The 144,179-nt window shown below is 32.9% G+C and overlaps 10 protein-coding genes and 3 non-coding genes across 25 annotated transcripts; 7 read left to right on the top strand and 6 right to left on the bottom strand.

The window, feature by feature from the left end:
* Positions 1–5,903: 5,903 nt before the first annotated feature.
* On the bottom strand, positions 5,904–7,844 carry LOC18102923 (WRKY transcription factor 28). The gene is made up of 3 exons (XM_024581109.2): positions 7,230–7,844; positions 6,986–7,126; positions 5,904–6,588 (listed from the first exon to the last, which is right to left on the bottom strand). Exons 1-3 carry the CDS (start codon positions 7,652–7,654, stop codon positions 6,234–6,236), a joined length of 921 nt encoding a protein of 306 aa, XP_024436877.2. The 5' UTR covers positions 7,655–7,844; the 3' UTR covers positions 5,904–6,233.
* Positions 7,845–41,699: 33,855 nt separating this feature from the next.
* On the bottom strand, positions 41,700–46,915 carry LOC7483588 (two-pore potassium channel 3). The gene is made up of 2 exons (XM_002317265.4): positions 45,253–46,915; positions 41,700–42,437 (listed from the first exon to the last, which is right to left on the bottom strand). The coding sequence occupies exons 1-2, from the start codon at positions 46,389–46,391 to the stop codon at positions 42,290–42,292; spliced, it is 1,287 nt and encodes a 428-aa protein (XP_002317301.1). The 5' UTR covers positions 46,392–46,915; the 3' UTR covers positions 41,700–42,289.
* Positions 46,916–53,543: 6,628 nt separating this feature from the next.
* Positions 53,544–57,068, top strand: LOC7483590 (probable methyltransferase At1g29790). 3 transcript variants are annotated; one of them, XM_024611569.2, is made up of 2 exons: positions 53,544–55,092; positions 56,735–57,068. In XM_024611569.2, exon 1 carries the CDS (start codon positions 53,938–53,940, stop codon positions 55,063–55,065), a length of 1,128 nt encoding a protein of 375 aa, XP_024467337.1. In that variant the 5' UTR covers positions 53,544–53,937; the 3' UTR covers positions 55,066–55,092; positions 56,735–57,068. The 3 variants fall into 3 exon arrangements, with proteins under 3 accessions (XP_024467337.1, XP_024467335.1, XP_024467336.1); XM_024611567.2 differs by having other exon boundaries at positions 56,722–57,068; XM_024611568.2 differs by lacking the exon at positions 56,735–57,068 and adding an exon at positions 56,261–56,720.
* An 8,422-nt stretch (positions 57,069–65,490) lies between these two features.
* LOC7471834 (pterin-4-alpha-carbinolamine dehydratase 2, mitochondrial) lies at positions 65,491–69,495 on the bottom strand. Of its 4 annotated transcripts, XR_008056755.1 has the most exons (7): positions 69,295–69,495; positions 67,638–67,723; positions 67,444–67,567; positions 67,252–67,320; positions 66,373–66,511; positions 66,046–66,155; positions 65,491–65,830 (listed from the first exon to the last, which is right to left on the bottom strand). XR_008056755.1 is itself a non-coding variant. In XM_024580885.2 (5 exons), the coding sequence occupies exons 1-5, from the start codon at positions 69,299–69,301 to the stop codon at positions 66,423–66,425; spliced, it is 375 nt and encodes a 124-aa protein (XP_024436653.1). In that variant the 5' UTR covers positions 69,302–69,495; the 3' UTR covers positions 65,491–66,422. The 4 variants fall into 4 exon arrangements, 1 of the variants encoding a protein (XP_024436653.1); XR_008056754.1 differs by having other exon boundaries at positions 66,046–66,511; XR_002976722.2 differs by lacking the exon at positions 66,046–66,155 and having other exon boundaries at positions 69,295–69,493.
* Positions 69,496–72,078: 2,583 nt separating this feature from the next.
* On the bottom strand, positions 72,079–80,136 carry LOC7483591 (uncharacterized). 2 transcript variants are annotated; one of them, XM_024581144.2, is made up of 10 exons: positions 79,677–80,136; positions 78,572–78,615; positions 78,185–78,308; positions 77,969–78,095; positions 76,660–77,306; positions 75,763–76,039; positions 75,399–75,678; positions 74,703–74,867; positions 73,069–73,530; positions 72,079–72,670 (listed from the first exon to the last, which is right to left on the bottom strand). In XM_024581144.2, the coding sequence occupies exons 1-10, from the start codon at positions 79,885–79,887 to the stop codon at positions 72,380–72,382; spliced, it is 2,628 nt and encodes an 875-aa protein (XP_024436912.2). In that variant the 5' UTR covers positions 79,888–80,136; the 3' UTR covers positions 72,079–72,379. The 2 variants fall into 2 exon arrangements, with proteins under 2 accessions (XP_024436912.2, XP_024436913.2); XM_024581145.2 differs by having other exon boundaries at positions 74,703–74,864.
* A 5,842-nt stretch (positions 80,137–85,978) lies between these two features.
* On the top strand, positions 85,979–93,223 carry LOC7483592 (carboxyl-terminal-processing peptidase 1, chloroplastic). 2 transcript variants are annotated; one of them, XM_002316703.4, is made up of 12 exons: positions 85,979–86,418; positions 86,495–86,614; positions 86,726–86,863; positions 87,690–87,794; positions 87,892–88,060; positions 88,491–88,567; positions 90,194–90,238; positions 91,557–91,640; positions 92,005–92,043; positions 92,121–92,183; positions 92,508–92,637; positions 92,710–93,223. In XM_002316703.4, exons 1-12 carry the CDS (start codon positions 86,038–86,040, stop codon positions 92,763–92,765), a joined length of 1,407 nt encoding a protein of 468 aa, XP_002316739.1. In that variant the 5' UTR covers positions 85,979–86,037; the 3' UTR covers positions 92,766–93,223. The 2 variants fall into 2 exon arrangements, with proteins under 2 accessions (XP_002316739.1, XP_024467316.1); XM_024611548.2 differs by having other exon boundaries at positions 92,508–93,223.
* A 639-nt stretch (positions 93,224–93,862) lies between these two features.
* On the top strand, positions 93,863–96,948 carry LOC7471835 (PLASMODESMATA CALLOSE-BINDING PROTEIN 2). The gene is made up of 4 exons (XM_002316704.4): positions 93,863–94,627; positions 95,253–95,858; positions 96,250–96,295; positions 96,378–96,948. The coding sequence occupies exons 1-4, from the start codon at positions 94,564–94,566 to the stop codon at positions 96,574–96,576; spliced, it is 915 nt and encodes a 304-aa protein (XP_002316740.2). The 5' UTR covers positions 93,863–94,563; the 3' UTR covers positions 96,577–96,948.
* A 9,681-nt stretch (positions 96,949–106,629) lies between these two features.
* On the bottom strand, positions 106,630–115,682 carry LOC7471836 (phosphatase PSR1). 5 transcript variants are annotated; one of them, XM_024581191.2, is made up of 8 exons: positions 115,599–115,682; positions 114,302–114,569; positions 113,817–113,962; positions 111,967–112,066; positions 110,900–111,433; positions 110,079–110,416; positions 109,344–109,488; positions 106,630–107,746 (listed from the first exon to the last, which is right to left on the bottom strand). In XM_024581191.2, exons 2-8 carry the CDS (start codon positions 114,474–114,476, stop codon positions 107,706–107,708), a joined length of 1,479 nt encoding a protein of 492 aa, XP_024436959.1. In that variant the 5' UTR covers positions 114,477–114,569; positions 115,599–115,682; the 3' UTR covers positions 106,630–107,705. The 5 variants fall into 5 exon arrangements, 3 of the variants coding, with proteins under 3 accessions (XP_024436959.1, XP_024436958.1, XP_024436960.1); XM_024581190.2 differs by having other exon boundaries at positions 106,630–106,995; XR_002976784.2 differs by lacking the exon at positions 106,630–107,746 and adding an exon at positions 109,650–109,759 and having other exon boundaries at positions 109,311–109,488.
* A 3,904-nt stretch (positions 115,683–119,586) lies between these two features.
* LOC7483593 (60S ribosomal protein L32-1) lies at positions 119,587–121,782 on the top strand. The gene is made up of 4 exons (XM_002316705.3): positions 119,587–119,809; positions 119,930–120,033; positions 121,057–121,238; positions 121,332–121,782. Exons 2-4 carry the CDS (start codon positions 119,944–119,946, stop codon positions 121,459–121,461), a joined length of 402 nt encoding a protein of 133 aa, XP_002316741.1. The 5' UTR covers positions 119,587–119,809; positions 119,930–119,943; the 3' UTR covers positions 121,462–121,782.
* On the top strand, positions 120,087–120,168 carry LOC112323443 (small nucleolar RNA U31b). The gene has a single exon (XR_002976889.1). It is a non-coding gene; the product is annotated as a small nucleolar RNA U31b (small nucleolar RNA).
* Positions 120,447–120,529, top strand: LOC112323435 (small nucleolar RNA Z195/SNORD33/SNORD32 family). Its single transcript, XR_002976881.1, has one exon. It is a non-coding gene; the product is annotated as a small nucleolar RNA Z195/SNORD33/SNORD32 family (small nucleolar RNA).
* On the top strand, positions 120,584–120,667 carry LOC112323437 (small nucleolar RNA Z196/R39/R59 family). Its single transcript, XR_002976883.1, has one exon. It is a non-coding gene; the product is annotated as a small nucleolar RNA Z196/R39/R59 family (small nucleolar RNA).
* Positions 121,783–129,006: 7,224 nt separating the features above from the next.
* LOC7483594 (zinc finger CCCH domain-containing protein 19) lies at positions 129,007–140,653 on the bottom strand. 2 transcript variants are annotated; one of them, XM_024580970.2, is made up of 11 exons: positions 140,019–140,653; positions 138,324–138,403; positions 137,644–137,825; positions 136,331–137,216; positions 135,246–135,358; positions 134,762–134,821; positions 133,940–133,990; positions 133,385–133,455; positions 132,839–133,089; positions 129,895–130,302; positions 129,007–129,775 (listed from the first exon to the last, which is right to left on the bottom strand). In XM_024580970.2, exons 1-11 carry the CDS (start codon positions 140,114–140,116, stop codon positions 129,201–129,203), a joined length of 2,775 nt encoding a protein of 924 aa, XP_024436738.1. In that variant the 5' UTR covers positions 140,117–140,653; the 3' UTR covers positions 129,007–129,200. The 2 variants fall into 2 exon arrangements, with proteins under 2 accessions (XP_024436738.1, XP_024436739.1); XM_024580971.2 differs by lacking the exon at positions 136,331–137,216 and having other exon boundaries at positions 135,246–135,371; positions 140,019–140,652.
* Positions 140,654–144,179: the final 3,526 nt, after the last annotated feature.

The following is a 144,179-nucleotide window of genomic DNA, read 5'->3' as shown; positions in this document are numbered from 1 at the left end:
GACTTTATCTCCTAACAATTTTGGAAGACCAACTAAATTTTTTTCTTTCTAAAAGGGTTGAAACCATGCTCTCTTTAGCAAATCAAAGTCATAAAGGTATCTTTATACCGCCTAAAATCATTCATCTTAATTTATACATTCAAGGTTTGATAAAAGTTTTAGATTTTTATCTTTGAGCCGTGAAGGATCACCTATAACGGCTTTAGATATACCAAAAATTAAAGATGCAACAACATCTTGAATGAGTTTATCCTTGTAGTTTGAGATTCGATTTCCTTCAAAGTCTATCCTTACAAATTTAAAATTAGTACTGTCATAACCTATTTTGGGTTATTCCTCAAAATTTTACCTTTTTTCTTCCCCATAAAAAAATAAAAAATAAAAAATAATAGAAAGAATACTGACTTTTGGCAAAAGCAAGCCGAGGAGGATTTTAAATATACAAAAAAATCAAGCTGAAATTTTGGATAAATTAAGAGCCTAATCATACCCTTTTGTACCAAAACTGGAGAGATAATGCGGATTTAAGGTGAAATTAAATGATTTTAGACGAATCTGCATAAAAATTAAGCTTAGTGACATAATTAAATTTTTAATAGGCCAATTTGATTTAATCATGAGCTAAATTAAGAATTTAATTATATTTAAGAATTAATTTGGGTCCAATTAAAGAATTTAATTAGATGTAAGGACTTAATTATACTTTAAATGAGTCAAATTAATTTTATTAAAGACTTAATTGGTGAAAACGTAAGTTTGGGAGCCCAATTTGGGCTTAATTAAGAAGATTGTAATCTTAGAAGACCAATTAATTTTGTATCAAGTCAATTGATTCAAATCAAGGGTAAAATTACAAGAAAATTAGAAGTTTAGGGTCAATTAAAGGTTAAATTGAAAAAATTCATTGTCAATGACCATTTTGAAAAAAACACCGGACTCTTGAGACTTAATTGATTGAAATCAGGGCTGAAATTGAAGAGATTAGAAAGTTTAATGGTAAATTGAGGGTCAATTTACATAAATTCAAGACTAAAGACCAAAATGAAAAAAACGTTGAAATTCAAGGCTAACATTGAAGTTTGAAAGGGGCAAAATTATATAAAATTAAAAGTTTAGGGTCAATTAGGGGTGCAATTGAAAGAAATTAAAAGCCAAAAGACTAAATTGAACTTTGACCAAACCCCTAAATTAAAACCCTAAAAAGTCCAAAACAACGCCATTTTGAACAGTAAAAAAATGAGACATACCAGACGACCCGTCGTGTGATACTGTTCATCTTTTTCCACTTTTGGCCCGAAAAAGTTGCCCGGGTAGCTACTTTTTCAGAGCTTTTAATGCTTTGTATCTTCACAAATTCGACAAAACATACACCACCATGATGACCTGATATTTGACCATACCCTAGTATGGTTCTTTCTAACTGATTGATACCACATCGGTCATGGTGTTGACCTAAAGAAGACAACTCAGGCAGCTTTAACTGTCAATATCTGATAGTTCATAATGGTCACTTTAAACTAACGGTTGTGATCCTTCTGGTTCGAATCAAGGGTCAAGATTTGACATCAGTGAAGACAAATTATCCCTCTTCCACCCCCTATAAATAGAGGTAGATTCCATGCATGGAGAGGGAAGAAATCAATGATCAAAGTTGGCAAAAATTTAGCCTTTTCTCCATTCTTTTTTCTGCCATTAACATTTTCCTCTTTCTTCGCCGCTTCCTTAGCCACCACAATTTCTTCTATGCTGTGACTAACGACGACCTAATAACCTTGCAAACCCATTTCTCGTTGGCGATAGAGATAACCACTGCAAGCTTCTCCCTCTCCGTCGCAAGCTTTTTCTAGCCTTCCTCTTCCTTCCCTCAATTCCCCCCTACGACATGCAATATCTCTAGTTGCATACAGAACGTGAACATTGATTCATGTTCTGCAAAATAATTAACTTGTAAGTTGGGTTAGACCTATTTCAGCCCAGCCTAGATGGTTGGGCAGGGTCCAATCTAGCCTAAAAAAAAGATGTTGGGCTGACAATTAGCCCAACCCGACTGAGTCGGGTTTGACCCATTTCAGCCCAACCCAATATATTTAATAATAATATTTAAATATTAAAAAAATTAAAAAACAAAAAAAAATTCAAATTTTCCAAAGGGCATTTTAAAAATATTTATGGGTCCTCACATGTTTTTCCAACTATTTTGCATAATATCATATTATAGACTTACACTATAAGATACATATTCGATATTAAAAATATTCAGTTTTCTCCGAAACTTTTTAAAAAATCAAAACAAATCAAAATTTAAAAATTTTCATTTAAAAAATATTTTATTTTTTGTGCATACGGCCAAATCCTAAAAGTTTTTCATATATATTTTCAAAAATGATAAAATCGCATTTTTATCATGTTTTAAAAATGCAAAAATAAATATCGTAACCAATTTATGATTATCCATTAGGGTTTGAACAAAATATAAAACTACCATAACAATTATTCTGTTAGAAACGTTAGGGATAAGTTATATTTAGAAAATAAATGCGATGCTAAAATTTGAGCCTTAGAATAGTTAGGCTTTAACCGAATAAGGTAGAAACTTCCTCACAAATAGAGATCTGCCTTGAACTTTATAAAATATCAATGGATATTTAGAATAACAATCAAACAATTATACAGATTATCTTAAGTAGAGTGCACTAGGGGTGAAACGTCTTCCCCTTACACAACCAGTCCCTTACCTGGACTCTTGCAGACCAAAGATTTTCTAGTAACTATAATACTAGGTGGTAACTCTTAAACCTTATAATCATAACTTTGTAATTATACTTAAACCCCCTTTTCAACACACACACTATCAGGAGGCAGATCCGCTATTCTCGACTCCACGCGTCACGCTGCGACAAGACTCATGGTCAAATTAGACGAGCAGATTGTCCCACCATCCTTTTAACTAATTTGTAAAGCTAATTACAAGTAATTGAACTATATTTCTATCATAAATACTTGTCTTGGTTTTGTAGGCATTAGATACCATAATAATTTTCTAGAGCAAACCAATGACTTGATACTCAACTAATCCATCTATGTTTCATTCATAGATATAGTTGGAGTTGTATTTGTTTTGGATAATGATGAGTTTTTCTTCGAAAAAAATGTTTAGGGTTATAGGCCTTGGTTAATGCATTTTAGAAAAAAATAACTACTCCTGTTTGATTTTGTTTATTTCAATCTCATCTTCATCAGAAGATAAACATGGAATATCTATTTTTACTAGAATGAGTAGAGAATTAGAAGCAACCTAAGATCTCAATTAAAAAGATGGATCTCAATTTTTTTTTGAAGAGTTCTAATGAAATGTTATAAGATTTGAAAATAAATCTTTAAACAACTGGAGTTTCATAAATGATAGTCTCTGAACGATTCAAAATTTTTTCTATATTGGTTAATTGGTCCGCTAAAGTAATTTATTAGTATAATTATTTTGCTCAAAGATCTTTTTAAGATCACTAGACATGACATCCTTATGTTCTCTTTTTATTTGAAAAGTATTTTTAATTAAAGAAGTTCATTTAGAAGGAATCTTAATTTCAATAGAAGGAGGATGTATATCTTCTATCTTAGAACTTGTACTAGTTTTCTATTTTCAGGTTTAGTCTATATTATTTTCTAAAGCACAAAACTCAAACCATTCAAAAACAACATTATATGAAATATATGACTTTTCATATCAAAAGGTTAAGGTATAAGGGTTGAATTATTTATTCTTTGGAGATTAATATTTTGGGTTAAAGAAAAAGTATGTTCTATTCTATAAGATAGATTTCTAGAAAAGACACTAAAGACTCTCTCTAGACTTATTATCTTCATCAAAATCATGACTTGATTAATTTAGTCTTGGAGCTACTTGAATGTCTAGCAAAAATTATATTAACATGACCATCATTGTGTCGAGTAATACTAGTCAATTCCTGATATTCAATGGTTTTGGCCATGATAACATTTGCTAGCTCCCTGTTTGGTGTTTTCTGGAAGAGAAACCTTATTCTACTTTATGCAACTATTAGTGACAATATTTGACCTAAAGATATCATTATGATCGATGCTAGTTTCTCCTTTTAAACCATATTTCCAATTCCAAGAATAAAAGTAAAATTAATTATGTAATTAATCATAATTTCAAAAAAATAAAATCCCCTTCACCTAAGAGTGGATCTATGCCGACATTATTGATACATAGGGAAGCATTCTAAATGGTCAGCAACCTCCTTATGACTAAAATCTTGGAAATGGACCAAGAATAACCCTAGTTTTTGGTCCGTACCAATTTCTTCATCTGATTTTATGGCAATTGTTTCTGGTCAAGATATGTAGCCCATGTTAGGCAGTGACCTGTCCTCGTGAACCTATTGGGAGAAGCTTTTGCCCTAGATTCTTATTCCAACTTCAAATTTCAACGGTCGCTGCAGTCAACTTTTCTCGCTTTTCTTCGCCCCACATGGAGTGTCCATTCAACCACAAATTCCAAGCTGACCACTGACAGTCATACTGATGCTTCTTTTCTCTATACGTTTTCAGACATTATTTAGGCCACCGAGCAGAAATTGTTTGGCATTCAAAACACATGGTTAATCCATCAGGTGCCCACCCACAATGGCGTCGCCCCTTAGTCAAAACTAAAAGCATTGCCATTGAATCCAAAAATAATTGCGATAAATATTGGAAAAACATTGAAAGCGAAGGAGTTTCGAGTCTTAATGATTCCGATTTATTTTAAATATTATTATATAATAAAAGATCCGGGAACCCCACATAGATTTGCTCTTTTTTCTTGTTTTTCCGGGAACCCCACATGGACTTACTCACCTGGCATCGATCCCATGCCTACAGGCTACCAAAGACGTTCTAGGAAACAGTTCATTCATAATTATAACATAGTTTGTATAGCTTACAAAACTGATTGATCAATCCTCTAGTTTGAAAACTCATAATTCAATTCCAATAATTTAGTCCCTCCATCAATTACATGTTGTTTTGTCAATTTGTTTTTAAAAAAGTCTTGAGAAGAGAATGAAGAAAGAGAAGTAGGGATGACAAATGGGGAATTTTGACTAGAAAAGAAGTATTTTGTGAACAGTAGATCACATGTTGATTCATTGTTCCTTTGCTGGTGTTTATGGTGCAAAATTCTGTCCTAGTGGGGCTTTACTTGGTGTGTTCCGGACACACTAGACAACTTCTTGTTCCATTCACCAATGTAAGGAAATTTTCAACGTAGACATGAGAAATTCTCTCTTTTAGTGCTGCCTGGGTGTCTGTGGTTGGCCAGAAATAATAAAGTTTTCAACTATACATCACCAGATTTGAAGCCATGCTTCGTTCTTACTCTGATGCGTTTATCAGCCTGAATTAAGAGTAATGACAGATTATTTACATATACAGGTTGATTTCGTTGCTGTACAAACAAGTAGAGGAGACATCCCGTCCAATTATGAATATATAGACTTGGTGCATGGCTTTTATATCTTCAAGTGTATTTGTGTAGTCTTCTCTTCTGCTTTTTTCATGTTCATTTTGCCTTTCCCTCTTTGTAATTTTCTTTCATTCCTGAACTTGTAATTTTTCTTAATGGCCATCTTAATTCTAAATGGCAAGTACTGTAATAAAATTCCTTCGATTATTATTAAAAATAAAGGAAGTAGTTTGTGTAGGAAAAAAAATTAAATCAAGGAATATATTTAATATTGGTCAAGAAGCATTATTTTTACACTGCAATAACGTATTAATCAGGTTTAATAAACTATAGAGACTGCGTTATAATTTATTCCCTAGACAAAGATACCCATCAATAGATTAACAGGATTTTATGCATTAAATTATTCAATTTATATGTAATATAAGAATAAGACTAGGAAATTGTTTCATTCTCAAAAGATCAATTACACCTCCATTTATAATACAAAAAAGAAGAAGAAAAAAGTAATGGAATGGAATGCATTTGGAGTATAATAAGCGTGCAATCCTCCTAACGGCGCTAGGTTCTTGAAAAACATACATGAAAGCATTTCCCAATGTTGTATCTTCTCAATCAAATCAATCTCTGATCTAAAGAAAGCACATATATTCACTTCAAATCAGTACTATTTGAAGTAGGTATATAAGGAAGAAAAGAAGTATTAATCACCTAAAAAGTCAGGAAGGTAAGATTATTAAAGCACACGTACAGTGAGACAGACTTCTCAAGGCTCTTGTCTGAAGAACTTGGAAGGGACAATGTCTTGCAAAAGTCCATAGTCGGGAACTTGATTAACGTTTTGTGGATATTCCCCCAAATTTTTGTTGCTTGTGGCAGCAGGCATTTGAACAAGATTATATCCTTGAAGATGAGCTGGGAAGCGCCTAGGCCCAGTTGCCAGGGGTGCAGGTGTTAGCATAGAGTGTGAAAACATGGCCGAAGCACTTCCTCTAATTGTTGTTGGAATTGGATGATTATGTTGGCCCTCGTACGTTGTAATCACAATTGATGGATCCTGGAATGACCTTTCTACACGTTTCTTCACAGTGCATTTCTGAGTAGTGCACCGGTAATAGCTCCTGATACAATTATAATAAAACGGAAACAATTAATATTTGTTGAATTTGATCTGGAACTCGCTTAAATTTGTGACGATGCAGTGTTCTTAGAGATTCAGGCAATCATGTATAGCTAGCTAGCTGTGATGCTCTTGGAATTCAGTTAACACATGAACACAGCAGAATCAAACATATACACATATGTAAACTTGTTGTCTATTACCAATCCTTTTTCATCTTATGAAATTGAAGATATAAAAGAAAATATGAAGGGACGAAACAAGCAGTGTCATCTTTGTTCGTCTTTGACCTTAATTTTGGCAATCATCAATAAGAGCAAAAGCATTTTGTCAGTGCCAAATATTTAGTATGTTTCGGTTAACTTGCTGTGCTTTGGGTGTTAGAATTAGAGGCATACCTTGGATATGGACTGTTCCTGACAGCCTTCTGTCCATATTTTCTCCATCTATATCCATCTTCGAGATGGTCAACCTCGCTCTTGGTCATGAAGGCAAATCGTGGCTCTTTTTTCCTTTGCTCAGCTTTCTTCTTTGCCTTGCTGATGACATATATAGTTTTCACAATAAGAGTTACACCATCTCTATTTAAAGAATATTGTCAAGATTAATTAAGAAAGAATAATTACATGACGAAAAACCTACTCTTTCTTATCAGAGCATTCTCCACCATCCTCTGGCCTTGAAGGTTGCGTCTCTTTCTTGGTCTTTCCTGAGTCTTCATCACCACCAACCTCACTTGAAGAAAAAGAGAGTGAAGAATTAGGGGTGGCTGGAATATGATCGGTGCTATTACCGCAACCTAAAACTCCAGCTTCCATTGGCTTCGAATTGCCTTCTATGGAAGAAAATACTTCAGATGAAGAAGGCGACAAGCCAAAGGCTTTTGCAAGTGAATTAAAGTCCAGGGATCCATGCAAGTACTCACTAAAGCTCATGTATGGAGAAGGATCAAACCCTTGTCCGGGACTGTTATAAGTTGATGAATCAAGAATGGAAAGAGGCTTGACACCAAGGTGATCCTCTTGGAAAGGAGTGTGGCAGTAGAGGTCTCTATGTTCATTAGACATGAAGAAGATGAAGTGATCAAGAAGAAGGGGTTTGGTGCTTAGGTTTTTGCTGTGCGTTGAGACTTTTGGCTTGTCTCCTTTATATGTTCATTTACTTATTCGAGTTCCTACTATATAAAAGAGTGTGAGTTTGAATGATTCCTTGCCGATACCTCTCTACAAAGAATAGTTGACAAGCAACCAGCTCCAATGAGAAAGGCAAGAGGTGCCTTCTCATATGGAAACATTTTCCATCCTGCATATCCGTAGAGTCCCTATTCCTAGTCTACCTTCACGGCTCCTTAAATACGTATTATACTCTAATCGTTTTCAGGGAAAAAAAAACAAAATAAAATGACCGATCGAGGTCTTCAAAGGTTTTTCAACAATAATATTAAATTTCTAATCATTTAAATTGGATGCCATTGGTGCATTATGACCAAGCTATGTATTTAGTAATTAATGTTCATCTGATTTATTAAGAAAGTACTAATCAAAAAATGAATAAGGTTAATTATTTATCATGCATGGTGTAATCTTCTTAATTAAAACCGCTTCCTGATGGGGACCCTTTGTCATCATCTTCTCCGAGGGACAATCTTTTTACATGTATGTATATTTATACAAGGAGGAACTCAAGCTTTTATTCTTTATTCTTTATTAGTTATTGCTTGATATTAAGGTTTTCAATTCCATTTCGATAGATGTTTTGTTTTTTCAATTGGAATGAAATATTTCAGTTTCGGAGTGTTTCGGCGTGCCGTTTCGGGGTTGTACTGTTTATATATATATATATATATATATATATATATATATTCAACAAACATAATTTAAATTTAAGATAAATTAATTATAAATTATACAATACAAACACAATGTCAAACAAATATAATTTCAAAATTTAAAATATTTCTAAATAGTCAAGATTAAATAGATATTTAATTTAAAGTAATTCAACTTTTCAAGACCGGAACGGAACATATGGAATGAAACCGAAACATTCCAGCCGGAATTTAGCCGAAAAATCCGGAACAGACCGAGATTTGAAATGATATGAAAATTGTTTCGTTTTGTTTCATTTTTTAAATTGATATGAAATGTTTCGGCCATTCTGGACGAAATGGATTGGAATTGACAACCTTGCTTGATATATAAAACTCCAATTATTTTAACTTGGCTGGTGGTTTGATTAAAAAAAATGGAAATTGGAGTTTTAATCTTTCTTCTTCTTCTTCTTTTACAAAGTTTGTAATAATCCATTTTGACTCTACATTTTCAAACATATTTTAAAGAAAATTAAAGAATTGAGAAAGTAAAAAAAAAAAAAAAAAAGGAAAGGGCGGAATTCCGACAAATAAAGAAATAGAGAGCAAAATAAATAATAAGAGTTTAAACCTCTTTAAAAAACAACTATGAGATAAAGAGATATAGAGATATAAAGATAAAAAAAAAATATATAAGAAGAAGATAAGGGGATAAGTGATAAGAATAAGCAAAAAAAAAAAATAAGTAGAGAAGAGCCTATAAATAAGGGACTGAAGTGAAACCAAGTTGCATAGGGACCAAGCAATTGAAAGGAAGAGAAAAAAAAAAATACTTGGCCTATAAATAGTAAAAAATCTTGGCCAAAGGGGAGGAATAAAAATTAATTTAGGAGAGCCACTAGAAAAAAAATAGACTAGAAATACAAAAAGAAAAAGGGCCCATTTTCTCCACACACAAAAGGAAACCTAGCCCAAAAATCTCTACTTTACCATCCCTCTCACAAAAAGATTCCACAACTCTATTTCTCTACATACCAAACTGCCACCTACCTTAAGAAAAGCTAAGACAACAACTGCTTCTCTTCCCACCAACCTTTTTCCTCTCTTTCAAAAACTAAAAAAACCATTGCATCATCTCTTCCCTTCTTGCTGTCAAGAAATAACTCACATCAACAATCAATGACACCAAGCACCTGTCATCACAACACCAGGCAACATCGTGCCATCACCCACCATCGATCATAGAAATGATAGAGCCAACAACCTCCTATGAAGAAAACGACCCAAACCACTGTAATAAAGCCTCTAATGTCTTCAAATGATTATATTGGTTATTCATTAAAGGAAAAGTTAAAGTTGTTTTATGGCCTCTATTAAGAGAATATTAATCTTTAAGATGAAAATATGATTTGTGGCAATATTATATGTCATTCTTTTACCAAGATGGTGAAACAAAAATGAGAAAATAATGAGGCTAATGACTGGCAGTGAACCTTGACCCTTTCTACAAATTGAAACGTGAGATAGCAAAAAGATGAAGGAGTATCATGAGATTGACAATGAAAGGAATGTCATGATTATATGCCAATGATTGATAAGAATGGAACTTCTTGAACCATTGATTGAATCATGTGAAAATTCCTATTGAAAAGAGTGGCATGATTATATGCCAATGTTTGACCTTGAATGAAAACATTGAAAGTTTTTTTATTGATGAAAAGTCCTATAAAGAGGTGAGGGATGGTTATATGCCACTACTTGATTTTGATTAATGGAAATGATAACATTGAAAGTTTTTGATTGATGAAAAGTCCTATAAAGAGGTGAGGCATGGTTATATACCACTATTTGATTTTGATTAATGGAAATTTCTTAGAAAAGGTGAAGCATGGTTATATGCCATTGTTTGATTATGATTAATGGAAATGAAATTTCATGTCCAATTTTAGGAAACATGACTTTTTAATGAAATGTATGGCATGGTTATATGTCATTACAAATATAACAAATGAAAGAGAGAAGTGAATAATTGATGGTGATCATAGGTCTTTGAAACTTCCAAACACCTTTTAAGCCTATAAATTTCCCTTTCTTTCATAGTCATGAATCATAGCTTGCATTACGTGCTTTTAAAAGCTCTTTTTAATCAAGTACGCGATTTCAACCAATAAATGACACTCTTAAAACATGAAGAGCTTTTCCATAAGGGTCATGGCTTCATGAACTAAGCTACTATTTATTATATATGCTAGTACAATGGATGCTCAAAAGAGACAATCTTTCTTGATAAAGTCTCGAGTCTTAACTTGAGCCTCTTGCTATTAAAATCAATATAAGGTCGCCTCCTCATGTATCATCAAATGACATGCCCAAAATGAGAGATTAAAATTGACACAAAGAACCATATAAGAGCTAAACAAATTATTTTAATCTTACAACAAGTCAATTTTTATTTTTAAAATACAAGATAATCAAAGAACTGCATGTATTGAATGACGTGTGTTGGATCTTTGACCAAAGAAGCTTAATTTTCAAAATACTTTCAAAACTAATATCTCTATAATTTCATTGCAATAATTAGACTTGAATGGACATGATCCTTGAAATTTGCGAGTTGATTCCAGAATAAGAAAGATTTTTTTAAAAAAAGAACATCAACCAAGTTTGCAAAGTCCTTGGCATAAATGACATTAACACTTCTTATAAGTCGTCCTTTTAAAGTTGAGCATCTGAGGGGCAATGTAGTGGACCCTAAAAAGGAAAACAAACAATATTCAAATTAGCTAAGGGCAAAGAAACATATAATCAAATGATGATTCATTGAAACCCATCAAAGCTATGATTAGCATTTATCAATGACAAATGCCTGTGATGATAGGAAGAAGAATAGACACAATTATTTCAACTGAGGGGAATGTTGCCTAAAAAGTCTATGGATTACTCGATGAACTCCAACAATAGTTAAGAGTAACATTGCACTTGAGGGGTATCTTCATATCTGAAAGCTTGGTTTATCCTTTGAAATATGGTTATGGATCTTGAAAGATGTTATCATGTAGGTGCATTTAGATAAGTATTGAAAGGATACACGCTACCTAGACTGACCAAGGACAATATGCTTTGAAGCCCATTGATTCAAGGTGCATTTCATCACATGCATGTGGGTGATAAAAGCAAAATCATTTATGATAATAATGCATTTCTTTCCATGATTGAGTCTAGATGATTACAAAGCTTTGAAATGAGGGAGGATCTCTAAAGATAGATTTGGTCTAAATGGATGAACCTAGTTGTACCAGTTAAAGAGATGTTAAAGATCACTAACAAAGGATGATTGTAATGATTTTCTTCAAGAATATAGGAAATGTTGTCATATTAGGGAAATATGGCCTAATTGAAGGACAACTCCATGGCTATATAAGTACATGTAATGGTTGCTAGAAATGTGTAAAAGTTTTTTGATAAGATTAGACGGGCTGAAAGCTATTTATTGTGAAGAACATTAGGCATACAATGATGAGCATTTACTTCAAGCAATGGGATACATGGCTAGATGACTTGACAATTCCAAGAAGGTTGAGGATAACATATGCTTGAAGAATATGGTTCAACTAGGGGCAACATCATGACTGATTTGCAATCTAAAATGAGGTCGGCATTAGAAAACCTTTTAATAATTATTGGTAGAATGCACACAACTAATTAGGGGGCAGTTTTTAAAATAATCCAATAAGTTGAATGATATGTTAAACTCTTCATGATGAAGGAAGCAACATCATATTTGGGGGGTTTGGTCAGGTTTGATAAACAATAGGAGCAGTAATCACGGTGGATAGTCCAGAAAAAGCACTTACATTCGAGCAGAGGATTGACATATTATAAACTTGAATGAGCTAGTGAATTAGAGGATTAATAAGGCTTTAAATAGCAAGCCAACTCACCTTATGACTATGGAGCATCAAAGAGGAGGGGCCTATATTTCAAACCAGGTAAGGATACATGCATGTCATCTAACTCTTAAGCATTGCATAAATGTTTTTTGAAATTTTTACAGGAAAATCCACAATGAAATTAATTGAAAAATAATCAATGATAGCAAGGGGTCTCAGTTTTAACCCTGCAATCAAGAAGAGGATGAGAGAAATCTTGCCATCAGGAACTTCTCAGTTCTTTGGCATCGAAGAATGTAAAAATGCTTAAACCACGTGATTAAAAGTATCAGATGTCAACCTTATAATCAAAGCTTTTTAGATTTAATCAAGACGCCTTTGGACAGTTCTAGGGAATCACCAAATTGAGATTTCAAGTTAACTAAGCTAAAAACATAAGTCACTGAGATAACAAAACTCTGCCAAAAAAGAGTTGTACATGAGAATAGTTTGAGAATACGGTTCTCCTAGAAGACAAAGATTTTGGTTCTAGTTAAAGGGATCGCCAAATTAGGATCTCAGGTTAGCCGAGTTAAGTATGAAGATTTTGGTTCTAGTTAAAGAGGATCGTCAGATTGAGATCTCAGGTTAACCAGGTTGAAGACAAAGAGTTTGGGTTCTAATTAAAAGGAATCACCAGATTGAGATTTCAAGTTAACCGAGTTGTGAAACCAAAGTTCTAGTTGAAGGGAATTGTTAAGATGCATGAGTTCAGGTCAACTGAATTGAAAAAAAAAAAAGAACCCAAGATGATAGAATTCATTCCTGATTAGGATAACATTCTCCATAACTTAAATACTCACAAAAGGAGAATGCTACAAAGGCAGCTTGACACTTAAGATTTGAAAATAACTTGCACGAACTTGCTTGAGTAAACTTGGAGTATGAGTCAACAAGAGAGACCACCTTATAAATTACAACCCTTAGCAATAAAAAAAAAGAGATTGTGAAGAAAGAGGGATGCATATGGTTTAACCTCAACTTTGAAATAATGTTGTTGCAGGATTCATTGATCAAGAGGAAAGGTAGTGAGATCTTGATGGGTGAACGAAAGCTGAGAAATGACAAAAACATCACACTCATAAGGTATGGATAACTAAGACCATAATACAACGCATTTGTTTTAAGAGTTTACCCTTGAAGGATATTTTTATTTTGAAAATATGTTTTAGAAAAGTTTTGGAAGGATCCAATGTAAATCCTAGTATTTGGAATTTGAAAAAGGTAGGTCGCTTGTGAAAGTATGCCAACTTTTAAATTTCAAAATGATCAGGTCACCCGTGAAAATAGACCAATTTTAGGGAAGCATGGACGCTTGCTAAAGTTCTTTTTGGAATTTAAAAAAGGTAGGTTGCCTGTGAAAATAGACCACCTTTTGAATTTCAAAATGGGCAAGTCGCCTGTGAAAATTGACTAATTTCAGGGAAGCATGGACACTAGTTAAAGTTCTTTTTGGAATTTGAAAAAGGCAGATCGTCCATGAAAATAAACCAATTTCAGGGAAGCAAGGACACCTGCTGGAGTTCTTTTTTTTTTAATTTGAAAAGGACATGTCGCTCGTGAAAATAGGCAAACTTTTGAATTTCAAAAGGGACAGATTGCCTATGAAAACAGACCAATTTCAGGGAAGCATGAACGCTTGTTGGAGTTCTGTTTTGAATTTGAAAAGGATAGGTCTCCCATGAAAATAGGCCAATTTTTGAATTTCAAAATGGGCAGGTCCTCCTGTGAAAATAGACTAATTTCAGGGAAGCATGGATGTTTGCTAAAGTTCTTTTTGGAATTTGAAAAGGACAGGTCGCCCATGAAAATTGGCAAACTTTTGAATTTCAAAATGGGCAGGTTGCCTATGAAAATAGACCAATTTCAGGGAAGCAAGGACACTTGCTAGAGTTCTTTTTTGAATTTGAAAAGAACATATCGCCCGTGAAAATAGATCATTTTTTGAATTTCAAAATGGATAGGTCACCCGTGAAAATAGATCAATTTCAGGGAAGTATGAACGCTTGCTGACGTTCTTTTTGAAATTTGAAAAGGGTAGGTCTCCCATGAAAATAGGTCAACTTTTGAATTTCAAAATGGGCAGGTTTTCCTGTGAAGATAGACCAATTTCAGGGAAGCATGGATGTTTGCCGAAGTTCTTTTTGGAATTTGAAAAGGGGCAGGTCACCCATAAAAATAGGTCAATCTTTAAATGTCAAAACGGGTGGTAGGTCGCCTATGAAAACAAACTAATTTTTTATAAAAAATGGTAGTTCACTCGTGAAATTAGAACAATATTTTTAAAAGGGACAGGTCACCCATGATAATGAGACCATTTTCTTAAAAAAAAATTGTCCTTGGAATTCTAAGATGGGTGGGACACCTAGCAAGACAACTAGATTGGGATCTCAAGTTGACTAAGGTGAATGCAAGATTTTGGTTCTAGTTATAGGGGATTGTCATATTGGAATCTCAGGTTGATCGAGCTGAAGGCAAGATTTTGGTTCTAGTTAAAGGGAATCGCTAGATTGAGGTCTCAGGTTGACCTTGCTGAAGACAAAGATTTTGGTTTTGATTTAAGGGGATCGCCAGATAGGGGTCTTAGGTTGACTGAGCTAAAGACAAATATTTTGGTTCTAGTTAAAGGGGGTCGCTAGATTGGGGTCTCAGGTTGACCGAACTGAAGATAAAGATTTTGGTTCTAGTTAAAGAGGATCGTCAGATTGGGATATCAGCTTGGCCGAGTTGAAGGTATAGAGATTGGGTTCTACTTAAACGGAATCGTCATATTGGGATTTTAGGTTAACCGAGTTGTGAAACAAAAATTCTAGTTGAAGGGAATCATTGAGATGTATGATTTTATGTCAACTGAACTAAAAACAAAAGTCATCAAAATGAGAGGATTTATTTCCCAATAGAAACATTTGAATCATCATTGTGAAGACAGAGTCTCAGGCCAATTGAGATAAAGTTTTAAGAAGATTATGTTTGAAGAACAGCCTGTTTGTCTTTACAAATTTACTACCCAAAGCCCTTGATAAGTCTTTACTCTGTAAGTATTGTAAAGAAAAGGCATCTGTAGCAAACCAATTTTTGACCTTTTTTTTTTTGAAAAAAACCAACAAATTAAAAAAAAAAACAACAAAAACCCAAAATAATATATTCTTGAAATATTTGCATTATTTTCAGTGTCTTTTCCAAAGAATTTAATTTTTTAAAAAAATCTACTTTCAACGCATTTAGTTGTTAACATGCTTTTTGAGTCAATATTGATATTGCTTCTTTTTAAAAAAAATCAAAATATATATATAAAAAAGAGAAAAATTAAAATATAATAAATGAGAAAGGGGACCAAAAGTGAAAATAAAGAAAATAAAGGACTAAAGAAATTTTAGATTGCTTGGGGACCAAGCAATTGAGGGGAAGAAAACAAAATTTTTTACCTATAAATAGATGGTTATACATACACAAACAAAAAAGGAAGGAATTTTAAGGGAGACCATTACAAAAGAAAAACTACTAGAAATAATAAAAAGGACAAGGAAAAAACCCCACATATTCTTTCATCCTCTTCCACACACACCAACACCTCTCAAACAAAAAAAAAAACCCTAATAGCACTATCACTTTTTTTTTTCTTGAGAGATCAGCTGCCGCCCACAGGCTAAAAAAGAACAACCCAGACCAGCAACCCTCTCCATCATTTCCCAAACACTTGGTGAAAAAAAAACCAAAAATAAAAGACATGTCATGCCCACCTTAGCCTTCATTCTTCCACAAGTCATGACTAACACACACAACAGCTTCATTCTATGACCCTCTTTTTTTTCTCTCCCCGCGTCGCTAGTAGAGGAGCAGTAGAAGAACAAAAGCTCAAAAACACTAGCCACACAAAATTGGTGTCCTCTCTACCATCTCCTTCAATAACCCACGGCTGCCAACCTCTATTGTCAGCTACTAACAACCCTAAAATCCTTTAAAATATCATTCCCATCAAAACTTGTATAACAGAAACCCAAGCTCCATCATGACCAACTTCTCTCCTATAAAGCACCCACCTCATTCTCTTATTCCCACAAGTTGTGGCCAACATTTACCATTTCCCTCTCACTATCAAGGCTTGTTGTCCATAACCATTGTGACCCTCAACTGTCCTCCACAAATGACAACACCTTCCTCACAAGCACCACCATCACAAGTGCCCAACCATGACAACAATTAATTACCCCACAACACCGTCAACCACCAGGACAACGACAACAACTCAAGAACCAAAACCCTATACTAGCCCCTTCTATCTCTTCATCCAACCCTAGCAACCGACAACTGTTGTGATGTCATGGTCACACAAATTAATTACCACGAGGAAGCAAGGGATCGATCCCACGAGGAAGATCTAGTTCAAGTCTTTATGCTTGATGATTCAAAGTTGGGTAGGTTTTAAGGTTATCTAGGTTATGATATGGTAAACATAATAAAATAATCAAGCTAAATTAAATAAATCCAAAACATCCACCTATATAAATCAAAACTAATCATTGAAATGATATATCAATTTATATTCTGAATATCTATCTTTCCTTAACTATAGTCAGTTAACCGATCCGCAGTGTAGCTAACCTTAACCATTAAACAACCATAGTATCCACATTAGTAATTTAATTCAATTGCAGCCTTTAGAACTATATAGGTTGATAAATCTAGACAACATAACTGTCTGAAGTCTATGTTCTATTTAATTAAATGTTTTCTCTAAGATTAACAACATAGATCTGCCATAATTATTAAACTTAGTTGTTTTGTAAGTTTAAATATCACAACTCTGATTTTGATAGCAAACTTAGCAATAGATAGGTTTAGAATAATAACTTAGAGTCCGCTCTAACAATCAAACTAAACAATGATAGGAAATAAGCATCAGAAAACATTTATATTCACCATATAAACTTAAAAGAAAAGATAGAATAGATCTCACAGTTTTTGAAATCCGAAGGTTTCTGTATCCTTTCAATCAAGAAAAATAACTTAGCTTTGCATGTCTACCGAAAAACTAATAAAGAGAAAAGATGAAAATATAATTTCGGGTATAGGAGAAAAGGGTGAAAGTTTTCTTCTTCTTTCTGGCCGCCCCCTTCTCTTTCTTTTTCTCATTATTTTTATTTCATAGGAAACCCTAATCCCTCCAATCCATTTGTATCCTCTAAAAAATAAAAATAGTCCTTTCCATAGTAGACAATCTACATTTAAGTAGTACAATAATTATTTTCCTAAAAAGAAGAAAAAATAGTCTTGGATAAAATCTTCAAGCTTTGACTTTGAACTTAGATAAGTTAACTCACTACTAGAAAATTGATAAATACAAACGGAAATACTGAGGGAATATTTTTCTTGGTAAATTTCCGACGGATTTTACCAACGAAAATATACCCTCAGTATATACCGAGGGAATTACAGCGAGAAAAAAATTTAAACAAAGCAAAAAAAAAACGATGACGTGTTATTTTTTGCTAATGAAATTACCAACGGAATAAATTCCATCGGTAAAATTCGTTGATAATTCCGTTGATAAAATGTTAACATTGTTCATCATGTCAATTACAGACGAAATCACCAACGAAAAATTCCGTCGGTATTTTCCAGAGAGCTCTGGAAATGTTCACTCCCTAATTGCACTGTTAATTACTGTTTTTTAAAGACAAAATCACCGATGGATTAAAAAGTCGTCAGTGTTATTTGGCGGGTTTCTAAAAATTTCGATTAAATTGAAAATTTAAATTAAATATTACAAACGAAATCACCGATGGATTGAAAAGTTGTTGGTGATATTTGGCGGTTTCTGAAAAAAATTTATTAAATTGAAAATTTAAATTAAATATTACCAACGGAATCACCAACAGAACATTTAAAAATATTAATATTTAATTATCCACCGGTAAAACCATCAGCAAAACACCCCAATAAAAAGTCTGGAATACCCAATTTCACAACAAACAAGGCTCCTTTCTTCTTCTTCTTCTTCTTCTTTCCCATATGTAAAAAACATCAATATCCATTTCTTTCTCTTCTCTCCTCAACTCCTTCTCTTCTCCTCCATGCTCAAGTATGTATTTTTCTCCTTCTTTTTTCTTCTTAGTTTTTTTTAATTAATATATTTTATGATTTTTTTTCTCTTATTAGCTTCACTTGCAACTACATTAAGGTAAAAAAAAAAATTCTTCTTTTTTCATGTTTTTGTTTTCACTATATTTGTTTTTTGTTTTTAATTCTTTTTGTTCTTAATAAGTGTATGAATGTTGTTGTAGGATTTGTTTTTTTCCATATGAGATCAATTTTTAGTTGATTTATTTATAGTATTTTTAAATTTTTAGCAATTGCAACTTTATTTTTTTCATATGAATTTTTTTAGTTGAATTTTTTTTCTTGTTATTTATTTGTTGCAAATTTGTTTGAGTTTTTTTCTTTTTCTTTTTTTTTTCAAGTGTTTTGAGTATTATAGAGTGTTGATTTATATTAATTTAATTATTTTATAGTTTTGTAAAATAGATTTTTTTTTAATATTTTTAAATAATTACCGACGGAAGTACATACGGACCTTCCGAGAGAAATACCGACGGAATGAAGCGGATAATTTTTTTTTTGCATGCCTTTTCCATCGGTAAAATAATTTTTTTATTACCAAAGGACTTACCGACGGACAAAAAATTACTGACGAAGGATTCATCGACGGAGTAATTTCATCGGTAATTTTGTTGGTAAATGAATTACCAACGGAATGATAGTGCAAATACCGACAGAAAATTCCGTCGGTAAATATAAAGATTGTGGTAGTGACTTGCCCAAATAAAGACCTTTTTCCATACGAAGAAACAATTTCCATGTTGGTTTGAATGTTTTGGAAGTAAGTTGGACTTGTTTATTCACAAAACCTGTCTGCTAGTGGAATTTATAAGTTGTTTTAGAAAACTCATATCTCTCTCATATGAGCTCCTTTTCTGCTGAAATTATGTAGGTTGATAAGTCATTGAGTCAGGAATCCAAACAAAATGAGTTTGCATCAAATGGACTTCTTTAACTCAAGATATTCAAGTCGGAATTATCAAAGGTCAAAACTGGCAGAATGCGAGACCTGTCTTTGAAGGCTGCAATTTCCATCCCTTTTCTTTTATGTTTTTCTTGACATATATATATATATATATATATATATATATATATATAAAGGTATGGTTGTTAGCTTTCTAATGCCACTGGAATAACTTCATTTTGACCTCTACAACCCAAGTTTTACATAAAACATCGATTAGAGGTCAAATCTGCTAATATTTGACACGGGTTGGAACTGATCTGAATTTTATCTCCAATTTACTCCTTTTTGAATCTTACATCAAAAAGTACCTTCAAAACATAAAACAAAGATTATCAAGAAATTTTATATAAAAACATGGATAAAATACTAGGTAAATATGGGTAAAACTATCGAATAATATGATTGCATCAACAACCCCACACACAACACCAAAAAAACCCGTCATAGCCACTAAGAACAACCACCACGCCCAACCTCTTTTTTGTTGTCTGCCACAATGCCAAAAAAAAAAGAGTATCAAACAAAACAACAATTACTCCTCAATGTAACCCACAACTGCCTAACCATGCATCAACAATCAACTCCACTCCCACCAAACCACCCCTGCAACCACCCTTCTTCTCTGAAAACCAACAGCTTACAACAACTAGTGGGTATACAAGCACTTGGTAAAAAAAGAACAAACCAAGATAGAAGAGGATTTAAACACCAAGGAGGACCAAACCTTTTAATCAAGCAAATCTCCTTCATCAAACGTTTGTTTGCCTCAACGCTAGTATAGGAGCAAAGAGGAGACCAGGATGCTTCAAATCCAACAACTCAACCTCATTTAGTAGCGGCGTCGCATGGATCCATGTGTTGGCAATGGTGGTGGCACGTGGGACTCACGTGTAGTCACTGTTCCTATGCTTCTAGTGTTGATTACAGTATACCCTGATATTTCAAATGATTTGGAAGGTCGATCTATAAATTTAAATCATTTTTAGACAAATTTCTATAACATTGTGAAATTTGGGACAAATTGTTTATTATTGTGTATATTTTTGGATTGTTTGGACATTTTTTAATTGGAATTCATGTGTGTTTTTTGTTCAATAATTTGCATTGAATTAAGAGTTTATTTTTTGGGTTGTGATTGCTTTTTAGACATTAAATGTTGGTTCATGATTTATGTTTAGGTATGTGTTGATTTATTTGAATTAGCATGAAGTTTGAATGAAATTCGTGAAATTAATAAAATTTGTGTGGATATTTAGTGTTTTTTGGTTTTGATTTAATGAACGATAATTTATTTTGAATTGATATCATGGTTAAAATAGTCTTGATAAAATATTTTATTTGCGTCTTACCAAACATAGTCTTCATACAATTTTTAAATAAATTTTTAATTTTTGGAAGATTATTTTGCAATTATTTTTTAATTCCCCACTTTTTTCTACCCTCACATGCTTAATATTTGGAGTTGTGAGCTATACGTGAGGCACTTTTTCGGTATTAAGTGAATCGGTTCCCTTCCACAAAACAACAACAAAAAAATCTTTCTTTTAAAAATATGGTTTTTATTTTAAATAGCGTATGGCCAAAAATCCTAAAAGTCATTTGAGCATTATATCAAAATCTAAAATATTCTGGCATTTTAAAAAAAATATTGCATGGATTTTACAATAAATTTGTAAAATTTCAAAGGATTTTAACCAATATATCAATAACCCTAAAAAAATTAATTACTAAAAATTAATGGTCAATATTCTGGTATAAATATTGGACCTACAAGTAGGCTGATATTTAAATATCAAGAGTTGACTAGAAAATTCTCAGAATTATTTTAAATATTTCCTAATTTTAATTGAGAATACTTTTCATCACGATATACAAGTTTTGGAAAACATTTTCTCCTTCCAAGATGGGTGAACCCTATCATGACACCTACATGGATTCTTCCTATAAAAATTTATCTTGGCATACGAACCCATAATAATTCAAAATGTCAGATTTATTCATGAGAGTAAATATTTATTCTAGGCCATAGATAGACCATCAGTTAGGAAAACATTAAAACCTTTAAACCATATATTTATACCACACAATGCAGTTTACCTCAGGGAAGGTGCGTTAAGGGTGTCAATACCTTTTCTGAACACAATTAGTCGCTTACCATTTGAAATTTATGATAAGACCAGTACACCCGGATCTTCTAGTGACCTTGAACCAAACAATAAGGTGGCGACTCCTCGATCCTGATGTCTCATTACGTCGCGCGCCCACGTGCAACACAATAAATCATTATTCTACCAATAAAGTCACATTCAATGCGACAACATTTTATTTTATAAAAGATATATATATATATATATATATATATATATATATATATTATTTGATCTTTATTTGTAAATATGTATTATATCAATGTATATAAATGTTTTTTTAGATTTTTTTTATGTGTGCTAGGATATATTAAGCCATCATTGCGTGTGAATATAGGCTCGATCAATGTGATATTGCAAAGGCCCAATGTGAGTGGTGGCCTCCAAGCCTATTTTAGGTATAATTAAATAAATAGTCCAAAGCTAAATTTATATTTGCCATACCCTTGGGTCCAATGCCTATATTTTAAAAGTAAAGATGAGGCATCATTGTTAGGCTTAGTTCCCAAATCATTATCTTAGGTTTTAGTGGTCTTTTGCCTTTCATAAAAATTCATATATTACTTTAGGAAAACTTTAGCAATGGCATAATAGGTAAATTTTTCATCAAACACAAGTAACAATACAACTTACCTTAGATAGGATACATGCGGTGATAGTTATATTTTTTATTACATAATCAACCTCTTACCCAAAACTCTAAAGACCATTTATGGTTTCTAGTTATTATAAAACTAGGTGGCAACTCTTATTTTCAATTTTATCTTAAATCAAGCTCATTGAGATGCCTTTTGTGATGGAATGACAACTTTGTTGGGGATCCATAGTACCGTCTAGGATTTATTTACTTGTTTGGAAAATGATGTGTTTGTTGTGCCTTATAGGATTGATTATATTGTGTGATTTGTTATATTTGATGGTTTTTGAGCTCTTTGTTAGTTTTTATTTTTATTTTTATATATTTTGTTATTATGCATATGTGGATTGGATATGGACTTACGCCCCTACACAAACTATACAACACCGTTGTTTACACACACATTGTCTTAGGTTAGCATGAAGAATTAATGGTGTTTTAATATGGCTTTGCCTTGGACTTAGACTTATAAAACCTTGGATTCTTGTCAAAAGATTACTAGGTTATGACTAGTTACTGATGTGGATTTTCCTAGTCTATATACTCTTTGCGCCTTGTAGGCCTCTAAATGGACTTTTAAGGTTTGTTTACCAACTTTCCTACACGTAATGGATAAAACCTTTGAGACCATAGGGTAGTCAACCTACCTACATGTAATGACTATAACCTTCTCCTAGGATGTACATAAACCCCTAGAAATTTAAAATTTCATGAAAGTTTATAACAAAAGAAAATACATAAAATAAATAATATGAATTTGGAAATAAAGTGTTCTAAAGGATATTGAAAGAATATAGATAATTTTGGATTAAATTCAATATGAAGTTACATCAGGAGCCAAGAGATTTACTTAAGAAACATAACTAGTGACAGAACCATAAATAAAGAAAAAGCATTAGCTCTCTTTTATTAGGGAGGACATCAACCAAGAAAAAAGAAAAAAAGATTCTTTTCTTCTTGTTTTGTTCTTCCACCTAAAATTGCTTAAGAAAAATAGTTTTTCGGATAACATAATTGGGTGATTGGGTTTTAAACACTTAAATATTATATTCGGGGTGAGAATTAAGTGGGAGAAAAGTGAACTTCGTGTAAGAAAGAAGGATTTTAAGGGGAAAAAGGATAAGGGTTGGGTGGAATTTAACCAGGGAAGTATTCAAAGTTTAAATAAGCAACAAGTAAAGAGTTTTAAACCCATGTATCTAAGTTGGAGTGAAGTTTAAATGATTTTGATCAAAATCCCAAATCTTTAAGCTAGGGTTCATTGTTGAAATTTAGGGAACTACAAAATTGATTGGAATTGAATTAAAGAAGGAATCATGGTGGCAAGGGGTTTCTATGGCCGACCAAATGGTGTAGTATTAGGGAATTTGTGTAATTGGCCAAAACTCTTATTAATTAAATGTAATTAATGTGTATTATTATAGTGATGATGGGTAATTTATGTGGTTAAGGTGTTAGTAAGTTGTGATGATGCTTAGGGTTTGAAAGAAGATTCTTGAGTAAATTATTGTTTAAAACCATGGAAATAACTATGATTGATGATGAATGTGCATGAAAACATATATTAAAAATAAAGAAAATGCTTAGGGGTGAGAGATCCCATTAGGCCGAAATATTTATTTAGAAAAAAGATGGAAGTTGTTATTATTAGATTAAATTATTGAAAGACATGAATAGATGAGTATTGGTTAGAAATTGAAAAGGGGAAAATGTTTCCTTTATGACTAAAACCCCCATTTGAAGGAAGAAATGGGTCGACTTGAAATGTATTAATTAGAAAGAAAAAAGGGAAAATATGTGTATTTACCCTAAGGATGTGTTTTGGGCTAAATGTGATTGAAATAAATTTCAAATAACATAAAAGGGACCAATATATGCTAATTTCTAATCTAGATTTGAAATGTTAAATTTAATAGGTTTAGGTAAATGTTGGAGGAGTCAAGAAATGTGTAAGAATGTAAAAAGGAATTAAAAACGTAGTTATAATGGGATTGATTGTGGCTTGATATGTGTAGATGGATGAAGTACACTATGATTTTAATGTGTCCTGTCTTGGTAAGGATGAATGCATGATAATCCATGGTTTCTAGACTTGAATGTGTTTTATGCATGGTAAACTAATGCAAAGTCATGTTTAATGGTTTATGAAAAATGGTTTGAATATGGAACTAGGAAGTAGGTTCCTAAATTAAATGAATGGATTAGTAATTGATTTGTAATCCTGTTGTTACAAGATAAGCTTTTGGAATGAGACCTCGGGCATGAGGAACATGACCTTCACGAGCAGTAGGTAGGTACTCATTGTTAAATAATATTTATGTAGTCTTATTTATTAAGGGTAGAATAGTACTTTCAGTTTGACCTATATATACTTTATTTGTATTTAGGTTAAGACTATGCATTCATAATAAACAGATTATTCAGAATTGTGGCCTCCTTTTTGTATTTGATCTCAATTATTTTAACATGGTATCAGAGCTGGTTTTATGGAACGAGGCTTAATCCCGAACACAAATTTTTTGGAGTGAGATTTTGTCTTCCGCTTCTGCAAAATTTGGTATTTCGTCAGTTTCTGCAATTATTTTGGTATTTTGTCTTCCCTTCAGCTTTTGCAATTTGGTATTTCCGTTCAGTTTCTGCAAATTTGTTTTGTGTTTTGGAGTAATCGTATAAGTTTGAGAAGATATTTATTTAGTTTCTGCAATCTCTGTTCAGTTTCTGCAATTTGGTATTTTGTTTTCCGCTGCTTTTGCATTCTGGTTCTCTGTGATTGTTGATTATGGCTACTGAAAGAGATGATTCGCTTCAGTCTGTGAGTGTGAGGTTGGATGGGAAGAACTATTCGTATTGGAGCTATGTAATGAGAAATTTTCTTAAGGGTAAGAAGATGTGGGGATATGTTAGTGGAACTTATGTGGTACCTAAGAATACTGAAGAAGGAGATACTGATTCGATAGATGCATGGGAAGCAAACAATGCAAAGATCATTACTTGGATCAACAATTCTGTTGAGCATTCTATAGGTACACAGTTGGCAAAGTATGAGACAGCAAAGGAGGTTTGGGATCATCTGCAACGGTTATTCACGCAATCAAATTTTGCAAAACAGTATCAGTTAGAGAATGACATACGAGCTCTTCACCAGAAGAATATGAGTATTCAGGAGTTCTATTCTGTCATGACAGATCTTTGGGATCAATTGGCTCTTACAGAATCGGCAGAATTAAAAGCATGTGGTGCTTATATTGAACGTAGAGAGCAGCAACGATTGGTACAATTTTTAACAGCACTTCGCAGTGATTTCGAAGGACTTAGAGGTTCAATTTTGCATCGTTCTCCACTGCCTTCTGTTGACTCTGTTGTCAGTGAGTTATTGGCTGAAGAAATACGTCTTCAGTCTTATTCTGAAAAGGGAATTCTTTCTGCTTCGAATCCTTCTGTACTAGCAGTACCTTCTAAGCCATTCTCTAATCATCAGAACAAGCCTTACACAAGGGTTGGCTTCGATGAGTGCAGTTTCTGTAAGCAGAAAGGTCATTGGAAGGCTCAGTGTCCTAAGTTAAGACAGCAGAATCAAGCTTAGAAGTCTGGCAGTCAGTCATAATCTAATGCTCATCGATCACCTTAGGGTTATAAACCACCACACCACAATATTGCAGCAGTAGCTTCCCCAAGCTCTATTACCGATCCTAATACTTTAGCTGAGCAATTTCAGAAGTTTCTCTCCTTGCAGCCACAAGCAATGTTCGCTTCTTCCATAGGTCAGTTGCCTCATAGTTCCTCAGGTATGTCACACTCTGAATGGGTCTTGGATTCTGGTGCTTCCCATCATATGTCTCCAGATTCCTCATATTTTACCTCAGTGTCCCCTTTGTCCTCCATTCCTGTTATGACTGCTGATGGCACTCTTATGCCCTTAGCAGGTGTTGGTTCTGTTGTCACACCTCACTTGTCTCTCCCTAATGTTTATCTTATTCCAAAACTCAAATTGAATCTTGCGTCTGTTGGTCAAATATGTGATTCTGGTGATTATTTAGTCATGTTTTCTGGTTCTTTTTGTTGTGTACAGGATCTGCAGTCTCAAAAGCTGATTGGGACAGGTCGTAGGGAGAATGGGCTATATATTTTGGATGAGTTAAAAGTGCCAGTTGCCGCCGCTGCTACTACTGCTGATTTGTCTTCCTTTCGTTTGAGTCTTTCATCTTCTAGTTTTTATTTATGGCATTCCCGTCTAGGTCATGTTTCGTCTTCTCGTTTGAGATTTTTGGCATCCACAGGAGCTTTAGGAAATTTGAAAACTTGTGACATTTCTGATTGTAGTGGATGTAAACTGGCAAAATTTTCTGCTTTACCTTTTAATCGAAGTATTTCTGTTTCATCTTCACCATTTGATTTGATTCATTCTGATGTATGGGGACCTTCTCCTGTTTCCACAAAAGGAGGGTCTCGATATTATGTCTCTTTTATTGATGATCATACTCGTTATTGTTGGGTTTATTTAATGAAACATCTTTCTGAATTCTTTGAGATATATACAGCTTTTCGAGCTCTTATCAAAACTCAACATTCTGCTGTGATTAAATGTTTTAGGTGTGATTTGGCTGGGGAATACACCTCTAATAAATTTTGTCAAATGCTTGCCTTAGATGGAACCATCCACCAAACTTCATGTATAGATACTCCTGAACAAAATGATGTAGCTGAAAGAAAACATAGGCACATTGTCGAAACTGCTCGTTCTCTCTTGTTATCTGCTTTTGTTCCTAGTGAATTTTGGGGAGAAGCTGTTCTTACTGCTGTAAGTTTGATTAATACAATTCCATCTTCTCATAGTTCGGGTTTATCTCCTTTTGAAAAGTTATATGGGTATGTCCCTGATTATTCCTCATTTAGAGTCTTTGGTTGTACTTGTTTCGTTCTTCGTCCTCATGTAGAACGCAATAAGCTATCCTCTCGATCCGCTATTTGTGTCTTTCTGGGTTATGGTGAAGGTAAAAAGGGGTATCGTTGTTTTGATCCAATAACTCAGAAACTTTATGTGTCTCGTCATGTTGTCTTCCTTGAGCATATACCTTTCTTTTCTATTCCATCCACTACTCATAGCCTGACAAAATCTGATCTTATTCATATAGATCCTTTTTCTGATGATTCTGGTAATGATACCTCTCTCTATGTTCGATCAATTTGTACTCATAACTCTGCAGGTACTGGTACTTTACTCTCTGGCACACCTGAAGCTCCATTCTCATCTACAGCCCCTCAAGCTTCATCTGAGATTGTGGATCCACCTCCACGTCAGTCCATCCGCATTCGTAAGTCCACAAAACTACCAGATTTTGCTTATTCTTGTTATTCTTCATCATTTACTTCCTTTTTAGCTTCTATTCATTGTCTCTTTGAGCCCTCTTCCTATAAAGAGGCAATTCTTGATCCGCTTTGGCAGCAAGCTATGGATGAGGAACTTTCTGCTTTGCATAAGACAAATACTTGGGATATGGTTCCTCTATCTCCTGGTAAGAGTGTTGTTGGTTGTCATTGGGTATATAAGATCAAGACTAATTCTGATGGGTCTATTGAGCGATACAAAGCTAGGCTGTTTGCAAAAGGATACTCTCAACAGTATGGTATAGACTATGAGGAGACATTTGCCCCGGTTGCAAAAATGACTACTATTCGTACTCTTATTGTCGTAGCTTCGATTCGTCAGTGGCATATTTCTCAGCTTGATGTTAAAAATGCATTCTTGAATGGAGATCTTCAAGAAGAAGTTTATATGGCACCCCCTCCTAGTATTTCACATGACTCTGGATATGTTTGTAAGCTTAAGAAAGCATTATATGGTCTCAAACAAGCACCTCGTGCTTGGTTTGAGAAATTCTCTATTGTGATCTCGTCTCTTGGCTTTGTTTCTAGCAGTCATGATTCTGCTCTTTTTATTAAGTGCACTGATGCAGGTCGTATCATTCTGTCTTTATATGTTGATGACATGATTATTACTGGTGATGATATTGATGGTATTTCAGTTTTGAAGACAGAGTTGGCTAGACGATTTGAAATGAAGGATTTGGGTTATCTTCGATATTTTCTGGGTATTGAGGTAGCATACTCACCTAGAGGTTACCTTCTTTCTCAGTCGAAATATGTTGCAGATATTCTTGAGCGGGCTAGACTTACTGATAACAAGACTGTAGATACTCCTATTGAGGTCAACGCGAGGTACTCTTCTTCTGATGGTTTACCTTTGATAGATCCTACTTTATACCGCACTATTGTTGGGAGTTTGGTATATCTCACCATTACTCATCCAGATATTGCATATGTTGTTCATGTTGTTAGTCAGTTTGTTGCTTCTCCTACTACTGTTCACTGGGCAGCTGTTCTTCGTATTTTGCGATATCTTCGGGGTACAGTTTTTCAGAGTCTGTTACTTTCATCCACCTCTTCCTTGGAGTTGCGTGGATACTCTGATGCTGATCATGGTAGTGATCCCACAGATCGTAAGTCTGTTACCGGGTTCTGTATCTTTTTAGGTGATTCTCTTATTTCTTGGAAGAGCAAGAAACAATCTATTGTTTCTCAATCATCCACCGAAGCAGAATATCGTGCCATGGCATCTACTACCAAAGAGATTGTTTGGTTACGTTGGTTACTTGCTGATATGGGAATTTCCTTTTCTCATCCTACTCCTATGTATTGTGACAACCAGAGTTCTATTCAGATTGCTCATAACTCGGTTTTTCATGAGCGCACTAAGCACATTGAGATCGATTGTCATCTTACTCGTCATCATCTCAAACATGGCACCATTGCTTTGCCTTTTGTTCCTTCTTCCTTGCAGATTGCAGATTTCTTTACCAAAGCGCATTTCATCTCTCGTTTTTGTTTTCTGGTTGGCAAACTCTCGATGCTTGTAGCTGCCGCATCGTGAGTTTGAGGGGAGATGTTAAATAATATTTATGTAGTCTTATTTATTAAGGGTAAAATAGTACTTTCAGTTTTACCTATATATACTTTATTTGTATTTAGGTTAAGACTATGCATTCATAATAAACAGATTATTCAGAATTGTGGCCTCTTTTTTGTATTTGATCTCAATTATTTTAACACTCATCACCTCATTAATTACTGTTAATTCAAGTACTCCAATGTAACTTTTATTAGTTTAAATTTTTTATGGCTTTACAATGAGATAAAGTAGGTAAAGAAAAGAAAGGAAAGGAAAGGATCAGATTGAAAAGCTTATTAATTGACTAGATATCCAAGTAAGTGGAGGCTAATGGTGTCAGTTTTATTGATATCGACATTGATTAATAGTCAATATGATTGGAGACTAATGATATTGGTTCCACCAATATTGATATTGATTAGTCATCCACGTGAGTGGAGACTAATGATATTAGTTGATGCTATGAGAGCGGTGATTGATTATATCAGGTCTACTGATATCGGGATTGTTTGATTGGTCGGCTATGAGAGTGGTGACTGATGATATCAGGTCTATTGATATCAGGATTGTATCGTTAACCGCAAGATCAGAGGAGGGCTATTAATGATGAAAGCTTGTAATAGTTTGTAAAGACGGCAGATCAAGGGTTGATGACAAGGAAATAATTGCAAATCGATATTTTATATTCAATGGAGAAAACAGGTTTTCGGTGGAAAATGATTGAATGAGATTAAAATAAGGTGCCAGGTTGGAATTTGGATGTTCAAGGATAAATGATGTGATTCAATTCTTGCAATAGTGAAGAAAGAAAATGAGATTGGATTAAGTTGATAGGCTTTATGATTGCAGTAACAAAAAATGGTTGATTTAATAGTCTATTTGTGATGGGAGAAATGGTTATTTATTGGCCATATATAGAGGGAATGGTGGTTAGTTTGATATTCCATTGATAATGGCAATGGTGACTATATGATAACAAATTGTTCAATAACCAAAGTAGGAGAATACTCTCAAACACACATATATTTCATTCGTCAAAGTTTAAAACACTTACACTCTTTTTCAAAAAGGTATTTATAATACCAAAAACCTAAAACTTAATGGTCTGAACATTAGACCACAAACACAATAAATTAAGTTTTGTAATAATTAAAATAATAAAGCTCAAAACTCAATGCAAGCATGTAGCCAAAAGTGTCCTTGAAAAAAGAGGCTATCAGCATTGTGTTTGGCTCTATAAATACTTCATAGCTCAACAAAATTTAGTGTTTGTTGCCTCCCCTTTTTTATGTCAAATTTTATTTAAGTCCCATTACCATCGATTTCCTTGATTATATTAATTAAAGTATGTTAATCCTTTGTTAAAGTATGAACACTTGTCTTGGCCCAAATATCTTAATCAATCAATGCCTATTTTATCTTTTTAACCATTGACCATGTATTTGGCCATATTAATGACTCTAGAGGATCATGTGGTAATGCTTTTTATTCTCACCATCCTTCGTGTTAGCGAGTTGGTCTGTATCATGTATAATACTCGATGTTGTTATTCCTGAAGGCTTTAAGGTACAATAATTCAACAATTTTACTAGATCTCAATGTCCTACAACCCATCCAAGGCTTTATTATACTAAAATGGTGAAGGCAATTCACGATGAAAATTATTGATGCATTATTTCCATAAGAGATTGGATGGACCTATTTTTACTAGAACCAAAATCAAGAAGTAGAGTAATCTGGCCAAAGCTTTTGTGAAATAGTACTAATTAAATCTAGAATTAGTCCTTAATGAAATAACTTTGTAAAGTATGGAGTAAAGAGACAATGAAATTGTCAAATAATATGCTCAAGCATGGTAAGAAATCATCACTCAAGTCAATACTCTTTTATCTAAAAAGGAAATGACCTTCTTCTTTATGAATATTTTTATGGTTCTTTATTTCAAATATATGATTTGCAATACTTCAAAGCAATTATTAGATATGATGGTGGTAGTTGAAAGAGTCAAACAAGTTCTATGAGAAGGAAAGATCAAATATGTGAGAGCACCACCTATAATTGTTGAAGATAATACATTTGGATAAAATCTACAAGTAAATAGCATTCAAGAAAATCACCCAAAAACTCTCACATCATTCAAATTTCTCTTATCATCAAACACATCAAATTTCTACCATTAATACACCTCTTTCAACAACGCAAAATGTTATATTCTTCCATAAAAACTAAATATTTGAAACACCTTCACCATCTTTATTTAAGTTAGAATATCATGATTTTTGAAACACACAAGGTCCAATCCGTAAAACAAAAGTGCCATGAACAATTGCATTCCTTTTCATTTTTTTCTTATTGATATTTATCAACACTTTGTGTATGTTAGTCAAATAGTACCTCTACCACTTTAGCCTATCCAACACCTTTTTCTAAATGGTAAACAAAAATTCTAAGTGTGAGTATCATATAGGAGTCATAGGTGATTTCATTAATCATTGTCAATGGTTCAAGAAATAGGTTAACAAGTTGATTCAACATGGATGATCATCATTTGAAGCAAAAAAAAAGGTGAATATAACATAATTACAAGAGGTTTCAGGCTAGTTAAAAAATACAACCAGGGTATAATGTTATCTTGATGATGAGTGGATTAGAAAATTGATTTCACAAAAAAAAAATGGGTGAAATGAAGAAGTTCAAGTTGGCTTTTGATGAAATAAATCAAAATATCATGTTTATTAGGGAATATATACTCATACTTCACAAGTGAAGTCATATTGATCTTTGTACTTTTTTTTGTTTTTTATAGCTTTATTTCATCTTTTAAGTTGTGTTATTTTTTATATCCAATTGTTATTTTGAAATCAAGGGATGTTTTCATAAAAGTAATATTTAGCATTTTATAATGGAAAATTCATTCAAATTGGTTAAATTTTCAAACACCATGTAGATGCTAGGGGGCAATCCCTCTTTGTGAATTCTAAAATCTCCTTTTTCTAATCTGGATAAATCTAAATAGAGTCTTGTTCATCTATCCTTTTTGAAATTTTAAAATTTATTGTCCTCTCAATGAGTCTTAAAAAAAGGAAGTCTTGCTTCAAAATCTCATTTTAAACCCCATAATACCCTTTTCACTCTCAACAAACCTTAAGAGGGAAATATTGCTTGAAATAACTTAGTAGAAATCAAATGATTTGATAAATTAAATAGTGATAAATAGTATGCATTCGGGTTATGATCCTACTGTTTCTTTTCTAAGTTTAACTTTTTAGTTTCATGATTAATAATGATTTTGAATATGCTAAGATTTATCAATTTGAACATATTTTGATTTGAAATGTAGAAAGGCCATTTTGATATACTATTCTTTTGTTGTCTCATTTGACGTTAAATATCTTTCTTGGATAATAACTCGGACTAGAATCACCCCTCACACTATAGACATATTTTTAAAATTATTAGTCAAATAATGTAATTCTCTAAAGAGAGAGATGAAAAATATGAAAGGGACAAAAGGTGTTAGAAAAGAGAGAGAGAAAATAAATAAATAAATAGACAACTAAAGCACCCTAATGATGGTGCACAATCCAAGATTGGAAGATGAAATGTAAATGATAAAGTATAAGATAAAACTTGGACAATTGAAATTGTAGTGAGAGTAAGCAAGGTTTAGGCGATAAGCATAAATGATGTGAATCTGAAGGATAAAGACCTTTAAAACCACACGCAAGAAAGAATAAACCTAAGAAAACTAAAATCAGATTTGGTTGATAAAAGCTTGACACAACAATTACCTAAACTGGGGCACCAAAACTATTAAGATGAAACCCCTACCCAACGATTATAAAGAATCGCGAATGAGAAGTATAAAGAAGACATCATAAAAATAATTATTCTTCGATAAGTCAAGATAGTTCAATAAAGAACCAAAAACATGAGAATCTTCTCACACACAACACAGAATATGCAACGATAATAATGAATACCAATCTCTATAATATAAATTGTAAAACTTATAAAAAAGGTATTTATAGTGTCAAAAATAAACTAAACCCTATTGGGCTAATGGACTGATATTAAGCTTAATTTAAATAAAGCCTAAAGTACTTACCAAAACATAAAAAGTAATGAGAAACCCAAGTCTGAAATATATAACTATAAAACTGCATATAATAGTCTAGAGGAACACAAAACTGAATGTTTTCCTTGCTTTAAAGGCATTTTAGCTGACCTAGTATCCTAGAAAAACAAGGATAGTTGCTACCGACTTTAACTCAAATAAGCAAGGAGTCTTTATATAAAAACATTTGTCTTTAGGTTTCTTTAAAAGACATAGGAACCTTCCATGTAAGTTGACAAATCATCCTTGTAGTACTAAGGAAAGTTGTCGCCTCTTAGTTTCCTTATATATTAGGATTTTCTTACTAACTTTATTATATCCTTGCCAAAATAATTCCAATTGCTACCACATATATTGTCCTTGTAGAAAAGAAATCCTTGTTAAATAATAAATCCACAAATCATAAAGAAATGGAAGCCTCTTAACACTTGAATAACATGTTTTTGATTTTTAACCAATGAAATCTAAATCTTCATTTGATAAAAATTCTTTTAAATTTACATCTTAATAATTTCATTTTAATAATCAGACTCATATAAACACAATCATTAAAATTTGCAGCTTAGTCTGAAAAAAAATCACAACAAATTCTCATTGATGAAATTTGCAAAGTTCTTAATAAAAATGGTGATGATACATATGTACCTCATGACGACTACCAGGAAATATGAATGCAGCTAGATCAGCTAGGGGTAATTTTTTTAAAAAAATACAAATCATGATAATTATAATAGTCAGATGATGATTTGAAGAACTCCATCACAATCGATGAGTAGTAGAGCATAATTTATTCATGATGATGAAAAATAAGCAATGATGGAATACATTTAGACTGCATAAGCAGAACTAATTTAGGTTAAGTTAAGATGGAGGCATTGAAACAATTCAAGTAAACCAATGATCAATTATTGATGCTTTCAAAACCAAAAGACCTTTAAAATACATATGATGTCTAAAAAACAATTGAGCTTTTAAAATATGCAATTTAAGCTCCCTCTTGGCTTTAAGAAATATTATTCAAGAGTAAATTCAAAATCATTTGTTGTTATACAATGGATTCCCCCATGTTTTTTAAAATACTTTGACTTCATCACTCTTTGAAAATTACTTCGAATTCATCACTCTGTAAAATTAATATTTTTTTTAAATAACTTCAAGCTAGTCACTCTTTAAAATAACTATGTTTCTTAAAATTACTTGAAGTTCATCACTCTATAAAATTACTATATTTAAAAATCACTTCAAGTTTGTCACCTTGTAAAATAACTATATTTTTTAAAATCACTTTGAGCTAGTCACTCTTTAGAACGACTATATTTTTAAAACTACCTCAAGTTCATCACTCTATAAAATTACTATGTTTTTTAAAAATTATTTTGAGCTTGTCACTTTATAAAATAACTAGATTAAAAAAAAAAACCTTATAGTGATTAACATTTTTAGAAAAAAAAAAACCTTTAAGCTTAACACTCTTTAAAATGATTGTGTTTTCTAAAATCTTCGAGTTAATCACTCTACAAAACAACTATATTTTCAAGAAAGAAAAGCCTTCAAGCTTGTCGCTCGTTAAGGAAAAGCATCTGGATCCCTTTTGTATTGATCCTTTAGTTTACATTAGATGGATCCCAAGATAATCGGTTCATTATTATTTAGATAAATCCCAAGATGATCCTTTCATATATATTAGTGTTGATCCCAAGATAATCCCTTTTATTTTTATCGAAATGTAAGACTATATTAAAGATAAAAAATATACAAGGCTGGAAAAAATGGATAGTTGTAATAACCCATTTTGACCCATTCATTTTTTAAAAAACAATTTCGATGTTATTTTTTTATACAAAGTTAAAGGAAATTGAATTTTCCAATAATTTTATACCCTAAATATTGTAAGAAAATGGATAGTTGTAATAACTTATTTTGACCCCCCTGTTTTTCAAACATATTTTCAAAAAAACAATTTTTTAAGAAAAATAAAAAGTAATAATAGAAGAGATTGTGGAGCGGGAAATAAAGAAATAGGGACTAAAATAAATATAAGAGTTTAAACTCATTTCCAAAACAACTATAAGATTAAAGATAAGGAGATAGGGATAAAAAAAGATATGAAGAAATGAAAAGATAAGTAGAAAGTGGACTGTATATATACTAGAAAACAGAAGAAAAAGAAGAGAAAAAAATTGGAGAGGAGAGCCTAAATGAAAGACAAACACAAAAAAAATCACTAGAAAAATAAACATATAGAGACAGAAAAAAAAAATCGAAAAAGAAGAGAAACCTAGGAAAAGGGAAACCAAAGGAAAGAAAAACAGAAAAAAAAATTCATGAAAAACAATATACACATAAAAAATAATAATGAGAGAAAACATAGAGAAATAGAAAGGAGAAAAGAAAAGGGAAAAAACTAAAGGAAAATTTAAAAAAAATACTAGGAAAGAAAAGATCGAAAAAAAAGAAGAAGAAGAGCAAACAAGAAAAAAGTTATTCATCTTTCTCCCACCTTACTGGATTTTGATCACTTCCACTCCACTCCAATAACAACAACTCTAACCCTGTTATTTTCACCGATCATAGCCTAGATCTCCCTTTCCAGTTGAGAACCCACCTGAAATTGCCACACACAACCACCTCTACTCAACTTACAACAACTGCCTTTTGACAACTACAGTACACACCATCCCTAGCTCCTCCTCTCTCTCACAAGAAAAATAGCCTAACAAACCTGCCATGATCCATCACAGTAATAGACCAAAACTAGCACCCTAATTTGCCCTTAATCAACTTGAAATCCACCCAAATATTAGCCCAAAGTCAAAGATCTTTTTCTCACCAAAAAATAAAAGAAATCGCACTTAAAGATCCAATAAAAATCACAATCTTTGTTATCCCAAAAATTTGATCATCTATGTTTTCTTTTTCGCAGATTAGTGGTAGCACATGAAGCACACACACCACCATTCTCTCGTAGCATCCATGTGTCAATGCTATCAAAATCTTTTCCAATAGATCCCACCGTACTTCATAGCTCTCAAAGGTAATTTTTGGATCTCGAATCAATTATTTTTACATATGATGTGTTTTGTTTTGTTTTGTTTTGTGTATATATGGATTTATTTGGAATGCAATTGTTTTGATTTTATTGTGAACATGTTTAATTTTTTTTATTTGTGGTCGTGATTATTTTTTGCTTAGGTACAGGTTTATTTTTATATATATATTGTTAATGGTTGTGTTTGATTTTGCGTTTGATTGTCATGTGTAGATGATTTTTGTGTGGTTGTTTGATTTTCTTATATAGATGAGTTTTAAGTATGGATGTTTTTATCCTTTGTTGGTTAATGAATTTTTTCTAAAAAAATAGCAAGAGTATTTTCATATATATATATATAGGTTTGTGTTGTTGGATTTTATCAAAAGATCAATCTATTGGCATTGTAATATTTAAATGGGTCATGTCATTAAGATATTGAAACTTTGTTATTTTCATATAATAAAAATTTAAAAAAATTAAGTTGTTGGATTTTATCAAAAGATCAATCCATTGGCATTGTAATCTTTAAATGGGTCATAACATTAAGATATTGAAACTTTGTTATTTTCATATAATAAAAATTAAAAAAAAAATTATTTTTTTAATTTGTTTTGTGTGATTTATGATCAACCTCGAAGTAGTATGATCCTTAAATGAGTCTTATTCTTTAGAGGTCGGAGAATTTGATCATTTTTCAAAAGCACACACCAAATCTAGTTAGTTAATTAAAATACAAGGGTAATCACATGTCCAACATAAAAGACTTGTTTCTTGATTAGAATAACACAAATGATTGATTTATTGTATATGTATGCACCAGGATCAGGATTAGTTTTGTTTAGATTCACTATGGAGTGGTAAGGAATTCACCATGGAGCTAGAATAACTTTAGTATGGACTCGAATAGTGTTTCTCGTCAAATATTTTGTTCCACATCATAAGAGATTCTTCATTCCACAATTTCCTTCCCTCTTTTCTCCACAAATCACACCAACCAACCTCAAACCATCTCTCATCGCTAGGGATGTATACTTTGTTTTTGCTCTCTTAGATTTTTGTTTTGATTCTATCAATAATTCTTTTCACCTTGGAAAACATATTTGCTTTGTTGATTTGTTACGTAGCCTAGCGATTACCAAGTAATTAACAACGTTCGAGAATGATGCTTTGTCGATTACAACATACGATGCCTTTTTTTTAATTAATGTGGGTGTCCGGGCCTTGCGCGTACCTCGACTAATCCCACGGGTCCTGAAGTTAACGACCATGTAAGCTTCCAGTTGCCATCATATTAGCAACCACATGGCACGAACTTGAGACCATAGGGGGAGCAAACCCCTTGATTCCAAGCTCTTACCACTGGGCCACCTACTATATGGTTTTCTTTTACTTGGTTTAGAGTTTACGTAATGAACATCCACCTACTGGATGCTTGTTGTTGTGGTTCCCTTTCTTCTCTTTCAGATTCATTTAATTTATTTTTTTTCTTGATTCCATTAGATAATTAATGCTATATATAAATTATAGTAAATATATTTTTTATAATTTAATGTAGTATGTAGATTTATGTTTTTTTCCCTCTTAAATTAAAGTAATTGATGTTTTATTCATGCTTCAAGTCCAACCAAAATTCTCATTAGAGAGCATACTTCAAGACATTTTAGTACTTAATTATATAAATTTTTGCTTACAAAGTAACTTGAATGGGTGGTTATGAGAATCAACAAATATCATTAAATGGTCCATTAAAGTTGTGAATTCAGCAAATTGCATGGTCAATATTTTCTTAGTTGATTTCATATATTTTTTTCTATTTTATTTAGAGATCTTTTGTTATTTTTCTAGCCTTGTTTAGGATGTTTTACCTCGTATAAATAGGGTTATTTAGCTAGTATTTAGGGTTTTTTCTTGGTATTTTAATTTCAAAAATAATATTGTGCGTGCAAGGTTGCTCAGACTCTTGATTCTTTATTGAACTCCTTGGAACTTATCAAAGATTACTTCTTTACGATGTTCATCCTTATACTTCCAATTCTTGATTCTTTATATCAACAAGTTGTGGTTTGTATCCAATAACTATGGTTATTTGATTCAAGTAACCACTGGGTCGGGTTCTTTTCAACTTGAATTTAGCTTTCTGGGGTTATGTTCAATCTTTATTATAGGTTTTATAATTCTTATCTTTTAGGTTCATATCAGTTGATATCAAAGCTTAGTTCTAAAATCAGGTTTTATCTATCTATCTTTAAATTTTCGATGTCTTTGTTTTTGATTAATTTCAAGAATCTATTTTTTTGTTCTTGTTTATCAATTCTTGAATTCTGGTAATTATTAAAAAAAAAAGGTAAAGTTTCTTTTAAATTATAGCTGCTACTAAAATAGATAAAAAAAAAAAATTGCGAATTTGGTTTCTATTGTAAGTTGAGATTATAAAAAGGTTGATTTTGGTTCCTAAAAAAATTGTAAATCATATCAGTTTTGTTTCATCAGTGGGTATTCCTTTGTTTGATATTGATTTTGGGTTTATTTTATTTGAGTTTACATTGGTTTTGGGTTTATTTGAGTCATTCTTAAACTTTATTTTTGTTTTTGTTTTTTAATTGTCTTATTTGTTGAAATATATTGGTTGGACATTACAAATTATTTTTTTATTGTTGTTGTTTAATTCCTTAAACAATTAAAAAGATGAGCAAGAGAGGTAAAAGGTAAAAACATTAGACTAATATCATGAAAAATCAAATTTTGAGTGAAACACTAGTGGAGTGATATATTTTTTAGGTAAATACATAAGGAAGTGTGTGAGGAGTTTTTATTTACTAACAAAATTTTCAGATTTGACCATCTTTTTTTATATAATAAAATGGGTAGACGATGTGTTTTCTGTCTAGTTTTTCTTACAAAAAATAAAGTAAATTATATGTCGTCAACAAGTTTTATTTCAGCCATCTCAGGTGGCTAAAAAATTGTGACCCTCCTTTTTGGACTCAAAAAACTTACTTTAAACTATTTTTTTCACTTGAAAACACTTAAGAAAATTCGTTTACCTACCCAACAAACCTCAATAAACTCATATCTAACCTCAAAATAATTTTTAATCAGTCCAAAAACTAAAAATCATCAAGAAAAAAAGGGACTCATGAGTCTCGATCGACTTTTTCCAGCAAGAAAAGAAAAAATATCTATATAAAACTTTTCTTTTCAAATAAAAATATCTGTGCCTTTTAACACAAAGATCGGTTCGCTAAAATATCCACAAATAATAACTTTATTTTTTTTTCTTGCTTTTTAACGACTCTTTTTTTTAAAATATGTGAATAAAATAAAGTTTTAGATCAAAATACAATATTTTTGTTATTGATCTACAGGAATTCCTGTGCAGAATTAGTTTTTTTTTCCTTTAAAGTGTATTTTCTTTCTTATACGGACTTGAATCAAAAGTTAATATTACCAATCAATACTATCACTCCACTTGAGATTTCCCAGATGGTTGAATAATACCAATTGTTTCGTAGTTCTTGAAACCGCAATTATTGTCTCAAATTTCAATATATATAATCAATACTATTACTCTTTAAGTTTCTCAAGCTGTCTTGAAGATCAAATGTGAAAGGTTTTCAAATGATTAGATTCTTTCCTTTGTCAAAACTACTTTTGACTCATTCTAACTCGTTAATTAAGGTGAGATTAACAAATATTTTATTTAAATCAATGACCATATGTCACCGTTTGCAATAGGACAAGGCGACCTGACCATGCCCTAACATATCATTTTTCCCCTTCTTTTTTTAGTTAGTTTTTTTTATTATTATTGGGGTTGTCCGGGCTAGCTTGCACGTAACTCGACTAAGTTTACGGACCCTGAAGTTAACGATCATGTAAGCTTCCAATGGCCCTGAGATTTGTGGGACTCGAACTGGCAATCTCTAGAAAACAAACTTAGAACCTAACTAGTAGTTGAGCTCCACCCTTTTAAATTACTTTCTTTTGTTTTCTCCTTTTGAGTGAACTCCATGTTGCAGGAAAAGAAATTAAAAAATTATCTTAATTAGTCTAAATCAGCTCAATCCCAGTCAAGCTCAACACTTGAATTGAAAAGGTCGTCTTGTGATTCTTAAAAAAGTAATCAAGGGCGCGCGACCTGGTGTGCTCTCGAGGCTGTCACTCACCCCCCAGTGGGCTCATTGCTGATTCATGATTCTAGTTTTTTTCCTCTCGGAAAGGGACTTGAAAGAGATTTCAGGAGTGGAGTTTTGACACTCAAGAAATATGTATGATGTAAAGCATTTACAGACTGTACATTCCGAAATCAAAGCTGGGTATATATTACTTACCCTTTAAAAAATATTTTATATTTCAATTTTGTTTTTCTATTGAATCTTTTTTTTCTCTCCCGATTCTATCTTTTAATTTTACGTTGATTTTGAATTGATCTTTATAATTTGTTTTGATTTACTGCTTTCTATAAAGTTATCATAGTCCCAAACAAGCATCCCGATATTTGATTAATGATTAATTTTGTAAGCGTTTATTTTTGTTATTATATTATTATATAAGAAATAGTTTAAAAAAATAAATAAATAAAGTTGTTAAACGTCGTAAAGTTCATAATTCAGGTTGTGGGTTTAGAGGATTAAGTCATGAATCAATCAAATATATTTTTGTCTTAGTATTAAAATAAAAAAGATATCATCTTGAATTTTCTTCAAATCCAAACCATGATTTTTACTAACCATTGGGTTGTTTTTTAACTTACTAAACCAACTAGATCATATCAAGACAATTTTTACATGGATTAATTTTAAATTTAGATTAAATAAGAAGTTAAGTTAATAAATTTAAGGATAATATGTTGAATTAAATTTAATAATAATATTAAACAGTTTTGGCATGAATATTTTTTTTCATGAACATAGCACGAGATAGTGATCAATTGAGCTTTTTTAATGTATACTTTCTAACAAGTTATGAACACAAACACACCTCGCCTTCGCTCACTTTTTTCATTGGAATTCGAATTGCTATTCTATGGTACTTTTTGGTCTTGGTAGAATTTCCTGCCTCTGCATTCTGAGTTCAAGTTTTAATATACATGTCTGTCATCCTCATGGTGTTTTACCTATCTACTGGGCTTGCAGGGTGTTCAATGAATCCGGGGATTAATCATAGTGCGCGTAAACTGACCCGGATACCCCGGATTATTAAAAAAAAAAATCTAAAAGGTGTAGCCAATTTCACGTAGCGATTTCATAGCAGTTGCAGTGTGCAGCCTCTTATATTTTACTACGGTTTTAAACAGTAAAATATTTTTTACATCAATTTTTTTTTATTTTCAATTTCAGGATGGCTTGATATCCACGTTGACAAATGAATATAGGGAGCTTGCCACTGCCCCCTTAACACATAAGAAAGCACACAAACACACGGGCAGATACTTGCTGCAGAATGCAGATTCAATCAGGATAAAAGTCCTGCTACTGTAATTGTTATTGAGACAACACCAGAGAGACTAATCCCAGATGATGGGAGAGAGGAGGAGCCCCACCTTTTCTTATTCAACAACAAATATTCACATTTGATGAAGACCCCAAATCATTACTGAGCCTCTTCGTCTCTTGGCATCTCAAAAAGAATTAATCCAACAGGTCTACACTAGAAAAAATACCTTATAATCCAATCAGCACAGTTGTCCACCCCCCCTGTCACTCAATAAACAACCAGCATTGTGGCTGCTAGGAGCTAAGCTGTTGAAACATCCAACCACCTTGGAAATCAAACTGGTTTCTAGACTTGGTTGAAAGAGGGCGGAAATTTGTCCATTGAAGCCCATGTGAACTCCAGAGATGGCAAGCTGATTGAGTAGCCATGATGAATAGTAGGGGACCAGCTGATCAGGCACTATAACTCATTGAGTTATATTTCTGTATGCAGCTTGAACACAATTAACCCTTCAAGGGCTTCAATAGTTTAATCTACAATCCACTGAGATTTCTTGCGTTCGGTAGCCCATGAGAAGACTTGATCAAGGGTGGCTTTCCATGAGATCAGCAAGTGTAATCTTCCCACAGTTGCCAGTGTCTAGCCTCTCAAACTGCTGACATATCTGCAGAATATCTTTCTCTGATATCTTTCCCATCTCCTTGAGCTTGTATATTACGTACTCTGACTTGCTGCAAATTTAAATCCAATGCAAGTAGTCAATAAAGACAGAATATCCGGTCTTGGTCAACCAGAGTTTGGTATAAACACCAGACCAGATTGCGAAGAAGATAAAAACAAATTTCTAACAGTAAACAACACCAGATTGCGAGGAAGACGATCCAAATTTCTAATAGCAAGGAAAAGGAAATCTGATTAAGTCACAGAGCAAGCTGAAAACAGGAATGACACGTAGAAGAGAGCAGGATCAACACAACAAGAATAATTATGAGCCACCAAAAAAAAAAAACATAGCAAAGAATAGTAGGTTTAGAATGGAAGTATAGTATAAAATAAACAAAGGTCTCTACACTGCAATAACAAAGGCATGGGCATTTAACCCCAAATAAAAGTCCATATATGTGATCTACAATGAATTAGATTTAAGATTTTCTATTTCCCATATATGGGCATTTTACCATCCACTTTCTGTTATTAGAGAGAACTACAGAGGAGCTACAATTCAGGCTACCTTAGGGAGAAACCCTATGATAAGAAACAATAGAGAGCCTAGAAATTCACTCAGCTTAATCCTTGAAATTCATAATGGATGCTTCTTGAATTAGCATGAAATTAAGCCTCCAAAAAATCCACAAGAACAAGGAAAATTCCATAGCCATATTTGAAAAAGAAAAATTCACTAGCGCAAACTTATTCACCATGTTATCAATTATTGAGGGTGGCTACATAGAATATGGTATTTATATGCTGTTCTCCAAAATTCACTGAACCTTGAGCCAAGTACATCAACCAGTGCAAAAATATTCACCATGTTATCAATTATTGAGGGTAGCTACTTAAGACATTCTGGGTGGTACAACATTTCTGGCGTCTCCATTAATCAACTATTTCCATCGAAAATCCTTTTAATCAGGCAAAGAATATTGAGGACTGTTATAGAGCAAGTAAGCATGAAAAAAGTGAAGCCTATGTATAGGAGGAAGGTAACTTGTCCATTCAACCAATGTCTATTCATAATTCCAATATGTATAGATCAAAGAAAAGAACATTTATACTTGACAGGCAGAACCTTCTGCAAAACCAAATTTACCTGTGCCTCCACTTCTAAGAGAAAAGGTATACTTGCTTGGATGTTGACCCTAAGAACATGTATTTACATTAACAAACTGTGGATTTTAGAGACATAACTTTTCAAACAAATTGTACTGCAATGCACGAATCTGGTATTAACACCAAGATTTCATTTCCCATGAGACGGAATGGGGGAAATTCACTATAAAAATAAAATAAGCAGGGTAGGAGGAAGACATCGGAGCAATAATGCATGTCGAGAATCCGTGGATGATTCAAAGTTCAAGGCATTCCAACTAAAACATGAGAAAGAGACAGCAGAGAATCACTAACACCCCCTATAAGTTTATTCCTGGGGGGGGGGGGGGGGATTTTGGTGCTCTATAGTTTAACACTAAAAGGAGGTTTCTTAATTCCTTGGTCAAAGATGGAGACAGCAGCGTAGAATACAAACTACACTGCACAAACAGCAGAACAAAGCAATTCCGAGAACATCAATTGACAAGATTTGATGCAGGAGATTCTGGAGGAGCTGAGTTGTCAGATACAAAGTTGATGGCATAGGACTACGTGGACATTTATTTATGGACCAAATGGACAAGACCAAGCCCAAGAAGAAGTCTTGACTAGTCAAACGAGCTTTATGATGAAAATGAGCATAACTTTTGATTTGACAGTTGGATCGGGCTAAAATTTTACTATAGCGTTCTATAGGCTTTATTCCTAATGGGAGTCAACTTGTTGTAACCAGTTGAAATTGTTTTCATGCCCAAATTAAACCCAGAAGATGCTGTTTCAGAATTTTCTTTACTTTCCTAGATATTTTCAGATTTCTTTCCTTTCCAACTTATGCCGGTTTAGTACCTATTTAAACAGTTGTAAGTTATTTTCAAATGAGTTTTTTTATCAGATTATTATTCGGACTTTTATCTCCTTGTGTGAGAATATCAGCAGTGTTTAGGATTCTCTCAAGCCCTTCTTGTTTTTCTGTTTTCCTTATTTTCCTTTCAATCCCAATTGCAGAGTCCAGGGTACATTAAGATTGGACATGAATAAATTAACCACTGAGAGTTAAGCTTTCTTTTAATTCACCAATAACCTGTTGAGCTTTTAGGATACCTGAAGGCTGCATGCACTTTTCAATTAAAGGAGCTTTATTAAAACAAACCAAGGAGCGGGTTAGCTAGTAGCCTAAAATGAATAATGCCATACAAAAAGTACAGCATGTAACTAAGTTAAGTTGTAAGCCGTTTACCATAAGAAGTGGCTCTCCATGCAGAAAGTGTGAAAAAGTTACCAACTCTACAATAATATCCATATAATTCATCAAGAAGTTAATGCATAAACAGAGTGTTTTGATAACATGCTGCAAACTACATCTCATTCTATACCACATTGTTCTTAAATGTGAACACAAATCTCAGACGTTTAACTTTTCACAGCTAACATCGCAATTTTAAGCTTCCAGGTGCTAATTGCAGTTTACATGATTTTCTGGTTCTTTCTGCAAATTAATGTTCAATTGTATGCCACAAATTCACAATTCGATGTAATTCAAGGTTGATACATACTATCCAAACATAGTAGAAAGGAATGCACGACACAAATAGGGAAAGAGAGTGAATATGATAGCCCAGATCATTATAAAACTTTGAAGAGAACTATTTTCTTAACCCATGACCTTCAAAGCAGACAAATCGAAACATACTGGTGTGACACTAGTGTGGAAATAGTCAACAAGTAACAAAGCATTACCTCACAAACCCATTGTTGTCAATGTCTGCAGCAAGGAACTCCGAGACAGTCATGTGTTGACCAAGCACCCACTTTGCCATCCTCCTATGCCGCTTATCAACTCTTGCCTCGGCCAAATACAAAAATGCTCGAGCAACAGCAAGTGTCGACACAAGCAACCAAATGGAAGCGAAAATACGACCAGCCAATGAGGTGAATGCCCTATCACCATATCCAACTGTTGTAACAGACATAACGGATAGATAAAGTGAATCCAACCATCCTAGCCTCTCGACAAAGTGCATGAAACCAACACCAACTCCGATACAAAGAACCACAACACCTAATGCCAATCCTACCTTCATTCTTATCCTCATCCTCCCTTTCTTCACATCGATTATATATGATCCAGCAGACTCCTTTTCAACCCCTCTCTTAACATTCCTCAACAAATGACTCTCTTGCAGATCAAGCACATAACTAACCATCCCAGAAAGAAAAATATCGATAAAACCAAAACCAACCAACACAAATAAAATGGAAAACAACTTGGTAGCAGTGCTATTAGGAGTAATGTCCCCGTAGCCAATAGTACACATAGTCACAATACAAAAATACAAAGCATCCGCAACTGGGTGCGTTTCAATTCCTTCAAACTTGTCACGATTAAGAGAATATATAAGCACACCGAGAGACAGATACAATACCAAGAGCAAAAAAGCTTGACCTATAATTGATTGGGAACCAAATCTTGGCTTGGCAATCACAGGTTGGTTAAAATCATTGATGACAGCCATAGCAGGTGCAGTTTTTGACCTGTGAAGATTGGTTTTCGTCCATGGGTAATTAGGATCAACTAAATAAGATTGATGATGATGATGTTGCTGTAACTCAGGAGAATCAAGGAATGAGTTGAAATCTTGATTAGAAGAGGAGGGTCTTGGTGAATTGAGAGAAAACGTTAAGGCTTCAACAAGAGGAGACCGGTCTCCTGGAGAAGAAGAAGATGGGCCAAAAATAAGGCGGTCTTTGAGTTCAGAAGGAGTTAGAGGGAGAGGTAAAGAGATTTCATCGTCTTCAGGGAGAGGGCAAAGTAGCGGGGGTGGTTGTGGTGTTCTCTTTCTTGGGCTTACATATGGAAGTAAAGGCTCTTTCTCCATACCGCCAATTCTGTCCGCCGGAAAGCAGTTACCGGAACCAGCGAAGATTTGGAGAGGGAGAGATACATGTACATGTAGACATTGAAACTTGAAAGAGAGTATTTTGATGGTGTTATACTGAACTTGATCTCATTCAATTCAGTCCTTTTATTTGTCCTAAATTGTATTTTACTACCTGGATTTGCGAGCTTCACTTGTGAATCCTTCCATGCAACATGATGATGCCGCATTTCCGCCGAAGAACATGGCTCCTCTACGATAACACAGCTGAACTGGCCCTGCCATTGCCAAACCATGCATTGAGCTTCGGATTTTCTTTTTTCTTTTTTCCGTGTTTGACTATTAAAGATTTAAAATATTAGTAATCCGCATTTTAACGTATACATTACGAAAACTTAGATTCGAATCTAGATAATGACAAGAACAATAACAAAAGCAAACTTCCTTCCTCCCTTGAAAAAAGAATTCTTGAGTTATTCCCCTGGTATGAAACTACTCCATGTCGACCTTAAGGATTGATCTAAGACTTTTTGATGAATAACTTAGTCTCCCATAAACAACGATATAGATAGGAGGCAACAGGTGTAGTATCAATTATTAAACTTAGTCCCATTTCTTTGGATTATTAGTTTTGGTTCAGAGCTATGCTAGAAAGTAGAATCCAACCATTTTATTACCTAGACGACATGTCATCCGCCTTTAATAGTTAAAAAATAGGGGGTGGACGACGTGTTTTTTATGCCCTACTATTAACAGAACAAATCATCTGGCTTGCTGGCCATGCCTATTGTATAAGCCAGACATTTTATAATGGGTCAAGCGGTGAGTAGACCTACAAATTTAAGTTAAAAATCACACACACACACACACACACACACACACACACACCCCATTTCATCTCTTGCTTGTTTTTTAAAGGTTTTTTTTTATTTGACTTGAAAAAAAAACTCTTTTTGTTATCAAACTTTTAAAAAAATAGGGTTATTTTTAATTCAGTCTCACACGCAATTCTAATTTAAAAAAAAAAGAATTGTTTGATGTAAAAAAAAGTTGCATGCACTTGATTTGCGTATAATTAAATTAAAAAAAATTTTGAAAAAAAAAACATTGTTAAATCCAATAGTGTGCATGACTTGAATCGTGGGTTTAGTAGGTTAACTCCGATTAGCTCTTGTCTTTTTTGTCATTTTTTTAATAGAATATTTTTATTTTTAATTTCATCCTTCAATATTTTTTTTCATTTACTATAAAAAAAACACATTGAAGGAGCGTGCATATTCTTTTTATTTATGAAAAAAAAATATTTGATTTATGGTAAAGCATGGGTCAAATGATTAGTATAAAACACTAAATGGCATGTGCAAATCATTGTAACCTACGCCATTACAGACCCAGACTCATTGCATTGTAGACTTCCACACCTTAGAAGTTGATGAGTTCCTCATGTATAAGTTTTCTCCATCTACTTCTTTGTAAGTGTAAAACATCATATTCTTACATCATACATATCTTGTAGCATTAGTGTCAACCCATCACTACTTAGGATTGTTGATAAGATTGACTTCAGTAATAACACAAGAAAAGTTCATTTATGAAACTTCACTAGTGAGGTGATCAACCTCAGTAATATCAGCTTGATCAATCCTTTTCGTAAGGTTTCCTTACTTACCCTTATTTCTGCAATCTTTGGCCAAATACTTAGTCTTATTGCAGATAGAGTACTTGTCATTTACCTTTCACAACAAGCTTCTTTTGATTTTTGTTGTGGATCTTTACCACTTGTTTCACAACATTTGCTTTTAGAGCACCAAAAAAGTTAGTTCTCTTTTTAGATAACTTATTATCCTGTTTTATCCTCAACCTCAAAATGAGATCTTTAATTTCCATCTTCTTGTGTTTTTATGCTTAAGATAGTTCTTTAAGTTTTTCCAATATAATAATAATTTTTTAATTATTGCAGCCACTTAAAAGGACTCACTAAGAGACATACTTTTAGCATGTATATCCTGCAAGATAAGTTAAAAATCTTGAACTTGGCTCGTTACAATCATTGAATCAACCATTTTGAAATCTATAAATTTACTAACAATGAAATTCTTCATATCAACATCTTCAACTTTGTACTTTTTTATTTAAAGCTTCTCATAATGCTTTTATACTCTTAATTGAACTATACAGATAATATAGTATATTGTCCAACACATTCAAGGTGTGGTTCTTACACACGAAATCAATATAATTTCATGCATCAACAGTCAACACAATAGTAGGGTCAGATTTATTTTCTGATGATTTTGGCACTTTCTCGGTCAAGAAGTTTACCAAGTTCAAGGTGGTTAGATAGAATTACATCTTTTGTTGTCAACTTTTAAAGTTCAATCTATTAAAATTTTCAAGTTTCTCATCATGCACCACAGAACGTGATGGTGGGAATTCACACTACCGAATTAGTACTTACTGAAGCAATATTGGTTGGCTTAACCAAATTTTGAGTAGGAGTAGAAGACATGTTATAATCTATAAAAAATAGTAGCCAATAAGATTTATAAATAAATATTTAGGCTCTAAAATACGCAAGTAATAAAATAAAAACTTGTAATAAAGCAACTTTTTAAATAAAAATATTTAAACTATGCAAAATTAAATAAACAGTCATTCCATTTGTAAATTGTACTGTATACAAAACTAGTATCGTGAAATAATATTTTCACTTAGTAAGTTCTCAAAAAAGATTGGAGGGGTCACAAATGATCCCGTTTAAAACCCAATCTCTTTAGACATAACTTCCTAAACCGTATCCATTCACCGCATTAAATTTTTGTATATGTGAACAAAACCGACCAAATAAATTTGGTATCAATCTTAGAGAGTATAAGCAAGATAGTATAGACTATCATAAAAAAAAAAATCAATGATTCACTTATTGGAAAATATAAATAAAAAAAGATATATGACATGGATCAAACCATCAAAATTGCATGAAAAACAATTTTACGAAGATAAATTATAACTTCAAAAAAAAAAGATATATAGAAACCTTCTAAAATTAAATAAAAAGAAAAACTCATAACAAACCAAAAGATTATAGATTAAATCGTATAGAATTAAGATTAAATCTATATGTGAGATATAACAACTAAAAATAAAGTTAAATAATAACTTAGATTTTAAAAATGCTAAAAACCTCTTTCACAATTAATTTATACTATTATTCTCATTATTAATTTTTTTCTCACAAGATAAACTAAACAAAATCTTAAAAAAATCAAACTAAAGCTTTAAGATTGCAAATCAAAGTTTGTAAATATATATTAGACTAATGAGTAAAGATATTTAATTTATCATCATAAAGGCATTCCAAACAAAAGATGTCCAACAAAAGCCTTGAGTTTATACATATTTAAAACTATAAGAATGTAAAAGCATAACTAAGGCAAACATGCTTTCAACAAAAAAAAAAAATAAGATTCTACCTTACATATTAAGTATATAATTAAACTTGCAATTAATATTAATTCAAAGTTTTAGTATGCATATTAGTAAAAAAAAATATCTATGTTTAAATAAAAATAAAAAAAGGTATTTACTCGTTGAAGCACTTTAAAATAACAAAACTTTTGTTATTGTGAAGGATTAGTGCTTTGTTCTTAAGGTTTTATTACTCCTCACTTGTGCAACTAGAATGTTTACAATATATCTCTCAAGATTCTAACACCACTACTTTGATTTAAATGCACTTCTAAATAAAAATTTTAAATCAACGATTATGAAACTCAAATATTTCTCAATAAAATGAACTTCAACTCTAGATTTGAGAGGAAAACCAAAGCATGAAAAGAAAAGAAAAGGCACTAAAAATGAAGTGAGAAATAATGTCTAAAAATAAAAATAAAAATCAAGTTGAAAACTCTTCCTTCGCCTCCTTTCTTTCTAGTGAATTTTGAAAGTTAAAAGGTTAAAGAATTGATTCTCATCATTATCGACTTTTGATTAACCACTGTATATCAAGAATTAAATCTAGAAAAGCCAAGATTCTTTGAGTAGAAAAATCAATTATTCTTTGAGATTAATTTCTTATTCACCCATAATTTATTCAAATTATGTTAACTATAACAAATTTTCAACATTTATCAATTCATATATTTAGTAATTTATTATATAAAGCATAAATACCATTTTTCTGTTGCTCAATTAAAAACAAATTATGATACATCAGACCATGTTCATAATATAATTACTTTGTTATTTTCACGTTAAAAATTAACTTAAAAGTCTTACATGTAGTGTTGCACAAGCATATCACTCCTAGTTAATTAACATTAACAACTTTTTCACACTTAATCCATTCATGTATTTTTTTAATTTATTTTATTTAGTGAAAATATAATCTGTGTTTTTCATTTGAAACGCTGATTTTAAAGCTTATGTTGTAGGAAACAGGTCGTCTGAAGCCAATTTTACCTAAAATTATAGCTGTAAAGGAGCGTTGATTGTAAAGCTAGTCTTCTTTATTTTACAATAAGCTCTCGATTTTTGCCTCCAACAACCTACTTTGAAGGATACAGGTCGTCTGCAGCCTTCCATGTTTCTGGCGATCTAAATACACAACATGCCAGGGGCCTAGCCGTTGTCTCTTTAGTATAATTTCACTTCATGACATTTTTTCAGCCATTTAATGCAGAAAATAGGCTCTACTCAAAAGTGACCACACAGTAATTGATTTGGAAATGGTTAAATATTTTTTTATTTAAAAATATATCAAAATAATATTTTTTTATTTTAAAAAAATTATTTTTAATTTTAAAACATCAAAATAATTTAAATTCGATGACCGACAAGAAACCAAAGTGAACACTACTATGTACAAACCTCAAGGCAACTCAGCAAATTCACCAAAAAGAACCTACTACTATGCAGTAGCCCATATAGTTTTGAAAATGCCAGTTTCATATCCAGCTTCACACTGCTGGCTGCGACCATGGCAGTCCTACTTCCATTCCCATTGCTCAGACTCAGAAGGAGTCTTTGATATAAGATTGATAAGGATGAGAGGATTATGACAATACCCTTCAAAAGTTTTGCGATTCCTTTACTCAGAAACTACAAAACAGGCCCTTAAAAAGTATCGAGTACTAATGCTGAAGTAGAATTTCAGAAACCAACCTCTATGCGTCTTCCTGGGCCTTCTGCTGTTCAGAATTTTACTGAATTCCATGTTTAATTAGCCATGAGCTCTTGCATTCTTCTTTGTCTAATTGCTTCTAACTCAGGATCAGCCTATACTTAACAACAACAACAAGAAGAAGACTTGAGCAGGAAAAAAAAAGGTCCTCTGATTTCTGGCAACGAAAAAAGACTCCAACTTTGAAGTGTATTTGGCCTAGATAATGGAAACCCACATGAGATCAGTTCATATATTACCTACTTGTATGAAAATTAAGCGTTCATAATCTAAATTGAGTATCTAAGAATTAAGCTAACAGAAAAATAAAACCGAAAAAATTAGAGGGAAATTAAAGGAGACAGAGAAATAGAAAAACAAAAGCATTTGGAGCATACCATTGATTGATTGGAGTGATGCAGAAAGTTGGGTTATTGCTGAAGATTGTAAATCTGCCTGCCTCGGCTTGTAATGCTTTTCTTTGCTCCTCCTGCAAAGAGAATTTGTATAATTATGGGTGAGTGCTTTCACCAAGGCCTTGTTAGTGAATATGCTCAGCTGGTTACATTAATTTTATTGGTATAAAAAATATTTATTATTAATAAAAAAAATATTTTAAAAAATATTTATAATTTATTAATAAATCTAATATTTAAGAAATGAATATAAAATGAAGATAAAGTTCATGAAAAAATTTTATATAAAAAATTATAAAGTTGTTATAATTATAAGATTTTTATTGCATCAAAACGTTGTTCTTAAATGTTTTTTGTTAACGTTCTATTAAGACTGAATATTACTTAGAGTTGTTAAGATCGGTGTATATTATGTTTTTTTTTTATGAAATGAAGTAGTCGTTTTTATAAACTGAGGTATGAGGGATATCTGTAATTAATATGCAGGTGTTTGTCAGAAGATATGTACACTGAACCGATCTGCAAAAAAAATTTATATGAAGATATCACTTATGTCTAAGGAAAAACTTACGTGATAGTCATGCAAGTGATCTTTAGACTTGAGAACATTATATTATCTTATATAATGAGAGTTATGCTTTGATCCTGACAACACGTTATCCTAATCAAGAGTAACAAACAGACAGATATTGAGTATAATATAAACTATATGAAGGTATTTGAGTAATTAAAAGAGAATTCATTACCCTATGTGAATTATAAAAAAAAATATTTAATTTATTCCCAAATAGTATTGATTGTGAAACTCTTGACCAAAATTGAAAGAAAATTGAAAAGAGTTTCAAATTTTATTCAGATAATCAATGATTATAGTGTTGAGAATAAAAAAAAATTAACAAAACAAACATACTTCATACTATAATGTCTAAATCAGAACATTCTTGATAAAGAGATACTAATTATACTAAGAAACTAATCATTGAAAAGTTAAGTCAAGCAACTTATAATTTTTTTAATATTTGACTTATCATGATAAATTATTAAACACTGTACTTGATTTTCAAATATAAATTAATCAATTGTTTAATTAATATTAAATTTAATTTTTTAATTTATTTTATTTTATTTTATTTTTTAATTATGATTTATGTTTGCGTTAACCTATTAAAAAACTTATCAAGTCACACGTATAAGAATTATTGATTAAAAATCAAAATAAAATAATTATTTAAATATAACTTGGTTATAAATAAATTTTAAAAATTAATTAACTTCTTACAATTTCACCTTTAGTAAACCAAGAAAGAAAGGTTAGTTCTTGAATTCCACGGTGATTTAGGTTCAAATTTTGTAGCAAAAATGTTTAAAGCTGTGTTCTTTAAATTTCATGTTAAGTTGGATTTTGAATAAAATCATCCTGAGTGTTTAGAAACACGGTATAAATTATATTTTTAAAAATTTTGAAATATTTTTTTTAAAATTTAAAAAAATTATTTTAATATATTTTTAAATAAAAAATACTTTAAACCACGCTACCACAATGTAAAACTTCCCTTCAAAAATAGCTTAAACAAACGGAGTGTTCATCGTCATCTTCAAAATTTAGCAAAATCCATCCCAAAACAAACAAAAGAAGAATCAAAACATATTTGACTCTCAAAACCCACTTCAAGAAGACCATCCCTCTTGAAGACTATCTCACTAATCGTTAGTTGCTCCAAACTTCCCAACAATTTTCAGGACACAAGAATATGCAGATTCTCATGAGGGCCCACAAATTGGATCATCACAAGCCAAACACATCCTTGCTTATTTCCCACCCATCACAGGCAAGCAATAGATCATCTCTACTTGTTGCCACTTGGCTTGCTGGTCAGTCGCTCAGTCAACCACCTTAACTTCAGCAGCAAAGTGCTTCCAAGAACACACCAAGGCATAGGAGCAGCTAGCAGGAGCACTAGGCAAGATCATGGGTTTCACCATGGGCTTGAACCTAGTACTTGTCCTAGCCATGGTGGCCACCAACATCCTTTCCCTCTACCATCTTTCCTCCCGCGTTCAATCTCCCAAGCCCCCATCTGATCAACAACCAGTACCTGACCACCTTCTCCACCAACTCAACACCATACGCGCCACCATCAGCCACCTCACGCGCCACCAGCCACCTTCCACTACCCCATCTCCCACCACTACCAAACCCTCCGTCCCTCAAGATCTCCTCCTTTATTCACACCTCTCACCTATAGCTTCTTCTTGCCATAATCACCCTGATCTTCTACACAAGTACATGAGCTACTCTCCTTATTCTCTTTGCCCTCTTGACTCTGATCTTCTTGCTGAGTCCTTAATCCTCCATGGCTGCCACCCTCTCCCTCGCCGTCGGTGCTTCTCCAAAACCCCACCAAAACCACCCTCTTCTCTACCTCGTAACCCGTTCCCTTCTTCTTTCCTCGACTCCAATGTAATATGGAACAAGTATCCTACTTGCAGGTCATTTTCTTGCCTAGCTAAGCAAAACCCAAGTCTTGGTTTTGATCTAAATAATGAGATCTCCAAGTTCATGACCTATAAGACTGAGTTGGATCTCCCAATCCCGCAGTTGCTACAAGTAGCAAAATCAGCCGATTCTGTTATTAGACTCGGCATTGATATCGGTGGTGCTACTGGTACTTTTGCAGCTAGAATGAAGCAGTACAATGTGACTGTTGTCACTACAACAATGAATTTCAATGTGCCTAATAATGAAGTGGTGGCAATGAGGGGCTTAGTGCCACTTCATGTGCCATTGCAGCACAGGTTGCCAGTTTTTGATGGAGTGGTGGATCTGGTCAGATGTGGACACGCAGTGAATAGGTGGATGCCTTTGACAATGATGGAGTTTTTGTTCTATGATGTTGATAGAGTGTTGAGGGGTGGTGGCTACTTGTGGTTTGATCACTTCTTTAGTAAACGAGTAGATCTTGATAAGGTTTTTGGACCTTTGATTGGGAAATTGGGTTACAAGAAAGTAAAGTGGGCAGTTGGGAATAAAACTGATTCTGGTGGCTTGAAGAATGGGGAGGTTTACTTGACTGCACTCTTGCAAAAGCCTGTGTAAAAATGTGGAGCAGATAGATCACTTGAGGTAACTTGCTTATTGGTAGCTTTACTCTAGCTCATGTGTGAAAATCTAGATAGTTAGGAATATCTAAATTAGGATGCAGCCTGATTGCATTGTACTTGAATAATGTAGCTATGGTTTGAACCGAAAATTGGAAGCTAATATGACTATCATTTTTGTAATATTTGTTTGAAATGAACTGGCCCATGGTGGAAGAATTGTTTTTGGATCTAATATCCAAAACTGATTTGATCAATGTAGCCCTCAAATTCTTTCCTTCATCTGTAGGATGTATCTTGCTCTTGACATTATCCCAGGGAAGAATAAAGCTTTTGCCTCTTCCAATTTTGTCTCCAATTTATTAAGATTGGTCCAGAGCTTTACATCTTTCAAAAATTGCTTCGTGACTTGGTAAAACATTCATGGAAAAAGCTCGTATTTAGGTGTTGATGAAGATCCTTTACTCATTAGTCATGACAACCTACTAACTGCCAAGTGTTTCATATAAAAACAATTTCTATATACCCAATGTATTGCTCCCTTCTCATGCATCCTGTGGATCTCTCATACAAATGTGTGGAGTAGATAGTAGTGCACTGGGTATGCTCAATGATTTCCCTGTTGCATGTATCTAAAATTTTACTGTAAAATTATCCTGTCTTCTCTTAGCCTACTGTGACAAATCAAAATCTGAACTTCTGCAGACAATTGCTCTTTAGATTTTTATTTGCCATCTGCTATGTCTCTAGGAACTCTCTTTAATGCCTTGAGTTCTTTGTGAATGTAGCTGCATATCCATCATATCGAATCAAAGGCATGGTCTGTATTCTAATGTGTTAACGCAGTAACACTAAGCCTCTGTTCAATCCCTTTTATTGATATCAGTACTGCATTCAAATGTGAGAGATTACAAATACTAATTTTCTTCATTATTTCTGCTCAAATCATGTTGCTCTATGTGAAACATCCTTGATTTCGTTTTAAAAATGAGATGATATGATCAACTCTTAACTCTCAGGAATGATAGTCATAATAGCCGAGTTTGCTGTAACTACTTTTCTCTGGTTCTTACCATGCAATACCTTTTTCAGAATAAAGTAATTCGCTCTCCCAAAAACGCCTTGCTTGTGTGATCAAAGATCATATCATTGTTTCCACAACCATAATTGATTTGGTTTCTCTGGTCTTGAAGGGGCTTGCACTTGAGAATGAATTCATTAGAGCTATTTTGCATGGCAAATGTACAACCAGGAACAAAAAGCATATCATGAGAGTGTGCCTAAATAAAGGAAGTAATCCACTGTGCACTTCTGCTAATTCTGGTGCCATGTTTCACATTCTTCAAGAGTGGCGTAAATGCTGATCCAGATATTGAATCTAGTTTAAAGGCTACATGCAGAGCATAAATTGCTCCATTCAATCATTTCTTAACTAACACATCACCACTAGTTTGCCTAATCGATTTGCCATTCATACTTTGTTCGTCAACGTTCTTGGCGACATATTACTGTTTCATTAACCATTTACTGATTCAAATGGATTGGGAGTTATTTACTGTGTAGTGGTTGGAACTGTTGACCGTACTGTCGAGAAAATGGTTTGCCTGTTCAGACTTCAGACAGTAAGTCGGGTCTTTCTCTGTTATTTATTCAGGTATCATTGTCAGATCTTGTCAGCTGATTGATCAGGGGACACAACAGACAACCCTTTTCAAGATTAGATCTCCTTACTTCACATGGAAGATGGGAGCCCTTTGCCTTAGCAATGAAGCAAGCATGGTCATTGGCACTAACGTGGATAAAGAGCAAAAGGTACCTAAGTGCTATAGAAATAATAGAATGGAAAATGGGCTGGCGGTACAGATTCTGTAGGAATATGAGCGGGTGAAGGTGGTGGCGTTTTGTTTGTCTTTGGATTCGTTGAATGTCATCCAGTTGAAATGTTCAGTAAATCAACAAATCAAACAAATGTTTGATGCTGGCCATTGACGCCGTTTAGCATGGGTACAAGTATGGCTGTTCATGGTTCGGTTCGGTTTGAACCATAAAAACCAACTGAATTAACTCATATTTTTAAAAATTCAAACCGAACCGAACTGAATTCTGGTTCAAACTGAACCGAATCTGGTTTTGTAGCTAAAAAACCAGGAAACCTAATCATTAAATTAACGGGCTTTTTTTACTTTTTTTTAATGAGCTTAGATTAAATTGGACTGTTAAATTTTCTTGTTGGGCTAAGTTTATAGGTTTTTTAATCAAAACTCTTTAAAATGTTCAAATTTGATTAATTTTGTTATAAGCTTTTTAATGAAATTAAAATATTAAAAAAAATTTGAAATGCTTATAGTAAAAATAAATTTGAAATGTTCTATCTTACTATCTTTAATATGCAAAGAAATAAGCTATGAAAATTCAAATCAATACAATATGTAAGATGCATAATCAAATTTGGGCACCTCAAATTAAAAGAGGTGTTCACACTTAAAAAGTTTACATTAGCAAATAGCAATTAGTAATAAATTATCATAAAAATCCGGTATAATTTGAAGAAAAAAATCCGACACCAGCACTATAATAGCATCTAAAACTTCCAGTAACAGCAAAAGCTAAAAGATCCAGCAAGGATAATGCTATAAAAAAAACACTAGCAAATTAGCAACATATCATATTACAGTTTGACTATTAAAAAAATTAGCAATGCAAAATTTTAAAAGGAATTAATAAGGTAAAGTAAATTAATTACCCAAAACAATTATATTCCAGGATTGCACCAACATCATCAATACAACTTATAAACAATCAGTTGAGATTTTTAAACTTTCATTAAATTCTACAAAAACATAAATTAAAATGTTAGATTAAACATATGTAAATAAATGATATTATAAAATAACTGCATTTAAATTTGTAAAAGAAATTACATAACTCAATCATCTCAGAATTTTCAATATAATCCATGAAGTTTATGATGTTGATTGGAATTGATGCTAAACTCAACCAATTCTGACAACAAACCAGTGCTTGCACTGTCGATGGAGATAAAGAGCTTCGAAATAGATCTAAAATACGATCACTAGTACTGAAAGCTACTTCAGAAACAACTGTAGATACCGGAATAACTAACACGTGTTGTGCCACCTTAGAAAGAATCTTGTATTTTGTAGCATTACACCTCCACCAACCCAAAATGTCTAATTTAAAATCATTAGGATCCTCGCAATCATCACCCAAATACCTCTCAACCTCAATTTTTTTTTTTTGACACCGTCTTCTTCCTCTAAATTTTTTTTGAATTGAGAAGCTAAGTCATCCAACATATCATCATTTACCACCATTAAATCAACATTAACATTTTCATTTATACTAGTTCCAACACTATGAACAACCTTAACATTCTCATCAACATTCATATAATGCTCAAACAACCTTAGCAAAGTATCTTTAACTTTAATTGTAAAATTTTCAGCCTCTTCAACATCATACAATCTTCCAAAACAAAATCTCACATACTTCAATTTGAAACGTGGATCTAACACAACAGCCACATACAACAAAAAGTTTTGTGTATCTTGATCTCCCCAATATTTTTTATACTTTGTCATCATATTCTTGGTCATTTTACTTACATAAACATCTTCACTTCTACAAAGTTGAGATATGCTTGTGTGCATGTAAATCAATTCATGGAAGAAAGAATTAGATGTCACATACAACTAGCCAAAAAATTTCAATGTAACCGTGTAAAATAGTTTCAAGAACTTGACAAAAGATCTAGCCTTTTCCCAATCTTCTAAAGCAGGAGGACCTAAGTTTTTTTTTTTTTCCTTTTGAATCAACCTCAAAGTAACTCAAATACCTAGAATCGGTTTCTTCTAACCTTATAAAAACCACATCAAATTTATCAGCCGCATCTAGCATCATATATATAGAGTTTCATCTAGTTGCAACATCTAAGCAAACAGATTTTTTACTCCCAATTTTCAACCTCTCCGCACATTGGTTAAAAATAAGTTGTCAAGAAGGAGAAGATCTAACAAACCTCACTGCATTCCTAATCTTAACAACTGAATCATCAATATCTTTCAATCCCGCACATACAATAAGATTAATAATATGTGCACAACATCTAACATGCATGAAGTCATTTGACAATATATTACTTGTCCAATTACTTGTTACTCTCTTCAAATATTTTATTGTCAAATTATTTGAACTTGCATTGTCTATTGTAACTATTAAAATGTTATCAATTCCCCATTCCAACAAACAACTCTCAATTGTTTGGCCAATTATTTCACCTTTATGATTAGAAACTTGACTAAAGTTTAGAAACCTTCATCAATCCAATGGGCAGTCAAACACATATAATTAATATTTTGGATTGATGTACAAGTATCGGTTGTTAAACATACACGTTGATCCTTAAGAGCTTTCTTTAATTTTTCCTTCTCAACTACATAAATTTTCAAACAATCTCTTCAAATCGTCAAACGAGAAGGAACATCAAATTTAGGTTGTATTACTTGACAAAATGATTTAAATCCTTGGTTTTCAACAAAGTTAAAAAGTAGCTCATCAAGTATAATCATTTTTCCTAGAGCTTTCCTACACTCTTCATAACTATAACCCACCGCCTTAATAGTCACTAGATTTTCCTCTCCATTATTACCCCCCTTTATTATAGGCCTAAATTCTAAGACTAAAGTTTTTTGTTTTTGGTCAATCACAAAAGGAAATTTTTTGCATACACCTAGATGACTCCACATGTTACTAGTCCCATTAAGTATAGTATGACATGCATAGTCTTTTCCATAATACATACATGCAGCCCTAGGAGCCTTAACATTACCATCTAGTTTTTTAAAGTGATCCCAAATTTCAGATGTTTTTCTTTTATTAGATCTAGAAGCTGGATTACCTTCACTTTCAGTATTGCTATTTGTACTAGAAGTAGCAACTGAAACTGGAACTGGAATAGGTAAAGAATTGGGTTCCGAACTTGAAGAATTTGATTCAATTGGTGTAGAATCTTCCCGATTATCCATCTGAAATTAAGAAACCAACAACAACATCAATCAAGCAATTATTTTCAGCTATGTAGATACATTTTGCAAATAGCCTATGATACATTTTGCAATACATGCAAATGCAATACATATGGAAATAGCCTAAGATTGTCTTGCCTACTATTCTGCCAGTTAATGCAAAAGCAAGAAAAAAACCTATGATACATTTTGCAATATATGCAGATGCAATACATACGGAAATAGCCTAAGATTGTCTTACCTACTATTCTGCCAGTTAATGCAAAAGCAAGAAAAAAGCCTATGATACATTTTGCAATACATGCAGATGCAACACATACGGAAATAGCCTAAGATTGCCTTGCCTGATATTTTGCTAGTTAATGCAAAAGCAAGAAAAAAGCCTATGATACATTTTGCAATACATATGGAATATGCCTACATTTTGCAATAATTTATATACATAATTTATCAAATTCGCAATCAAATTAATTAGAAGCAATATATATATATATATATATATATATATATATATATATATATATATATTATCAACAGTAAACAAAAGACTAATAATTTAGCATGAAATTGAAACGTATATTTACATCTGGAAAAGGAAATGCAATTTGTAATAAACTAATACTATTAGACTGCACAATAGAAGTCATATAATACTTGCTGCTAGAGAACAAGATAAAATCACCTTAAACTTAAACACTACACTTCAACAACCCAAGCTCACAAATCTTAGATGATCTAAGATCCACGCCTAAAAAACAAAGAAACAAAAACAACCCATTTTACACAATTCATAAAACCAAAAAACAAATAAATAGATCAACAAAACTCATTATCTAAACAAAACATCAACAAAACAGAACAAAGATATGAATTTCAGCTTAAAATCACAGGAGTAGCAGTAGGAACTAGCCATTAACAGTCTCTCAACAATTAATCTATATCGCTATTACAGAACTTCTAAAGCAATTAATCTATATCGCTTCTGTTGCTCATTAATCTATAGTCACAGAAGCAACTAAAGCTTAACAACCCATGATATTTATCACGTTATCCAGACTAAAGCAACATAAGCAACTAAAGCAACAGTCAACAGATTATGAGTTTTTGGGTAACCAACTAAAGCAATACATACGCAACAGATTAAGTATGCAACAGATTATTTATTTGAAATCTAAAGCAATATATATGGAATAAAAGAAGTATGCAACATAAATTTATCTTGCTGTCGTTTCTCTAATGAAGACGGTTTGTGCAGAAGTAAAGGAAGAATAAAGATGGAATTAAACGCTGAAGCCTGAAAGATGGAGACGGTTTCTGGGAAAGATGAAGATGAAGATGGAATAGACTTAGAATAGACTTTCAAACCCACTAAACAAAGAATCAAAGATGAAGATGGAATTTACCTTGCTGTCGTTGCTCAAATGAAGACGATTTCTAAAAAAGAAAGATTGGGAATTAATTATTGAGGAAGATTGGGAATTTCTCTCGGAAGTGTGAAGGAAGGAGACGGCTTTGTGAGATGAGAATGAGATGTCAGGGAGGGAGGCCAATTAGGTTAAATTAACTATTTATACTGCTTTTTTTTAATTGTTTAATGGGTCCGGTTCGGTTTGGCCTGGTTTCTGGGTCAAAACCGAAACTAAACCGGACCTGTTAACATTTATGGTTTTTTAAATTGGTTTTTCATTTCAGTTCGGTTTTTTCGATTAATTTTTCTTCGGTTTTCTTGGTTAATCGATTATTTTGAACATTCCTAGGTACAAGTGAGCATTTTTAAGCTTATAAGGTTACAAAACTTAGCTATAAAAAAAATTCTTTAGAATTTTATTAAAAGTCTGTATAGTTTGAACTTGAGATGTTTATATTTATATTAGTTTTATACCTAAAAGTTTTTATAGAAAAGGATTTCTAATTAAAATTTATCCAACTAATAAAATTTATCTAATATTAAGATTTCTAAATAATAAAATATTAATTAAATAAAAAAGTCTTGAGCTAAATAGAAAAAAAAAACCATAATGATAATCTTGTATGGTAATTTTCAAGTTTTATTTGAAAATTATTTTTGATTTTTTATCATTATGAGATTTTAACACAATATAAAATAGGGTCTTTAAAATCTTCTGTTAAAATTTAGTTCAATCTAATAGTTGCATTAAAAGTGATGCTTGATTTAACAAATTGCATTATGGACTTTTCTTAAACTCTTCAAAACTTGAAAATCTTATTTTTTAATGAAATAATATAATAAAAATTGTTATCCCAAGAATATTGAAGAAATTCCCCCACGTCAATCCCCTCTACTCTTAAAAAACTCGCTCTTGAATTATCTATTAAGAAATGAATTTTTCCCCTTCAAAGAAACAAATACTTATATATTCATGAAATAGCATATTTTTATTTATGAACTTTAAAATTTAATTTATGATATGTGCATTGTAAAGAAAAATCTTTTTAATATTTTACTCTTCGTTCCCATCAAATCCACTTATAGTTCTTTAACATATCCTTTTTTTAAAAAAACTTTGACCTCATTATCATCCATGACTTGCAATACTTCAACATTTATATATAAAGAAACTTCAAGATAGTCTTTAAAAGAATTGTTAGAAATTATCATGTCCATGATGTACTAATTTGAAAGCTTTCTTGACTTCTTTAACATTAGTAGATGAAACAATGACAAGTTGAGTTATATTTGCAGCAATGTTGTCACCGTTGAAATGACTACTTTGAAGAGACGATATCTCCTCTATCATTTTCTTCCTTGTTGTTTTAAAAGGTTAAGCAAAAAAAAAAAATAACAATCTAATTGTTTATCTGCCCAACATAAAATTTCTTCATAATCATTTTGTATAAACTTCAAATTTGATGATTGTGTCAAATATTGCCAAGACATAATTAAAAACCACCATTCTCTACACTATAAGAAAGTTTGTGTGCGATAAGTCCTATCTTTTGATGATAAGGAACCTTGTTGAAATAAAAGTAAACTTTCAACTCTATTAATTAGTTCATAAATATTTTTTTTTAAAAAATCTCTCATCATAAAATAGAATCTCATTAAATTTAGGAATAAGTCTAGAGTTAGGTTTGTCTTGAGGTAAATCTCCAGGCAACTTCCTCTCCTCTTCACCATCCTTACTTGTCTTACGGCTTACTCCAAATGATTTATTATTTGTTTTTATGCTAGAGCAAAACAATCTAGTTTCTACTTCTCAGCCCGTACAGTGCCCTGAATGGCCTCCACTTTGCTTATCAAAGAGGTCAACCTGTTATGATACCAATTAACACGACATATAGCATGAATAGAAACTAGGGTTCTCAAACTTTAAGGTTACAAGCCTAAACACTTTATGAGAATAGAGAAAATCTCTAATATTTTCTGAATCTTAATCTCAAACTAAACTAGACATCCTTATTTCTATTGGTTTTAAACCTAAAATTCTTTATAGAAAATGATTCATAATTAAAACTTACCTAACTAAAGTGTTTGGTATACTGGAAAATATTGATTAGATTGAACTGGAATGACAAATAACTATCTTATCTTCTGTTTGGTGTGTTTTGGACCGAACTGGATAATGTCTTATTTTGTTCTTAGTAGACATTAGATAGGACCCGACCGACCATGTGCTTGGACCGGTTTGAGTTTAAGAAAAAATAAAGAAAAGATTGATATGACATGACTCGTTTAAAAACATAGGTTGACTTGTGACCAGGGATAAAACACGTGTAAAAAATCCATCAATTTATTTTTATTTTTTTGTCAAAATGAGGTTACTTTAATTATTTTTTTAACTTGGGTCAACTCGAATTGACCTTTCTGACCCATGACCTAAGTTTTATCCTAGGTCGACCCCCTAATCAAGTTTTAAAACTATAATAATAACAACTTTTATCCATACATTGATTTAGATCAACCCAGGTTAACCCTCCCAACCTGTAATCTAGGCCTTACCCGAGTCGACCTCCAAGTTGGGTTTTAAAACTATGATAATAATCACTTTTATTCATATTTTGACCCAGATTAACCCGGGTTAACTCTCCCAACCCGTGACTCAGGCCTTGTCCTAAGTTGACCCCCGAGTCAAGTTTTTAAAATTATTATAATAATCATTTTTATTCTTATATTGCTTCGAGTCGACCTAGGTTGACCATCCCTACCCGTGACTTAGACCTTGTCCTAGATTGACACCATAGTTGGGTTTAAAACTATGATAATAATCATTTTTATCCTTATATTGATCCGGGTCAATGGTCATCCTGGCCCGTGACCTGAGCCTGATCTCAAGTCGACCCCGAGTCGAGTTTTAAAACTATATAATAATCATTTGTATCCTTATATTGACCCGGGTCAATGGTTAAATCGACCTGTAACCCGAGCCTACCCTCAGGTCGATCCCCAAGTTGTGTTTTAAAAACTATAATAATAATAACTTTTATCATTACATTGACTCGGGTCAATAGTCAGTCAAACCCAAGTCAACCACCAAATCAAGTTTCAAATTATGATAATAACTATTTTTATTCCTATGTTGACCAGGGTCAAAGGTCAATCCTTAAGCTGGATTTTAAAATTATGATAATAACTACTTTTATTATTGTGTTGATCCTGGTCAATGGTCAATCCAACTCATTACCTAAGCCTTGCCACATGCCAACATTGTAATCGAGTTTTAAAACTATGATAATAACTACTTTTATTATTTTGTTAACACAGGTTAATAGTCAACCCGACTCGATCCGTGATCCAGGCCTAGCCTCAAGTCGACCTCCTAGTCAGGTTCTAAAATTATAATAATAGCTACTTTTATCATCTTATTGACCTAGATCAATAATCAACCTGGCCCGTGCCCCAGGCTTTACTACAGGTCGATCCTCTAATCAAGTTTTAAAACTATAATAATATTTTTATTTTTTTATTGACCAGTGTCAATGGTGAACCCGACATGTGACATTGGCCTTGTCATAGGTCAACCATCTAGTCAGGTTTCAAAACTATAATAACAACTATTTTTATTTATACATTGACCTGAATTAACCCGAGTTAATTTTTATGTAGAGAATTGAACAAGTTCATCCTACCTCTTTTAGTAGGACAAAAATTTCTATACTAGAAAAGCAAATTGATTTTTGTACCAAATATACACCAAACTTCATAAAAAAATTGTCATGTAAAATCCATCTTTGTCTAGCATACAAAACACTATCTAACAAAAATTCATCTAACATTATAATTTATAGATAGTAAAATATTAATTAAATTAAAAATCTTAATCTAAATAAAAAAAATGTAAATAAAATCAGTCTCGCACAGTAATTTCACAGTATATACTAATTATGGACTTTTGACTGCCATGAATAAATACCAACAATGAAAAGAAAACCGTCACAAACTGTAGTTTCAGTGATTACTCAAATAATTTTCACAGTATACATGAAAAGTACATAATGAGCTTATATATACATGTTTTAACCATTTAGCATACATTGATTTTTCATGTAGCGCATCCTTCTTTCTATTTCCCAGGACTTTCGATCGTCTTCTCCAACGAATTGCAGAATACAACAGAGAACTGGACAGCATTATCATGTCTATTGAACCAAATTTATCATGCATCAATGTTGTCTTTTCCAAGCAACAAAATTCAATGACTCCACCTCCATGGATTTTTGTTGGATTTGCTCCACTTCTTCGTGGATCTTTAAGTGAGTCTAAAAAGGAAAAAACCAACAAACGAATAAAAAAAGGCATACAGAGACCATACCAGCTGGGGGGGCAAAGGGGATTCATGTGTGATGTCTTCAAAATGTAACTGAAAACCTTATTGACACAATCAACTCAAACAAACCTAGATAAGACCTAGCCGAGTCAAAAAGTTGACTTTGAAAAAAATAAGAAAACTTAAGCTAGGATTTGCATTTTGGACCTAGTTTATTAACCACATTGGGTGTTTTGTGGTGAGGTGGTGGGTGGGAGAAGTTGCCAAAGTTAAAAGATAAGATCCCATTGGAAAACGGTGGATGCTTAAAGACATGCCTGCAAACTAAAAGCACGATGAATCCTACTGGCAAACCCTAAATGAAGTAACAAACCTCTTTTACAACTCTCAATGCTCATCTTTAAAATCAGTGTATGCTACAACTACCAAGATATATGTTTGCAAAGCCTCCAAGTCACCCATTTATGCAGAACTCAAGTCAAAACTTAGAATATCTAACAAACTGGAGAGAAAAAAAAAAGTCTTTCCTCATACCTTTGGATAAGACTATTAACCAAAAACTGAAGTCTAATTGTATTTACAAGTCAAGCAGCAGCCTTCTTCCTCAGTAGGTGGTGCAGGTTAAGCCCATTTATCTTAGCAGCAAGTATGAAGTCGTTTTCCGTTAGTCCACCTGTGAAAGCATGGATCATGATAAGACCAATATTATTAATTACAAATAAAAAAAATTTAAGAATGGAGTATGTGGGATCAATATCAGCATAATTTCTAACTCCCACAGATGATTCTTTATTTCACTCCGCTAGATTCTACCATCAGAAGTTCACAGTCAAGTGAGGTTTTCCTGCTTTGAAGAAATTCAGATTCGTTTTTGGATGCATGCCAATCAGAAATATGACACAAAAGGCAAACTACTTTAATAAATGAGTAGCTACTCTGCATAACCTTTTTCAGCTTTGTTCAGGCACCTACTTTCAAGATCAAATGAAAATCAGAAAATATGGCTAAACTCCTACTAACTTGCAGAATGGCCCTTCCCCACTTGTCCAAGCACTTCACTTCATAAGCATAATATCCTCTCTCCCAATTCATATAACATCATTAGTTGACAGAAATTAGAGAAGAAAGAAATCTGGCAAAGCAACATACTCATAGTTATACTCGTATTTAAGCTTCAACCATCTTACTTAATTTCATGGCTTACATTGTTACTGAACCAGCGAAGCAAAAGGACAGTGGAGAAAGAGGTGTAAATAGAACATTTCTTTACAACAAAGGGACAAAGGAAGGTGTTCTCAGAACATAGCTTCAGCGATGAGAGAGTAGAGGGCATTGGAATTGTCACTTGCACGTAAATATATAGAAAAATAACTTTGAAAAGAGAGGCCATTTGATTTGACACAAAGTTCTCACCCACTGCATGAGTCCATATCTCGATTGTTATATTGTTCCATCCAACCAGATGAAGATCCGGATGGTGACCTGCATTTGCATATACTGTTACTCGACTAGGTAAAAAGCTCAAAATTTCTAGTAAATAATTGAACATTGCCATTTCATATATCAGACAACAGTGAGATCCACCAGCAACAAGAGCATACATACCTTCTGCTTCAGCAACATTCCCAACAAGCTTGAATAGTTCCAGCCCTTTAGTGAAACTCTTTACTTTCCATGAACGATTCAGCTTTAGTGTACCATTTTCATTCACCAAATTCCACCCAGCAACCTAAAAAATACCACCTTGAAAAAAGAGGTTGCATGAAAAAATGAACAAAAACACAAATCAAAATGAAAACCTTCGATAGAAGGTCATTTGCACTTTCTTCAGTCATGGCTTGTAGATCCTTTGAGTTGCATGGCACACACTTCTTTGCAGCCAAATCTATCATAGGAAGCAAAACTGTTTCAATGAACAAGAATAACCCATATCCAACATGCAAGTAGTTGTGTCCTAATACTATGCCATAAGCTGCAACTGCTAAGGGTGGCCAAAATAAAATTCTCAAAAGCAATCTAATATTTAACCACATGCTTCAAAGATTGCACAAAGTAGGATGATCTTCACTAAAGCATCCTACATGAGGATCTTATGAATAGCATGTATTGTGCTGCCAAATCAAACGCTAAACATGCATTTCTTATTCAAGAACTGTATGAGACCGATATTATACAAGAAAATTTACTGAACTCCCTTATTCTCTCCACCCACCAAAGACAACAGGGAAAAGAGCAAATGAAATCTGAAAGCACCATCCAGACAAGGTAAAGGTGGACGAAAGTGTAATGGAATAAAAGTATTAATAGTTACTAATATATACATTTTTGTTGAGAGAGAGAGAGAATGATATAGATGTATACACAACCGAGATACATTCCTTCTCTTTTTGTTTAAATTCTGGTTCTAAAAATTTTCTGAGGTTATATAGAAGGCCACTAATTCATTCAATCTGTATGAACTTTAACCATTTAAATGCCTTTGTCAAAGCTGATCTCTTAAATCAATGGTTTGAGTAGAATGAAATGACTTTGTCGAGAGGCATAAATAGATAATCAATGAAATAAATAGATAATGAAGGATACAAAAAATTGAAAATTGCTTGCAAGAGATTTGAGAAGTTTCGCTTCCTCTTAGATTGCAAGCTTAAGCCACTGAAATGCCACCCTTGGCTATGGGCTTGGTTGAAATAGAATGGATTTTCTTCATTTCTCTTTTGTGTTTTGTGAGATAAACAAGTCGAAGAAGATCCAAGTCACGGAATAAAGTTTTATTTTTTAAGAAAAAACAATGGTTTGCATTTTACTCAAGCACTAAATTGGACACAGGCCATCACACACCTCTGCTGATACAAAAAAGTTACAAGTTTGAAAACCGGGTTTCTATTTGATGACACCCCCACATGACCCCTTACACATCGTGTTCACTTCAGTACTGGAGCTGTAAGATGAAAAAAAATCATCTTCACATAATAAATTTATTTGAAAAAAAGTACAGGGGAGAAACAATGTTTGCTATGATATAAAAGTGAAAGAAAAATTGTCAAAAGGATCCTCTATCACGATTATACTTGGCTCTCTTGTTTAAGAAATTATACTTTTATATCCTCAGTTTACTTGATCTACCACCTATGACATTGATTATCCCAACAAAATTGCCTTTTTAACTAGTGTCGGTACAGGGGCATTCACACATTCACCACCCAGTCCACAGATACCAAAAACACTTAACAGATAACAATATCGAATAAGCTAATTACCACCATCTATCCTATATATATTATGCTCGCTTTGTTTCAAATCTAGAACCTTTGAAGTTCCCATGAACAAGGAACAGGACAGAAATTAACAGCAAATAAACAATTGGGTCGTTCTTAAAAGGGCGGCCAAAATCAAATTGAATAAGATCAGAATGACGAAAGACAAAGAACCAAAAATGGGTTAAGAGGGACTTGGTACCTTCCATGATGACCTCCAGATAGGATATCAGACAGAGTTGCTTACTAATGGCGCCTGAAACTGTATCTCCAAAAGTTATTACTGAATGATAGAAGGAGACGCTCTCCTAGGAGAGAGTGTTTTTAAGACACCTGGGGCTTGGAGAGCGAGAAGAGCGGAGAAGGAAAGAATGTGTTTTTTTAATTGTTATGACGTGTATGGATGTTGCTCGTGATTTGTATTGTTGTTTTTTAATTGTAATATTTGAATGGGTTTAGTAGAGAATCTAATAGATGACATTTATTGAGTAAAAATTAAAATAGAATGATTAATTAAGTGTAATTTAATTGTAAATAAATTTTAAAAATTAAAAATTAAAATGTAATTTATACAAGAACTTGATTGAATAAATTTCTAAAATTTTTATGAAATAATATGTGTGATATTAAATTGATATTTTGCTATTTATAGGGTTTTCAGGTCTCTCTATAAATAGAATATCATGCCTTTTATTTTTAGTACAAAAACTATGTAAGTTGTAGAACATCTGAAAACACAAAATAAAAAAGATCGCGTTCAAAGACATAGCAATCCATCTCTACTATTAGAGACCAACCACTTAGCTGTCTTGAGGTTTGCAATAACTCAGCCTTAAACAATTATTTAAAACTGAAAAGAACATCTGATCTTTAGGTAATCATCATATAAACCCTAAATAATTTTAGATTTGTCTAACGAAACTTAGAACTCCTAAAAAAATTAAATTTATCATTTCCACTACCTATATATGTTTCAAGAAATCCAATAATGGTATTAGAGTTATCATTAGACAATTAGGGATGTTGATTTTATATTTTAATTGTTATTGATTATATTTTTGAATTGATTTTATATGCAAAATCATTTCCCCCCTAAAAAATTGTCTCTCTCGTGATTCTTAAAAAAACAATATTTGGCTACTGTTTTTAGCCAGATCTAGATGGATTATATGAATCTAGCTAGAATCTGTAATTCTAGCTGGAATTTACAAAAAAATAAAATTAAGCGGTTGTTGTTATAAATTATTTTTGGGTTATTCCCCAAAATTATACCATTTTTAAAAAAATAATAGCAAGAAGATTAATATTTTGACAAAAATAGGCCAAGGAGGATTCCAAATATACAGAAAAATCAAGCTGAAATTTTGGGTAAATTAGAAGTCTAATTGTACCTTTTTATAACAAAACTAGAGAAACAATAACGATTTAAGGTGAAATTAAATTATTTTTGGATGAATCTGTATAAATATTAAGCTCAGAGACATAATTAAATTTTTAATAGGTCAATTTGATTTAATCATGAGACCAATTAAGAATTTAATTATGTTTAAAAATTAATTTGAGTCCAATTAAAGGATTTTATTAGGTGCAAGGGCTTAATTATACTTTAAATGGGTTAAATTAATTTTATTAAGGATTTAATTGGTGAAAAAATAAGTTTGAGAGCTCAATTTGAGCTTAATTTAGAAGATTGGAATTTTAGAGGACCAAACTTAATTTTTACAAAGTCAATTTGTTCACATCAGATGTAAAATTACAAGAAAATCAAAGTTTTAGGGTCAATTAGAGGTTAAATTGAAGAAACTCACATATAAGGACCATTTTGCAAAAGATGTCAAATTATGGGGACTCAATTGATTGAAATCAGGGGTGAAATTGAAAAAAATTAAAAGTTTAATGGTCAATTTACATAAATTTAAGACTAATGACTAATGTGAAAAACACTAGAATTCGGGGTTGATATTGAAATTTGGCAGGGATAAAATTGAATAAATTTAGAAGTTTATGATTAATTAGAGGTGCAATTGAAAGAAATTAAAAGTCGGAGAACCAAATTAAACTTTGATCAAATTGTTAAATCAAAGCCTTAAAGGCCAAAACGACATCGTTTCATTAAATGAAACGATGTATTTTGATCAAAATGACATCGTTTTTTACCCAAATAGTAAAAAGAAGGAACCAGAAGACATATCGTCTGGTTATTGTTCATCTTCTTCATTATTTTTTTCACAGGAAAACTGCTCGGACGGCCACCTTTTCAAAGCATTTAATGCTTAATCTCTCAACCAAACCAAATAAACCATACACCACCGTGATAACCTGACATTTGATCATATTCAAATATAGTTCTTTCTAGTTGATTGACAACACAGTAGACTCAATGTCATTCTAAAGTGGTCAACTCGGTTCGAATTAAGAGTCAAGATTGTCACCAATAAAAATAAAATGTCTCTCTTTCACGCTTTATCTTCTATAAATAAAAGAGTGCATTTCAAGCTTTGAAAGAGAAGATATGTGAGGGCAAAGTTCAAAAAAAAATCAGTCTTTCCTCAGCCTTTTTTTTTCCTCCTCCACCGCCTTGCTTGGGACTGTTTTGGTGCTTAGAATAGTGCCTTTATGAGATTATTATTATTCTTCTGTTGACAGCGGAGTGGTGCATTACTTTCCATCTAGACTATATATTAGCTGAATTTATTTTAAAAAATCTTCCGGGGCTTCGATGGTTTGACACCCATAAAAGGTTGAGAGCCTTGAACAGTAGTCTTTTTGTCCGAATGATCTAGCAACAAGTGGTAGAGGAATCAGACTGTCTTGATAGTCCCGCAGTATAATGCAATATCATGACCAAGAATAGATGATGGTTCTTGATTTGAGATAAAAAAGAAAACAGAAAGGCGGCGAGCTGCTGCTGCTGCTGCTAGCACTCTTGTAAAAAGACTACAAATACATGGTCAGGTGATCGGAATAGATTTAGAGAAACTACAGATTCAACTGTGTCCAGCAGAAAAAGAGGTAACTTTCACTATAATAAGGGAGGGAGAACGAGAGACCCAAAGAAGGAAAATAAAAAAGTCCACTAACCCAGATTAGCACACGTGTTCCTAAGTTAACCAGATCAAGATGATAAGTAAGAATACAACCTCATAGCACAGGGCAGTAGCCAGTCAAGGCCTCTTTCTCGACCACCAACAAATCATTACAATTAATTATTCGACGGCAGGAATGCCTTCGATTGGCCACTTTCAAAACTCACTACATGACCCTGAAAAAGCGGGAAGTTATGAGATTTAGTAGCTGTTTTGCCATAACTGTTGAGCCTGCTTTGAAGGTTGGCCTTGAGAACCACCTAGGGACCCGTCCCTTGAGTTTTGCTGCTGCTGATGTTCCAAAGACATCCCCGTTTGTGAATGATAATAATTTGGGTACCCCAGAGCCCCAAAATGCTGGGATGGTTGCTGACCTTGCCGAAATCCACCAGGCTGCTGATTCTGCCCCTGGAAGCTGTAATATGTGCTGGCAGGGACGGCAGACATTGTTCGCGATCCAGGCCCATGCAGCCACATGGCTGAATTCTCATTCTGACAACAAAAGGAAGACACAAAATAAAGCTACTTGTACTTAAAGATAGAGTAGTATCCAAATGAGATAAAGGAATTTTTCACTACAGCCATCTCATTTCTACATTCCCTCACATCCATGTTGAACCTGCGATAATGGGCCCCACATGAATGTGAGGGTAGCACCAAGTGAAGCGAATAATCTACCATGAAACAATTTCTTTATGTTAATCATAACCACACACAAAACTCAAGCTTCCGGTAGCTACAAAAGGAAAACTACAAAAAGATTTTGGACATATAAATAAGAATTTTCGTGATGACACCTGTCCCTGTATGGATGATGTGTATTCAATGCAGACTAGGTAATTAACATTCATGAGAGTTTTTCAATGCTAGGTGAAGAGCAAAGGCATTACCTGCTGAAGTGACATCAAGTGGCTGGCATCCTTGTATTGAGAACCTAAAATATCATCATAGCCTATTGTTGTGCCTGCAGGGGCAGTGGGTGCATTCAGAGGAAAGTTTCCTGCAGGAATGCTGGTGGAACTCCCGAATCCATACCCAGAAGCAACAGCAGCAGACTGAGGCAAGCTGCTTACAGAAACACTGTTCTTGTATTGAGGAAGCACTGCTGCCAGCGACTGATGGTATGAGTTATTACCAGCAAAAGTCTGCTGGAAGGCTGATGGCATATATGTGTAGCTCTGAGCCATGAAGGGGTAGCTGATCATGTTGGCAAAATGTCCCAAAGGAAGGGTAGGCTGTTGATAAGGATGCACAGCAAGGTGTTGTGGAAGAGCAGGTCCTGTGGCAATGTTGGCACCAGGAAGAGTCTGAGGAGTTGGCTGAGGTGTAGAAACACCACCTGCTCTCAAAGCCTGGCATGTTTACAAGCCAATAATCAGAAGGAAACAACCAAACCATAACACTCCAACTAAGTTTGAAACTAGATTCATTATATAATATTTTTTTGTGTGTGATCTCACTCGTTTTATTCACATTCTAAGACAACCTTACAAGACAGACAATAATCAGGAGGGAAACAATCAAATCATATCACTCCAACCAAGTTTGAGACTAGATTCAAATGTAAATTTCTTGTGATTTCACTCTTTTTATTCACTTTCTAAACCAACCAGATCACATCTTCATCTTATAAGAAACCAACTCAAATCACCAAAATATGAAGTCAATTCTATCATTATATGCCCCAATATCATCATATTATATTCAACAATTACGGAAATGCGAGAAATTACAAAGAAAAGGACAACTGGTTTTGATGTGTTGAAGTTAAAAAGTATTTTGTTTGAAGAATGGTTATGAGATTTCTTCTCCTAATAATGTTGTATCCAATATTTTGCAATAATGGATTCATTTAATTTAAACAGCTGTTGTCCTCAATCAAAAGAAATAGACCCTATCAAAAGACAAAAGATGCAAACTTAACAGATCACAACAATGAGGTCAGCTATGAGTTAGCATGTGTAAGCTCATCAGCTGAATGCTAAACCCATGACATTGTTCAATATGTGATACAGATAGCAATTACTATACAGCTTAGGAGCAACATGTATAAAAAAATCTGTCACAAGATGCTCATCACCATCAACAAATTCATTATCCTGGACGAGAAATGGTTGAAAACTGGAGAACAAATGAGATCTCTAGTTAGCAAGCTTTTTGCACATGATTTGTGAAACAAAGATGCATTGCACTTTCACTTCTATGTGATGCTACATCTTAACCTACATCTGTACAGAACGAGTATGCTGAAAGCTCGTTATCTACTTGGTTATAGACAACGGAACTTGAAAGTGTATGTCAAAACAGATGTTATGGAGATAGGTAAGGAGTATACCTCACATTTTTCAGTTAATTCAACAATTTCATTTTACAAAAATATATACCCCCCCCCCTACAGATAAGCAAGAACTATAGAGTTTTTCCATATATTAACAGTTAAATGACTTCTTAAATGCATCAGCAAATACATCTTGAGAAAAACATGGTAAACTTCAAGTTCAAGAATGCTATGGCAGCAGGGTACCTCTGACATGGAAATGCTTGGACCACTAATAGAAGTAGCTGCATTGCTGTATTTTGTGGGCAGTGATTGCGTCACAGGGAAGGGTGAGTATGGAAGATCAGTCTCCCTCCCAGCCTGAACAGTTGAGGCCAACAAAGCGCTTGGCATAGAATTTGTATATGCCTGCTGTAAACAAAAATGTAATAAAAAAAAAATAACCAGATCAATAATGTGGTACTCTCTCCTAAGTTTAGTTCTAGTAAGTTGGTAACACAAACTAATTGAGTAGATAGACACACATACATATGTACACAGAAACAGTATATATCCATGATTCCACACATAACCTCAGCTACACAAATGATAAGATAATAATAAAAAGAAAGATGAAGCAATGGGTACTTCACAGTATTATCTTCACTCTATAGTTCCATTTATCTAGCATGGCTGTCACATGAATAATTTAAACTCTCTCTCTCTTCAGCACACCAATCTCTCATGCATAAAATGAATAGAAAAGTAAAAAAATTCCTAGTTAGAGCTTTGAACAACAAGAGTCATTGATAAAATCCTTATCTTTGATATAAAACTGAATCTTTCTCTTTAAAAAAATAAAAAATTCCAGACAAACCACCCTTGACCACAATAAATTCAATATATCATGCAAAAATAGTGTGTACATTAAAGAGAAAAGTTCAGATTATTGTAATGCATTACCATTACACTCGAGAAAGGAGCAATATTCTGCATCTGAGTGCTTGTCTGTGGGTTATTAAATGCAACATTCAGCTGTTGAGTGTTTTCATAGCTATAACCAGGTGTAGATGAAGGAAATGCATATTGATTTCCTTGAGTTGCTTCAGATGTCTCCTCCTTCAAAGTCTCTGACTGTGGAACTGAAGAAGAATCGTAATTTGTAGCACTCACGCCAGCTCTATGTACCAAACTTTCATCTACTGCATTTCTGAGATGCTCATCCCCATAATATTCAGGATTTCTACAAGAAACGTTCTTTCCACTTAATATTCAAAAATGAAAAACACACATAAGGATATAAAAATATGACCTTAAAAAGGCATACCTAGCTTCTGAATGTCCGGTTGATAAAGCATCTACCACTTCAGATGTCTCCTCCAAGCTTTTATTTATGGGCATTGATGCAAATTGCCCAGAAAAAGCAGAATTCATGCCAGATCCAAAACTCCCAAAGCTCAGGTGTGAGCATTCTTGAGCATGAACTTGCAGGTGATTTGGAATTATTACAGAAGGATTATTCTCTTCAGGCTGCACACCCTGATCATCATTCTGCAAACTTAGGTGCTGTAAGTTAGCTGCTACTGATGAAGTCCCATCTTCAGCTGAAATCACATGAGATACAATCAATTCTGACAAATTGTCGATGGCTCCTTAAAGAAAGCAGAGACAAGTTTAGAAGAGCATTGCTGTGTGTAATATAAGGAAAAATCACAAAATAATAAACTCCCCAGTGGATCATTACACTGTAGGAATGATGTCGACAGTCCCCCCACTGAGAAGGAGCTGATGAGAAAATCTAGAAACAGTGGGGGTGAAAAAAACCAGCATTTTCTGTTATGATGCCACATGTTTTATGCAAAATTGTTGTATTTTGTATTTCTTTTTTAGGTGGATATATGCTGGGGTGGGACTGTTACATTCAAGCACTTGAAAAGCATCGGCCAACTACACATATTATAATAGAAACACGAAGCTCAATACTCTCTGTACAAATCTTACTGAATTTACTTAATTTGCATACAAAGGTGATCAGTTCAAAGCTGAAAGAATCTAAATAGGAAAGACAAAATCATCACAAGAAATTGAACTTATCCTCCAATGCCTCAAGTCAATGTTGAACATACAATTCATCAAAATACCATACAAGGAGAAGTTAAAATTTTGAAATAAATAATTGAATGCAATTGGGAAGTGATAGATGAATCTAGAACATTAAACTCACCTTCATTATTCTCAAAAGCAAGACTGTCAGACTGGTAGGAATTAATGTTTTCATACACGTCATTATCAAAAAGAGATGAACCTCCAGAACCATCCTCCTGCGTATTTCTAGTAGATACAGAAGCAGGTCCAACATGGTTTCCATCGAAAGATTCAACATGAGCATCTTCTGCTGTTTGATCATCTAACTGGGACTTGACATGCTGACTACCTCTATCCAGAGGCAAGTTGGATAGATCTCCATACAACTCCGAATCTGCAGGAACGTCCCGAACAGAGGATGTAATAGCAGCTGTTGGCTGCTCAATCGATGGCCATTCATCGTTAGAATGGTTATGCTGGCTTGTAGCCATTTCTGGTTCTGCAGTTATTTCCACCACCTTGGAAGCATAATTTTCTGATGAATGAAAATCATTGTGTGATGCTGCCAAAAGAGAAGCTGCAGCACGGTGATGATTAACACTTTGGTGAGGCAGTATGACTGATGCCTTATTTTGTGGCCTACCCATTTTCACAATGTCAGCCATTGATACCTGACCTGGAACCCCCATCCAGGCAGATTGATATACAGGAGAAGGCTGTGGTGATGAAGAAACTCCATCACCTGCACCTATGGTGGACATTTTATTTTCTGCGGCCACAGAATCACTGCACGAAATGTAAATCAAACATGATAAACAATAAACTCCACACTGCATACACATTGACACTGGTAATCATATTGCCCCAACAAGAAATGAAGCATCCCAAAATAGACGAGAACAAAATAAAACAGTCCCAACAGAAGAATTTCATGATTTTTTTTTTCACATATTAATACATATAAATTAATAAAGATGAGCACATAACAAATCTTTTGTTTTGCAGAATTAACTAACATTAGCAATGTAGTTTGGATCCACTGAGGTGAAAGTTATATCTAAAACAAACACCGCTATAATTCATAATGCAGTCATCATGTGCCCCAAGTAGGTAATTTAACCCAGATTTGTTCCAATCTAAGAAAATCATGCAAATTGGAAAACTATCCAATTATTTATGCCAGGCCAGTAAATCCATGATGGCCCTTTTATTCAGGAAAACTATCCAATTCTTAGAGCACTGAGCTATGGAAATCTTGTTTTACAATACTAGATATGAAGTAAAAGACATCAGCACATGCATGATAAAAGAAATATAGCAGAGAAGTTATCACAAAAATAATAGTTTTATCATACCATTCCTCAAAAACATGAATAAATATAGACATATAGTATAGAGAATTCTCAGCCAAAAAAATTCCACTACTAAGGTTTAAACAGGAAAATTACCTGTGCGATGGAGGTTGCCAATTAATATTATTTCCTGCAATACCAGATGCAGAAGGAAAAGGATCAATATAAGCATTTGTTCCATTTTCCTTCTTGTATGCAGGTTTGCTGTGGAAAGTGCTGGATTCTGGAGAAAAGTTGTTTGTTATGGTCCACATCAATTGCACACTAAACAAATGATTAACTGTAGTAAATTGAATTGCAGCATTCTCATACCATTAGAGTTGAAATACGCAGACCTCCCAGGGCCACCGCGCCCATAACGGTCTGCACCGCCTCTACCACCACGATTCGAAATGTTACTAGCACCACGAGACCTGAAATCAGTTGAATCCTTATTCTGGATCAACAACAGAAAGAAAAGTGAGGACGGATGAAAGAAAGAAAAGATAGCTACAGATGGGCCATTGAAATGAAATACTAGGAATTTTCCAACAAGATGCTTCCCTGAAATTAAGGGTTATAAGGCAAAACAAAATAGTTTGCTTCAATAGCCTTTCAAAGAAACAGATAATAAGCAAAGGGTTTTTTTTTTTTTGGGGGGTCTTGACACTAAATCCAACAATCAGAAAAACCAAAGAGATAAGTATCTACATTGTATACCTCTTTTTTCTTTTCTCGCTTGCTCTTCACCTCATGGAAAGGATCTGCACAATGAACAAATTTCAAGTCAAATTCATATGCATGCAAAACTCAATAGAAGACTTGAGACCTCTCAATTTTCCAATTGCATAAAAGACAAAAAAAACATTAAGTATCAAAACTTTAAAGCAATACATTAATATGAGAGATAATGTAAAGTAATGATAAGAACCGACACATTGAGATTAATATAACTAAAATCCCATACACAAGCAGTAAAACAGCTCGAACAAACCAGAAACATGAAGCCATAAAAAACAGCTAATAAGACAGCACAACCATCAGTTAAATCAGGGATTTGACATGGACAACAATGGCTGAGCAGCAGCAGTGGCCTAATTAGCTTTTAATCAATGTTACTTTGATTTTCTGATAAAAAAAAAGGGGGCTTGTATAAACACACCAAAAATAAAATTACGCAGGCACTTTTGTGCAAGTGCAAGCAATTTAGAATGTTCGTGATGTTCACTTAATGTCTAACAATCAACATATCCAAATCCACAACCTAAAATCTTCAATGATTACAGAGAGAAAGATAGCTCCTTGTCATGTTTTGTCAAAAAGGTAGGAACTTTAACTATATTTCTCCAGAACTTCCACTGTATAGCTTCTATTGCTCATATCTATGAACCAGAATCAAGCAATTCCATCAAAACTGCAAGACCACAAAACACACTACAAACTGCAGTAGAGAAATACTTCGACAAGATGAAACTGAAATCTTACCACACTCTGGAAAGTTAACAAAAATTGAACTTTTCAGGTTAATAACTTCAAACTATCACGTCCAAGAAACATGATCAAACAATTTCATTGAAACTATTTGACTAACACAAAATCCTCAGTTCGATTACCAAAAAAAAAAATATTCTCGGCCCATGATAAAAACCCTAACCTGAAAAGGTTGGAACGCTTGAAACAGAAAGAAAAGTAAACAACTTGAAATCGAAAAGTTAAATTGGTCACAATCAAATTCAAGAGCCCAAGCAATAAAATATCTGTCAGTCCAATAATAAAAATCTAATCCCCAAACTCCACTGAGACCCAAAAAAACAAAAGAATAGACCTTGAGAGAGGAGGCGATTAACAGCCTCATTAGGGTCCATGTTACACTCTTTAAGCATAGCGTAGATCTCAGGTTCAGGACAGTTAACAATCTCCTTCAAGCTTTGTACCATCTTCCTTGACGCTGCTGGTATCCCTGATATTCCAGTGTTACCCTTTCCATTATTGTTATTTACTCCTCCTCCTCCTCCTCCTCCTCCTCTACCACTCATCCTCTCTCTCTCTCTCTCTCAACACGCACGCACGTAGACAGTATCAGCTTCTCTCTTTCTCTCTCTCAGATCTGAGAAGGGAAGACAACGTTGTTTGCTTTGCTCGTCTGAGTTTTCTCTTCGTTGTTTATACGCGGCGACAGAGGGTTTAAAGGACCGAGTGGAAGAGGAAAATATGTTCAAGCTCTTGCTTTTAAGCACTCAAAACCCTCTCTCTCTCTCTCTCTCTCTCTCTCGTGTGTGTGATTTTTTTTTTCTTTTAAATATTTCCTGTTTTGTTTTTCAGAAGACTAAATATTTATTGAGTGGGGCAATGGGCAATGTTATCATTTTCCTTTTTTCTCTAATCATCGCATGATTGAGAGACTAAAGCCATAAATTATGGAATTTCGAAAATAAAGATATAATGCAGATTATAGTTTGTAACAGCACCTGGATCTAAAATATTAGGCATTGTGTTTTTTTGAAAAAAAATTAAAGTTTTAAAATAATATCTTTTTAGTATATTTTAATCGTTTTGATATATAGATATTAAAAATAAAAATATATATATAAAAAAATATCATTTTGATATATTTTTAAGTAAAAAATATTTTAAAAACTAACATCTACCACACTTCCAAACAGGTTTTATGAGTCATAATTGTTAAGTTCAAATTATTATTGGAGGCATTGTTGTCAAAGTCGTGAGTTAAATCGAAATATCATATAATTTTACGAGTTAATATATATCTAACGTATAAAATCAGATTAAAAACTCTAAAACTAGTAAAATCAAACTTAACTGATGTAAAATTAATAAAATCAGACTAAATTTGATTTATAGAATTAGCTTTGGGTGGTAGTTATAAAAATTAAAAAAAAAATGTAAAAAATTTATTGTTATTTTTTACAATAGTTACAAATATTAAGAAAAGAAAGACTCATTTAAACAAAACAATTTATACCATTTCTATTCTTGCCTATATTTTTATTTTCTATCACTCAACATATAATTATAATTCTAAAATAATAAATTACATTAAAATCTAAAATATTATTAAATTGGATCTTAGTTTTTTTTTTAAGGGATATTTTTGACATCATTAGATTAAATTATTTCTTTTGAGAAACTTTTCCTATTAAAAATAAACTCTTTAATGTTTTCCACATACTTTTAAAAAGATAATCATCAAAACTAGGCATGGGAAATGTTTAAAGAGGTGGGAAAAATATTTAGAAAAAAAAATCCACAAGATTACATGGACCCAACCAAGTCCTCTTTGCCTAACATACCGATAGCAACAAGATTAGAAAAAAAAAAAAAAAAAAAAAAAGGACTAGCAAAATCCAAAGGCCATAAGTAAGATGAATGGTTTTAAAGTTACAAGTATTATAAAAAATAAATAAATCTTCATTGAAAAAATTAGAATTGGACCATCAATATAACTATAGACGGCTAAACAAGTAAAGAATTTAAAAATTTTGAGGAATAACTCAACTGATCAGATCTAAGTTTATTTTCCAATAGTCATGAGTTTAAGTCTCTTCAAGGCCACTGGAGACTTATATGATCGTTAACTTTAAAGTTTATGAGATTAGTCGAGGTGCATGTAACTTGAATCGGACATCCACGATAATAAAAAAAATAAAGAATTTAAGAGAAAATTATTATAATATTTTATTTTGTGATTTCTTAGAATAACTACTATAATAATAATAATAATAATAATAATAATAAGTTTTTTTTCTTGGAGATATCATACAATAAATATCTTAATGCTATATAAACTCGGGTTATAAATGAAAGATGTATAATTAATGCAAGTGAAGATGTGATCTACCATTTATTAAACACAGAAGATACTCACATAGATTAAGAAAACAAATATATATATATATATATATATATATATATATATATATATATATATATATGGGGGGAGGATGGTCTCATTCTACAATGAAAGATAAAAAATGAGCTGTGCTTATCATAAAGTAGGATATTGGCATATAAAATAAAATAATGGCGTGTCCAAATATAAGGATATCCACGTACTCCCTACTACTGGAGGATGACCTACCACCTGACACTCCCTTCGTTTTTGCATTAATTATTTCAACAATTCTTGACGGGCTGTTAAATCAATTATTGGGGTTGAAACCCTTTTTAGGTTATTTAAGATAGAGGTCATCGATGTGGTGCGAGGCCGGTTAAATTTTTTTAATATAAAAATAATTATATTTTTTTAAAATAAAAAATTCAATAATCAAGTTAAATCTTAATTAATTTATAAAAAAATAAAAAAGATAAAAGTAACAGTAGCAACCACAGATACATTTTAAAAAATATATATTTTCTTAGACAAAGATTAAAACACGAGACCCGTGACCTAGTATGTGAGTTTCGGTTAAAATAGTCCAATCTTTCAAACTTGTGACCCAAAAAGTTAACAAAATTCCTATTAATAAAATGTTAAAGAATGAAATCGAAAAAAAAACCAATAAAAAAGGATTAAAAACAAAAAAAATAGCAATCAAAAGAATAAACATAAAATCTGATATAAAAATAAAATTAACTAAAATATTAAAGGATGCAATTAAAAAAATTATTCGATTAAAAAAATAATATAAAATATTGAGCGATGCAATTGAAAAGATAACTCAATTAAGATAATAATTAAAAAAACAGAAGTCAAAATAATAGGGACCAAATCTGAAAGCTGAAAAAAAAGAAGATTAAATTGAAAGAAAATCTTAATTGTATGGATAATCTAAAATAAAACAAATAACAATAAAAAAATAAATTAAATCCGAAAAAATAAATAAATTAAAAGGTTGCTTTGATAATGTGTAACGGTTGGCTTTAAAACCGAGGAAGAGAAAGGAAAGAATGAAGAAAACAAAAGGTCACCGGCACAAAACCTAACATATTTTTGCCACACCCATCGCATAGGAATAGAGGCAATGTTGTGGTGATTAAAGCATCTTCATGGAGGTCAAAGTTTGGTTGCTGAACAACGTCGTACATGTCGTCTAAAAACCATAGAAGAACTCGTACGCGTAACTACCTTTTTTAGATTAAACAATATTTTATTTATGAAAAATATGAAACTACCTCTAGCCATACTCAATAACTATATAAAAAAAACAAAATGAAAAGATAAAAACACCTTCTGACCCACAACAAAAACAAATCCCATCCAAGATCTTTATGGTAATTTTACTGTGCAAATAAAACGAAAAACTCATAACTAAACTTGCCCACTAGTTCATATTCATTTTCCTCCAAAGGTATATTAGTCATTTGACTACTCAATAAACAATAAAAATACTATTATACCCCTGCTTCGAAGGTCATTTGTGTTGTGTTAACATGGCAAAATTATCATTTTATTGTTCCAATCCACAGTGCCAATGAATCTATAGCTATAAGAAAACAATCACCCCTTTTAGTTTTTTTTTAATTTGAATTTTAAATAGAATTTAATTTATAAGAAATAGAAAGAAAAAACAAATTAGATAAGAGATTCTCTAATTTGCTAAAATAGTTTCTCTTATAATTAATACTATTTCAAAATACTCCCATCTTTATTTCATTCTAAAAAACCCATGTAAGGAGGATGACAACATTTGCTTTTGCTTTTGCTTTTGATAATGATGGACAAGCTTGTTGCTGTTGTAATTCTTTAGGTATCGTATTCTAAAGTATCCCTTTTAATTTTCAATTAGTTTTAAACTCAGGCTAGAAAACTATCTTTTAGCACTGTGAGTTGTCTATTAACTTGTTTAGTTGTGGCAAAGGTACCTAGATTATGTGAACTGATGAATCAATATTCTTTGTTATAGATTTTTTTATAAATATAAAAAAAATCTTAAAAACAAAATGGGTTTAATAAAAATACGAGACCCAAAAGACTTGGACTTGACAATCAGCTAAATCAAAGGTAACGTGGGTTTGACAAACATTCCAGACCCAAAGAACTTGAGCTCAGCAGTCGACCAAGCTCAAGGTATCGTGAGCCTAGAAAACATGTCAAGTTCTAAAACTATATGTTTGATCCTAGATGATCCCCTAAATTAAAAGTATTGAAGGCATGATAAATTATCATGCATCTCCATCTAGAATAATTATGTGAGCCATTCATATCTGATGTAATGATTTCCCTATACTCACATGTATATATAAAATCTCTTAAGAAACCTACCATACTTGCTATCTTATTAATGATATTTAAGGAATATTTTTCCCCTGTTAATGTCATCAAAAGTAGAGGACTTTTTAGTCATTCCCTTCTCTGAAAACAACAAGGTTCAGGGAATATAAATATCTCTTAAACCAACCAAGTAAGGGTTAAGAACTTTTTACGTCTTAAGATAAACTTATATAGATTTCAGAGTATTAACCATCTTACAACTTAAGAACAAATATCTTTATTCCTTGAATTTAAAGCTCTTTTAAGCCATTTATTGCATTTCTCACAAATAAACTGATTTTATAATCGGAAGGTCTTTAAGTCCCCCTGATTAGGACTGTTTTTGTAGGTACTCAAGTTTTTACCATAAGCTTGGAATTCCTTGGTCTAAAGAGAAGAAATCCAAGTATCTAAACATATTGATTAACCACTATCTCAAATTCTAAATAGCATATTATTTATATACCTTGGATTTTAGGACATCATCAATGACACCATCTATGAGGAAACTTATAGAAAGTCATAAATAACTCTATTGTTTTATTGTTTTCTATAATTAACATCATTAATGGTAGATAATCAGGACACTACTGGAATAAGACGAGTTACTAATCTGCTTTCCATAACAAATACTACAGCCCTCACACATCCAATCCTTCAACAACTTATGGAACAAATACAACTCCTCATCTAGGTAGTACTAGGAAATCAACAAACAAGAGAAAATACATCTTAACAAATCTCGGTCCCTCCTCGGTAAGCTGCCGCATCTCTCCACTCACCTCCATGACAGCAAGCCTCACCTAGTGTTCGTAGATGGTTATACTATCTAAAAGAATGTTGACAAAATAATCCAATAAAGGGTCTTCAACCTCAGGAGTCATTGAGTCATTCCAAGAAGCATACGCACCCCCATGACGCTTTAGCGCAAATAGGTTTTTCTAGGCTTCTATCTTGGCAATATAAGAAAAAGGTTGTCCGTGTATTACGCCATCCTACACTAGAGACTTTAAGTTTCCCTAAACCTAATAGGTGTAGAAGTGAAAATAGCTAAAATAAGGATTCATCTAGGAGGATGTCTATACCCCTCATTGGATCAAAGATTCTCCTTTATCCAAACATGTGTTGAAAACCCACATATCCAAATACTATATTTCCACTAAAATAACCCTGGATAACTATGACGAGCTCACAGATACTAGGAAACATGTACAAAATATGCACAATAGTTTGTAGTTAGTCATTCAAGACAATCATGCCATGTGCAATATCCTTCTACGACCTTCAGAGGTTCAGTAAGAACATGATACAATAATAAAAGGCTGATGAATGAGATAAAGTATTTTTGTGTTTTTTTCTTTATCTGAAAAAAATTGAATAACTAGTTTTGAGAACGAAACATGTGCAAATTTTACCACTCGGTGTAAACAACCATGCTAAAACACAAACTTGTGCAAGAAATTTATTTCATTAGTAATTTTGTTGTTTGATTTAGGAGAAATCAGAGATTTTTTATTGTTTGTTGGAAAAAGAGAGTCAAAAGAGTGAAATAATCTATCATTTTGATATATCTAATTATTATAATATAGATATAAGGTATTATTGTTATTTTATTGTATTTAAAATTTATTTTTAAACTAATTTGTAAACTTTAATTTTTTAAAATTTCACAAATAAGTGAAATATCAATATAAATACATGGATAATATTTAATTTTATATCAAACTATATTTTTAAAAAACTTTTAGTTTTTTAATTTTAAATTATTATTTTAATATTTTTAGATTGTTTTAATGTAATGCAAGAAATAAATTTTTAAAAATAAAAAATATTTTAATATATTTTTAATTAAAAATCATTTAAAAAAGTAATAGAAATATATATATAAAATGATATCGTCTTCGACATCCAACCTCTTAACAGTAGTACATCAACCTCCAAAACATCCAAAGCCAAGAACATAAGCAGGCAAAAGATGAGTGTCTGTCTCTTCAATTCCCCGCCTACACTCTCTTTACCAACGCCAGCAAAGAGAACCCTAAATAGTATCCTCGACACCAGCAACAATTGGACCAGGAAAACCTTATTAGGTGGTGCCATAACTGGAGCACTCTCAATCAATTTATTACTTTCCTCTCCATCTTTACTTGCTTTAGAATCTCCATCGCCATCACTCGAACATTCACAATCAACAGAATATCTTTGCCGTGAAGAAGAAACCCAACAAGACTTTAAAGTAGAGAGCGAAGCTCCTCAAGTGGTGACTAATGAAGGAATTGTGGAAGAAGCTTGGGAGATTGTCAATGATAGCTTTCTTGATAGTGGGCGACGTCGATGGACTCCTCAATCTTGGCAGGTATGCGTACATAAATGGCATACAAAAGCTGCCTTCTTGTTAACTTAATCCTCTTTTATGTGGATTGATATTGTAGCAAAAGAAGGAAGATATTTTAAGCGGATCGATTCAATCGAGAGCAAAAGCCCATGATATAATTAGAAGGATGTTGGCTAGTTTAGGTGATCCTTACACGCGGTTTCTTTCACCTGCTGAGGTACTTAATTTTGCTGCTGCTGCTTTTTCTTTTTTTTTTTCTTTTTTTTTAATAGTTTTGCTGTATCTTATGATTAGAAATGTTTTTTTTTTTCTCCCATGCAATATTCAGTTTTCGAAGATGGGGAGGTATGACGTCTCTGGTATTGGAATAAACCTTAGGGAAATTCCTGATGAAAATGGAGAGGTCAAACTGAAAGTTCTTGGATTATTACTTGATGGGCCTGCGTATTCTGCTGGTGTAAGACAGGTAGTTATGAGTTTAAGACTGTTAACCCAACGTGTCAATACCTTTCTTGTTTGGTAGCTTTGTCATCCAAGTGATTATTGGTGCTTGTTGTTATATTGCTATATTTATATTTGATGGAATTCTCTATGTTGATTAGTGATGAGAATTCGCTTCCTTTCACAGCACATTATTTATGTAGGAGTTTCTTATCGAGATGTGAATATATTCGGTTCATATCATTTGTTTACTAGATATCATTAGTGCGATATGGTTTTTAATTGAAGTGTAGAATGAGCTTACTATCGTTTTCAAAATAGGAAATGCTGTTTCTAGTTGCATATATGTATGGATAACAAAGAAATGATCTCACTAACTCCTCCTTTGGAGAGAAGACTATTCTTTCCCTTCTCATTCTGCCATTTTAAGTGCAAATGAGGGCAACCATAATGGTGTGTTTTTCTCTGCAAAAGGTGTTTTTATCTCTCTTGTAAATATCAACATTTTGCCCAGCTTCTGAGAAATGAGACTTCAAAATCATACAAGTTTTAGTACTGAATCTCATGGTCATAGCTTCTGAAGACCTAAATGCTACTCGGTTCTAGTGTATTTTTTAACCCTCCAATCATTGAGTCCCATGCCTGCGTTTTCTCCCCTAGAATAAATTCATTATTCTACCTGAAGCTTTGATTAGAACATTCTACTAATTAGTTGCGCCTATTGTTTCATCGATTTATCTATTTGGTACTGGGTTGAATAAGGCAGACATTCCTATTTGGTAGCTGTATTGTCTTTTCATCATAACTAGTGTACGGGGTGAGTTTCCTTATGTTCTATCTTCTTTTGGCAGGGTGATGAATTATTATCTGTTAATGGAGAGGATGTCAAAGGGAAATCAGCATTTGAAGTATCATCATTGTTACAGGGCCCAAATGAAACATTTGTGACAATCAAGGTTTATAAAATTGGTTTCAGATGTACAGTATTGCTGTATTAGCTTTTGGGTTTTTATCTTTCGATTGATTGTTCTAATACATACTGCTGTATTATAGGTGAAGCATGGAAATTGTGGACCTGTTCACTCTATAGAGGTCCAGAGACAACTTGTTGCTCGAACTCCAGTCTCTTATCGTCTGGAACAAATTGAAAACAGCACCGCTTCTGTTGGGTACATACGCTTGAGAGAATTCAATGCATTGGCTAGAAAAGATTTGGTAATTGGTAAATGTTTGTCTAGTTTAACTTAGTCATTGCAATTTTATTGTAGCAAGTAGCAACCAAAACATACTTTTATGACATACCTTTAATACATGCAATATTACCTGCTTCAGGTTTATTCTACTCCCTAAAAATTGGCGTCAAATTAAAGCATTTGATTTTGTGTTTTTCCTTATTTCTCATGCTGCCTTTTTCATTTTTTTTTTAAATAGAAGAATGAAATGATTGAATGAAACTACATGCAAACTCAAACCAGAACCAGTGATACTATGGAAGCCCAATTAGATTACCATAACGCCCTGCCCCCAATTCTGATATTCAACTATGCTTTTGCAAAGCTCACAAATGTATTTTAAACTCTTAGCAGGGTTTATCGCTCTAGGCTCATGTTATGTAGTTTTAGCTGGCCTGATGGTTAATGATGATTGTGCAGCAATGAAGCGACTTCAAGACAGGGGTGCCTCATATTTTATTCTGGATCTGAGAGATAATCTTGGTGGATTAGTACAGGTTCTTATCCATTTTCCTCCATTGTTAAAATCCAGTCCCATATTAGCTTGGATGATCTACTTATTCCCATTATGTGTATATGCAAGTGTTGATTTATTTTACTTTACCAAGTGAAAGAGCTTAAGCATATGTTGAAAGAAGATTTGGAAATGGAAATAAAGTGAATAAACCATTCTCACACACGTGGACATCTTTTTGTTGGTCATTGCTATAATGCCTTTCTGGAGAAACTTAAAAAGAGAAGGAAATTTTTTGAAATAGCTGCTATATGCCTCACAAATGTTTTTGATGAACTAGAAGTTGCTTGGAGATAAGACTGAGAGAACATGGATTTCGGTGGTCTTCTTGTGGGCATAAATGTGTGTAGGATAAATCTGGAGAATTTGTAAGAGTGGAATGAACGAATGTTCCTCAAAGGAAAAGATTAAAATAGAGGGCCTACCCTTTCCATCCTCTTGACAATCAAGCACAAGACATTGCTAGGATTGAAAATTCAACTGTGGTGATGAGGGAAGAATCAGCATTTACTCTGATTATACTAATCCATCATCCAGTAAGACTGATGGGAACTGATCTGATTCATCCTGGCTTGCTTGGGTGATTGTTTTCTAGTTACAAACTTCCTTCCAACACTATTGGCCACTAACCTGCAAAGAAATTGCAGGCTGCTGATTTTACCTTTTCACCCTTTTGCCTTTTCCATCTCTCCCACTCTTGGGTGCCTAAAGGTTCATCTGAGATTAAAAAAAAAATTAAAAATTAAAATCTGGAAAGAGTTTTGTCTATAACAATGATGAATTCTTGGCCATCATTTTGTCCCACTTTCAGGTAACCTTGCCATATTGTGTTCATATGATCTTTAGACATCATACTGTAATGCTCTTCTGCTAACTCTTGACACTAGTAAGGAAACAATCTTGTTGAGAAATAAAACTGAGGGATTATCATCCCTCATTGCATTAACAATCCTCCAAAAATTTAAGCAGTTGTGAAACTAATCAAGAATCAATTTGTCTTTGACATAGTCCCCCGTCTGCTTGTTTTGATTTCTTACTCAAACAATTACATTCCTAGCACCCACCTAGTAAATATTTGATCCTTTACTTTTGCCTTCTTTTTCCAACATAAAAGAAGCCTCAGATCTGTTCATGATGTGCATCAAAATGTGTTTTCAATAACTTAAAATAAAGAATGTTCGTCCAATTGTACAGCTTTTCATGGCAATATTCATGCATTCATATCACCAACTTCACTGGCTATGGTTCCCATGAGAATGGTCAGCAATATGAGCCTACTGAAACTGATAGAAGGGAAAAAAAACAATAAAGAAATTGTTTTCTGTCACTTCTGCAAGTTCATTGGAGGGATTAATATGAATAAGTTCTTGAATTTGTGCTTATATGCAGACAAGTATATGCAAATGAATATCTTTTTTTGTTTTATGAAATAAAACCTCAGTTTTATATGTTTATCAGAATAAAATAGCATGGATCTACTTCAGTGAGATGATTGTGGATTAGTAGTGAAATAAATGACCCCCCCCCCTGCATTCTAAGTTTTGTTTGTTATGATGAATGTGTGCAAATATGCCAGTTGATTATTATTATTATTTTTTACTTATTTCAGGCTGGAATTGAAATTTCGAAGCTCTTTCTGAATGAAGGGGAGAAGGTACTTGTTGAAGATTTGAACTACAAAGAACCTTTTCCTGTTTGTTTTTGTTTTATGCAGTTGATATCTGAAATTTTTTTGCATGACTTTCATTTCTCATCAACTTCAAAAAAGTTAGCAATCTCTCATTAGGTTATGTGGGTAATGGGATTGGGAACAGTATGGCGTGGATACTACAAGGCCAAAATGCACCTTTGCCTATAAAATGTTGAAAACTGTACTGAACATTGAAAGGTAGCTATTGGAAATGGTATGTACCATTAAATCTGAAGTTTGAAGCTTCATGATTGAGATAAAATATAATGAGGTCTGAAGTGTCAATTTATTTTGACTGATTTTGACATTTGTCTTGGATAGTGAAAAAGAGGAAAGGGGAGGAGGGTGTTGGGACTTAGAGCTGTTGATAGTTGACGAGGCAGTATTTACATGGAGCTCTCTTTTTAACAGCTTCTGTATGTGAATTTGCAACTTGTTAGATCCAAGTATTTGCTGTTTGACTGTTATTACGATATCATCCTTGTGATGTTTGATTATTTGGAAGTCCCATCTGAAAGGAAAGGGTATTGGTGCATAACATTTTTGAAGTTGACAATTATGGTTAATACTTATTGAGGATTGATCAAGAACTGATTGTGGGACATACCTAAATATTTGGATAGTGAGATGTTTGATTAGGAATAAAAGTTGGGATGGGGACATAAGAGTTCCTGATAAGGATTATGAAGGCATTTGATATAGGAGTTCCTGATAAGGATTATGAAGGCATTTGGGTTTCGGGAATAAAAGTTTAGGTTAAACTATCAAGTACAGGGGGCTGTCTTGTGATCTGGTTTTGGAGCTGGAACATGCATATGATATTATCAACAACAAGAAGAAAGAAAAATAGAATTAGAGGAGAGTAAAGGAATCTGTGACTATATAAGAAGAAAGAAACTAGGTTTGCATGGATCAAAACATGCTTTCATTCTAGAAATTCTCGATATGCTTATATAACGATTTCATCATAAGAAATACTATATTCTTATACAAATTCCAAAATTCTAAAACATTAAAGGCTGGCCTAATTAAATAACTACTCATAGCCATTGATTAAAACTCTGATTGAAGAAGTCACAGAGACTAAACTACTAAACTTGTTCACTGCAAACAGTACAGTTCTGAAAAATAAAACCTATATATATATATATATATATATATATATATATATATATATATTAAGTAGGGAAATAGGGTAATGGATGGAATTGAACTTTGAATTTTGATCTAAAAGTCCTGAAATCAAGAATTAATCTGGTGTTTTATCTTGATGTATTAACAGGTTATTTATACTGCCGGAAGGGATCCACAATACCAAAACACGATTGTAGCAGACAGCGCACCGTTGGTCAAAGCTCCTGTTATTGTAAGCTTCTTTTCTGATATATTATTTGCACTATGGTGAATGTATAGGTTTTCGTTAATATCCAAGTCTCAGGCTTTTTCACTATCAAAGTTGATGGCTCTGAACATGCAACATGGGCATTTATTATTTGGGTGATTTTGTTGCCTATGCAACATGGGCTGGACAATGGTGATACTTTTCAGCATTAATAGCAGCTACCAGGACCAGAGACTTGGGGCTTGAGCTTCTCAAATTCTGTTAGATTTGATTGCCCTTTCAAATATATTTCTTCCAGACATTCTGTCATCCACTGCTCAGAGCATTGTTTCTTTAGGATCTTATATGCATTTTTTCCCTCTACAAATCTTGACACATTTCCATGCAGGTTTTGGTGAACAACAAAACTGCTAGTGCGAGTGAAATTGTGAGTTCCTTGTTTGACCAAATATGTGTGTTTATTTGGCTTTTAGCTTGGGGTGCTAATCAAGCTTCATGTTTCAGGTTGCCTCTGCACTTCATGATAACTGTAGAGCTGTGCTTGTGGGAGAAAGGACTTTTGGCAAGGTTAGCTAGCTTATTGTGCCAATGATGTATTTTGTTTATGTTGTTCCCATGTTTATTTCAATCAGGCTATGTGTGTGTTGTTATCTTGTAGATGAAGACCCCTCTTTCTATGTCAGGCGTAGGAAGTTGATTTCTTTTTTTGGTCCTGCTTGAGTTAATCGAACATCCAATCATTTACGCATCAATAAGAATAGCTGATTTTGATTGTTTAGTGATCCAATTTGTTGAGTTTGATAATTACGGGTTCCAACAATTCAAGTAAGAATAGGGTGATTATTGCTGAAACCTGTTAATATTCTGTTGCTATGGCAAATATATTTTCAGGGTTTGATTCAATCAGTTTTTGAACTTCATGATGGGTCCGGAGTGGTTGTCACTGTTGGGAAGTATGTCACACCAAATCACATGGACATAAATGGTAATGGAATAGAGCCAGACTATCAAAACTTTCCAGGTACAGGTCATCATTGTTTGGGTAGTAAAATGGTGATTTCTCTCAATAATCTGAACAAAACTCCATATGCAGGTTGGAGTGATGTTAAAAAACACCTGTCAGAATGCAACATCAACCGGCAAGGGTAAAATTGAGGTCGGCATCAATATTCTTTCCAGAAAATTGTGCATATTGATTCCATAATCAGCTGCTCAATGATTCTTGTGCTTTGCTAGCTGACTAAGCACCTACCTTCGTGAGTCAAAAAAACATAAGTTGACTAAAGGCATTGCTTCTGCATTCTTCCCTTGCATCATACAGAGGGATTTTTATTAAGAGCTACATCAGTGCTGTCTTTCGAAATGACAGGAACTACCACCATGAAGCGATATTTATTTTTTTCAAAAAAAAAAAAAAAAACCTGGGATTTGGGTGGAATTGGGTAGGAAAGAGTTTGGTTGTAGCCTGAGTTTTTCCTTCTAAGATGTATAGACAATTTGTTGTAACCCTTGTGGAACCAAGGATGTCTCTTCCTTCTCTTGGAGTACAGTGATATGGAATTGTTTTCCTTTTAACTTATAACAGGGAAGAATTTCAAATTCCTCTATTGAGATCATGTAATTCGCAGTTTATTTCATCAGGGAAGAAAAAATTCTTCAACTATCAAATAATCATTGAAATTGGCGATAAATGTCTTGGTGATTTGTAAAGAGGTAGGTAGGGATGATAACAGTGCACGAAAAAGGATGTTGTAGCGAGGGGGGAGGATATTAGAATTATTATTATATATATATATATATAAAGGGGTTAGTAATTTATAACTTATAAATCATAATTTCCATTTCAGAATGAAATATATCAAAAAAAACTTCCATCCAAGTGCATGCAACAGAAATGCTAATAGTGGGCTACGTTGGCCATTAAAAAACATAAATTAGAACCATCTAGGTGGTGGCTCAGTGGTAAGAACTTAGGATCAAGAGGTTTGCTCCCTCTGTGGTCTCAGGTTCGAGCCCTGTGGTTGCTTATATGATGGCCACTGAAGGCTTACATGGTCGTTAACTTCAGGGTTCGTGGGATTAGTCGAGGTGCGTGTAAACTAGCCCTGACACCCATGTTAAACTAAAAAAAAAAAACATAAATTTGATCATCAAATGAAGGCGCTGAGCTTCATTGTGAAAGGATGGTTCCAGACCAATGCCTAACAAAAGCAGATTGTTCGTTTTAGATTCACACAGGAAGGAATTTAGGCTCAAAAGTACTTCCCCCGAGGTGATGAGGCATCGTCAAATCACAATCTCAAGCGTCTGCCTGCTAGCTAATATAATAATAGGAAGATCCCATGGGCAATCTCTTGGAGTAGTGTAAAGTATGCCAAAAATAGACGGTATCCTTAACTTTGCACTGTTCTTATTCGAGGAAATATGTGGCCGGCAGAACTCATTTTTATTTAGGAAGATGGTGAAGCTTATCCGACGTAAAAAAAAAAAAAAAAATCTCAAGCTGCCTGCCTTTAACTTTTGATCCAGTCCCATGAAACAGTAGAAAGTGGAGCACGAAAGTGAAAAGAAAAATCCCATTAGGTTTGGACATAGATTAGCATCCCAAACAAACATCAGATTTAAATTCCCAACAGATTGCTCTTTTGCCTTTTCCCTCCTCCATACACTTTTTGCAGTATCTTCCTCCTCTTGCTTGCAAAATTTAACTACCCAATGCCTCCTCTCTCAAGTTTTCTGATATTCTTCCGTCTCTCTACGACCCAAGGAAACTTTGATTCTTCAGGTTTTTATTTATATAGCTTATATCAGGATGATATATATACTCTTCTTTGCCACAACTCCATTGGTCCTCAGGGTGGCTTGTATCTCATTCTTCTTTAAGAAAAGAAAAGAAAATCTCAGAACCACATTATAGAAGCAGCAGCAGCAGCAGCAGCTCGACAATATGGGTTCTGGAGGAGGTCTTCAATATTTCTCAATCTTCCTCTTGTACCTGTCTCTCTATTCAGGTGACTGGCATTTCCTCTCTTTGGTTTCCAGCATTGCTGACATCAGGAAATCTCGTTTCGGTGGCTCATTTTCTTCATATGAATGTTATGTGCTTTTGTTTATATAATCTTAGCATATGTGTATATCCCTTAATATGTGTGACCAAAGTGGATCCTAGAACAGAATTGTCTGAAAAACAAAAGAAAAACCATCCTTCTGCTAAGTGGCAAGGCTTCTGGTTAAACAGTCTATATTGAATTTCGTTACTTGTGATCATGCTGTAAACTACATCTTAATTCAAGCAGAACCTGGTAGATTTATTCTCTTTGTATCTGTAACAAGTAGATGAAATTGTTATGCTTTTCTATGATTGCATGAAACCCAATTCTGAGCAAGAAACACTGCAATCATGCATCATAAGCATTTGATTTTTAAATTTACCCCTTTTACATTTTCTCTCGGGAAGAAATATTGCTTTTAGCAAATCAGGGAGTTGTTAGCGAAAATTTATGGGTTAAGTATGCTATCCTGTCACCAATCCACTCTGACAATGTAGAACTTCAATTGCATCCATTAACATGAAACATACAGAACTTGACATAAAAGAAAAGAAAGAGATTTGATCCTTCCTTTCGACTTGTTCAGGTCATCCAAGTGTTGCTGGAACGCCTACTTTGGAATCAATCCAGAAACATAAAATAGTAGGCGACCAAGAAAACAGGATGCTCATCTCACACGCAGTGTCCACCACCCAACTAGACACAATTACAGGAGGGGTTCCCGTCATCAATCCAACAACTCCTGGAACAACTCCTATAGTAAATCCAGTAGACTCTCCTCCGGCATCAACTGGAATCAGCCCAATACCTACGACGCCCCCAGCTGGTATAAATCCAGTAGACTCTCCTCCGGCACCAATTGGAATCAGCCCAATACCTACGACGCCCCCAGCTGGTATAATGACCCCAGTCACTCCGAACCCCCCGGCTTCCACAAATCCAACCTCTTCAGGAGGGCAATGGTGCATTGCAAGCACCATTGCTTCACAAACCGCCTTGCAGGTAGCTATTGACTACGCTTGTGGCTTTGGTGGGGCAGACTGTTCTGCAATTCAACCTGGTTCAGGTTGTTATAATCCAAACACCCTCCGCGATCATGCTTCATATGCCTTCAATAGCTACTACCAGAAGAATCCAGGTTCCACAAGCTGCGTTTTTGGCGGAACAGCACAACTTACCAACACCGATCCAAGTAAGATATGTGATCTTGACAAAGAACATCATCCTGTGGATTGAGATCCAATACTGTATTTTCGAAACTGGCATACTGCAGAAGTTTTGAAATCTGTTCTGTTTTCAATTATAACAAACATTTCATAACCTAAATTCACTGCTTGGCTCTTGAAAAATGGTTTTTTTCCCTTTTAGGAACCCTTGTTTCCCCTTCAAAAACTCTTTTTCATAGCAATGACTTGTGGCTTAAGCTCTAGCTCATCTTTCAGCCACGAATCCTCTAATTTTTTTATATTAATTTCCTTACTTTTAGTTGATTGGCCACTCAGAATCCTGAAATAATAGGGCTTGAATCTATATAATATGCTTCCTATTAGATTGCTAAACTTCTCTGTCTGCGCCTATTGCAGGTAATGGAAACTGTCACTATGAATCGTCATCCACGACAACACCAAGGTAAGCTTTCATCTCAATTTTAAAGCCATTCCTATCAGCAAAATTAGGGAATAGATACTCATTCATGTTCTTGGAAACACAGCACAAGCTCACCAGTTAACCCGACCCCAACTATGACGACTCCCGCAACAACCAGCTTCCCTGATGGACCACCAGCAGTTTATGGCGTGGCAGAACCAACCGGCGAGCCCAGCTCAGCCACCTCTATTTCATGCAGTTTACTGCTCCTCTATTCCACAACTGCTATTGTGGGGTTTCTTGTTGCTACAAAACATCTCTGAGCGCATGGAAATTCAGTTTATCACTACCCTCGATGAGATGACACCTTCCTTGATTGCCATCCAACTTCATGAACACAAGTAGTAAGAAGAATCAACAACCTGGTATTTTCTCGAGGATTTGTCCTCGGCATAAAATGTCAATCTATTTGCTCTACTATGCTTTTTAGTAGGTACGAAGCCCAGGAGAAAAGGAAGAAGAAAGTAGAATATCATAGGTTCTTGTACTTGTAGACAAGTAGTTACATTCTCTGCAACTTTTAGCATAATAAAGTAGTAGAATATCATAGTTGCATTTGCAGCTTGTGTACTCGTCGTATTCAGGAAGCATACAGTTTAATTTATGAACCAGCAGAGTTGATTTTACTACAACAATATTCATGGTAATTAATAGAAGAATTTATTACATTCTGTAACAGAGGGATTTGTGTTATTCCCTCGAAAAATTCATGAGCTCATACAACATTTTACACCAGTAATAATCCTAGCTCGGACCGCCAAGCTGGCCTTGAACTTTTTTCTTCTTTTTTCCCCCTCAAGGGTGGACGCCCCTTTTCTTTAAAAAAAATAATAATTAAGCAGACAGATTTTGATAATAGAAGAGGTAACCAAAAAATCATGTTAGGGTTTTTTTTTTTTTTTTTTTTTCAACATGTGTTTATTTAAAAACATCCACTAACACTCTTAAAACCTCAATAAAATATTTTATCAACTCAAAATATTTTTAAATCAATTAAAAAACATAAAATTAAACAAAAAAAAAACACTCTAAACCCTAATCTATTTCTTTTTAGTAAAACGAAAGCTCAAAAACACTTTAGTGACACTCTTCTCGTTAGAAACACATATTGACATGAAAATTTGGGTTTTTTTAATTAACAAAATCTCATTAACTAATTGTTTTCTCTCTTCTTTATCATTTTCTAGCTATCCCCTCAATTCAAGGACTTAAAAATATATATAAAAAAATAAAGTTTTAAATTAAAACATAAAATTTTTAAAGAAAAGGGATACAAAATTAAAGTAGAAAAATTTCATTGCCCAAGATTTTTTAAAAAGTGCTAAATAAGGTGCTAAATAAACTGACGAATTAATAGAGATTATTTTTTTTTCTTATACGATACATTTATTATTATTTTTATTATTTATTAATTTTTTTCATACAAAATCTCCATTACTCATCGAGACCTCATTACTTCAATCTTATATTTTTTTTGTTTTATGTTTTTTTATTTCTTTTGACAGGGGTTTACATAAACAATATAAAAAATCTTGTATATTTTCCAATTTAATCCCTATATATATATATTGTTTTTTGTAAGCAATGAAATCCGGTGGCTTAGAGGGCCACTGGATTGACTAGTTACTCAAGGTCGGGCTTATAACACTTGCTTCAATATTATTATCTCTTTATCGTTAGACAGTCTTTTTTTTTTTTTTAATTTGGTTGTTAAGGTTTTTCAATTTATAGGTTTTAAGTGTTTTTGTCGATATTACAAATAATAATAATAATAATAAAGAACCCACTTTTATTATGGATTTGTCTTAAAACACGGTGGATAGTAGGACCGTTCATTTTATTGTGCTTTTTTTCAAACCTTAAACTTTATTTCTTTGTAATTTATCCTTGTACTTGATGCTTGCATTGATTTATTTGTTATAATTCACTTCTATTTGCTTTGTATTGCATATATGAGGTTTTTAGAGTGTTTTTTTTTTCTGAATTAAATATCAATTATATGAAAAGGAATTTTGATTTATTGTTTGGAAAAAAAATTGAAAGAACAAAGATCAATTTTTTTTAAAAAAACTAGGCATTTCATTTTTTATTGTTCAAGATGTGCAAAAAATAACAATTGGAAACCTAAAGTTCAAATATGTCTTATTGTTTGAGAATTTTATGTTTAGATCTTAAATTTAATTTTATTTACATTTTAATCCCTGTTTGTTGAGGGATGAGAAAGAAAGTCATTGAAAAAAAAATGGAGAGAAAAAATGTTTAGTCGCCACAATTCAATAACTACAATGATCAATCTTGTGTTAATAAATTCTTTTTAAGTAGTGAAGTTTCTCGGAGATGGTTTGAAATGTTCATCTTACTAAAAAAATATAAACTTAAGTTCAAAAAGGTTTTCTTGAATCTCTTTTTTTTAACCAATTTATGGTGTTGTGAGGCTAAAATAGGTTTATTTGGATTGTTTTAGATGTTTTCAAATAAAAAAACAGTTCAAAAAGGATTTGTTTTATTCAAAAACCTAAAACTCAATTTTTGATGGTTGAAATTTAAACCATATGACAACGCCTACACGTCATTTACCTAGAAGGATGACATGTCATTCCTTTTTATTTTTAAAAAATAGCCACGCGTGTGAGCCTAATATTATTGACCTTTTTTATATCTAATTTAATCATAAATTTATATTTTTTTATAATACTATTAACAATTATTTTGTGAAATATTATATATGAATCCAATATGCAAAAATTTAAAAACAAATATACTCATGAATATTAATTGAGAATTTTATTTTTATTTTTTATGTGTAAATTGTTTACATAATTTTTTCAAATTAATTATTCTTTTATTTTTTATTGCCTATAAATTATTGAGTTATGATTTTTTCTAATTTTTTTTATTGAACCTCACTTTTCATATCATGATTTAAAAAGAAATGATTCTCATAAAAAACTTGTTTTCTAAAAAGAAAAAAAACCAAAAATTACACATTTGTCACCGCTACAGTACCTGCTATAGTAAAACAAATTAGAGAAAAAATCAATTGTGCCATTTCTATAGTAAAATACCATTAAAAAATTCTTGAAAATTACATATTTGCCACTGCTATAGTAAAAACAAATTGAAGAAAATTTCAATTGTGTCATTTCTACATTAAAAAAGACAAATTCATTTTAGTATATGTATATGTATAATGATAGTAGCTCATAGTTGTATTGAGTTTTTTCTTCTTATGGGTATGATATCGAGTCATCGACGGTTTATTTGTTTTAGTTAATTATTATTTTTTATGTATATGATATCAACGGTTCATTTGTTTTAGTTAATTATTAACAAATATTTTTTATATATTTCTAATGCTATCATTGCTTATGATTTAAATCAAATTATTATATTACTTGATTTTATTAGATCTAGTCAAGCATCAGGGTTTTTTCTGTTTGTTTCTTTAAAAATGCTATCATATCTAAGTATCTTTGTTGTATGTTTAAAAAAAAAAAAATCATCTGCATGCGGTCACCGATCCAGTCATAATCTAAAACACAAAGAAAGAGTGTGATTATTCTTTATTGTTGTAGTTGTTTTCGCTGTTATTACCACTAACAGCTAACCTCAAATTCAAATCAAGGAACCAAAGTTTGCTTTGGAACAATCTTAACGGGCACTACAGATGGTGCTGCTGGTGGTGATGGAGCAGTGGAATCGACAGCTTTATCACAGTAACCTTCAAGAATTTGGCTCTCTTCAGTATTAAATCCTAGTGTATCAATCATAGTTATTAAACCCGGTCCAGGGGTTGACCCGGTCAAGAGGCCGGGTCCCGGGTTTCATGGGTCAACACGGAAAAATTAAAAAAATTAAAGTTTTAATATTTCATATGAAAAAATCCATGTAAATATAGATTTTACATATTATGAAGTTTAAAAGAATATTTTAAAAAGTTTTTTATCCCACATTGAAAAAACATAACTTTTTTCTTGGAAACATAGAGTATATATACTAATGGGTTTCAAATCCCACATTGAAAAACATAACTTTTTTCATTGGAACATAGAATATATATATGAAAGAGTTTCAAATCCCACATTGAAAAGATAATATATTATCCTTTTAAGTTGAAATATTTAAACCAAAAGGTTTTTATCCCACATTGAAAAAAACATGGTTTTTTTCATGGGAACATAGAGTATATATACTAATGGGTTTCAAATCCCACATTTGAAAAAAAAAAAAAAACCGGGTCTCGCCCGGGTCACCCGGGTTCCGGGTCAACTCGCCGGGTCGCCCGGGTTTGGCCGGGCTGTTGCCACAGCCGGTCTTTTATTAAACCCGGACCGGTCCAGCCACCGGGTCGACCGGGTCCCGGGTCGACCCGCCAGGCCGGGCCGGGTTTAATAACTGTGGTATCAATCATGCTAGGCCAGCAATGTTCGCCAATGGTGCTCAGAGCTTGGCAGCAGATACGACCAAGTTGAGTCTCTCGCCGCTGAGGAAGAAAAGAACAATCTCCCCAGTACATGCCTGCAGCTGCAACAAAGAGTTCCAGCAATCTGGTGACCCTTCGTCTAATTTTAAGCGAGTCGAAAGGTTTGAGATTGAAGCCAACGGTCTTGCCTTGGCCTTGCAGCAGTCCAAGCTGCTGCATGCCAAGAAAGCAACGAAAAGAAAGAGCTTAAGATCAGAAGCCATTTTGAAAGTGATATTAGAGAGAGAGAGAGAGAGAGAGAGAGAGAGAGAGAGAGGTATTTGATCAGGAAATGGAGATTGCAGAGTGATTTATAGAGAGCATGCATGATGGTGAATTAATTTGAACGTTACACACAAGGCAGGAAGGAAATGAGAGAACGTGTGGGGTAGTTGGAAGCAACTAGCAAGGGAATAGAAAGACCAGAAGGCAATAATCAATTAATCATCCATGAAGTTTACAATAAATGGCATTAAAATTCCAGTGGTTGCTGTGAACTGATACGGTTCTTCCCTTGATAATGTTGTTTGATCCAGGTCTCTAAAATGGTGTTGATAAAATATATTAAAATAATATTTTTATTATTTTTTAAAATTTAGTTTTTATATTAGTATATTAATATAATTTAAAAACATTAAAAATATATATTTTAAAATTAAAAAAATATAAAATAGTTAAAAGGACAACTTTCATCATAGATTGAAATTTCAATCACCCCCTCTCCATCCATCCATTTCCATCAATATGTATTTTTATTCTTAAAGTTTCTCAATATTACTCGAAAATTATGATACGAATATGATAGAAAGTTATTAACAAACAAATACGATAGAAAGTTATTGACATTGTTTACCAATCCTTTCACAAGTAAAAACTTTTCTTCTCGGCACCATTAATTACCATCTAAAAACTAAAAGAAATAGTACTTTTATTATTATTTATTTTAATTTATTTTTTTAATTTTCTAATTTCATCTTTAAAAGTTTATTATTTTCTATGGAGTTATCTCAATCTCATAACCCATGTTGCGGGTTTGACCGGTATACTCGATTTTTTTCTTTTTTAATTAGTCTTTTCTTTCTCTAATTTCATCATTTAACATTGAGTTTATTAGGAATTATGTTTCTTTCAGTTTGCTTTCTATGAAGTTATCCTAGTATCGTGACTCAGATCATGATTTTTACGGGTTATCCCAGTCTCATGACTTGGGCTGCCGGTTTGACAAGTTAACTCGGGTTCATGGGTTTGACAGGTTGACTCGGGTGATGTTTGTGTTTTTTTCAATTTCATCCTTCAATATTAGTTTGATTGAGAATTAAGTTTCATACTTTTTTTCAATTTATTTCTATAGGGTTATCCTGGTCTGATGACCTGGTTTATAGGTTTGGCAGGTTAACTCTGGTCTTTATCCCACATTGAAGAGATACGATGTTATTATTTTAAGTTGAAGTATTTAAACCAAAAAAGTTTTTTATCTCACATTGAAAAAACATATTTTTTTTTCTTGTAAACATAAAGTATATATACTAAAGGGTTTCAAATCTCATATTGAAAAAATATTTTTTTTATTGGGAACATAAAGTATATATATTAAAGGGCTTCAAATTTCACATTGAAAAAATAATTTTTTTTATGAACGTAAATTATATATATTAAAGGGTTTGAAATCCATATTGAAAAAATAAAATATTCTTCTAGTATTTATATAGTAAACTTTGAAAATAGTTAATAATCAACTAAAAAAAATATGAAAAAAGAGGGGTCTAGGAGAAAAACCTCATTTGAAAAAAAAACGAGTCTCGTTCGGGTTCGCCCGGGTCAGGGGTCGACCTGCCGAGTCGACCTGGTTTTGCCCGGTTTTTACATTGGCTAGTCTTTTGCCTTACCCGGACCGGTCCAGCCACCGGGTTGACCCGGGCTGATTCGGGTTTAATAACTATGATATTAGGTCAACCTCCACACGATTTAAATTTTTTTCAACTAAAAAAACATTAGCAATACCTGGATACTTTTTTTATATTAAAAAAATTGATTTGCGACGTTGCAGAGGCCAACAATCTAGCATAAGCGTATATATATAAAATGTGTGTGGCTTTTTTGTTGTAGCTTTTTTTATTGTTCAGCCTCTCATGATTCATTATGGATTATAATAGTAACATTTTTAAAAAAATTTAATTTGATCATTGAATTGTTTTTTGCATAATTGAGCCCAAATTGTAGTCCAATTCCATGTTCTTTAAGGTGTGAGGGTTGAATTGAAAGAAAAAGGGCTTAGTAAAAACATGTGTAATATAGGTGGCGACTCTGTAATTTGTTTTAAAAGTTCATTTTTAGCCCCTCATCTTTTTAAATTATGAGGTAATTGTCCCTTATAGTTTTTTAACATTACATTATGGTAACATACTTCATTTTTTTTTAGTTCTTTTTCAGTAGAGGGAAGAGAGGGGGTTATTGGATTGTAGCTTAAAAAAAGAGTTTTCGTTGGCAACGATTTCAACCATCAAAAAAATTAATTTTTATGTCAAATAGTTTCATATGATGAAAGGAGTTAAGATTAAGTATTTTTTTACCTTCAGAAAAACTAAAAAAACAAATCTAAGCTCCGAAAGATTTTTTGTTTTAAGTTGATTATGGGTTTTTGAACGATTTTTTATGTTTTTTAAGGCCATTGATTGGCTAAATAAGGTTACAAAGTGTTTCTTAAGTTTTTTTGGATCAAAATGAGTTGAAAAAACAAGTCTCGTTTTTCTAAAGTCCATAATGGCCGGATTATGGGCAATTATAGACGACGCATTGTCTTTTTTTGGTGAAAAATGGGGCAGACAGTGTGGCATCCACACCATTAACTTAAAAAAAAATAAATTAAAGGCATGCACACGGGCCCTTTCTTTATGAGCTAGGTGCTAGGTCTGGCTTACCAGGCCTACAACGCCTGACCTCATTCTTTTCTTTTCTTTTCTTTTTATTATTTTTTAAAAAAAATTACTACTTTTTTATATGTAATTTTAAAAATATTTTTTATGTTTTGATTAATACTTCTTCTTTGTGATTTGTTTGACTTATTTAGCCTTTTTGAAATAGTGATTATTTTATAATTATATTGTGTATGTAATTTTTTATGAGGTTAGTGTGATTTATCTATAATTTTTTATATTTTATATAAATTAAACTTATTTTAAAAAATATTTATTTCTTTATAATATTTTTAATATGTGCAGCCCTGCATAAAATGTTTTTCCTTTTATTTTATTCAATAAATTTAATGTGTATGTTGATTTTTGTTATATATTGTTTTTCATAAATATATTCATTAAACACAACCAGGTAAATGACTTGTATTGTGATATTAAATATCTTGATCTATATTTGTAATTCAATTTTTTCAATTATGTTTTTATTTATCCTTGATAGATTGTTTTAATTTATTTACAAAATAGTTTATAGTTTATGTAATTAGATGCATTCATAAGTTTTTCGATTTATATTTATAATTTTTTATGTAAAACAACATGTTAAAAAATTCTAAATGTTCAATTTTTTTTTATCATATATTGGTTTTTTCAATTTGATCCTTATTTTTTTATTTTTTGTTGTTGATCTTTTTATGAAAGTTTTATTGTTTTTAAATTCACCATTCCATCCAAGTTGATTGTGTATTTTATTTGTCCTTATTCATTTGATTTTTTTTCTTCTTGTTAATGTTTTTATTCTTTTAATTTTACTCTAAAATTAAAATTTTGTTATTTTCCTTTGATTTATTTTTTCTTACGATTTTAACTGTCATTCTTTTAATTGTTATTTTTTTAGATTTTTTGTCCATTTTTTTTCAAGTCATCCTTTAATGTTTTATTTCCTAGATATTGAGTTTCATGATTTTTTTTTTTAATGTATACTACTTTCAGTATAATAACTAGATTCACGAGTTTGAAAGGTTAATATCTTTTTTTATATATATAATATCATCCTTTCATGTTGTTTTAGACACACATATCTTGTTTGCTATCGTTTCTTTTTTTTTTTAATATGATTTAAATAAAATCAATCTATAATCTAAATAATTGAATTTCTTAAAAAAAATATGTTTGCAACTCTTAAATATTTTACTAAAACAATAATATATATATATGAGGTATGATTACTTGAGGAAAGGGGAAATTTGACGTCACCTGGAGTACGAGTTTTGGTAAAGATTATGGTACTGCTACCAACTCGCCACGTGTGTTTGTGTTGGCGGGTTTAAAGGAATGGCATGGTTCTACACCTTTTGCTTTTCTTTTCAGATAAAGAGTCCCACCCAAGGAATTTTACATAGGAAAATTGAACACGTGAAAGAATAGAGGGAGTGGTTGATAATGTTAGCAGTTGAGTGTTCACGGTCCAATTTTAATTTAAAAAATAATATTTTTTTGTTAATATAATTTGGATTACACTGAGAACCGGTTCAAACTGAATTAGTTTTATACAGTTCGAGTCGGTTTTTATATCAAAGCCCTGTAACTCCATTTCTCACATAGCTTGTATATATCAACAAGTGAGATGAAGAAATAAACTGAGAACTTGAATTATTATCTCTAACTTATATTATACTTTTACTTTCAGGATGAACCGAGAGAAATATTTGGAATTGCAAATGCACATGTAGCCATTACAACTATTATTGTTGGTGGTTGATGATAAAAGTGAAGTGAAGGTTGTGAAAGACACTATCATATAAGCGATCATAAAGTGATTGTAGGAGAAGATGGGGGAAGAAGAATTTAATGTTAGGCTAATACTTAATATGAGAGAAAACGAGAGAGAAGAACATAGCGGAGAAAGGGGGTGTCTGGAAAGGGATAGAATGATTTAGAATTAGAAATGTTTCTTTTTTATATCTTTTTTTTAAGTTATTTAAATTTAATTGAACCAATTTGGTTTGAAACCGGACCAGGTGGTTTTTTATTTTTTAATCAATTTATTCAGTTTTTTTAGTTATTTTTTTTTGTTTTTTCAATTTAATCGATTGATCGGTTTTTTAAAACACCCTTAGTTGGCATGATATTGAAATAGTAGTTGTTTTTTAAAATATTTTTTATTTTTTGAAATTAACTTTTAACATTTACATATTAAAAAAAATCCAAAAACATTAAAAAATTAAAAAAAAAAAAAAACATTAAATTTTTTTAAAAACTCACGGTCTAAACAGAGAGGTTCCTATGGCAGGGTAACTAGAGATATACGGGGTTTCTAACTTTTTAAGGACCCCAACTAGGCGCCAAAAAAAAAAACATAACTAGGCTAACCTTGTTAGAAGCTGAGACACTGCCGTGTAGTCAATTGCAGGCTTCCATTGCCAAGTATATCGTAACTTAGCCTGGGGCCATGGAATGAGCATCCCCTCTAAACCAAAGCCAAGTTGTACGTGGCAAGTATGCATCTCATATGCAAGAACTGGCAACCTGATTTCAAGTGGTCTCTGCTAAAGCAATTGTTCTTAGCATTGCTCACAGTAGTTAAGTTCACAAATCCCCTTGAAAGGGAAGTGCACGTTTGTGTGTTTAAGAGTATAGTTCTTGGTACTTTTCAAAATGTTTTTCACTTAGAAATACATCAAAATAATATTTTTTTATTTTTTTTAAAATCATTTTTGACACATCAAAATGTTCTGAAAATACTAAAAAAATTAGTTTAAAACAAAAAAAAATATAAAAAATTTAAATTTTTTCAAAAGTGCTTTTGAAACGCAAAAACAAACAAGAACACGTCAAACCGATTTGGCACAAGGAAAACAAGTGGGTAAAAAGTACACTCCACTCGAACAGATTAAAAGGTGATCTCAGGATTCAAATTCAAACAGTGAGACTCAGAAAGGAAGTGAAACTGAACAGAAGTTAGTACATTTTCTGCCCTTCCACAAATATCAGAGAAATAACTATTGGTACAGCAGCATTACACCAATTGGATGCTCTTTACTTGTTTACATAAGGATCAGTCATTGGTTTAAGAACAGACAAATCTGACCAGGCATTGTAAGGATACAAACCAGGGGGAAAAAATCTTATACAAGATTATACAACACATTCTGATCTTAACATTGCTTAGTAAATTCATAGTGAGAATTGTCAGCACAGTCCATTCTGTCAAATTTCAGTATCTACAAAGTGACGGGAAAAAATAGCAAAATAACCCGACGTACCTATACTTTCCATTAGCAGATAATCTAGTATGTTCCTCAAATGACCTGCAGATAAGGTATGCAAAATTACAAAAGAGAAAAGATCTTATGATTCAGCAGATGTTACTATGACAGGCACTGAGGTACTTTTTGGATTGCAGACGTGTCGTCACCATTTTCTTCCCACAACCATGGATGAAGGAGCATTTCAAACCCATTTTCTTTTAGCAATCTGCTAAATGCCCTTCAAAAGGACCTCACCCTAATCAGATTTGGATGTATCTACATAATCCACCCTTGCATATCATATTTCAGACTCAAATGCATAGCACTAACTCCAGATCCATTTACACTCATGGTCTCGGGATCTCAAAATGCAAACTCGGGGGATTCTTACTAATAAGGCATGCAATTGAATTGAATACCCACAGATAATATCAGTTCCTCCGAATTTAATGAATCCAGAACTAGACACTTACAGAAATCACATAGTTGTGCTCAATCACACTTTTTCTAGCTATTTTCATCTCTCGAGGAAATTGTACAGAAGGGATCTTGTGAGAAAGCAAGATACATATTATCAAAGAAAGAAATATCATTATGAAGGAAGCACTGTTATGTATTGCAACTAAGCAATATGTAAACATTGAGGAGAAACATTTAATAAGTCACTTTTATGGTTGATGGTGTAAGTACTTGCAGACAGCCTGCCCACAATCATCCTGTCTTAGCAACTACCCCCTCTCGAAGCACACACTAACTTCGGATGGAGCACATCAAAGGTTAGAGGAAAGAGAGTAAGTCCAATCATCAAGACCTAATTGAATGCATTTACGATCCAAAGACATGAGAGTACAAACAAATGTAACAGAACAATAACTGGTAAGAAAAATTGGAAAATTAAATCTGCACATAGAGAATCCATAACATGGATGAAATTGAATGATATAAATTGTAAAACACCTTGATCAGTTTAATAAACATGCTAGGTTCAATTGCCTCTATAATTCCTTAACTCAAAAAGGAAAAAAGAAAAAGAAAGCCTTCTCAGCAAAACTGCCTCCATAAAATTGGAGATCCATAAAGTGAGATAGTGAAGGTCATCGGTCCCTGCCCTCCATTCTCTCTCCATAATGTTCTCTAAAAATATTTTCTTAAATGAGAACTTTTGAGTTCAGCAATATTTAGACTACCATGCAAGCAGCCAATGATTCACTGATGAAGTCCACAAATTCTAAGGATACCCCTATATAAGTGATGACATCAACCGAGAGAAAAACAATTATTATTGTAGGAGCCGAAACAAATTCAAGCGACATAATTTCAATATAAATACCAGTCACCACAGTGAGAAGAATTTAGTGAGGAAATTAAAAAGCATCATATGCATAGTAAGAGTGTAGGTTGAAGAATAGTTTCTAAATTGTGAAAGACTTGATTCTATCCTCATGTTTATTGAGTCACTATAGAGTTCTCAATCATGATTTTTTTTTTAAAATCTCTTTCAGTCTCATTCAACTTTTTTAATTCAACTTTTTTAAGTGCTTCCATGTATGCACTACTTAGACTTCCCACCTACATGGAAAATCACAAATAGTTTTTTCAATCAGATTTAGCACAATTGAGAAAAATAAAACAACAATGTTGCAAGACTACAGAAGTTCAATTTTTTTTTCTTTCCATGGCATTCAATAATAATTGATGGCCATACATGGCATTCAAAAAAAAAAAAAAAACCATTTCCTGCTTATCAACCATTATTCATCCTTGAACAGATGTTTTAAGATATGTGAGTTAAACAACAGTCAAACTATGATCTCAAAGGATAAATAACAATGCTTGATGAATGAACTATGAAGCCTCAAAACAATGTTTCAGGAATATAGAGGCATGTAGAAAGGAATAACCCTAGAAGTTTAAGGTCCAAAGTTCTTATTTCATACTGCTAGCCCAGATAGAATTTCAATATTTTCATACCGAGGATGAACTGACACCATGTATAGTAGCACATGTAGATGAGCACCAATTAAGATAGCAAACAAGAGTTTTGCAAAATTATATTTCACAAGATAAAATTCACGTGCACACCCTTATGAATTTGACTGCAACTTCAACTGTACAGTAAAATGAAACAGAGACATTCACTACAACTACCTTTTGGGAAAATTAGATAGAGCACCCCGTGAAGTTGTCAGCCGAGAGGAGAAAAGAAAGGGTCCAAACACTGAGAGCTGACCCGAGGACGAGACAAATGCTAGTTTATTCTATAGTATAGTTAAATATATCAAATACTCAGAAAAAAGAGAATGTGCATTCTAAATCAGAGGCCAAATTTCACATAAAAGATAAACTGAATGTGGAAGGAGCTATATTCAAGCTAGTAAGGAAAAAGAAGCTCTTTTATTCCTTGTTACCAAATCTCTTTGCAATGATGGGCCGGACATCATCAGCATTGACCAGGGTCTCTAAGAAGGGTAGTAATGAAATTAGCGCGCAATCTGATGAATCACTAAACCAGCTCTTAATAGGAATCCCATTATTTACTTGCAACCTGAAAACCTGAAATCACCAAAAGAACAACAGTTAAACAATCAAGAGTAAATTCAATAAGAAGATTTTTCTTCGTTCCTGCCATTTTGACACCCGGAATCCTTCTCTCTAGGAGGAGGCAACTACACAGCATTTCCCATCTCACTAGCATTAATAAAAAAAGGACGGACCTCGTGTTCCATCGCTTTTCACTTTTGAGGTTATGACTTCTACTGCCCTCTCCATGCTAGAGCCCAGACCTAAGATAAGAACTTTGGTGTGTTCTACTTCTACAGTTAACCTACAAGTATTGCTGAGATAATAATTTTTATGTGAGCATAAAAGGCAAAGCAAGACACCAAAAATTTAAAACATAAAAACCCCAGGTCTTATGGTTGAAGATCAGACTCAGTACAAGTACATCGAACAATAATTTGATATCCCAACTAAAATTATCACACAACACAAACCCATTTACCTAGACGGCAATCATAAGGGAGTATGATAACTTCTCGCAGCTCGTACAGCAAGAAAATTGGACAAATGAGAAAAGATGGGGGAGGAAGGGAAGGGGAATAGCAAAGTGCAAAACCATCGATGCAAAATAGCTAGGTAAATACCTGTGGAGAATTATCAATTATAGCAACTTTGGCAAGATCAACACCTAAAACTGTCAAATCTTTTGTGTAACTTCCATCTGAAAAAATGCACGATTCACGATAAATCCGCCGAGATATAAGCTTTCTATCAGGATCCAGCATGTCCAAAAGCTGTGCTGCATAGATGCTCTGGCTAGCTGTGAAGATAACAACTTCAAACATCTCTGCAACTCTCTCCAAGAAAGTGTGGACGTGAGGCCTCTGTTTTACATACACTGTGTGCTCTTTCATATTGAAAAACACAGTAAAGGTGAAATCCGCATCATCGCAATGTTCCAATGTTGAGTGGACAAGTGTTTCTGATAACAAAAAAGCCATCTGTGACTCAACCTTCGTATTATACTTGGGACACAATTCTTCAATTAAATTAATTATAGAGAAAATGATGCTGATATAGCACGATTATGACCAAAAAGTTTATGAGAGAATTTATGAGAATTTCAAACCAACCAACCTATCAATATCTTCTTTTCAATGGTGGTCATTCAAAATAGTGTTTAGACTTTGGATAAAGCAAAAGCACAAGTAAATGAGTCAGGCTCGAACTCAACAAAACCAATTGGTAAAATTTACATATATTAGAAACACATAAAGCACCGTATTTGGACCCAATGACCTATCCACTAACTTATCTCAGTTGTTATGATTCAAATAGTGTTGTCAGAAGGCAGCAGTATCAGTAGAAGAGCTGAAGAATCAAACTCAAAAATATGAAAGGACAAGGAATATTGCATGGACTGGCAACATGTAAAAAAATGACATGAATAACATAATTTTTTTACCATCCAAATCAAGCACCAGGGTTATGGACTTTCTTCTGCAAGGCTCCTTTGGGCTGATAGAGGGCCGGAAATTTGAAACCACATCAGATAATTCCGGCAAATTTCTGATAAAGAACTGAGGATCAAAGTCTTCTGCTTGGTCTGAGTCAGTGATTAGATCAGATTCCTGGTCACAAGATCTTATCTGATTAATTGCTAGATACAAACCACTGTTATCTGAATCTATCATGGCTTCTTCACTTGATTTCATATCATTGGAGTCGCTCACTTTGGCAGTATCCTTGAGAAAAGGTAGTATCATGCACTCCTCAGCCACATCAAACAACATACTTGGCTCAGCGCACTTGTAATCAAGAAAAGGATTCGCATCGGTGAAATCATTGACAACAGCACTCTCACCAAATGGTAAGCTAGCAATAATCATGTCGGAAATAAAGAAATCCGATATGTTGCAAGTTTGATAATCACATGAACTTTTATTATAATCACTATCATCAGGACCCAAACCCGGCACGTAAAGATCGTTGTTATTCCCTACAATAGAATTCAGAGAAAGATTATAACACTGGATATCGTCATAGAAAAATCACCAACAATGAGTAGCTCCAATGCAAAACTCTTTGGAGATCTCCATTAAAATTCTAGCTTTACCATGACATCAAGTAATAATCAGTGTCGATTTTATGTTAGATCCTAGCAAAGCTAGATACCACGGCAAAAAATGAAACTGTTACAGATGTCCAATGTAATTCTTGCTTCCACTATCCAGCAAATGCTTTGAAGGTCCTGTACATGTCCTCGATGTTCTTGTTTTCAACTCACCAACACTCTTTGACACAAATTTTACAATACCCCGTAAAATAATAGATTGTCTCATTACGATAGCATAAACAAGAGACAAACAAAAAATCATTCATTTGTATATGATTGGCTGTCATGCAGGCAACTAAACAGGAAAAATGCAGCGCAGGTATTGTAGGAACTTGACTTTCTTCCATTTTTTTAGCAGTGAAGGCATATTGATGACTAGTTTTTTATGCATTTAGATGCAGAAGTATGAGCTCTACCTGCACCATCATCAATATTTGGCACACTGAGGACTTCAATGGGCTCCAGAACAGGAGAAAAAATTGTCTCCAAGTTTGATGCAAAGTTATAAATGGATTCCTGCATTAAATGAACTATCATGAGAAACCATCCAAAAGAAACTAACTAAAACGCAGTGATTATACTACGTAATGCATTTCAAGAAGTAGATTAAGGGCAACATGAGTACATTGAAATCCAACCAAAATAGTTCAATTTTAAGCATCTATAACTTCCTAGGCAATATTAGGTAGTCAAGAGTCTCCTTAGTCACTAAAGCACTATGAATTTCCTAGGGCTTCCCCACTCTATGGACCTAGGACAAAAACTCTCTGCACTAAAGCAGTTTCAAGCATCACTTGATGGCTTAGCAGTAAGGATTGTTCTTCGGTGTTGGTAACCTACAGTAACAAGAGATGACAAGTGCAGCCAAGAATTACTTCATTGTCATGAACATTGTTGTCAAAATCGCGAGTTGACTCTTAAAATCTTGCGATTTTACAAGTCAACATGTACATAACGTGTTAAATCGGGTTAAAACTCGAAATTGATCAAAATCAGTCAAACTCGGTTAAAATCGGTAAAATCAGACCGATTTTACGAGTTTGACCGATTTCGAGTTTTAACCCGCAAAAGTTAAAAAAGTTACTGCCTCCCTGTCCGAGTCCCCTGACACTCTACTACATAGTCCCCACTCATCAGTCTCCCCTTTCCCCGTTGCCCAAATCTCAAATTTTCAATCTTAGCAAACTAACACCAGCATTAGAGGATCTTGGGTATAGAGAAGCCTTATACTGTATTTTAGGCTGGGAAGGCATGATCAGAGGATCGAAACCATGGGAAGACAGAGGTGGATGATGAGGAATCAAATGAATAAAATAAGAGATAGGAATACTTATATAGAGAGAAATACTGTATTTTAGACTAACCATTTGTTAACTACAAAGAGAGACGACAAAGACTCAGAGAGAACTTGAAATACATGTCTTGCTTGGTGGGATATTTGGACATTATTTCTAGGACCTGTTACTAACATAAAAAAGGTGGAAGGTGAGATGGCATGAGATTAAATTGATGTCATTTTGTACCTTTTTGTTCTCGTTGTCATAGGTTCACTGTATTGGTCTCTGTTAATTTTTTTTTTTGAAGTTGGTGATATACCTTAGAATGTTGTATCATCTCACTAGTTGCCTGCAGTGTGTTTCAAGACCTGTCCTCTAGAAAATGTTCTGAAACTCTATCAATAAAACATAGTTGTTCAATATTTTTTTTTTCTTTTCGTATTTTTAAGTTATTTAAACTATGTATGAATTTTTATTTGAATTATGTATTTTAAGGTGTTTGGACATTTGTATTGTTTATTTCACTTTTATTTTAATTGTGTTATATTATTATTTACTACTTGACTGAAATTGTCAATAAATAATTAGTTAAAATATTTTTTTTGTGATTTTACGATTCGAGTTACGATCTGAGTTTATATTGTATATTTTGTGTCGTGTTAAAAAAGCGCTTTTGACAACCTTGGTCATGAATTTATTATGTAATGGACTGTAGGAAAAGATGTCCATATCAGTTCTTTTATTCTATACTTCAGTATTGGTAAAGTCTCCATGACCCAAAAAGGGAACATCAAATAAGACACCAGAGATAGGATTCAACCTTGACAGGATTATAAAAAGCAGAAATCCACACGAAAGTTTTGTAAAGTAAATCAACAAAGCAAGGTTCTATTGACGCCATGACAAATGTGTTGCGAGCACATCCAGTAATTAGAGTCCAAATATTGAAGAAAGACAAGCAAAACACTAGTATCTACATACAAACTTACAATATCCCCAGTTGTGCCAGAATCTACAGAGATTGGTAGCTGCTTCAGAAACTGAGAATTACCATCACGGGGCAAGTCTTGCAGATCAACAGCTTCATTATTTTTAATGTCCCCCTCCTGTGTGTATATTTCCATACTCGAAGCAACTAGCAGGAATTGTTAGAAGTCCGGTTAATAAAGAAAAATCTCTACAAAACCAAACTGCTCATAATGCAACAAATCTGGCAATTGAACTGCTTGTAATGCAACAACATGGAGTCATGATAAGAGTAAGAGCAGGAAATATTGCAAGTGTCATTTTTTCAGGTGCATAAAGGAACATTAAACAGATGAACACTACATGACAAATATATCAACTACAATGACAAACATTCAGAATACTTCACAGTTCTTCAAAAATTAAAAATGCTTCACTGAGAAATCTTTCACGACCATCTGCAAGTGTAATTAACATAAGTGTAACTCAAGTGGGATTAGTTGCTTACCACAGCCATCCTGACATTTCTGAACACACTTGTCGAACTCTGCAGGTTGTTGAGAAACTGAGACATGGGAGTATGATTTTTTGGATATTACATTTGACTTTTGACACACACTAAGACAATTTGTTTCTCTTATAGAACTCATGTTTAGGTTGGTCTTCATTTTGAATGATGGCATTTGATCTATTTTTTTATATGTGCCACAATCTCGACTTGAAAAAACCAGTGAGGAATAAAACCCCTTTAGACAATCAAAGCACCCGCCGAGACTCTTGCAAAAGAAATAAGGAAGATATTAGTATAGACAGGGATGTGGAGAAGCTACGAGAAAAAGACAGATTATCATAAAAAAGAAATAATGCAAGATAACTTTGTTGTGTCATGGGTGTGTGGGGGCAAGTGTGATAAGACAATAAAGGAGACAGAACTAAACACCAAACTTTTTTTTTATTATTGCCAATTAAACACCAAGCCCAGCAAAACTTTCCCAAAGCTAACTCAAACTGCTGCCACAAACTAGCCGTAAAAGGAATAGCTCCAAGCACAATAAAAGCAACTTGTAGATCGGTACAGTACTAAAAAGAGGCAGGTCCAGGACCAGCAGTACTAAACGGAATCCCTGTCAAGTGTAGTGATTTAAGGTCGCGACTTCCATATTTTTCAATAACAACTATTGATGCAAGATTCTGGAAAAACCCAGGTCAACACTTCAAAAGTTGATAAGCAAATCAGAGACTTAAAAGTGATCTGGTTAACATTGCTATTGCACAGAAAGAAAATAAAACTAGAAAAAACAGGGTTGACTGTCTTTCATGAACTTCCAGAAAAGGTAAAAAGAAAGCACACTGCACCAAAACTCAATAGAAAAGCTAAACTTTGAAGCTGAAGTACATCAAGGATGAATTCTTCTGGTGATTAATACTTTTATATCACAGTTAAGGCCAGAAAGAGAAAGGTTTACCTTCTTCAGTTGTAAAAGAATGAGTTTAAGGCCAGGAAGAGAAAGAGAAAGGGAGTCTATCCATATCACAAAACTCTCTCAAAGTCTATCCAATCAAAACCCGTAAAAACACATCATAATTACACAAACAAAACCAAGAAAACCCTGAAAACAACCAGCTCAAATGACAGTCATACACTTCAACTATCAAAAAACCAAAAGAAGAAGAAAAGAAACAGAGAGGAAGAGAGATCAGCAGCAAGAGAAGCAGTTCATGAAGATAAAAATTCACCTGAGAACGTTGAAACTGAGAAAATAAATCAATTATGGAAACATACAAAGCCAAGAAAAAAAAAATACCTGTGTGTCAAGATGCTAATAACGGAGAGAGACTTTCTCTCTCTAAAGCTCAAGAGTTTCATTCTCTCTCTCTCTCTCTCTGCAGAAGATAAAGCAAGGACTTTCTTCTCTCCTTTATATTTCTCTCCGAGTAAATTATTGTTTAGTCCCTGGGTTTTAATTGAATTTCGAATTTTAGCCCTTTGACTCTTGCCTATTGTCGTTTAAGACTTTCATTAGTTTTTCTCGAGATTCCTGCTGTATATTTAATTTTTTTATAAGAAATAAAAATGTGAGTGGTTTATATAGTATGAGAAAACCAACGTATGGTTTAATTTATAAGATAGCTGTAAACAAGAATAAAGGATTAAATTAAGTATTTGGAAATATTAGTGATTAAGTTATAATATCTTAACACATACAGGGACTGATAAATAATTTACTATTCAAGTTTGGAATCTCTGGTTGCTAAATGATTGAATTTCAAATCTCTAAAAATACTATTAAATATATTAGGTTCAACTCTTTTAATTTATAATTAAAAAAATATTTAATATTAAAAATATTTTTTAAAAATATTAATTTAGCCTTTTAAAAAAAATATTTTTGAAGAAATAATATGAGGGTAGTATAATAAATTGAGTTTTATCTCTTCCAAACATGTAAATTAAACTTATTTATCAATTAAATTCAATAAATATTATGAATTAATTCAATTAAAGTATAGACATAATTGATTAATTCAAAATTAATTATCATAATCTTAAGAACAATCTCTTCTAATTGAAATAATTTCAACAACTCTTTTAATCACCATCATTTCAGTTATTCTCTCATTGATACCAAAAAATTCAACAATTCATTTAATTATCAATAATCCGAGAGATGCCAATAAATTCAACAATCTTTCTGATTGTTCAACAATTTAGCTATCACCTCATGGATGCCAGTAAATCCTAGAATCATTCTAATTGTTAACAATCCAGCTATCCCTCCTAGATGCTAATAAATCTAACAATTCATCCAATTGTTAACAATTTGATTATCTTTTCACGAATACCAATAAAATCTGACAATTCATCCAATAAATATGACAATCCTTTTGATTGTCAACAATCCGACAATCCTTTCATGGATGTTAATAAATTCAATAATTCTTTCAATTGTCAATAATATGACAATCTCCTCATGAAAGTCAATAAATCCGATAATTATTTTCAAATTACCAATACTTTGCAATATTTTTTTTCTATGATTTTTTCTCCATCAATCTGAATCCTACTTGTGTGAGTTCTCTTGAATCAACAAAATTCTACCACATTAATTCATACATAGTTTTTAGACCTGGCCCAATCCAAGGCTCGGGTTTCGGGTTTTGACCGGGTCGTTCAAGTTAATTCTTTTTTTAAAATCAAAACGACGTCGTTTTAGTAAAAACAAAAACAAAAATCAACGGGTTGCAACTGGGTTTTTAACCGGGTCTTACTGGGTTATCCCGCCGAGTCACACTGGGTTTTTTCTTTTCTTATTTTTTCTTTAATCCGGTCCAGTTCCAACCCCGGGTCGGCCGGGTTTCAAAACTATGAATTCATATCCTTACTATCTAAAGTGTTTAAATTCTAATCACACATTATTTTTATTTTCATCCAACATACAAAAATTCTATTTAAATCCATCTCATCATAATCGATATTTTTAAATACTTAAATGCATCCAATTACATATTTATTCATAAAATTCCATAATTTCTCATATATTTTCTCTTGGTTGGCCGACACTTCTCACTTAACAATAAATTCTCCTCTCATTTTCACATTATTTAACTACTTTTACATTTCTCTACTATAATTACATCTTTTATTACAATTTACATACAATTTCCTTCATTACATAATTTTCCTATTTTCATCTTCCATGGTCTTACTACTTCACACAAGCTCGTGGATGGAGCAACATTTAAGGTTTCCTTACAACTTTGATTTTTATATCCCGATGAGATTGCAATGATATTAAACAATATTAGCAAAAAAACAAATATTAGAGATTCAAGTTAACCTGATTAAATCAAGATAATTTTTATACAGTATAAAAAAATATTTAATAAAAAAAATAGTAATATCTATAAATTTTCTTATATAAATTTTTTTAATCCAACTTTTAACAAACAACAAACCAATAGTGTTTTCACAGTAGAAAACTCCATTCTTTTTTTTAGATTTTGTTATAATTATAACTAGTTAAGCCGCAGACTCACCTTTTATTTTCTTAAAATGTTGGATCTTGATAATGGCAGGATCCAAGGCTATTTTGAGCCTTGCATAACCAACGATCCAAGGCTCTTTTAGGTTTTGCAGCATGTAGGGCCCAAGGATAGTTGGGTCTTGGCGTGCCCAAGCGCCACGTGGACGTAGAGGTGTGCCAAGCCCCTAGGCAAGTAGCTCAAGTGCCACGTGTGCCAATGACGTGCCCAACACAGAGGCAAGACCCAAGCACCACGTGGGCGCAGGGGCGTGGCCAACACTGAGGCAGGACCCTAGCACCTCATGGGCGCAAGGGGTGCGCCCAGCCCCCGGGCAGCAGCCCAAGCGCCATGCGTCCCCACGTAGTTTTTCTTCGATAGTAATAACAATTTTTTAAAATTTATTAATGATGATAATAATAATAGTAATTTTTAGTTTTACCTTTCAAATCAAATCTATGTTTGTTTTTTAATATTAAGAATATTTTTTTTTCTAATTTAGTAATTATTTGATTAATAATATTAATTATTATAAAAATAATAAATTTATAACACAAAAGATAATAATTTTAATATCAATACTTTTGATTATAGTAATAATAATAATATTTATAACACAAATAATACTATTTTTAATTCCAAGAATATTTAGAACACAAATAATAATATTTTTTATATTAAAAATTTGAATTCTTATAAAAATAATAATATCTTTGATATGAATATGTTAAATTATATATATATATATATATATATATATATATATATATAATATTTAGAACCCAAATAATAATATTTTGACATGGATACTTTGAATAATAAGAAAAATAAAAATATTTTTTATATGAATACTTTGTATTATAAGAAAAATAATAATATTTACAACTCAAATTATAATATTTTTTATATTAATACCTGGAATTGTTGAATATTTTTATTAATAGTACGCCATGGGCTAACTTTTTATTTTTATAAAAAATACCATAAAATTTATAATATAAATGACAATATGTTTTCAATATTAATAGTAATATTTTCTTTGAAATTTATTAATTATTTTATTATTATTATTATTATTATTATTATTAAAATAAATAATAATATTTAAAATCCTAAAACTCAAGAACTTTGGGTCTTGATGAAGGACCCAATAATAATTAGATCCTGATGCCAGACCTTTTGATCTTGGGCCCTGACGACAGACTCATTCTCCTTGGGTCCAGCTGCATTACCCAAGCGCTAGGTGCCCCCAAGTGGGGTGCAGACATGAGTCACACCCAGCGCAACCCAAGCACAACGTGTGCTCTGGGTTGTGCCTAGCCCCCAAGCAGGCAGTCCAAGCGCCACGTGAGCGAAGTGGTTTGGCCAGCACTGAGACAGAACCCAAGCGCCACGTGGTATGGCTAGCATTGAGGCAGGACCCAAGCGTTACGTGGGTGTAGGTGATGTGCCCAACCCCTAGGCATCAACCCAAGGGCCACGTGTCCATCACCCCAGCAGGCGTGGCCTGTCCAGCACCCAGGCTTGGCAGCCAAGCGCCAGGTGTCCGTATGCAGGTTGCAGCCTCCTCACATACCCTCACCAATAGTGCAGCTTGTAGTGAAATCACTTATAATTTACGGTACTCATGTTATAGTGTATAATAATATAATTCATAGTGAATTTACTTCCACGCTATAGTAAAATACTGATAAGTTTTAATTATAGTTAATACACAACAAAAATAAAAAATTGTCCGCTTCCAAATAACTGGACAAGTTCTGTAAGACCCGATCGCCCAGATGGCCAAGGTGTTACCCACAGGGGCATGGCTGGTAATTAAGAGAACCATAATTCTCCACCGCTGATCTGTCCTTCTACGAAGGCCCAGATCTCTTGAATTCGACCCGTGGAAAGACAGAAAACCCTAAATATGCTCTCTCTCTCCCTTTATATAAATCTTGAGCCAAACCACACTCTTGAAATCTCAGCGGTGTAGGCGTAGCGAACCAACGTGAGCTCCCTGTCTCTCCATCTTCTATTCTCTTCTCTTCTTTGATTTTCAAATCTTATCATCTTATGTGTATGGAGCTAACAAATTAATATGGTTGGTGTGTGTTTTGTTTGAATGCAGGGAGGAGGGGGAAAATGGCGGTGCCGTTGCTTACGAAGAAGATTGTTAAGAAGAGAGTTAAGAAGTTCAAGAGGCCACAAAGTGACCGCAAGATCTCTGTCAAGGTATGATTTACTTTTGTTAAATTTGTTAGCTTACAACGTTGGGATTCTGTAAGGAAAATGATGATACTTGTTGTCGCCCCAGTCTTACTTGCATTTTGAGGTGCAGGATGGTGATTGACATTCCTTGTCTGATTCCTTCAACTTATAATCATTGTATCATGTCTTATAATTTTTTTTTTAAAAAAAAAATTGGTTTTTTTAGCCTTGTAATGAAGAGTCCATTTGACACCCAGTCTCACTTGCTTCCTTCTTTGGTTGCAGTATGGCGAGCTAGCGATCGACTATCCGGTCCCTTTTAGGCTAAACAACTACCCTTTTTTTTTTAATCTTCAATCAGTATAATTGTATAGTCTGATTTCCTTGTTTCGTTTACAGGATAGGAGTTGTAGTCTTTTTCTTTTGTCCCTGGGTTTGAAGGATATGATGAAGCTTTTTTGACACCCGGTCTTAGTCCTAGGATGATGAATTTTATACATGCACTACCATCTGATCTCATTTGCATATCCATCTGGCTGTTTATTATATAGTATTCTATTTTCTATATTTAGACTGCAATCTATGATGCAAATCATTTGTCAGTGCTGATTGTCCTGTGATGATCATAAAAAATCACCATCTTTCGGCTGAGGTTGCAGATTTTGGTTAGTCTTTTCTATGTGGTTTTCTTATGCTTGGTTTATCATCTCTAAATTTCTTAGGATGTAGAGGTCTATTATATGTTGCCATTTGCCCATGGTATCTGATGTCCAGAATTTGTTTTTGTGGCTGGTCATTTCATGTTAAGGGCAGAAACAGATTATAAACAGGCCTTGCGACACAGTTAGCTGGTCCCTACAAGCTTTACTGTTACTTTATTCCTGCTTACATCTCTCTTTTGCCTGGCTACCTATGTTTGCCTGTTAGCCGGTTTCTTAGATTTGTTTCCCATAACTCTCTTTCTCTCAATGTTACTATATGGATCTTCTTCATAAGCGTTTCATTTCCTTCTGATACCTATGTTTCATTCTTCATAATTTTTGAAAGACAAGCTGGCGCAGACCAAAGGGTATTGATTCTCGTGTTCGAAGAAAGTTCAAGGGATGTACTCTGATGCCCAATATCGGTTATGGTTCTGACAAGAAGACTCGTCATTATCTTCCAAACTGCTTCAAGAAATTTGTTGTCCACAATGTCAAAGAGCTAGAGGTGTTGATGATGCACAACAGGTAAAAACACAGATGAGCTCTTGTTGTCAGAGTACTTTATACCAAGCAGATCACTCTCTTTCCCAATTGACGATTCTTTTTAACGTGATCCAGGACTTACTGCGCTGAGATAGCACATAACGTGTCAACAAGGAAAAGGAAAGAGATTGTGGAGCGAGCTGCGCAGCTTGATGTTGTTGTAACTAACAAGCTCGCTAGGTTGCGTAGCCAGGAGGACGAATGAAGAGGAGAGCCTATGTTGAGGAGGGAGGAATTATTTTCCATATCGAGTATGCGAATTTTGCAGTTGTACAGTCTCTGTAACCTGGTAAATTAGGATATCCTCTGATAGCAATACTACATTTGTTGCCCATCTGTGCTGTGGCTGGCGCTTTCCTCCCCTGTATTATTTTGTAGGGTTGCCGAGATGAAAGTCAGATGGTGTTTTCCGTCCGTAAATAGTGTTGAGTATCATTGAAAATGGAGCTTCGGTTCTCAAAAAGAAACATTGGGTTACTTAAGTGGCTAAATTTAATATATTTCAGGCAAATGAAATTCAACTCTACTGTACTATCAATTTGTTCAAATTCAAATGACTATCGTTGATAAAATTGTGTTAGATAAACACTCCAAGAAGCTTAATAATAAGTTGATTTTTACCCCAAAACTCCCAAAGATACAAAATAATTATATTTTAATTTTGATCACTTCTCAACCACTTCCTCTTCTCTCTCTAATGTGTAGAGATTTTTCTTTCATCTCAAGTTCCTGAAACATAAAATAAATGAAATTCATGACTAAAATATAAATCAGTAACAATAAATAGATTAGAAAAGTCCGAGACCAAAATGTACTTGTTCATGCCATGACCTATTTCAACATTGCATACAGCCATACGCCATATCAAACTAATCAAAAGAAATTATTACATAATAATGAAATTAAAAACAAAAAAACATTTCAAGGATCAAAGTCAATAAGTGCCAAAGGACTGAAAAAAAGGCACTATAGCTAGACGTTCTTAGTGCACATGAGCCGTGGTGAACAATTTGTTTTAATTTATAACTAGATTGGTGTCTCTGAAAATGCCTCTACCCATTATTGCATTATTATTATTATTATTTATCTCAAATGGTACATTAGTCTTTTTATTATGCAAAAAACAACAAAAAGACCATTATACCCTACTTCCAAGGCCAATTGTGTTTTGTTGAGAAGGCCAAAATGATAATTTCACTGTTCCAATCCATAATGACAATGAGTCTAGAGCAACAATAAATTTTCTATGGTGAAAGCTCTACCCCTTATTGTTTCTTCTAATGTAATTTGTAAATTTACACGGTACATATATAAATATATTTATATTATAGTTAAAATTATATCTTATTTTTGTATGTTTTTTCAATAGTATTGCGTTCCAAATTACAATGGTTCATAAATAATTATGTAGAACTATTCTTATGTATATTACTTGATTACATAATTTTCTATATGTCTTTATTCCTGATGATAATCAACAAATAACACTATGACCCTGTTTGTTTGCTGGAAAATAGTTTCTTTTTGGAAAGTGAATTCCGGGAAAGTGAATTATTTTTCGATGTTTGGTAGTGTAATGAAAAATAAGTTGGAAAACACTTTCCAGTGTTTGGTTATGTCATGAAAAATAAGCTGGAAAATAACTTATTAATGTTTTATTTTTCTCAAGTTTATTAAAATAATGAGGAACAAATCTTACAAATTAAAAAGTTGAATGAGAATGAAATTGAAAAAAAATATAATTTCATAAATTATCTCAAATAAAATAAATAATAATCAAAATAATAGAGATCAAATCTAAAAAAAAAAAAAATGAAAGATGAAGAAATTAAAATAATAATAGTTAACACTTTATAAATTATTTCAAATAAAATAAGTAACCATCAAAAGAATAAGGATCAAATTTGATACATAAAAAAATTCAATAAAAAAACGATAAGGGAAAAGCAAATAACAATTATAAAAATGAGGACCAAAGTTAATATAAAAATTAAATTTTAAAAGATGAAATTGAAAAATAAATATTCAATACAAAATATATATAACAATAAAAAGTTTAAGAACCAAATTTGATATAATTAGCAAATAATATGACATTTTTAAATTTTTCACAACTTCCGGAAAGTGTTTTCCGCCCAAATTTTTCAGGAAAACACTTTCCTGGAAACCAAGCCAAATTTTTCTTTGACTGGAAAGTGTTTTCCGTTGACCAACTTTTCTAATGGCAAACAAACACAGGAAAGTTTGGAAAGTGGTTTCTTGGAAAGTGAATTCCCGAAAACAAACATAGCCTATATATGATTCGTCGTATGTGTTAAGTGGATCTATTATGAGGGCAAGAGCCAGTTCATAAATAATTATGCAAAACTATTCTTATGTATATTATTTGACTACATACTTTTCTATAAGTCTTTATTCCTGATGATAATCAACAAATAACACTATATGATTCGTCGTATGTGTTAAGTGGATCTATTACGAGGGCAAGAGCCAAGAGGATTAAAGATGTATTTAATAAGCGGATTCATGATACTTGGACCGAGCAAGCTTTGAGAATTCCTTTTAAGATGACATCAATCATGGTGTTGAAGTTTAAAAGAGGATCAATCCTTGATCAATATGATCCACATAAGAGATAAGACTGCTTAATACGTACTAGAGCTTGACTACACAACTTTATATTAATGATAATGGCTTTCAATGTAATCATTGACTGTATTAAAATTCTACTAGAAGATTTTAAAAGTGATCTTATTTTTTTTTTATAAATGTTAAATTTTATAGCAATCAAACATTGGGAAGATTTTCCAAAAAGGCCTAGAAGTTACTACTCGAGAATATATAGATTAAGCCTCATTAAATACAAGCATGAACTTTGGACTTTATTCCTATTCAATTTTGGATTTAAGTTAGTTAATTAGTTTTGTGAGTTTAATTTAAGCTCATTAGCTAATTAGGATTTATTTTAAAGCCATATTCTATAAGTAGATGAAATCACATTGAATAGATAAATGTTTTTCATCATTAAGAATTGAATGACATGAGAGCGCTTGGATTCTTCATTTAACTTCCAAAACTTATCAAAGATATCATCTTTAAGGTGTTCTAACCATATACCTTATGCTCTTGGGTGAGTATTTTAATTCTTAATTGTGGGTTATAAGGTTTAGCCTTCTGGGTTTGTATCGGTTTGGTATAAAAGCTTGGCTATAAAATCAGGTTCATTATATTTAATTTATTGTTTTTGTTATTATTTGAATTTCATTTCCTTTTTGTTTTAAGATTTCAAAATAGATAATTATTCTTTGCATTGAATCGTACCATTTAGGTTTAAATACACCTTATGCACATTTATTAAAATAGTTAGCGTAAATTTCTTTAGCTTATGTTATTAATTTTTTGGTTTTCTTGTCTTCCAATTGCTTTAAGTAGTTCAATCTGTTTTGTTAAGTTGTTCTTCAAGAAAGTATTTCTTTGTTAATCTTTGGTGTTTAATTTGCCATTCAAAATAGTTCTTAATGCTAAATTTTTGTCTTTACATATCCCATTAAACTAATACCAGACCTTATTCCTTTATAATTTGTTTTTTTTATGCTCTTACTTCATAAATTTCTTTGTTGTTTCTTGTTTGCCTTTTTTATTTTTCTTTGAATTCTCTTATTTGAACACTACATCAAATTTTATTTTTGATTGATTTCATTTAGTTCAATAAAAAACTAAAAAGGAGAAGTTAAGAGTGAGAAAAAAGCAAAAGAGTGTGAGATTAAGATCGAGAAAAGCTAAGTAAATAATAAAATACAAGTGGAGTGACACTACAAACATATAAGGGAGTGTATAAGGTTTATTACTAATATCTTTTATGACTTTCAAATACATCTTCCAAAAGAGATAAAGGTGATCAAACACCAATGATTGATATAAGCATATTTAAGTAAAATGATGATAGGCGTGATAGAGGGATTAAAAGGGATACTAGTGGTCATGATAGTGTAGATATGAGCCTTATGAGTATTAAAAAAAAAAGATTCCCTCATTCTAAGGAATAAATGATCTAGAAATCTACATAGAGTGGGAGAAGAAAGTAAGGTTATTTTTTTTATTATCATAATTACTTTGAGGAGAAAAATGTGAAGTTAGTCGTGATAAAGTTTATTGACTATGCAATCATATAATAAGATCAACTTGGGATGAATAAGAGGAGAAATCATGAAAGGCCTACTAAGACTTGGGATGAAATAAAGGTTGTCATAAGAAGAAGATTCATCCTTAACATTACTATTGGTATCTTATCAGAAGTTACAGAGTCTTACTTAAGGTTTTAAGAGTGTTGAAGATTACCTTAAAAAGATGGAGGCACTTATGATTCAGAAAAATATGGAGAAGGATAAGGAAGCTATCATGACAAGATTTTTAAATGGTCTGAACCGAGAGATAACAAATATTGTTAAGTTATATCACTATATAGAATTAAAAGATATGGTGCATATGGCTATGAAGGTGAAATGTCAACTAAAAAAAGAAGGAAAATTCAAAGCCAAGTTGAAATTACGATTCATTTGTGTCATGGAGACCAAATTAGAAAAAGAATGATAAGGTTGTTTCTAAGGGAAAAACCAAACCACCTAAGGGAAGGAAAGGTGTATCCATTAATATTAGAGTTAAATATGATTATTAACCACCTCATAATCATGATATAAAATATTTTGGATGTTTAGGGATAGAACACATAACTTCTTAATGTCCAAACAAAAAAAGCTATGATTATATGTGATAATGAGGAAGGGAAAACTAAAAATGATAGTAAGAATGATCAAATTTTGCAACTTGAGGATGTTAATGATGATGAAATAGAATATCCAGTTGGGGTGAGTTGTTTGTAGTTATGAGTGCATTGAGTGCTTAAATCAATGAGAATGAGTTGAGGCAGCATAAGAAAAACATTTTTCATACTAGATGACATATCAATAACAAGGTATGCAATATAATTATCAACAAAGAAAGTTATGCTCGTGTAGCTAGCATTACTTTAGTTAAAAAATTAAATTTGCCTGTTTTAAAACACCATAAGCCATATAAGCCATTATGGTTGAATAAGTGTGGGGAAGTAAATGTGAATAAATAAGTGTTAGTTTCGTTTTCAATTAGGAGGTAAATGATAAAGTTCTTGTTCTTTGTGATGTTGATCCCATACATGCAGGTCACATACCAGGTGGACTAAGGTAGTTCGATACGAAGGTCATTCATGATGGATTCAAGAATAGATATTATTTTGAAAAAAAGATAATAAAACCATTACCTTTGTACATTTAACCTTAAAAAAATTATATAAAGACCAATTGAAGTTAAAAAGAGAGATTGAGGCTAAAATGAACGAAAAGAAAGAGGTGTCTGAGAGGAGAGAAAAGAGAGAGAGGTCATGTGAGAAGAATGAAATAGAGGTTGTTGAGGGAAAAAAAAAGAAGAAACAAGTGAGCTTTTATGCAAAAAAGAGTGATGTCAAGAGTGTTATGTACACTACCCAGCCTATATTTGTACTTTTATGTAAAAAGATATATTTTAATACTAACAATCTTGAAAAATCTCTTCCTATTATTGCTATTTATTTATTGTAAAAATATGAAAAATGTATTTCCTGATGATATTCATAGTGAATAAAACATCAAATTGATTCTCAACTGACCAACCTATAAAAGTAATCTAGAGAAGAAAAAGGAGTTTTAAAGGCAAGTTAAAGAGGTGTTGGTTGATAGGTACTTGAGGGTGAGCATGAGTCCTTGTGCGGTTTCAGTACTACTCATGCCTAAGAATGATGTGTCTTGAAAAATTTGTGTTTATTGCAAGGCTATCAATAATTCATAGGCTAAAGTATAGACATATTATGGTATGTTTAAAGTATAGACATATTATGGAGGATGTGTGTCAATAGTATTATGGTAAATTATAACATCATTCATAGGTTAGATGACATATTAAAAGATTTGGATGGGTCATGTATCTTTTTAGAAATTGATTTAAAAAGTGAATATTATTAAATTAGGATGAAAAAAAGAGATGAATGAAAAACTATCTTAAAGAATAAATATAGATTGTATGAGTGGTTGTATATTTTATCTTATCTCATTAATGCACCTAACACGTTTATTAGATTAATAAATCATGTATTGCGTGCATTTATAAGCAAATTTATTACTATTTTGATGATATCTTGGTGTACAATGAAAGCTTAGAGGAGTTTATTAACCATTTTTGTTGTGTGTTTAATGTTTTGAGAAATGAAAATTTGTATACCAACTTTAAAAAATATTCTTTTTGCATGGATAAAGTTGTTTTTCTTGGCTAAGTTATTAATGAAAAAGGTATAGAAATGGATGAAGAAATTATAAAGAAACTTCATGAGAGTGTTTGACAACAAATAGAAAATAAGAATGAACAATGTACATCTAAATCCAATAAGGATTATAGGTAAGTGATCTTCAAACATGGTGATTGAGTTTGTATGCATGTGAGGAAGGAAAAGTTTTCAACCCATAGGTGATCTAAGTTGCATCCTAGGGGGAATGGTCCATTCCAAGTCATTGAATGGATTAATGACAATGTATACAAGTAGGAACTTCTACGTGTGTGTAATGTTAGTGCCACATTTAGCATTTCTGATCTTTCTCCTTTTGATGTAGTTGGCGATTCGATACTAAATCCTTTTGAAGAGAGGAGGAATAATGAGAATTAACAAGTAACATTACAGGATCCGTTGCATGTGTTGATTGGACTTATTATAAAGGCAAGAGTCAAGGGGATCATAAAGGCATTCAATAGACTGATTCATGATAATTGGCCCTAGAAATTTTTAAGAATTCTTTCTAAGATGACATCAAGCATGAAGTTGAAACTCAAATGATGATTAAGCATTGATCAATATGATCAAAGTATGAAAAAGGGGTTGTTTAACATGTACTAGAGCTTGATTATATAACTTTATATTAATGATCATAACTTTCAAATCGATCGTTGGATCATACCAAACTTTTGCTAAAAGATTTTAAAAGCCATGTTTTCTATAGAATTAAAATTTTATAGCAATCATTCATCGGGAAAGTCTTCCGATAAGGCTTATAATTTACCATTCAGGAATATACGGATTGGACCTCATTAAATACAAGCATGTACTTTATACCATATTCTTATTCAATTTTAAATTTAAATTAGTTCCTTAAATGAGTTTAATTTAAGCCCAATAACTAATTATAGTTATTTTATTTTTATTCAATTCTAGATTTAAGTTAGATATGTAGATTCAATTTAATTTAAGTCCATTAGCTAACTAAGGTTTATTTTGTAAGCCATATTTTATAAGTAGATGAAATAACATTGAAAATACATATTTTTGTTGTCATTAAGAATTGAATTGCATGAGTAAACTTCTTCTTCGAGTTCTTCTTTGAACTTTCAGAACTTTCGATTCTTAATTCAAAAAGTCATCGGGTCAAGATTTTCTAATATGAATTTAGCTTTCTTGAATGACCTTTTCAATTCTTGATTGTGAGTTCTAAAATTTACCTTTCCCATTCGAATCAATTCACTAATCCAGTCATCCCACATATGCATAGAAAACATATTGATCCTTAATATAGAGAATAAGGAACAAGTAAAATGTTAACCCTATGACCCTGTAAATTTGTTCCTAGAAATTGATCATGTCAAATTATCGAACATTAGTAACTTGGTAATTTAGTTTTCGATGAACACGCATGTATGAAGTTAGAATATTGCTAAGCATGCAGTGAAGTGATCGAGGCTAGTCTTTCTGAAATATAAGCGTTATGTACATATGAAAGCGTCATGCCAAAATCTGAACATAAAATAGTGAGTAAATTAGTTATTCGGAAAGAAATACTTTATCTTGGCTTGGACGCTTCATGTTGGTTACCGGGTGAAAAATGAAAAACGTCAACATTTCCTTCTATTGAAAACCTGGTTGAGGGCATCATTTAGAAAAATTGCTGCTTCTGGGCTCTGACCGCTCTTCCAAACCTTCCATTTTAATACACAGGAATCACTATCACTCCATTCCTTAAGCAGTAACATTGACCAAGGCCCTGTTTTCATACCATTTGGACTCATGCAATTCCATATGGAGCAGTTTAAATTCTGGGTTTTTTGCTTACTAGCTGCAGCACTTGCATCTTCCTTCTCATCATCACTTAACACAATTAAATCAGCTGCTGGAGCACTTTGCTTCTTGTTTTCACGTGCAACATTTACCTGTCCATTTTGTTTTGTCTTAGATATATCATTAGCAGGCTGATACGGCTCTTGTGGAAGGGCATTGGGTCGGCCTTGAGAAATAGAAGCAATAACTTTTGCTGTAAAGGCTTCAGCATGGACTGCTCTAGTATTGGTATGCTTTATTTGACAACCTTCATTCCTCTCCGTCCGAAGAGTGCCACCATCTTGAGTATCATCAGGAAGAGAGTGTAATTGATGATTTACTTCCAATGCAGCTCCTTTATGATGCTGCTTATCTGCCCATATAAAGATAAATATGCATGAAAGATATTATTAGCTAAATTATCTGGAATTTAAAGATAGAATCATAGATACATAACTGCAATTACAGTGAGGTAAGCGATCCCTGACTCACCAGTATGATTAGCTGCAGCACTTGGATCTTGCTCTCCATTATCATTATCGCTCGACACAATCAACTTAAATCTTGGTTCGCTTGGTTCATTAGATCCATCTCTTGGAGTGCCTTGCTCCTTGTTTTGACATTCAATGTCTACCTGTTCATTTTGCTCATCTCTGGAAATACTGTTAACAGGTTGACATTGCTTTAGTGGAAGAAAAGCACTGGGCATGCCTTCAGAAAAAGGACCAGGAGTTTGTCCCGAGACTATTTTGGGTTGGGATACTCTGGAGCGGTTTTTGTTCAACTCTTCAAAATACTGCTTACTCCCTGTCTGAATAAAGCCACCATCTTTACCATCACGAGTTGTAGTGCGTGATTGATGTTGAAGTTTTTCAAAAGCTTCAAACTGCTTTTTTTCCGCTGGAATTTGGAACAAACACAACATGACTTTTTGAAATCCCCAAAAATATCATGGTAAACACTAAACAGCCATATCACTGAGACAGTTATAACTCGGTAATTTATTTCAAAATTTAAATTGAAAACAATTAGAAATTCATTAAAAGACTGCACCAAATTCTAACTCTTCACTTGGTTAAGGTCACTTCGCAAACGTAGATAAACAACCATGGATGAAAAATGAATACAAGCACCCCAGATACGTGATGGTTAAGGAAAAGAAAATAATGAAAAGGATAACTTATTTCTGAAAGAACACAATGTCTGCAACGAAAATATGGCATTTTGTTTGTCCCAGCCCACAGTTTAAGGCAGTTAACAATGTTTATGATGTGAGGGAGAGTTGTAACATTTACAGGAAGAGATATGCAAAATGCCTATACAAGGGAAATACCATACATTGAGCAAGTGTATCAAGGGCCAATAGGAAAATAGAAAAGCAAAGAAAACACATATCATGAGAGTTGTTTAGCTGCTTTTGGCACTAAGCAACAAAGCAATTTCAAGTGAAGCCCATGAATTTTCAATTTGATGCACTCAATCATTCCGAGCTGGACTAAAGCCCTGTTTGCAGCTTGGGAATGTAGTATGACTGTCTAGTCTTAAACTTGTCATCGTCTAAAGATGTCTTACAGTATATCTTCTATCTTTTGAATCATGTTAGTCCGTCTTCAATCTTTTTTCTTCATCACTTTGATTTTAGTGTTTTAGGTAGATACAATATTGTTTGTGCTTTGACTTTTGCGGCTCCAAAAAAGGGACTTGCACCCATTTGCAAGCTATGGTGTATGGTGCTTTATTGGCTTGCTTTCATTTACTTCACAACTCAATTAGTCTCAAAAGGTTCAAATACAGCTTTCTCAAGTACTTATCTAGCAGGCACAAAAAAGCAAACTAATGAATGTAAGTTCCCTTTTCTGGCTTGCTGCAGAGCTTTGTTTTAAACATTTGAACTTCCTAAGTGAATTTGGGTTAGAAAAGACTTAAATGACAAAAAACTTGTTGAATGATTAGAGGAAAAACATGTTTTCCCCTTTCTATTAGAAGAAGTTCCCCTTCAAAGATACAAAAAACATGAGAGTAACTTGCAAGACATGCCATGGAACTTTGGAAGAGTGTGAGTGTGCATATAAAAGCACTGATGCAGTTGCATACAACCAATATGTTTCTATGCCAGGTAGATGAATCACTGGAAAAAAACAAAACCCAAAAAATAAAAGAACAATGAATCTAGCACATGCAAGAGTTTAGCCAGTAGTCAATAAGAGAAGTATGAAAGTGAAAAGGACAGGAAAAAGTACAAAAGCACAAGAAAAAAGAATGCACACCCTTGGACGCAACAATACAAATTATGATAAGTTATTTTGGAAGAAAAATGTCATTTGCAATAGAAAAAAATGTTTCACGTATAAAACAGGAAGAAGACTGCTCAACCTTTGTTCTTTGGCTGTTTGTCAGAAACCAATAACTCAATCTTTGTTCTTTGGGACATAAACAATTCATAATGATACTTATATATCAAATGGATAAAGTTGTGTTCACTTTCCTAAATTGTTGATGCTGTAAAGCCCCTGCCCCAGTAGAGAAGTTGTACTTCTCTAATATTTTCCCAATATATGATCCCACTCCATGGAAAAAAAAAAGGAAAAACAAAAAAGTTCAGATTTTTTATTCTTTCAAACGAGAATGGTACATTAATGAAATAACACCGCCCAAATTTTTAGATCCTTGAAAACAAAAAGATTGTAGTGATAACAAACTATCAATGCATCTTGATTCAAGAGAGAACACAATTCACAAAGTGAATATAATTCAAATAATTAATCATGTGATCTCATCCCTCTTATAGAGATAACAGAAATTCTCCATGTGAAACTGGGATAAGGTCTTGCTTAACATTTTTGGTCTCTAATTGTCCAGATATGAATTTTTTACAGGCTTACTCAGACATCTTTCCCAGAGAGAGTCTCTGATTTCAGATTGAGAACGAGAATGAGTGAGACACCCATGTACCCAACTAATAATGTCACAAAATAGAAGTCAAAACCAATCTACCAAAGATAGAAAATCAAAATCAAACCTCTTTCTTCCATTTCTATGCTTTGATCATCTTTATGAGCAGAACCAGATTTGATTAGTTTAGCAGAGTTTTCACCGACAATGTCTCTATTTCTTGTAAAATGAAGCCTAGACCAAAAACTATAGAAAATTACTTCAGCTAAATGTGCAACCTGCACAAAGTCTTAAATCTTCTCAAGAGCATAATGTATTTCAATAGAACAGTAGAAAATCCTGAACCAGACTAGCAGTTATAATTCAGGAACCTTAAATTTTTGTCATAATCTATCAGGTTATCTTTGATATAAATTTATTCACCTCCAAATCATATGAGACACAAAAAGAACCTGAACTTCCATGGATCAAAAAAATAAAAGAAGAGGCAATAGTTCGTAGAATTTATTTATGGAAATAAGGAAATATGAGCTGACTAGAAAACCTGCACCATTTGCTCCATCATCCAGGCAGCAAGAAGAACCTTTAATGCCTTCTGAACTTCTTTTGGGAGGTGGTGATGTCCCTTTAAGGGCTGATTTTGGCAAGTCAGTTTGCTCATCCTTCCTAGACATGTCCTTACATGCAGATTGAACTTCTATTTCATCTGCAATTACTTCTGGAACCTCTTGTAACAATCGTGTTTGTTCTACGGGTGTCTGAAGCAGAAGCTTTCTGTCCAAGTACTCAGAAAACGTATGCAATATGATGGTTAAGGGTCACATTTCCTTTAAATTGAGATAAGTACAGTAAATTATTTGTTCTGGAGATCAACCACTTAACATTTGACCTGCAGGCATACGTGACCCTTGACCAACACCCAAAAAGGAAAGAAAAGGAAAGGAAAGATTATTTAATGTGTTTCGATTGTGCAATTGCCAAATAATAGAATATATGAGTTAAGAAAAATGTTATGAGCAGTTCATGTCATTGCTTGAATTCAACATATTTAACCCCAATTGTGCAGGAAATCACAATCATCAAAGGATATTCTTTTCTCCATCCCTTCTCATTTGCCTGATTAATGAGATTTGATAGTGCAACCAGTTCTTTGGCAATCCACTAGGATATTTCATTGCGACAAAGAAATCAGCAAAATCAGAAAAAGGGAAGCACCAAACACAGACACAAAACCCTCCAAGAAAAAAATACAGAATGAGAGAAAATCATCTGGAAAACATTTTTTAGTAAAGCTATGCACACAACAAAAGAATTTTCTAGTTTCCACAAGAACCAAAAAAGAAAGAAAGAAAGCTGCTTGATCCATTCCAAATGGACATTGAATTTAAAAAGTCATAAAAAAAAACATTAGCACTCATCTTTATTACTTTCAAATTCAGAGAATACACCAATAAATTAGCTTCATATAACTCAATGTAATCACCTCATTGGCTATGTTCAGCAAATTTTTGTTCCTTCTCAGCTGCTCCATATTTTGTTTTCTTTTATTAATTTGTTTAATGTTTTGAACATTTGTTTCATTCATCCATTATCTTTAAGACATTGCAATACCTATATATTTAGACATTTGTCAGAAGTTACGTACATTTTTTGTTATAATCTCATGGAGACTTCTGGCCTTCTCCTCAAACTCTGCCTGTCAATCAAAGGATTTGTGTCAGATCTTGGTATAAGAGTAGACCCTCATTACAGCATGCAATGTGCAGATTATACCATCCAGAGACAAACATATTTTACCTGCCTAAAATCAGAAAAAGAAACATAATGCATACATCTTAAAATCGGCATGCCACACATCTTTTTGGAGAAATGCTGTTGGAACTCAATGCTCATACTTGACAATTGCTAAACACGTTCATATCACCGTAAAAGCCAAAGGGTCAATGGGTCAGGTTTTACTACAATAACTTGAAACATGTTTGGATAGCATCCTTTTTTGACTAGGTATGGCGTCAACTATTCCTCAAGCCCCACCAATTAGTTAACCATAGATATATTTTAGTTAATGATCGTATAGTAGATATGCATTTACAGGCTAATAAACTTTATGCCAATTGTATGCATTTTGACAAGTTTTGATTAAGAGAAGAAAATCATGTACCAGGGAGATTAGTAGCTGGTCCTCATCAAAAGTGAGAAATTAGAGGAAAACAGAAGTAGAAGTATCTAATGAAAATTTCTTCATGGCATCAAAGTTGCTTATGAGAAGAACATGCATAAATTCTAAGTATCAATGCTATCACAACTCCATTAATCCATTCCATTGGCAGAATTCAGTTAACTATGGCAGTTGGCACAATTGTAGAAGCTAATCTACTGTGGCAAAGTTTTCAATAATACTCTACTCCTCTTGCTAAAAAAAATGATGTTTTGAAAAATTGAATTACTGAACAATTGAAAAACTTACAACAGTAGGCCTTCTAAGCAGGCCATCTTTCACTCTCTGATGCAAATCCTGACACTCTTCCTGCAAAATAAAAAAGTGCAAACCAGTACATTACCTTTGAAAAAGGGAATGGAAAACCAGAAAGTGCTGTGACTTTCAATGTTTTAAGAGGGTTTAAATTCTGATTTTTGAACATATCATTTTGAAACCAATTGTTAGAATATTTTATGATTAACTGGGAAAATATCCCTGCAAGTAGGCAACTCCAAGAATATAATTCTGGATTTCAATCAACTCCAAAAATCCAAATATTTCTCTTAGAAAATAGCCTATAGTTCGAATATTTGTCAATGTGGTTGAATTTAACCGATAAAAAACACATTTAGTTTGATAACATAAAGGTCATGAATAGACTGGTCTTCTCAATTTACATAAGTTGTCAACTATAGTGTTTTTATTTTATTGCTAGATTCAATATGGTTAAAAAGACGATCAAATTGCATACCTCAGAGAAATCATTTTCTGATACTTTGGAAATCGATACATCTGACACTCTATTAGAAAGTTGCAGGAGAATATCTGAATTCACTTCTCCATTTATTGAAGTTTTCTTTATGCCTGTAGTTGTACACTATAATCATTAAGGGGAAAAAATGAGAAGTTGATTTTTAATTAGAGGAAAATTGTAAGCAAATCATTCTCTTCCACAGTTAAACAATGATTCTATCTTGTTATCTAGTTTGATATCTGAACAAACAGAGATAAAACAACATATTAAATGGATTGTAAGATACAAAAAAAAAAAAAAATGAGAAACACAGAATTACTAGAGTTTGCACTGAAATCAACTGGATTTTTTGTGCTACTCATCTCAGATAAATGGATTGTAGGATCTAAACAACTAAAATGAGAAGCACAGAATTACTCGAGTTTGACACTGATTTCAACTGGATTTTTGGTGCTACCCATCTCAAATCATCAGGTTTCTTCAGTGTTGTAGGAACAAATTAGTGAACCTGAGTTAAATTATTAGTTGGTGGTAAAGTAAATTCTTCTTCAAAGTTTCACTTACTTCAAAGCAATTGCATTCACATAGTTCTTAGAGATGCAGAAAATTACTTCTACAGATTTTGATGATCAGATGAAAGCAACACGGCCTTCCGTAGGGTGCTGCAGGCATGGAAGCAATGAAGTGAGAATTGAAGGTCAGTAACTAGTAGGAAATATGCTTCGATTAATTGGGTAATTAGTATTTTATGCGATCCGGAACTTCCTGATATATTTACAGGAACCCTTGGCTAGTCCTATATCTGTACATATTTCACACATTTTATGTTTCAGAGAAAATCGTTAGTTGCTCATAAAGAAAAAAGAAGCATCTGCTGCTTAAGTTGTTGCCAAAGAAGCCACATGATTTAAACTTTTGACTATACATGACCAAGTCAAAAGATCACAATACAGGGCTATGCAAAAGATCCTCAGCTGAAAAGGAAGGTTAATGCATTTAAAACCGATGGTTTATTGAGCAGTAATGGAATTGAAACGTATATTACTATCACTTGAGTCAAAAAATGCAAGTGGGATCATTACCTATCACTTGCACGAGCTGATGAGAGTTTTTCTGCATCCAATCATTTGGATCAGTTTTCGCTCTCACAAAACTACCCATTACAATAGCATCAAAGATCTCTGGCTGCTTTGACAGCTCCTCAAGTGCACTCCTCCGCAGATAGACAAGTTTGATATTCCTAGGTATGACAGATGCAAAACAGCTGCGTTGCATATCTGAAACTACTTCCTTATTCTGAGACTTTCCTTCCCAACTTGAGTTTTTCTGCCTTTTACAAGGTGATAATGCATTCTGACCCTCTGCTTCTAAGCTGTTTACAAACTCATTCCGTGACTCTTCCAAATTCTCGGCAAAATGTTTTGTCAATAGCTTATATATGCTATTCTTATTGACAAACTTCCTTCCCAGAAGGGAGCGTAGTTTTTCATCACAAAGAATATTTTTTCTCTTCAGTGGGTCAAGAAGGTTGTTATCTCTGCAATACCCAAAAATAATAATGGTCACATCATGTTGTGATAATTCTTTGTTTGTTTCCTGACCAATGGATGTAAGGAATTCAAATAGGCATTTTGATCCCCAACCAAGGAACATCTTAGTCTTTGATCTTTCCTTTCTTTTTGCTAAATATGGCTTTCCCTTGCTTCTCTTTCTACTGTGACTTGGTTTATGCTCTTTTACATCATTCAATCTATAAGTCATGGTAAGTTGATCTTCAAAATCACTAAGTCCTTCTCCTTCTTCAACATAATTATCACTTAAATTAGAGTCATAATTCCTATTGCCATTCAAGAGATAATTTGCATACTTGACATGTTCTGAAGTTATGCCTTCTTTCTCTTTAATAAATTCCCAATAACACTTGAACAGAAACTCATAGGAGTCTTGAAGGCTGAGGTTTACCTTCGGCTGTGGACCATAAAGCATACAGACAATGAGAAAAAAAGGAATAAGGAAGCTAAGCTTAGATTTGGACAGGTCAAACGGAAGAACTGAAATAAAGAAGCTTTCCATAACAGCTATATTCATCCTTTACTTAGAAAACCTTCTAATGCTACTAGGAAACTACTGAATATATGAGCATACCAATTAACTCCACTGATCTATAGTCACATTCCATCTTCTCTTTTATTTGAAAATAAAGGACAATATGGATATTATCCAAGCAAGAGTTTGAATTGCTTAAATAACTGCAGAATAGAATATTTCAAGTCCTAGTAGCATATCTAGCTTCAAACAGGGCATTTTTTTATGATAAGCAACATGGTGAATAATAGTGCCCAAGTAAGCAACTAACAAAATTCAGACATTTATTCATTTTAGAAACAATGCATACCTCATTCAAGTCTATTACTCCTTCTAAAATTCCAGCAAGAGTTAAACAGTGATAGCAGAATCCTCTTTTCGCTTTAATTATTGCTAAATTAGCATCAGAGAGGCAGCACCCACATACAGCATTTGGACAACATAAGCAATTGAACGTTGCAGTCTTCTTGCAAATGAAGCAAGAATGACAATCTGATATTTAAATTCATTATGTTAGAAGCTGAACAGATATTCCAGAAATGATACAATCATACAGAGGAAAAAAAAAAAGATCAAGATGCAGAGTGCTGAAAGTCTATTTTGTTAACAAAAGAAATGTACCAATACTGTCCTAATACAATGATGGAGGATTAATATCTACTCCGGATGGTTTACGATAATCAGAAAGAAGTTCTATCACAGATAAAACACATCTGTGAAGTTACCAAAAAGAAGTCCTCTGTCACATGCAAAGTGCTTAAGGCAACTCTAAGTATTGATGCCAAGTTGTTTTAATAAACCATAAGAGAGAATAAACATGGTATGAAAATAAAAATATGAAAATCGACAAACTATGTGACCTGCTCAAATCTTCAAACAGAAGAAGAAAGACAAGGCAGGAACATGAATTGACTCGAAGGAAGCAATTCTTAGGCTTACATCTCCTTGGGACAATACACTGGATGAATAGATGTAAAATAAGCAACTTACTGCAGCTCCAGGGAACTTCACTCTCCAAGAAATTATCATTTTTTTCCACACAGATAGGGTGATAAGCTTTAAGGCAATCTCTGAAAGCAAGAAAATAGTTGGTGAATAGACAACCCCACCAGCACCACAAAAATGTAAGAATCTTAACAATCATCGTTCTTAATCAAGAACTACGGGAAAAAAAAAAAGATGGGATGTACAAGCTTATGCAAGACACACGTCCATGTGCAGCAAGCATCTTGCAAGTACACCTAAGACAAGTCTCAACCTTAAAAAGGAACTGGAATTGCTGATTACATAATCCAGTTAAGCTATTGGGAGAAACTAGAAGCGAACGAGGCAACATACTTATACTCAGCATTATGACTTTCAGGTAATAATAATGCTCTGTGAGGTCCCCTCTGAATGCCCACTTGCAAGTAAGAACAATTTTGTGAAGCACAAGTGATTGAACACGGAAATAAACGGATTTTCCTTATGTCTCGTATAGCTTTACGTTATCGTTGTACTCATGCATTCTTTTTTTTTTTTTTTTTTGATTTACGTGGGGTGTCCGGGCCAGCTTACGCGCACCACGACTATTCCCCACGGCCCGCTGGACATCCTGCAAGCCCAGGAGCAGGTAAGGCACCGCGGGGGTGACAGGCGTACACATAAAGGGTCGAACCCGGGACGGGAACGGAACAAGTCACACGAATTGACCACAGCAGTTAAACCCTCAAGTGCTGGGTACACACGAGAGCTCGAACCAGGACACTCAGGCAGGGCAAAGCCTGCCAAGGCCACTGAGCTACAAGCCCCGTGGTGTACGAACCAGGGTACTCATGCATTCTTATTCATATAGGTGATGCACTAGACACTGGCACAAATTGACACAAATATGATTTTCGAATAGAGGAATTTAATGATGATTCGACCCACCTGGATTACGTAATCTGCAAGCATGTTCATATAAGGAAAGAGATTGAGATAATCGATAGTAATCCATGCCAGGCAACCATGGGAGTATTAAGCAACCATTGCTATGGAAAAATTGCCATCAACAACTCACAATACACTACAAGTAGCATATATGATAACTATTCGTGTTTTTTTTCTCAGAAGCTAAAAAAAAAAAAATGTACCCTTCATGCTAATCGGCCCCATGACATACATTGATGAATAGTGAAGAATCAAAGTGTGAATATTGCAAAGAATTTGAAGATGGACCGGCACATGTTTTTATGCGATGCATGTGCCTTGATAAAACATAATTGTCAAATCGTGACAAGTAAACAATGTTGTGGCATCTGGAGGATTACTCGTCCACACAAATAAACATCCCAATCAGTGGAAAAGAATTTGGTATATTAAAAGAAGGAAAATATTTTTTCTTTGAAAATAATAAACTATAAACTAATAAATAAACAAACTCATATATCCCATCAACAATGTGCCAAGACAGAACAGCTCATCATCATGAACTCCAAGCAAGATAAAGGCTTAATCTTGATTCTTGACCTTGCAGTTTGCACTTTAAACAGTCAAAAAAAAAAAATTCAAAATTGGGGTCCTACCATCATAAAGAAGAAAACACATGGGGTACCCCCAAATCTCAGATTCCGAGAGACCACCATCTTTGCAAACAGACAAAATCTCATTCTTTTTGTTCTCAAATGCATACAAAAACTTGCAACAACATAGAAAGAAACTTACTTGTAATCACAAACCCGTAGAGTTCCTCCATCTTTGCAAACAAAACAGCAGCCCTCTGCCGACTCATCCTTATTTATAACCTTCTTTTTTCTCCCCATTTCTTTACCAAACCTCTGATCTTTTTGCTCTCTACAAACCCAAAATCCCAAGGCAACAACACCACATCACTAACCAGTCAAAATGATAACTTTTTTAGATGGGTCATAACCCATATGGTTTCTGATCAGGAAAACACAGTGACTTAGACAGGCGCAAAGAATATATCGTTACAGAAAAATTAAAGGAAATATTTTTTAAGAGTAAAGTATATCGGTGAACTTAACAAATAACCCATACTTTTGGCTTTTAGACTCTTAGCAAACCATGTTAGGACCGATCTTAAAACATCATGCCATGGGTGCGGTCACGGCTTCAAAGCCGGCTACATTCTTTCTCCGAGAAGGCAATTATAGAGCATAGCCAAACCTCGCGAGGGAAGGGGGTCGGGGACGACGTTTCAAAGCTGTCAAGCAAAGAACCTTTGCTGCAGGAAGACGGTGATGGATGCCTTGTTCGGTATCAGGCTTGGTGATGTTTCGGAAGTGCCAAAGATTTTTTTTTTTTTTTTTCAGAAGCTGAACTGAAAGAAAGCTTTTTATTATACATATCAGATAAAGTGAAAACACAATGTGTTAACGATATAACTAGTCAATTGAACTGCCATTCTGGTTAAAAAACAATTAAAAGTAAATAAATATATTTATTGTTAATGTGTTTTTGATAAAAGAAAAAATAACTAAAAATTTAATGGAATGTTTAATAAAATAAATTAAGGATTAGAAACATCAATAAATATTAAAAATTTACTAACAATAATTAAAAATAAAATTAAAAAACTAAAACATTAGTAAATTAAAATATTTAATCTCGTATCATATATTTTTAAAATTTTATTTTTAATTATATAGCAATAAATGATTTTTTTAAAAAAATAATGATTAAAATTCTATTGAAACAAAATGTTTTACAAGTATAATTTTTTCTTTCTTGATTTTTCTCTTTAATGAATAAATATAGCTAATGCAAAAAAAAAATTATATTATTTTGCTAACATGAAGACTTTATGACCCGAGCGTTTGCTTAAATTGAATAGGATAGTAGCTAATCTAATGTAACCTAGTTTGATTCCTTTTTTTTAATTTTAAAATGACATCACTTTATCTTCTTTTATATATATATATATATATATATATATATATATATATATATATATATATATATATATTAAAACGATAATATTTTATATCAATTCTAATTAACTTGGATTAATCCGTTAAACTCGTTAGCCTAAATTAAGACTTTACTCTGGGTGTGTTTAAAAACTTATTTTTTAAAATCTTTTTATTTTTATTTTTTTATTTAACTATATGACAATAAAAATTGACATATATAAAAAAGCCACCAAAAAGATTTTAAGAAAAAAATTATTATGAAGATTTGCGAAAAATAATGTTCATTAATGTTAAAAATAATAATGTTATAATCTTTTTTAAAAACAAACAAAAAAAATCAAACAATATATATATATATATATATATATATATATATATATATAAATAGTAATCAAATAAAATAAAAAAATAAAAAAACATTATTAAAGGATTGCACAAAAAAACATTTGCCAATATAACTTTTAAAAAAGCTATGCTCCTAGTTAAAAAAAATTAAAAATTAAAATCTCATATTAATCTTTAACAAATCTATTAATTGTTTTTTATAAAAAAAAAAACAAAACATGTTAATCCAAATAAAAAGGGGTCTAGATGAGCCCGCACACCTTATCATAAAAAAGAAAGTTTGGCTTGCACATCCAGCTTTTTTTTTATTATTATTATGTTAAAGGGTTGATGACATGTTATCCACCCATTATATTTATGAAAAAACCTAATGTAAATGACATGTTGTCTGCTAATATAGAATTTTGCAACTAGAGAGGTTCTTGAAAAGTTGGGATAACTTTTTTTTTTACTTAAAAACTCATTTTCAACCAATTTTCTTTATTCGAAAACATTTAATCTAACTGGAAAATCATTTTCTTTCTCAACCTCGATTAACTTTTTCAAGCAAGATAAATGGTAATAAAAACCTCAATGGAACTCCTCTCGTCAAATAGAACACATCAATATCATATTTTTATCAGTAGAATATGGACAACTATTCACTTTCTCTCTCTTCTCCTATTTTCTAGCGACTCTCTCTCATTTCTCAAACTCATGGACTAAAATATGAGTAAAATGAAGTTTTGGAGCAAAACATAAAAGCTTGAAAAAAAGGGGTCAAACTTGAAAAATCAAGGCACCAATTGTTTTTTAAAAAATGCCTCATGTATAATTAAAAAGAAGAAAAATTGGCTGCAGTTTTTCAATTGTAAATTTTGATCCTTAAACTTTTAATTTTTTAATCAATAAAATTGAATTTTATCTTCCCAAATTGAACACTAATTTAATGTCGAGATATTTTTTAACACCACGAGAATCTTATAAGAAGATATTAAAAACAAATTGTGAGCCCAAAATCTCATTTAACCTAATTTATAAGGACAATTTAAAAAAAAATTGATAACCAAAATAAATATTACTAAAAGGACAAGAAGAAAATAAAAATTATTTGCATTGTTCAAGTGAACAATGCAATGTGAGGAAAGCTACAATGAAATCAACAAACCTCTTTAAACACCTAAAAAAACTCTTAGAAACCTAATAAACTAATATTTTAGCCCAAAACACTTCTAAATTAGTCAAAAACACAAAATCTAACAAAAGAAAAACTCTCTTTCTCAACGCCAATCTACATTTTCAAGCAAGATAAAGGGTAAAAAACACTTCTATGGAACTTATCTCATCGAATGGAACAACTAAACACCAATAACATGTTTTTTTTATCACTAAAATATCGATAATCGTTCACCTTTTATAGGGGGTGGAAGAGGGATAATTTGTCTTTACTAGTGCCAAATCTTGGCTCTTGATTCGACCTGAAATGATTCCAACTGTTGGTTCAAAGTTACCATCATGAACTGTCAAAATTGGCTACTAAAGGTTGCATGAGTTGGCCTCTTTAGGCTGGCGTCATGGCCGCTGTGGTGTCAATTGGCAAGAAAGGACCATACAATGGTGTAGCCAGATGTTAGATAATCATTTTAATGCAAGTGTTGTCAAATTTGGTAAATGGTAGATGTAAACCCTCGGATAAAATAATCTCATCTTGATTTAGTAAAATAAAAAAATAAAATACAAGGGATCTGGAGAAAGGATTAAATTGACAAATTCATTGGATTAAAAGAGAACTTATTTAATGAGAGGGGTGAAATTGAAAATAATAATAAAGGAATAAGGAGTTAGTAAAGAGAAAGAGAAGTAGTGGGGTCAATGTATTAATAAAAGGAATGGTGGGGTCAATGTGAAAATAGAAGTAAATATGAGGGGGTAAGATGAAAATAAGGAAATAACTTAATTATAAATAAAAAGAAATCCTTGAAATTCCTAAAGTAATGGCCGACCAATGAGAGGAAGAAAAAGGAAAAAACAAATTAAGAGAAAACCTTGTAAATTTATCCTTTTAATCTAAAGAAAAGTCAAAGTAAGTGAGCTAAGAGTGCTTCAAGTAAAATTTAGGAAGAAAACTTTGAGAAAACCTAGAGAATTTACTAGTAAGAAGGAAAGGGTTGGAACAAGGAAGGAAGGGGAAGAAGAAAAGGGATTGTTCTCAATCTCTTGACTCATTTTCTTTGTAATAAAAAGTAACAAGCTCTCTTATTAAGTCACTTGAATTTGTTTGTGTTTTCCTTAAATAATTGAGATTTTAGAATACCTTAGTATATGTTTAAGAATTTTTTAAAATAATGATAGGTGGAGGCATTTTTTGTGTTTATTGTGGTTGGAAATGATGGAAAAATGCACGGGAAACAAATTTATACTTGTTGAACTTAGAAATCAAAACTAGACAGGTTGTCTCTCAATTGTTCTACTAAGATTTGAACCCTAAGATGACAGAATATGAGATAATTTCCTTCATTAAAGTTGTAGACATGGATGTTACCTTTCAAATTAAATTGACCTTGCTTAAATTGGAGTGACAAAACACTAAATATGGAAGAAAAACCGAAGATAGGTCAAAACCGGG

This window comes from Populus trichocarpa, chromosome 11 (assembly GCF_000002775.5).
Source record: "Populus trichocarpa isolate Nisqually-1 chromosome 11, P.trichocarpa_v4.1, whole genome shotgun sequence".
Classification (NCBI taxonomy): domain Eukaryota; kingdom Viridiplantae; phylum Streptophyta; class Magnoliopsida; order Malpighiales; family Salicaceae; genus Populus; species Populus trichocarpa.
Note: the sequence above shows the minus strand (reverse complement) of the source record. Positions and strands in the feature narration are given on the sequence as shown.

Excerpts from the sequence above, each read along its gene's own strand:
- LOC18102923 (XM_024581109.2), bottom strand. The coding sequence starts at position 7,654 with ATGTCTAATGAACATAGAGACCTCTACTGCCACACTCCTTTCCAAGAG. Across the intron at positions 7,127-7,229 it reads GAATGCTCTGATAAGAAAGA|CAAGGCAAAGAAGAAAGCTG; the intron begins GTAGGTTTTTCG and ends ATATGTCATCAG. Across the intron at positions 6,589-6,985 it reads AGGAACAGTCCATATCCAAG|GAGCTATTACCGGTGCACTA; the intron begins GTATGCCTCTAA and ends TAATTGTATCAG.
- LOC7483588 (XM_002317265.4), bottom strand. The coding sequence starts at position 46,391 with ATGGAGAAAGAGCCTTTACTTCCATATGTAAGCCCAAGAAAGAGAACA. Across the intron at positions 42,438-45,252 it reads GACAACAATGGGTTTGTGAG|CAAGTCAGAGTACGTAATAT; the intron begins GTAATGCTTTGT and ends TTAAATTTGCAG.
- LOC7483590 (XM_024611569.2), top strand. The coding sequence starts at position 53,938 with ATGGGTTTCACCATGGGCTTGAACCTAGTACTTGTCCTAGCCATGGTG.
- LOC7471834 (XM_024580885.2), bottom strand. Across the intron at positions 67,568-67,637 it reads CAAATGACCTTCTATCGAAG|GTTGCTGGGTGGAATTTGGT; the intron begins GTTTTCATTTTG and ends GGTATTTTTTAG. Across the intron at positions 66,512-67,251 it reads GATATGGACTCATGCAGTGG|GTGGACTAACGGAAAACGAC; the intron begins GTGAGAACTTTG and ends ATGCTTTCACAG.
- LOC7483591 (XM_024581144.2), bottom strand. The coding sequence starts at position 79,887 with ATGAGTGGTAGAGGAGGAGGAGGAGGAGGAGGAGGAGTAAATAACAAT. Across the intron at positions 78,096-78,184 it reads TGCGTATTTCAACTCTAATG|AATCCAGCACTTTCCACAGC; the intron begins GTATGAGAATGC and ends ACTTTTCTCCAG. Across the intron at positions 73,531-74,702 it reads CAAGCATTTCCATGTCAGAG|GCTTTGAGAGCAGGTGGTGT; the intron begins GTACCCTGCTGC and ends TAAACATGCCAG.
- LOC7483592 (XM_024611548.2), top strand. The coding sequence starts at position 86,038 with ATGAGTGTCTGTCTCTTCAATTCCCCGCCTACACTCTCTTTACCAACG. Across the intron at positions 88,061-88,490 it reads TAGAAAAGATTTGGTAATTG|CAATGAAGCGACTTCAAGAC; the intron begins GTAAATGTTTGT and ends ATGATTGTGCAG. Across the intron at positions 90,239-91,556 it reads TTCTGAATGAAGGGGAGAAG|GTTATTTATACTGCCGGAAG; the intron begins GTACTTGTTGAA and ends ATGTATTAACAG.
- LOC7471835 (XM_002316704.4), top strand. The coding sequence starts at position 94,564 with ATGGGTTCTGGAGGAGGTCTTCAATATTTCTCAATCTTCCTCTTGTAC. Across the intron at positions 95,859-96,249 it reads ACTTACCAACACCGATCCAA|GTAATGGAAACTGTCACTAT; the intron begins GTAAGATATGTG and ends CGCCTATTGCAG. Across the intron at positions 96,296-96,377 it reads TCATCCACGACAACACCAAG|CACAAGCTCACCAGTTAACC; the intron begins GTAAGCTTTCAT and ends TTGGAAACACAG.
- LOC7471836 (XM_024581190.2), bottom strand. The coding sequence starts at position 114,476 with ATGCCATCATTCAAAATGAAGACCAACCTAAACATGAGTTCTATAAGA. Across the intron at positions 111,434-111,966 it reads AAATATTGATGATGGTGCAG|GGAATAACAACGATCTTTAC; the intron begins GTAGAGCTCATA and ends ATTCTATTGTAG. Across the intron at positions 110,417-110,899 it reads CCTGGTGCTTGATTTGGATG|AAACACTTGTCCACTCAACA; the intron begins GTAAAAAAATTA and ends TTTTGTTATCAG.
- LOC7483593 (XM_002316705.3), top strand. The coding sequence starts at position 119,944 with ATGGCGGTGCCGTTGCTTACGAAGAAGATTGTTAAGAAGAGAGTTAAG. Across the intron at positions 120,034-121,056 it reads ACCGCAAGATCTCTGTCAAG|ACAAGCTGGCGCAGACCAAA; the intron begins GTATGATTTACT and ends AATTTTTGAAAG. Across the intron at positions 121,239-121,331 it reads GTGTTGATGATGCACAACAG|GACTTACTGCGCTGAGATAG; the intron begins GTAAAAACACAG and ends AACGTGATCCAG.
- LOC7483594 (XM_024580970.2), bottom strand. The coding sequence starts at position 140,116 with ATGGGGAGAAAAAAGAAGGTTATAAATAAGGATGAGTCGGCAGAGGGC. Across the intron at positions 138,404-140,018 it reads CTACGGGTTTGTGATTACAA|AGATTGCCTTAAAGCTTATC; the intron begins GTAAGTTTCTTT and ends TCTTGCTTTCAG. Across the intron at positions 137,217-137,643 it reads GAGTAATAGACTTGAATGAG|CCGAAGGTAAACCTCAGCCT; the intron begins GTATGCATTGTT and ends TATGGTCCACAG.